This window comes from Mustela nivalis, assembly GCF_964662115.1.
Source record: "Mustela nivalis genome assembly, chromosome: 18".
Taxonomy (NCBI): Eukaryota; Metazoa; Chordata; class Mammalia; order Carnivora; family Mustelidae; genus Mustela; species Mustela nivalis.
This window is the reverse complement of record NC_139037.1, coordinates 1,030,289-1,165,548: the sequence shown is the minus strand read 5'-3', so window position 1 is coordinate 1,165,548 and position 135,260 is coordinate 1,030,289. Positions and strand designations below refer to the sequence as shown.

General features: G+C 60.5%; 6 protein-coding genes and 1 long non-coding RNA gene across 16 annotated transcripts in view; 3 read left to right on the top strand and 4 right to left on the bottom strand.

Moving 5' to 3' along the window:
* LOC309853653 overlaps positions 1-174 on the top strand; it is a 7,196-nt gene extending 7,022 nt beyond the window's left edge. For both annotated transcript variants that reach the window (XR_014305848.1, XR_014305849.1), the window contains exon 2: positions 1-174. This exon is cut by the window's left edge. This is a non-coding gene — a long non-coding RNA (uncharacterized lncRNA).
* A 15,375-nt stretch (positions 175-15,549) lies between these two features.
* ZC3H18 (zinc finger CCCH-type containing 18) lies at positions 15,550-76,133 on the top strand. Of its 5 annotated transcripts, XM_082711448.1 has the most exons (20): positions 15,550-15,743; positions 17,318-17,413; positions 22,748-23,346; positions 34,528-34,612; positions 35,285-35,356; positions 44,880-45,028; positions 45,342-45,434; positions 46,339-46,496; positions 52,092-52,209; positions 53,398-53,666; positions 67,024-67,215; positions 68,058-68,183; positions 69,870-69,974; positions 71,213-71,356; positions 71,687-71,746; positions 72,550-72,710; positions 72,935-73,131; positions 73,587-73,683; positions 74,599-74,695; positions 75,248-76,133. In XM_082711448.1, exons 3-20 carry the CDS (start codon positions 22,762-22,764, stop codon positions 75,459-75,461), a joined length of 2,922 nt encoding a protein of 973 aa, XP_082567574.1. In that variant the 5' UTR covers positions 15,550-15,743; positions 17,318-17,413; positions 22,748-22,761; the 3' UTR covers positions 75,462-76,133. The 5 variants fall into 5 exon arrangements, with proteins under 5 accessions (XP_082567574.1, XP_082567573.1, XP_082567577.1 ...); XM_082711447.1 differs by lacking the exon at positions 17,318-17,413; XM_082711451.1 differs by lacking the exon at positions 35,285-35,356 and having other exon boundaries at positions 15,551-15,743.
* A 4,156-nt stretch (positions 76,134-80,289) lies between these two features.
* Positions 80,290-83,654, top strand: IL17C (interleukin 17C). 2 transcript variants are annotated; one of them, XM_082711579.1, is made up of 3 exons: positions 80,290-80,524; positions 80,814-81,142; positions 81,544-83,654. In XM_082711579.1, the coding sequence occupies exons 1-3, from the start codon at positions 80,522-80,524 to the stop codon at positions 81,803-81,805; spliced, it is 594 nt and encodes a 197-aa protein (XP_082567705.1). In that variant the 5' UTR covers positions 80,290-80,521; the 3' UTR covers positions 81,806-83,654. The 2 variants fall into 2 exon arrangements, with proteins under 2 accessions (XP_082567705.1, XP_082567704.1); XM_082711578.1 differs by having other exon boundaries at positions 80,290-81,142.
* Positions 83,380-90,743, bottom strand: CYBA (cytochrome b-245 alpha chain). Of its 2 annotated transcripts, XM_082711591.1 has the most exons (6): positions 90,583-90,743; positions 86,342-86,411; positions 85,798-85,872; positions 85,495-85,578; positions 84,879-84,960; positions 83,380-83,651 (listed from the first exon to the last, which is right to left on the bottom strand). In XM_082711591.1, exons 1-6 carry the CDS (start codon positions 90,638-90,640, stop codon positions 83,436-83,438), a joined length of 585 nt encoding a protein of 194 aa, XP_082567717.1. In that variant the 5' UTR covers positions 90,641-90,743; the 3' UTR covers positions 83,380-83,435. The 2 variants fall into 2 exon arrangements, with proteins under 2 accessions (XP_082567717.1, XP_082567718.1); XM_082711592.1 differs by lacking the exon at positions 85,495-85,578.
* Positions 90,744-91,938: 1,195 nt separating this feature from the next.
* Positions 91,939-100,029, bottom strand: MVD (mevalonate diphosphate decarboxylase). The gene is made up of 10 exons (XM_082711562.1): positions 99,881-100,029; positions 97,360-97,430; positions 96,850-96,964; positions 96,320-96,466; positions 95,448-95,647; positions 95,182-95,256; positions 94,775-94,993; positions 94,351-94,466; positions 93,157-93,265; positions 91,939-92,616 (listed from the first exon to the last, which is right to left on the bottom strand). Exons 1-10 carry the CDS (start codon positions 99,948-99,950, stop codon positions 92,536-92,538), a joined length of 1,203 nt encoding a protein of 400 aa, XP_082567688.1. The 5' UTR covers positions 99,951-100,029; the 3' UTR covers positions 91,939-92,535.
* Positions 100,030-114,927: 14,898 nt separating this feature from the next.
* Positions 114,928-123,767, bottom strand: SNAI3 (snail family transcriptional repressor 3). Its single transcript, XM_082711580.1, has 3 exons — positions 123,559-123,767; positions 119,635-120,240; positions 114,928-117,618 (listed from the first exon to the last, which is right to left on the bottom strand). The coding sequence occupies exons 1-3, from the start codon at positions 123,632-123,634 to the stop codon at positions 117,437-117,439; spliced, it is 864 nt and encodes a 287-aa protein (XP_082567706.1). The 5' UTR covers positions 123,635-123,767; the 3' UTR covers positions 114,928-117,436.
* Positions 123,768-128,977: 5,210 nt separating this feature from the next.
* Positions 128,978-135,260, bottom strand: part of RNF166 (ring finger protein 166) — a 7,192-nt gene continuing 909 nt past the window's right edge. The window contains exons 2-7 of one of the 3 annotated variants that reach the window (XM_082711583.1): positions 131,882-132,038; positions 131,241-131,363; positions 130,959-131,071; positions 130,560-130,674; positions 130,364-130,471; positions 128,978-129,966 (exon numbers count right to left, since the gene is read on the bottom strand). In XM_082711583.1, coding sequence (XP_082567709.1) covers positions 129,901-129,966; positions 130,364-130,471; positions 130,560-130,674; positions 130,959-131,056 — 387 coding nt within the window. In that variant the 5' untranslated portion in view covers positions 131,057-131,071; positions 131,241-131,363; positions 131,882-132,038 and the 3' untranslated portion in view covers positions 128,978-129,900. The remainder of the gene's footprint in view (positions 129,967-130,363; positions 130,472-130,559; positions 130,675-130,958; positions 131,072-131,240; positions 131,364-131,881; positions 132,039-135,260) is intronic. The other 2 variants (XM_082711582.1, XM_082711584.1) reach the window with 2 other exon arrangements.

Sequence of the window (135,260 nt, the reverse complement as noted above, 5' to 3'; positions counted from 1 at the left end):
AAGGAATTCAAGGGGCTCCCCGGGTAGCCGAGTTGGTGAAGCGTCCACCTTTGGCTCGGGTCATGATCCCGGGGTCCTGCGTCGGGCTCCCTGCTCAGTGGGGAGCCTGCTTCTCCCTCTACCGCTCCCCCTGCTCGTGCTCACTCGTAAATAAAATCTTCTTGGCCTTGGCAACCGCGCAGTGCGATGTGGTTCGAGATCCTGCCCAGGATCGACCTCACGGCCACGTGCTTGGTCCCCACGCCCCCCCCCCCGGCACATCCACAGTGCACACCCACAGGTCCAGTACCGGGTGCAAGGAGAAACCAGTTGCTTATTACCCATGTCAGTGGAGTTTGCTGCAGAGACAGGTTCATCTCTGGAGTTAATTGTTACTACGTGTCAACGGGTTTGGAGAATATCAATTAAGGAAACATTTTCCTGATTGATGAAAAATGACTCGGTCACGCCCACCTAGCCCTTCTAGAAAGTGACGCAGCATATTAACGTAGTGCATACTGAAAACAAAAAAGTAAATAAACAAATACATCTTAAGAAAAGTTCAAGACCTAAAACCGCCGGTATCTGTCACTGCCTCGGGTAGGACCGTCCCCGGGAAAGCCGCGTCTCCTTCGCGGCGCACGCAGGGCCCTGAGCTCCGTCTGGGGCTGCAGCCACTCTGTCCCCACAGGGCCAAGGTCAGCTTGTGAAAGAGACAAGGCCAATGGTTTCTGGTGTTACAGACCTGGAGGGTTCCCTGGGCCACACTTTGAGGATTGCTAAACACGCACCCACCCCCACCCCCCACCCCAGGTCACGGGTCTGAGCCCTGCTCTGCTGAAGAAGGAAGTGGGGGTGGGAGACGTGAGCGCGGTGCATGGGGAGCCCGGAGCCCTCGTGCCTCCTGAGCTCATGAGGGCATCAGAGCGGACGCACTGGGCACACCTGCCGGCCCTCTGGGCGTGGGGGCAGGGCGCGAGGAAGGGCCACCGGAGCGCCACCTGCCTCCCACAGAGCCCCATGGGCAGACAGGGTGTGGGGGTGCCCAGCTTTGGGGGAGCGGAGGCTGTTTGGAAAGGCACAGGAGGCCAAGAGCGTCTTCAGCTCAGGGACGCCAGGCGGAGCCGGAAGCAGACCTTGATTCCAGTCGGGCGATTGCAACGGAGCCGGAAGCAGACCTTGATTCCAGTCGGGCGATTGCAACAGGGAAAGCTCCCTGGGGCTAAAGACCTCGTGTCCCGGCGGGGGGCTCTGCCCAGCTCGCAGGGGGAGGAGCAGACGGGGGGCAGCGTGGGCCGAGGCTGGGCTGGGCTTGCAATCGGGGGAACCGGGTCAGCGGCCTCCATGTCTAGCAAGTCTCAGCTCATCAACTGTGAGACCAAGGACGGGGAGCTGCAGGGTCTGGCCTGGCCTGGTCCCAGCTGACCCGGGGAGTCCTCTGTGAGTCTCATGGAGCCACGAGGAGTGTCCTGTAAGTCGTTAGCGGAAGGGGTCTCTGCAGCAAGCCAGCCCTCAGGGGACTTTGGAAAACCAGAGATTTGTGGACGTTTCCTCACGGGCCCTGTTTTCAGGCTGCTCGGGCGCAGGTGAAGTTCTCCATCATCCTAAGAAGCTCAGAGGGGCCCAGCCGGTCAAGCCATCTCCCTGAGGGAGGCCCACGGCTGCCCGAGCCCCACGACGTGCCAGAAAGCATGCAGCCCCTCGCACCCCTCTGTCCTCACAGCTGTCCCCTGGGGGAGAGCAGGCACAGCCTCTGCCAGGGTCACACGGTCTGTGTGCCTGGGGCTGTCCCCTCCCCACGCAGGCCGTACATGCCCACCGGAGAGCAGAAGGTGGGTGATGAGCGCCAAGTGACCCTTAACATGTGAGCCCCACGATAGTACGAAGCCTGCCCCAGCCCCCCCAGCCTCCACCGGCCCTGGGGGCCTGCCCTCCCGCACTCTCCGGACGCACGCTCGCCCTCCCGGTGCCGCGGCCGGACCGCTGGGCCTGCACCCTCCGGCGGCGCCACAGGATGCGGGCACCCAGGCTGTAGCGGTGTGGATTTCACGAGAAATCAGAGCTCGGCCCATGTCTGGACGGATTTCACGGTCAGCTGGGACCCCTGCTGACGCCTCTGCACACCAGCGCTTTTCCACTCTCAGCCACTTGGGGCGGGAAACGGACCCAGAGCATCATGCCTTGAACCGAGGTCTTGCCTTTTAGCGGGCGCTGGGCACTGGCCATTTGGGGGTTGGGGGCCGGCCGCCAGCCTCCCCTCCACCGCGCGCTGCCGGCCCCGGTCTTCTCCCTCCTGGCGCCTGTGGCTCTTCGTGGGGGCCGCCGAGCAGCTCCCCCCGCGTCTGTCACAGACGCCCAGGCCTCGGTGCCCCGCCAGCGCTCTGCATTCCTGACCCAGTCCCCAGGAGACCGCCGGCGATCGCTGTCCCAGCCCCTGCACAGAACCAGCAGACAGAAGCCGGGGCGCACGAGGGCCTCCGCTCACAAATGGGGAGGGGCTGGCGCGTGCCAGCTCTGGACGGCTGCGTGCGAGACAGAGGCAGGAGCGGGAGCAGGACGCTCCTGGCCGGCATCCTGCTGAGCTCCCAGACGACTGGAAGTCACTTTTTGTTGGCAGGGAAGAGGGGAGTGCACACCTCCTCCCAACAGCTCCACAGAAATTCTGCTTTTAACCCACCCCAGAGAGGCCAGGAGGAAAGTGCTCTCCAAAGGAATAGGGACAGGGTCGGGGACACGTGCCCATCTCGGAGGTGGGGACACAGCGGCTTCCTGCCTTAAGGTGTCGGAGGCTCACGCACATCATCGGGACAGTGGGAGTCCCACTCCGCAGGCTGTTGCCGGGGCGAGGGTGGTGGGCTCGGCCCAGTGCCTAGAGCCTCCCTTCACTGAGGAGCACCGCACGGGGACGGTCCTGCCTCTTCAGGGGCTCCCTGCTCACCCCAGCACCCTAAGCTCCTGCCCAGCTCACTGGGAGGGGCGGGGACATGGCCATGGGCTAGCGAGGGGCCAGCCCTGCACACCCTTCCACAGGGAGGCGCTTTCCAGGCTGGGGCACCAGGGCCTGGGGGCGGCCTGTCTCCCCTGCCCCATAGAGTATCTCTAGGTGTCAGCGGAGGAAGCTGGGGGTCTTTCGATGTGGCCCCGGGCAGCTGCTCTCTGCAGGTCCTGGGCAGGCCCCACACAGCGGAGGACAGTGTTGGCGAACACTGGACACTCGGCCTTTAACACCCCCCAGGGCGTTCCCCGGGAAGGATGCTTAACACAGTGCTGGTGCGCAGAAGGTCACACCGTCTCCCTGGTGAAGGCCGGTGGTCCTCCAGACTCTCCCTCCTGTCTCTCTCCTCCCCTGCTTCCCGAGGAGGGAGAGACTCCCACATGGAGTCCAGACTTGAACTTGAAGCACCCGGACCCAGGCCGTCCTGCTGTCCTTACCCCCCGGGGAGGGAAGCCGCAGGGGGCCCGGGGGCTAAAGGGGCGTCCGTGCCGGTCCTGGCCAGGGCGCGGCAGAGCCCACACAGGAGCAGACAGAGGGAGCAGAGGCAGGGAGAGGCAGGGAGGGTTAGGGAGGGGCAGGCGCCGGGCAGGAGGAGCGCTGCCCTCAGACCGCGCTGACCCAGGGCTCCTGTGGGAGATGGCAGTGACCCTGTGGCCTGATGACCCCAGCCCTCACTCCCGGTGGTCTGCGGCTTCTGGAGGGCTCTTGGACTGCACCGGGGCTGGGGGCTCCCCCGATGGACCTCGGCACAGGCGCCAGGAGGCCTTGCAGAACTCCCGGGACACAAGGCTGTAGATGCCGGGGTTGAGGCATTGTCGGCGGAGACACAGCTGTGGCAGGAGAGGAGCACCAGGGGTCCAGGAAGGGCTGGGCCACCAGGGAGTTGTGCAGACCCCATGTGCAGAGCGCCAGGAACAGTGCACAACCACCACCAGCATCCTGGTGGCCCACGGGACAGGGGGACAGGCTGGCTGCCAGGAAGGGGCCCGGGCCGCTCCCGCCGGCGCAGCACTGAGGAGACTGTTGCCAGCACACCAGTGGGCGGCGTGCCGGGTCCTCCCTGTGCGCTGCCGGGTGCTCGAGGTCACGGGACAGGCTGCCTGGGGGGCTTCCTGGTCACCGCCTGCATCCCCAGGGGCACCCTGCCCTCACTCCACTTAGACTCCCCGCTGCCAAACCCTGATGCTGGGAGCCCCAGCGGTTGCGAGCCCGGGACGGCTCCCTTGGAGGTGGCGCCATCACGGTGGTCTGTTCAGGGGTGGGGAAGCAGAGCTCGGAGAGCGAGAGACCAGGTCTCCTCCCCAGAACCCATCCATGGTCATGGCTGTCCGAATGCTCCCTCCAGCTGCAGCCCTGCCCCTCGGGGCCGGACCCCCTCCTGCACCCCACCCCATCCTTCAGTTAAGGGGTGTGTCACAGACCCAGAAAGGCCTGTGGGGGATTCAAAACCCACCCCCATGCAGCCGAGGACAGTCTGTGGGAGTTGGGTTCATCAGGAAGGGGAAGGGGCACCTGTCCAGACCTCTGGGGGACTGCTATCAGACTGACCCATGCCGGGAGCCTCCCGGGGGCCCCGGAGCTGAGGGGAGGTCTCCAGGGGGCTCCTCCCTGCCAGCATCTCCAGGGGGAGGGTGTGATGCTGCTGTTTGCCAGGTCGAGTGAGATCCCAGCTCCTGGTGTGACCCTGGGCAGCCCACGACCCTCTCTGAGCCTCCCTTTCCAGCTTCCAGCTTCAGGATGTCAGCAATTGCCTCCTTGAATTGTGCTGAGGAAGGGGGACTGTGCGGTCATCGCTGGCTTTTGCCCCAGGAGGTGCGATCATCTGTGTGTCCAGAGCTTTGTCCCTGAGAGTGGACACAGGCCTTGGCCATTGTATGTGCCTGGCTCTGTCTCTCTCCCTCTGACTCTGATCCTGTCCCTCTCTGTGACTCTGTCTCTCCCCTCGCAAGACTGTGGCCCGGTCACAGGTGTCACCTCTGCTCAGTGCTCTCTCTCCCTCCGTGTCTCGGAGTGTGCGCCTGTCTCAGGCTTCCCACGTGGGGGACTCCCCCTGTCTCCGAGCCCCGTGGCTGCCCCGTCTCCCTGCAGTCAAAGCCATGAGCCCCCGGCCATTCGCACAGGCCCCTCCCAGCCCAGGGCGCCGGGCCTGCCTCCACCTCCAGGCGTCTCTCTGCCGCCCCTGTGCTTCCTGGCATGTGCTTGGCTTGTCCCCTTGCTCCGCTGTCAGCTCCGTGAGGCCTCCCTGCCTGTCCCTGAGCCCATCCTGTGTCCCGTGTCCCCCAGCCACCACAGACTACACGTGGGTCTTCCGTGTCGTCCCGAGTCCCAGCGTCCAGGCGGGGCCCGCAGTCACTGGCGGGTGAACGACTCTGCGTCCCGCCCGCATCCCCTCTGCTGGGCTCTGCCTTGCGCCTCTCCCTGCCCTCTGCCCGCCAGCCCTCCTCTCCTGCGCTCCAGCGCCCCTCCGGCCACCCCCATCCAACCCGCCTGGAGACCTCACCCGCTTGCCTCCTGGAAGACCTGGGGCCCCCACCTGGCCGCCAGGGCTGCTTCTCCCAGATTCCCCGCTTCCGCCAGGCCTCACGGCCCCCAGCCCCCGGCCCCCGGCCCCCGGCTTGGGGCCGTGTGCTCCGGAGCAGGACTCCCCGATGCGCCCGTAGAGGATGGCGGCCTCCAGCAGGGGCGTGACGAGGAAAGAGGTGAAGTCAGCAGGTAGAGGGCAGGTGGAGGCTGCGGGCCGCTCTGTAGCCACACTGTGAGCCGTGGCTCTCGCTGCCAGGCAGGTCCACCAGGGAGAACCAGAGCAGGCAGTAGACGCACATGACGCCCAGGCAGCTGCCGTGATCCGCCCGGCCTGGGCCATGGTGCACAGGGTCTGCGCCCACATCGGGTGGCAGAGGGCTATGTACCTGTGGCCACGGGTGGCCGTGTTGGGGGCCCTGTGTGGGCGTAGGCGTGGGCCTGTGTGTGTGAGCGTGCATGGGTGGGGGCACGTGCTCATGACCCAGCCTGCTCCTGTCACGGGAGAACTGGAGGGCCGAGAGGATCCAAGGAGCTAGCGGCGGTGTGGAGGGCGCATGGGAAGCGCCACCGCAGAGGCCCCCAGGCTCAGCCGTATCTGTTGCTGGTCCAAGGACCCCAGGGCCCTTTCTGAGACCTTTGACCTCTGGGAGAGCCCTGGTAGGTTTTTAGTTGTGCACCTCCAAAGCTCACCGACCGTGGCAGCCAATGACATCACACGCCTCTCGTGGCCAGGTTCACAGCCTGGACCCCGGTCCTCACCCTGCCATGTCCAGGCCATGGGGCCAACCATTATGGGCAGGAGATAGGGGCCGCGGGAGCCCAGACAGCCAAAGCCCAGGAGAACCAGGACCGGGCCGGTGTTTGGATGTCAGAAAGCCTCAATTATGTCCCAATTCTGTGTGGCCCTGGACACGCCCCCCAACCTCTGGGGTCACCTGCCAAGACCATGCAGGCAGGAAGGGGCAGGGCTGGGTGTGAACCCAATCCGCGAGCCCTGGGGACCACACGTCTAACTCGGGGCTACACTGCCTCTTGGGACTAAAATCAGAGCGGGGAGAAACCCAAGGGAATGTCCAGTCCAGATGCCCACTTCCCAGGTAGGAAAACCGAGGTCCAGAGATAGAGGATCGCCTTGGCATGTCAAGGCAAGACAGCCGCAGAGATGAGAGAAGAGCCCTTCTGACCCCTGCTTCCCGGGCCGGGGCTTCTAGGGACCTACTCCACTCCCCTGTCTGGAAAGGGGCCCCGGCCCTCCTGCCCAGCGGAGGCTCAGCTTCCGAGCCCCCCAGCCAGGGAGTCCTGGCTGCATCACTTTGTGGTGAGGGAGCTGCCTGCAGGGCCAGGCCGGGGAGCCCCCAGCTCTCCACCATGAACGCCAGGATGGGGCAGGAGGACACGCTAAGGCCCAGGCACCACAAGTAGATGATGGCCAGGCAGCCAGCGTACCCGTAGACACACTGCCCAGCCAGGCTGTCAGAGATGTTGGGCAGCCCCGCGGCCAGCAGCACGAGGCCGGCCAAGCCAGGCTGACCAGGGAGCAGTAAGTGGCGCTGCGCATGTCACATGTCGTCAGCACCATTAGGACTGCCACGGCAATGCCCACGACACCTGCCACACCCACCAGGAGCACCGGGAAGACCGAGACGGTCTTGTCCTCGGTCAGGCCCAGGACGGCCTCTCCACGTCCCCCGCCTGCACGCTAGCCTTTCTGCAGGAAGCATCCCACCAGGTGGGAGGCTGCCACCGCTGGCTCCCCACCCAGGCCCCAGGAGAAACTTGGAGAACTTGCCCCGTGATGGAGCCTTACCGCCTTCTTCTTCCTTCCAGAGACGGAGAGAGGGGGACGACAGCCCCAACACCTCGGGCACTCCACGGACGGAGGCTTCTCGTCCCGCAGGCTGCAGTGCCAGGCAGACACGCACCGTGTGCTCGCACGCAGACGCACGGGGCCCTGCCGACGTCTCCCTGCTCCTGCAAGCCCCTCGCCCTCCCCTGCGGGAGTGACGGCCAACCCAGCCAACCCACCCGCCGCTAGTGCAGCTTCCCCAGCAGGAGACCCGCTCCGCCATCCCTGCCTCCCCTCCCAGGCCAGGGGAAGGGGCTCCCTAGGAGTTTATTAGGCCGAGAAGGACCCTGCCAGCCAGCTGAGCCCTTGGCGGGCTAACAGGAGGAGGCAGAAATCCAGGGAGGAGGTGGGAAGGGCACGAACAGGCCCCCTGACCCTGAGAGGCCAGGCTGGGATTAACTGGGAAGCGCTCCAGTGTCTACAGTCTGCAGGCAGCTCTGGTGAGGGGTCTCGTGCTGTGCCGTGGAGAGGATGGAATGACTGCAGCGTGTGTCGGGGGGAGACTGGGGTGTGGGAGGGGGAACGGCTGTCTTGGGCTGAGAGGCAGGTCTAGAGCCTGAGTCCAGGGGCTATGGGAAGCAGGGGTGCCCCACAAGGGGGCATGTTTGGCACATCTTCTCTTGCCTAGCCCTTGGGAGGTTACCACAAAGGAGCCCGTCCGCTGGCCCAGGAAGCACAAGTCCCAGACTGTTTTCCCCATGCGGTCAGGGGCCTGGCTTTTCCAAGGCATTTAAGAGGCAGATCTGAGGGGCACGTGGCTGGCTCAGTCCTGTAGAGCCGCAACTCTTCGTCTCGGGAGCCTGGTGTCATGAGTTCGAGGAGCCACAGGCACAGGCCTCAGAACCAGGGAGGGACAGTTAGTATGCGAGTTACTGGCCAGGAATTGAGTGACCAGTGACACTGCCCTTGAATACGGGTTTTAATAGCCCTCTCCCCAAAAAAGCCCAATGGCCCCGCCCCAGGGACTTTCTCTTTTTTTACTTTCTCATCTTGAAATGGAATCAGCACAGGAGCAAGTATGTCAAACATAAACCGATGGTTGAATGAACAAAAAAGAGCCCCGATCTCCCCGCCCCTGCCCTCCCTCTGCAGCCTTAAATGCCATTCTTCCTGTCACCTGCCTGGGAGCTCTCGGTAGCCAGAACCACATGTAAGGGTTGACCCGCACGTAAGGGTTGACGTCCTGCTTATCCCAGCATCATGGTGAGAGATGCGTCCCTGCCAAATGTGACTGTCCCTTACCCATCTCCACAGCTGCATGAGACTGTGCTGCGGGGCTCCCTGCAGTGTGTCCACACACGATGGGCTGTCAGGGTGCTTCTGGGTGGTCTCCGGTTTGGGGGACTCACAGACGACACAGCTAGCATGTTCCTGCACACAAACTCAGCCTGAGTGGCATTTTCATCTGCTTGTTCCCAAAACTGTGATTTCCAGGGTCTGACTGAATTCAGGACCACAGAGAGCAGGGGAGAGGCTGATGTGAGGGGGCGGACAAAGGGTGGCTGAGGCCCTTGTATAGGGCTGGCCCCAATCCCTCATGCCCCGAAGCATGGCTGCCGGAACCTCTGGGAAGGCTGTGATCCCGCATCGCATGGCAGGGTCATCGTTCCCAGGCACAGAACAGGTGTCCGTCTCCCATCCCTGCTGCTTCCGCCCCGCGGCCCGCACCTCTGCGGCCCTCTTCCAGTGGGGGTCCCCCACCCCCAGCCCCGTGAATTCAGCCCAGGGACAGCTCCTGGCGCTGTCCGCCCTTGCTGGTGCTGAAGCCACCCGCTGCCTTATTACGCAGCCTTCCAGAAGGAGCCATGGGCACGGTGACCTCGGGAGAGAAAGCTATCAAGTGCCTACGAGCCCCCATCTCCTCCAAGGCCCCGGGACATGACAACAGAGGTGCAGAGAGGGAAGGTGGCTCGCCCAGCTATGCAGTTAACAGTAGCAGATGAGATCGGCGGGGGCAGCTACGGGTAGAGCCCCTTGCTACACCCCGCACGCCGCGTTGTGTGCACGGTGTCTCCATCGATCCTGAAGAGCAGGACACCATTGACAGAGGAGAAGCTACATCAGCCTCATGCCCCGCCTTTCTTCTACCCCACCCCTCTTGCCCCTGATCTTGGGGAGTCCTCCTCCTCTCCAGGAACCTCCCAGAACCTGTGTAGAGAGTGCTTTCACCCTGCCCTGAGTTCTCCCAGCCACTAGCCCGCCTGCATTGTAGACAGATCACATCTCACAGATGCTGTGCACCCCCCCCCCGACTGTGTGCCCCAGGAGCCCTGCAGCCAGCAACCTCCCAAGAAACCCCCAGTGGCATCTCCTGGTGTTACGGAGCAGTTACATAGCCTTTGTTTGTAAGATAGCTTAAATGTCCGATAGCTTAAATTCACCGATAGCTTAAATGTCCATTCAGAGTGGAAAGAACCCAATGCTGTGTTCCCACAGCAGAATATCAGTTAAAACCGATGTCATGGGGCACCTGAGTAGGGAAGCATCTGCCCTCAGCTCAGGTCATGATCTCAGGGTCCTGGGATCGAGCCCCACTTCAGGCTCTTGCTCAGTAGGGAGCCTGCATCTCCCTCTCCCTCTGTGTGTGCTCTCTCGCTCGCTCGCTCTCTCAAATACATAATTTTTTTTTAATACATAAATTTTTAAAAAGGAAAAAAAAAACCCTGATGTCGTAAGAAGTACCGATTGGCATGGCAGGACGTGTGCAACAGAGTAAGCCAAAGACGTCTGTAAAGAGCTGGTGCGTGTTGTCTCCTGCTTGCGAATGGGTTCATATCTACCAGCAAGCATCCTCCCGGAGCGTGCCATGTGCCAGGCCTGGGCATGGCCTGTGACGTCTTGTGTGGCTGTTGCAACCATCCCCACATGCTGGCAACTGTTAGTACCACTGTTTCCCAGAAGGCAAAGCAGAGTCTCAGGAAGGCGAGGCTGTAGCAGGCAGAGTGGGGATTTGAACCCAAACCTCTCCTTCTACAAAGTTGTGTCTTTAGCCACAGGGCTGGGCAGCCACTCCTCCCCTGAGACTCTGGAAACGCCTGGATCCTGGTACACGCTCAGAGTCCAGATCCCCTGACTTTCTTTAACTGTCTGCCTCTGGAAGGGTGGGTTGATTCCGTAATCAGGAAAAATGACAAAAAACGTTTGCCGCCTTCATGGCCGTGTCCCTACATTCGGTCCCAAGGACCAGAGCAGGCGCGGGCAGGAAAGGCCACTTTGCCATGCTCTTGGGAGTGAGGATTTGGGGATGAGCCACAGTGAGATTTCCTAGAATGTCGTCTCTCAGTCCTTAGACTTAGGAGCTTGGCAGTCGATCAGAACCCGCAGCCGGGAGGTGGAGGCTCAGGGAAGGAGGTGTTCCAAACGTGTGCTGCAGACGGCACTCCTGGGGCATGCCCCAGCGGACCTGGTGAGGGAGGGTGTGTGTCGGAGTGGGCCTCCAAAGCAGCATGCAGGTATTCTGCTGTCTCAGTGCTAAACGACCACACGACTCCCATACCATCTGTCCATAACCGAGGACCCTCTACCTCAGCCAGCTGGACTCTTCTTGGGGACTTCTGGACCTCTTCCGTGGCCTGGAAACTGAAGGGTTCATGTCTGGTCCCACGGCTGCGACCCCTCTGGCTGGTGGAAAGTCATGCCGTCCGGCTGTTGACCAGCACTTCAGCAGCGGTCTCGGGTACTCGGCCGTGCGTTCTGCTGAAGGTGGGAGGTGCTCCTGGAAGCTCAGGGGGCTTTTGTATAAAAGAGGCTTGAGGGCGGAGGTATAAAGCTGTCAGCACAGAGATGTAGGCAGGCTGGCACTAAGAGAAAGCAAGTCATATTCCAGTGGTAAAGTCACCACAGGGCTGGGGGGCCGCGTGGGTGCAGAGCCCAGGTCCCAGTTGCCACAGAGTCCCCATGGTCTTGGTTCTCTGGGGCTGGGCCAAGGACAGGAACTTCCTTATTGTCCACACTGCTGCAGCAGGCTCCCCTGGGTGGTCTTCTGTGTGTGGTGATGGTGGGGCCTCAGGTGTCTTGGGTCAGCAACCTGGCCAGTGCTTGTGCACCTGCTGTCTCACAAAGAAGACCAGCAGGCTGGGCTAGCTGGGAGGGCAAAGCCTGGCCCTCTCCATGCAGCTGAGCCTGTGAAGAAGCCGGAGTTCCTACAGCACCTCAGGGCCCCAAGAGCACACAGTGCCTTCCCCCGCCCCTGCCAGCTTGGGCCGTCATGACCCAGCCCAGATCAAGGGACTGTTTCAGAGCACGAGTCCCAGCAGCCAGGGTTCCTCAGGACCATCTTGGAGACTGGCCACCACAGCCCCCTTGTCTTCTAGAAAGGGCGTCCCTGACAGCTGGGATGGGGAAACCACGGGCGGCACAGTAGCACGGAACGAGGGTGCTGTGCCCATGCTGTTACTGGTAAAGGCTGTGACTTGTGAGCTAAACTAACATTCTTTCATGCAATCATTCATTCATTGACTCACTCGGCCACACCAGAGAGAAGGGGGCTGGCAGCCACTGCTCGGCTGGGACCAAGGGTCATGCCTGGACATCTCCAGGAAAGGAAGGGAAGAGGCTGGTGGAGTCAGTGCTGGGCAGCCCTCGGGAATCAGGGACAAAGCCTGGAGAAGACAGGGGTCCCTCAGGAGTCAGGGTCTGACACAGAACCAGGGGCCCTTCCTGCAAGCCGCGTCCATAGCTGTCTCCCAGACGTGAATTCCAAACATAAAGAAATGTGTACTCCATGGGTTTTCTCGCTGAAGAAAGAGCTCCTGGATGAAGACGAAAGGGAATGTGTGTGTGTTTGTGTGTGTGTGTGCACGCGCACATGCATGTGCCCCTCGCCAGGTGGGAATGGATAGCACTGGAATGTCCAGGAGCCTGAGGTCATCCAAGGGGCCACCCGGAGAATGAGAAGGGCTGAGGGCCACTGGCAGCCAGAGCAGCACCCATCCGCCCCCACCCCAGGCCTGGGAGGGAAGAACACCGGGGTTGGCGCGCCCTCTGGTGGCATCTTGGGAAAACAGCAGCGGCTCACACAGGCACTGCTACCTTGAAGAAGTGAGAATGTAGGTCCCACCCCCCCAGGAGCCCCACCCCACGCCCTCCTCTAAAGACAGCTATAAAACCCCGACGTGCTGAAATACGTGCATGTGCGCATTTGGAGGGCCGCCAACATGCGCAGCTGTGCGGCTACCACCCCTGCGCAAAGAGAAACAAGGTGAAGCCGGCATCTGCCCTGTGGGAGGCTGGGAGGGAGACAGCTGCACGCACGGCTCTGCTGAGCTGAGCGGACCGCACGGCTCTGCTGAGCTGAGCGGACAGTCTAAGCCATCTGGAACGTGAGGCAAAAGCCTGGAGCAGAGGAGCCCAGCATCCTGAGTGCAAGCCCGCGGTGTGGTGGTGCCCGTGCTTGGGAAACCGTGAGAACAGGCAGAGACGCGCAGCTGGGGAGACCGGGAGCTGGAAGGAGGGGCGGCAGCAGCATGAAAGCAGGAGCAGCAGGTTGCAGATCAAGCCTGCGGACACAGAGTTGGTGCGGACAGTGCAGACCGTCCTCTGAGAGTGCAGACGCTCCACTCCCAGGAGTACGGGCGGCCCACACTCTCAGAAACAACCAGCCCTTGCGAATCCTAGAAGCAAAGCTTAACAGAGCCCAGTGATCTGCTGAAACCAGCCTCACCCTCTTTGGGAGCTGATAAGGCCATCCCAGCACCCCGTAAAAATGTATCCACTGTGTCTAACATCGATAAGAAGTACAAGGTGTGCTGCAAAGCATGACCAGATCACTGAAAACCAAGAGGAAAAGCCACAGACCCTGTGGGTGACTCAGATGTAGGAGCTTCGGATGAAGCGTTAAGATGTCCAGCATGCCACCTTTCTTCACGTCACTCCCCTGCTCAAGATCTACTTTGCCTCCATCACTCCTCAATGGGGCAACAATGCCATGCTTGAAACAGCTTCCCAGAGTGGAAAGAAAGCAGCACCATCCTTATAGACATCCTGTACATGCAGGCGAGACTCATCTGTTGCAGTGTGTAACACATGATACAATGTTGCACTCAACTATAAACATCTGGGCCACTTCTGTTCTCTCCCCTTTGTTCTTTCCATTATTATCAAGAAATCTCCTGTAAGTATCCTTGCTCATGTCTCCTTTTGGCCAGGGCAAGAGAGTCCAGTCCTGTAGTCTCGCCCTCTGTGGGGCACCAGATCCCCAGGTCTGTGAAAAGGCAGCCTGCCAGCCCCACAGCCAGAGTTTCTGGCACAGCAGCGCAGGGCAGGGCCTGAGAATGTGCATTCCTAGCTGGTCCAGGGGTTCTGCTGCTGTCCAAGGGCTCCACTCTGAGCATGCCTGTCTAGGATTGCCTTGTTTGGTCACAGAGCACTGCCCTCAACATGCCTGTGGTTTTCCAAAGTGGTTGTCACCTGGGGTAGACTGTCACTCTTGTTCAACTCAGACTCAGTGACCCCCATGATCACTGTGCAAACACCTGTCACGGTTTGGGAGAGTCGTACAAGCTGTCCTGGCCCGTAAGTGATGTTCAGGCGGGCCTGTTGGCTTTGACCAGCCCCATGACCCCAGCCAGATGGGACCACGCCCGCCAGCACACTGACCAGGGAGGTGTGCACGCTTGCCAGTTAGCGTCAGAACGACCACTAGTGACGGCTGACTCCAAATGACCCGTTTTCCCCAAATAAGAGATTTGTGTTTCACCTTCAGAACAGTCACCGTTCCGGAAGCCGGAAGTCCAGGAACAGGGTCCTGGTATGGTCAGGTTCTGGCGGAAGCCCTCCTCTAGGGAAGCAGGTGTCCCCTTCTTGTGCCCCCACCTAGTATGTGGAGGAAGAGGAGGAGGAGAGAGGGAACTCGGTGCTATCTCTTCTTATAAAGACTTCATTGCTTTATATGACTGAACATATCCTACTGAACAAATACACCGTATTTATCTATCATCAGTTGATGAACATGTGGGTCGTTTCCTTTCGTGGCTCTTGTGAGTAAAGCTGCTACCAACTCCCGTGAGTGTGCAGGTGTCTGTGCCTACTCCGTTTCTTGTGTCAGCTAAGAGGGTCATTGCTGGGCCATGTGGTAGCTCTGCGCGTGCCCCACTTCTTCCCCTGCTCGTTCGTTCCGGTAACACAGGGCGAACCTCTACAAGTTCATGCAACTTCACTGTCGGCCAGACGCTAAAACTCGGGCTCAACGGGGGCAGGCGGACCAGGGAGGAGCTCTTTCTGCGGTTTCCTGCGGGCCCTCCGGAGGAGGATGGGCTGCGGGAAGGCCTGCTCTGCCCCGCGCCTCCCAACACCCTTCACCGCACCCAGGACCAGGTACATAATTCGCAGCGTCCAGTGAAAACTGGAAACACGGGCCCCTGTTCAGGAATGATGAAGAACCCGGCCCGGCCCGTGGGGCGTCTGCGGGGCTCAGTGGGGGCTCAGGGTCCTGGGATCGAGCCCCGCATGGCGCTCTCGGCTCAGCCCGGGACCTTCCCCTGCAGAACCGGAGGCTCACTCGGTGCGTGGCGCGTCCCCCGCCTGCTCTCCGGGCGGCGAGCTCGAGCCCCAGGCCGGGGCACACGTCACTTACACATCAAGCATCTTCTCAGAAAGCGCCGTCTGACCCCCGCGGGCGGCCCCCCGCGGGACCCCGGCCCCGGAGAGCGGGTCGCGGCCCGCCGGAGCCGCTCCGTGAACCTCGCACCCACGACCGAAAGGGGCGGCGCGTGGAGCCGACGACCCGCACGAGAGCCGGGACGGTCCCAGCCTCGCTCCGGCGTCGACCCCCGACGCTCCACGGGGACCGGGTCTGGGCGGCACCGACCGGAGCCCGCGGAGCGCAGGGGGCCGCGCCCGGGCTGCCCAGACTGCGTGCGGGGTGCGCGCGCTCCACGCGGCGGGCGGCGCGGGATTTCCGGCCGCGGGGCCGCTCCCGCCCGCTGCACGGGGCCCCACGCGGGAACCGGCGGCGCGCGGCGTCACGTGAGCGCGCGGCGCGGCCCCCCTTCCCCCTCCACGCCTTCCCCCGCCCCCCTCCGCGGGCGTGGTCAGGCGGCCGGCGGCGCGCGGGCTCGAAGACACACCCTGGGGCGGGGCCTTCCGCGGCGCCTGCGCCGTGGCGGGCTCGGGCGGGCACGCGCCGCGGGGGCGGGGCCGCGCGGAGGCGGCCGCGCGGAGGCCGGAAGGAAGCGGGCGGAGGGCGGGGCGAGCGAGGGAAGCCCGCCGGCCCGCAGGACGACTGTCGCGGCCTGATGACGTCGCACAATGGCCGGCCCCCGCGGGTAGTGGAGCCCGTTTGTTCCGCCCGCGTCGCGCCTCAAGCAGGAGCCTGTGAGGAGCGGAAGGGCCGAGGGACGCCTTCCCCGCGCCGCCCCGACGCCAGCGGAGCCGTGGCCCCCTCCCCGCCCTCGCGCTGAAGTAAGTGGCGGCGGCGGCGGCGGGGAGGCCGGGCCGGCGGGGAGGAGGCCGAGGCGGCCGGGCGGGGAGCGTGGCGGCGGCGCGGAGCCGAGGCCCGGGAGCCCCGGCGCCGCCGCCTCCGGGGAGCGCTCCGGGCTGTGTCCCCGGCCGAGCGCGGCTCTCGGGTCGTGGGCCGGGATCGCGGAAACAGGCAGGATCCCGCGTCCGGTCCGCGGCTGGCCGGCCCGGGCGGCCCTGGAGCCTGCCTGGAGCCCGGCGCTCCGCGCCCGCGGTGGACTCCATTCTCCCGAAGCTGTCATTTCTCTTCCGGGACATTCGCGTGGCACATGTTTGCCGCCCACGGCGGGGGCCGGGGGGCGAGGCCCGCAGGGGCACCCTCCGGAGGAGACCGGCCCGGCCTGGGGATGGGCTCCCCGGGAACTTTGAGCTCTCGGGAGCCTCCCGGAACTTGCTCCCTCGGCTTCGGCGCGCACAGGTTGGGGTGCTGGCCGAGCCCCAGCGCGCGCGCCGCGCTAGGCATGAACTTCTTGCTCCTTCAGCGAGGAGCCCGAAGGATGCGCGTCCTTTGGATGAACTGTAGCCGTCGTGCCGGGGGAGCCCAGGACTCCGCCTGAGCTTCCTCGAGCACTTTAGGACAGCGCGTTTGCCGCGTAGAGTGGTCGGGCGTCCTCGGAGAGCTCCGGCCCGCAGGCTCTTCTGCCGGAGTAGGTCGGTGCTCCATCCGCCCGGGGGATCTGGAAGAAGAGGGTGCCTGGTCCCTGCCGTGCTGCCTGGGGGCCAGCAGAGTCTCACCATCTCTTCGTTGAGACGCCCCTCCCTCCTGTGCTCGTGGAGTGGAGTCTTTCACAGTCCGAGCACGCGAGTGTGCCAAAGGCTGGAGCTCCTCTCTGGTTTTGGGTGGGGAACGCCCGGATGTTGTAAGAAAGCTTTGTGGGATCATTCCAGCGAGCCAGCAGGTAAGCCGTGAGCTTGCTCGTGTGGAAGAAGGGTTTTCACTTTTTCACAGCTACCTGTCGTCTCAAGGTGAGTGCTGCTTTCCTGGGGAGTTTGGAGTCAAGTTTAGTCAGTTTGGGGTGGAGTCTGTCATCTTCTTTGACGTCCTTTAGATGCTGTAATCCGTGGTCATGAATCGGAATTTTTAAAAAATCTATTTATTTGACAGAGATCACAAGTAGGCAGAGAGGCAGGCAGAGAGAGAGGAGGAAGCAGGCTTCCTGCCGAGCAGAGAGCCCGACGTGGGGCTCGATCCCAGGACCCTGAGATCATGGCCTGAGCCGAAGGCAGAGACTTTAGCCCACTGAGCCACCCAGGCACCCCATGAATCAGAATTTATAACCAGAGGTACCAGAACTTAAACATTCAAATGGGGATTGCTCTGTTAAAAGTTGTTGTCCTAAAAGGTTGTGCTTATATTTCATGGGTGCTCCTTTGCCTAAACTACCTTCTAACTTGTGTATTGGCAATAAATACAAAAGCCGTGTAATAAAATTGGTCTCGTTAATAGCCGTACCCCATGTTTAAGCAGCGATCGTCTTACCTGGCTCGGTAGCTTACCTCATGTACTACCACACCAGGTATGGTTTCCTGTGATTTCTCAAAGTGACCTGCCTTGACAGGAGGGATACCTGCTTCTCCCAGAGCACCAGGAAAGAACATTGCAGATTCGAAAGGTCAGTCAAGCAGAGAAGTTCCCAAAATGGTCTGCACTTCAGTATTGTCAGTGGAGTCCGTGTGCAGCCTTGCAGAGCGGCTGCTGGGACATGAGGCAGTGCCCACTGCGTGTCGAGTTCTGGGGTGGTCTTCTAAAAACGGGGCACTCACTTCCAGTTTCTTCCTGGGATGCAACAGGTAGTTTATCAAGTAACAAGATTTTGCTACTCACTCAACAAGCATTTGTCCAACGTCGTCTGCTGAATGCAGCAGTGGGAACACAGGGATGGACACTTGTCGTTGAATTCTCTGGGCAAGTTCTCCATCTTGTGGGTCAGAGAACCGAAGAGGTAGTTCTAAAGTTCGCCGAGAATCTTCAGTTACAAGGTGATCACGTGAGAAGAACAACTGAGTGAAAACCATGAACTGGGAGTTGGTGCAGATGGGACGAGAGGACCCTCCGTGTCATCGTCTGCACGCAATGGGCTGCGTGTTCTCCCTAGCACCGGACCTCACGTGTGTGCTCAGGTGGCTGCCAGGCTGGATTCATCTCAAAACAGGATGTAGATGTCCAGAGAAACCGCGAACCAGTCCAGCCCCGGGCCTGAAACACAAACCATCTTCTGACCCCCAGTGACACTTCTCTTTTGTGCTGCGAGCTGTGACTCAGGTTGTTTCTAATAGGTAGATTCTCGGGCACATTTTTCTCTCCAGGGTGCTCGCCTGCGTGTGGCCTCGTACTGTCAAATCGCAGGGGTTCCATCGGTAGAGGAGAGACGGGGCTCTTCAGGAAGTTGTCAGAGCTCCTAAGGGTGACTGTGTTTCCCATTGTGCCTAGGGAAGCCCCTCTTCATGCCTGTTGTAATTGTTTTTTGTCTTTTTAAGATTTTTCTTATTCGTCAGGGAGAGGGAGGGAGTACAAGCAGGGGGAGTGGCAGGCGGAGGGAGAAGCCATCGCCACTCTGAGCAGGGAGCTCGATGCCAGGACCCTGGGATCATGACCTGAGCTGAAGGCAGAGGCTTAACCCACTGAGCCACCTGTTGTAATTGTTAATAGTGACCCCTTTACAGTCTCAGGTGTGACCCAATTTACACAATAGTTTACATGGAGCACTGCCCCTAAGGGCTAGCTGTTCACTGAACTTGGGAAACGCAGAGGTGAGTCTGAAGCCTTGTACTCAGGTACTTTATGGAGGGGAGGGATCTGCCAGCAGACTTTGCAGACAGACAGTTGTGCGTAGCCTGGTCAGTCTGGATATGCCCTAGAGCAACGTATAGTATACTTAGGGCAAGATTCTCAATTTGGGAGGAGTGAATAAACCTCAGGGGATTTTCTCCTGAAAGTGGGAGATAAGTTGCATACATTCCGTTTTTTCTAGGGAGAGAAGCCTTCCCGTCCCCTTCATCAGATTCTCAAAACAGCCCCTGCCCTGCTAAGGCTAAGCACCGCCACCCTCGGCTGGCTGCCCTCGGAGTAGCAGGTGCGCCCGGGACCCTTTGCCCTGCCCCCTTCTGGTCAGCACTGGAAACTGCCTTTGAGAGTCAGGAAGTTCAGGGCCTTTGTGTCCTTGGCAGTTGAAGTGATACCCAAGATTTAAACTGTGGGGGCGTGTACTCAGTACTTCTTGAAATTACTTGCCCTGCCACAGCACACCGGCCTCTCAAGATTGTGATTCCAGTCGGCATTTCCCGGGGCGCCCGTGTAAAAGTGTGCCCCTCTGAGGTTTCTTTTCTTGGATTCGTGTTTAGTTTACATGCCCAAGAGCCAAACTTCAGACAAGGTGAAAATAAATGGCTGGTGTCACAAGTCGGCCCTCCATATGTTCGTAGCTATCTTAACGAATAAACTGTGTAAATGATGCGTTCCCTGTTCCATGTGGATGAGAACGTTCTTGTTTCTGGAGGGCCTGAGAGAACTGTAGACGGATCAACATGAGATGTTAAAAGGGAAAAAAGAAAAACGGGTGGAATCTACTGGTTCAGTAGAAGTCCCCAGTAATGGGTTCTGTTCCCAAAAAGGAGTTTGTAAGATCAGTTTGAACTTGGGTTCCATGTTCCTGTAGAAACAACAGCAGACAGCGGGGCTGGTCCCCAGCAGGGAGCACCGGCTCGTTTCACACGCGGCGCAAGGCTCTGTACCCAACTGCACACCCTAGAGGCAGCTCTGATTTGCAGTCCCAGGATACCCGCTCAGTGGCTGTGTGGCCTGGGCTCTCCCCGTGACAGGGAACATGGCTTATTTGGAAGGCTGGCGTGAGGGACTGTTCAGGTACCTGACACGGGTCGTCTCTTAGCAGATGGTGGTGGCTGCCAGCTTCACCGCAGACATCCTTGCAATGGTAGAGTCTCGCGTGGAGTAGAGGGCTGTTTGTCGAGTGAGACCGCGAGTGAATTACTCAGGTGTGCCCAGAGACTGGAAATGCGTCTGTCAGGAGCGATAGGGGTCTGGTTCTTAGGAGGTGAGGATTACCTTTACTGGTCTCTCTAATTCAGTTTGAATTCAGATATGTGGAACCCTTGCCAGGCTTGTTATCAGGCTTATCTCGTGTAATTGTTGCAACAGCCTTGTAAAGTAGATACTGTTGTACCCGTGTTTCAGGGGAAGAGACAGACTGAGGTGTGGCAAGTGTACATAGTTGGCCCGGGATCCCGAAGCTGGGAAGCAGAGGGGCTGGGGTTCAGTTCTAACGCAGAGCCCGTCTGTTGCGCCGTCTGCATACCCCATCACCCTGCAGCACACCAAGGGGTAAACTGCCCGCTGGCCTGGCCCACTTTTTGCACTGGTTCAGGTATTTGAAGTTAGGTGCTCTGTTTCTTCCATTTCTTACTCGAGGATTTGATTTCAATTTCACAGAATATAAAAAGCAGTTTGGATCTAAACATAACCCTGAAACCGAAGTGCAAACCCATCTGCATCCAAGCCCCAGCAAAGGGCTGTTCGCAGGCTGGAGGAGCTTGTGGCCCTGAGCAGGGTTGGGTGTCGGGAGGTCAGGAGCAGACTTGTCCGTTGCAGATTTTTAAACTAGTTTTAGAGGACGTGTAATTTGAGATAACATTTGATTGATTTAAGTAAGAAGTTATTTTGTTTTCAGGGTTGCCGTTGGACTAAAAAAGGTGGGAATCAGAATTTGCTGGGTGTCGCCTGGAGGGCTCAGTCCATTGAGCATGCAGCTGTTGGTTTCAGCTCAGGTCATGATCTCAGGGTCGTGAGTTCAAGCCCCGCATTGGGTTAAGATTCTCTCTTTCCCTCTCTCTCTGCCTCTCCCCGCTTAAGCAAAAAGAATTTGTCGGGGTTCGAGTAGGAGGTCTGAGGCTCAGGGACCAGCTCCAAGTGACTGGCTGCCCACAGGGTGTATGTCTAGATTCAGCAGCTGGGGAGACGGAAGTCACTGCCCTCCCACGAGGAAGGTTTCTATATGGTGTGATCAGACTATGCAAAGACGGGCATAGGACTCATACACAAAGGAAAATCTTACTCCTTAGTAAAGGGGAAGGAGCCCTGAGTGGCCGCCGTGACTCCCTCCCTTCAGGCCCTGTGCGACAGCTGAGAACGGAAAGCCCTTGGCTTTCGGGCACCTTGCTCCTCGTTACTGTGGCCAGTAGGTGTGCTGTGCACAGGGACAGGCTCTGCCTCCTGGGAGGTCGGGCGCTTCTTGATGTTCAGCAGAGTCCATCGTTGGAAGACTGACTTTTTTTGAGAGGGAGAGAGAGTGAGCCCTGGGGAGGGGCGTGGAGGGGGCAGATGGAGAGGGAGAATCTCAGGCAGATTCTCACTGAGTGCAGAGCCCGAGCCCCATGCCAGGCTCATCCTCACCACTCTCAGGTCACGACCTGAGCCGGAACCTAGAGCCAGAAGCTTCGCTGCCTGAGCCACTCCGGCGCCCCTTGAGGCCTGACTTTTTAACAATCCTCCCCAGTGGTCCTGCCTCTGAATAGTGCTCTTAGGAAGACTGAAAAGTGAGTCATTCTTAAAACTGTGGCTGTGAATGGATTGGTTCGTAAATTTTTATTATTAACCATTTAGTTGATTTATAAAGTGAATTTTAAGTGGTCTGTCTTAATGTGTACTCAATTGTAATAATTTCCATTAACTGCAAAGAAAAGTGTTTTTAACCGAAGGTTAAGATATTATCTCTTGGTATGTGCATCTTTAAACACAGTTTCTCCTTTCAAAAGTATAAACTTGAAAGATATATATTTAGTTTTTAGTTACATGAATGCGCAAAATAATTCTTTATATTTAAAGTACGTAATTATATGGTGTGTTTCCAGATCTTGCTGAAGTACCAAGCTGCATATGTGCAACATGCATTATTTTAAATTAAAATTTCGAAGAACCAAGTAAACACTGAGCCCCTCACTGGTTCCGTTATTTCCAACTAGTTCCGCAGTGACTAGCTCCAGGCCGCACTGGTAAATGCTGACTGGGGGCTCCTGTCCCACTCTCTGCACGTTACGTTTAAACGACGGAACGATGTCCTGTCACTGGGCATGGAGGTGGGGAAACGGAACGTGTCTGCTTTATCATGAAGTCTGGGTTAGTAAAAATTGAAGAAAAAGGTCTTTTGAAATGACATTCTTCTAACATATGAAACTACTCAGATACATACAATTTTCAGCCAGGGTTCTTTTCCGTGGCCTAGCTCTGTTAGAATGACGGTTCTCCACTTTTCCGTGAGGTCATCTCAGCATGCACGAACGGATGCTACTTTCTGAGCATCTGTTGGTGGCCCCAGCATACAGATCTGTGAGAAGGCCCAAGGTCTGTGTGTTTGAAGATTCTGATGGGGCAGTTGGGGCCATACTTGGAGAGGTGCATTCAGGAACAGGAGCTAGCCCGTGACCTGGGGACAAGGCCAGCCAGGGTTTCTGCTCCAGACCCTTGAGCGTGGCTCTAGAAAGATAGCAGCGTGCCTTTAGTTTTGTTGCCTCATTCCACAATGCATCTTTTCTTGAATTTTAAAAGTAATTGAAGGATCCAAAAAGCTTTCCCTTGTGATGCCTGCCTGTCTCATTGCTCGCTCTCTGTCCACCTGCCCGGTGTGCTTGTGGCGAGGAGCGCTCCAGCTCCCAGCCAGATCGCCGAGCTGTGACACACACACAGCTTAGGGACCGCGTGCAGCCTTGTGGATGCACGTGTGCGGGGCCAGCCCATGGCCTCCCTGGTGGGACCGCCGGCAGCAGCGGTCTGTGGAGTGCAGTCTGGGCTTTGGAGGGGCGGTGTGGGACCAAGAGAGGTGCAGGTCCTGGTACCCCCTGCAGGTCGGGGATGAGCACGGGGCCGAGAAAACCAGGCCGAGATTGACCTTCTGTGTCGCTGACTGCTGTGTGTCTGTGTTCTCTTTCTTTCGCAGAACTGTGGGTACCGATGGATGTGGCCGAGAGCCCTGAACGGGACCCTCGCTCTCCAGAGGACGAAGAAGAGGAGCAGCAGGGGCTCTCGGACGATGACATTCTGAGGGAGAGCGGGTCCGACCCGGATTTGGACGGAGCTGGGGGGAGGGCTTCTGATTTGGAGGACGAGGACACCGCCGGCCCGGGACTGAGCCAGGAGGAAGAGGAGAGTCGCTCTGAAGAGGAGGACCAGGACCGGGAGTCCGAGGCCCGGGATCTGAGCAGGGACCCCACGAGCCCCCCTCCTGGGGAGGAGGGGGACGGAGGGGAGGAAGAGCGCACAAGCGACCTGAGGGACGAGGCCTCGTCGGTCACCAGGGACCTGGACGAGCATGAGTTAGACTACGATGAGGAGGTCCCCGAGGAGCCGGCCCCCGCTGGGCAGGAGGACGAGGCCGAGAAGGCCGGTGCCGAGGATGACGAGGACAAGGGGGAAGGAGCTCCTGGGGACGAGGGGGCGACAGGCGTTCCCAGTGTGGAAGACAAGGAGCCCCTGGAGACCGCCAAGGAGAAGAACAAGGAGGATGATGACGGGGAGCTCGACGATGGGGAGCTTGACGTGAGTGCCCGGGCTGGCGGGGGCTGGCGTGGGTGCCCGGGCTGGCGGGGGCTGGCGTGGGTGTCCGGGCTGGCGGGGGCGGGCGTGGGGCAGGGGGTCGGGGGCAGGAGACCTGAGGGCTGGGACGTCAGGACTGCTCTGAGAGCAGTCCCTGTGGTGATGAGGGAGTGTCCGAAACCAGGCGGGACAGGGAGTAGGCTAGAGTCCGAGAACTTGAGTCTGCCGCTTGGCCGCTGGCCGTTCCGCGCACCGTCCCCTTCGCTGCTGCTGGCAACTGGTGTGCAGGCGCCTAACCCGGATTTCTCTTGCGCTCCAGGTTTGTGTGGTAAGCGGAGATCGTTTCTCCTTTTATTTTTGCGATCTTTAGATGATATTCGAGGTCACGTTCAACTAAAACCATCGTGGATTTTCAGTTCTGTTAGTTCCTTGAGACTGCTGCGCTCCGAACGACGAGCTCAGAGCTTCCTTTTTTTTTTTTTTTTTAATTTATTTGTTTGACAGACAGAGATCACAAGTAGGTGGAAATGCAGGCCGAGAGGAGGAAGCAGGCGCCCCGCTGAGCAGAGAGCCCGATGTGGGGCTTGATCCCAGGACCCTGAGATCATGACCCGAGCCAAAGGCAGAGGCTTTAACCCACTGAGCCCCCCAGGCGCCCCTCAGAGCTTCCTTTGAGTCCTGTCTGTTCTTCCGGGCTATCTCTGTCCCCAGCCCGTCCTCCAACAAGGGTGCCGGCTGGGCCAAGCATCTCTGGAGGTGTCCCCGGAAAGATCCTTAGGAGCGCATCATAGGGGGCTGTCTCCAAACACCTCAGCCTTTGATCAGGCCATCTCACTTGGTTCTAATTGACTTAAATACTCTGCAGTTCAGGTTACAGAGACGCTAACACTAACATACCCTCTCAGACGCAGATAGGTCGGGTTTTATGATGCATCATCTGATCGGAGGACTTTAATCGTGGTCTGTTTTTCTTTCATTAGTTCTGGGACAGTGAACATACAGTGTAGCACGAGTTTCGGGTGCACGCCGTAACGATGCAGCCCTTCCACGCATCACCCAGTGCCCCCAAAGACAAGTGCACCCTGTCTTCCTGCCACCTCTTCACCCGTCCCGCACCCCCTCCCCTCTGGGGGCCAGCAGTGTGTCCTCTGACGTCACCAGTCTGTTTCTGGGTTTGTCTCTCTTTCTCCCTTTGCTCATTTGTTCCCTAAATTCCACGTACGAGTGAGATCATACGGTATTTGTCTATTTCTGGTTTCTTTCACTTGGCATTACACTCTCTAGCTCCCTCCATGTTGTCGCAAATAGCAGGATTTCCCTCTTTTTTACGGGTGAGTAGACTTCCCTCGTGTGTCTACACCACATCTTCTTTATCCGTTCGTGTATGGGTGTACATGTGGGCTCTTTTCTGTATCTTGGCTCTGGGAAATAATGCTGCTGTAAACATAGAGGTCAATGCATCCCTTTGAATAAGTGTTTTGTATTTTGGGGGTTAATGCCCGGTAGTGCGATTTCTGGGTCGTAGGGTGGTGGTTTTAACCTTTTGGGGAACCGCCATGCTGTTTGCCAGAGCGGCCGCAGCTGCCTGCATTCCCGCCAACGGTGCACGAGGGCTCCCCTTGCTCTGCGTCCTCGCCGGCATCTGTCGCTTCCTGACTTGCTCACTGTAGCCATTCTGACAGGTGTGAGGTGGCGTCTCATTCTGGATCTGATTTGCATTTCCCTGATGATGAGTGATGGGGAGCATCTTTTCATGTGTCTGTTGGCCATCTGGGTTTCGTCTTCGGTGAACTGTCTGTTCATGTCTTCTGCCCACTTTTTAACTGGGTTATTTGGGTTTTTGCTGTTGAGTTTCGTAAGTTCTTTACTTTAGATACTAATCCTTTATTGGGTATATCATTGGCAGGTGTCTTCTCGCATTCCACAGGTTGCCTTTTAGTTTTGTCGGCTGTTCCCTTTGCTGTGCGAAGGTTCGTTATCTTGTAAAGTCCCAGTGGTTCATTCTTGCTTCTGTCTCCCTTGCCGCTATACAGACATATCGAGAAAAACGTTGCTGTAGCCAATGTTGGAGAAATCACCACCTGTGCTCTCCTGTAGGATTTTTATGGGCTCAGGTCTGACATTTAGGTCTTCAGTCCATTTTGAGTTTGTTTCTTATACATTGTATAAGGAAGTGGCCCGGTGTCATTCTTTTGCGTGTTACTGTCCAGTTTTCCCAACACCATTTGTTGAAGAGACTTTTCCCCGTTGCATATCCTTACCTCTTTAGTCATCATGATTTTTTAAAGATATATTCATGTATTTGAGGGTACGTGCACACACGTACGCTTGTGGTAGGGGAGGGCCAGAGGGAGAGGGAGAGACAGTCCTAAGTAGACTCCCCACCGAGCGAGGAGCCGACAAGGGGCTTGATCTTACTACCCAGGCTGAAACCAAGAGTTGAACACTCAACTGACTGTGCCGCCCAGATGCTCCTTCTGTAATCATTATCTTTATTTATTATTTTTCAGATTTTATTTATTTATTTGAGAGAGGGAAGACAGCCAGAGAGGGAACACAAGCAAGGGAAGCAGGAGAGAGAGAAGCAGGCTTCCCGCCGAGCAGGGAGCCCCATTTGGGGCTCGATCCCAAGACTTTGGGTTCACAGCCCAAGCCGAAGGCAGACGCCCAACTACCGAGCCATCCAGGTGCCCCTGTAATCATGACCTTTAAAAGTTGAGTTTGGGGGGGTACCTGGGTGGCTCAGTGGGTTAAAGCCTCTGCCTTTGGCTCAGGTCATGATCCCAGGGTCCTGGGATTGAGTCCCACATCGGGCTCTCTGCTCAGTGGGGAGACTCGTCCCCGCCACCCCTTGCCGGCCTCTCTGCCTACTTATGATCTCTGTCTGTCAAATAAATAAATAAAATATTAAAAAAAAAAAAATAAGTTGAGTTTGGGCGTGGAGCCTGAAGTCCTCCTGAGTAATGTTTTTATTCAGAGGAGCTGAGAGAGGGACAGAGCACATTGAAATAATCAGGGTTTTTTTAAGCACCCCAGGGAAGGGGATGCTGCCTCTCCAGGAGTCATGGCAGTGAAAGGTGCGTGGAATAGGTCTCCGGAATGTTTTGGTTTAGGGGCGTCTGAGGGGCTCAGTCGGTGAAGCTTCTGCCTTTGGCTCGGGTCAGGATCCCAGGGTCCTGGGATTAAGCCCCATGTGGGTCTCCCTGCTCAGTGGAGAACCTGCTTCTTCCTCTCCTGCTGCTTGCTACTCTGCCTACTTGTGCTTTCTTTCTGTCTGTCAAATAAATACAATCTTTAAAAAAAAAGAAAAAGAAAAAGAAATGTTCTGGTTTAGGGGAGGGAGAAGGTTGCTGCTACGGAAGTACTTAGCCTTTGGTTCACGGTAAGCACCGCACTTCCTAGCCAGCTGCTGGTGCAGCGGGGCTCCGTCCATTTCGAACTGTGGTGGCCAGTGGCTGTGCCTGGTAAGTGTGTGGGGTTTAAACCCTGCCTATCTGACTTTGGTTCACAAGAACAGAACGGGGGTGGGTTCTATGGTTGTAAGCTGAGGATCTCAGATCTTTTATCTTCTCACAGCTGAGTTAATCGTTTTCATTTGGAGCTTCATTTAAAGGGTATGGTCAGGACGTGATCAGGCAGGCGCCCCTAGGGTTTCAAGCTGCGCTTCCCTTCCGGTTTTGGACAATGTGCCTCTGCCACAGGGTTACCGAGGAAAGAGATGCTGTGAGACTCAAGTTCGTCAGTTTGGGTGAAATTTTAGGTAAAAGATGAACTTATTGGTTGAGATTGCGTGTGAATGTGGTTTTTTCGGAGTCACGGAGAGAAAAGCCGTGGCTTGCTTCGGTCCTAAGGAAACGAGGCGTCCTGGTGACCAGGGCGCTGTGGGTCCTGGCGGCCTGTTTGCCATCCAGAGACGATCAGGTGCGAGTTCTCGCGTCAGCTGTGGAATAAGTCTTGGGAGAAATTCAGCTCCTTTCCTGCCTTTCCATGGTTCTGTGGGGTCAGGTGTCTCCCTGCAGGTCCTGGAGCACCTTGCTGCCCCGCGCCAGCGGGCTTGCCCCCACTTGGGTGTAGTGGTGGGACCTTGGGTTGAACCAAACCAGCCCTGGAAAGTGCCCATTGCCTAGAGATTGGCCCGTTTCCCTGGAGGAAGCATGTGGAATAAAAATCTAGCTTGGCTTTCTTGTCCCTCAGATCCTAGCATTCGCCGGCGGCTGGCTCCGCCCTCCGCCACACCCTCTTGTGTGGGGGGGCCTGTTGCTTCCTTTATGGGGGCTCTGCCTCCTCCCTGGGCTCTGTCACCCCTGGCTGAGGACTCTGTTTACTTCCACACACTCAGGCCACTGGTGTGTTTGTTCCTGTTGCTCCCCCCCACCCCACCTCCAAAAATGCAAGTTCCCGAAGACCAGAACCTATCTGGGCAGCTCACGTCGGTCTCCCCAGCCTCCCACTGTAGGCAGCCAGAAGCTGCGTGCTGAGCAGATGGCGAGCCCCTGTTACTTTGGGGGACATTAATGTTGAGTGCTGTTGAAGTACGTAGTGGCCGTGGGCAGAAGGGAGGCTTATCCTGGAGAGCTGTTCCCGCATTTAGGGCAGCCCAAGTCCTGGGTGCGGGTGACCAGTGCCGGCCCTCAGCTGCTGGGGCCCGGGGTGCATGTCCCGTCAGTTTGTATGGGGCCTGCTCCTGGGCCCCGGCCCCGGCCCGGCCCTTCATCGCTCCCTGGCTGATCCCTGCTGCAGTGTTGCCCCGTGTCCCCACCAGGCAGACATTCCATCCCCGGATCCCTCCTTCCCGAGGTGCCCCGTTAGTGTTCTGGCGCCGTGTCCTCCTCCTCGTCCCAGGCCCGTGACCCTGACGGAGAGGGAGCCAGAGGTGTGCGCGTCCTTCTGGAAGTAGCCTGGTCTTGTCCGTCCTTTCGCTTTCTCCCTTTTACGGAGTCCTTGCGAAGTGGCCTCTGGCCTCACGGAAGGCGAACGTCCCAAAGGACTTTCCGCTGGTCACTTTCAAGCCCTCTCGGGCCTGGCTGCTTCATGAGAGGGATCGGGCAGTTGGGCGCACACCTCAGAAGTATGCATTCCCCGATGTCGCTGCGAGTTCCCGTGCCCCGCAGGCTGGCTGTCCAGAGCACACGCCCACCTCCCTGCAGCCTCCTGGCCCTGAATTGCCAGACAGCCGAGTGCTTTTCTCCTCTGTCATGACACATCTCCGTGCCTTTTTTCTCCCTTTTAGATTTTGGGTCACTAGCATAGGTGACCTGACGTGTGGCCGGGTCACGCCCACCCGCCCCAGCTACCCTCTTAGTATTTCTCCCAATGGTGACATCAATTTGTGCATAAACCCATAAATTTCTTTTTTCTAAACCACACGACTCGTGAGTAAGATCTCGAATGACCCTTATATATGTCCGGTGTGCCGCCGGCACAGCCTCCCGACACAGATACTTTCTGGAAGTGCCGTGGCTGGGCCGGGAGGGTTTACACACGGCGTTGGCTTGTTTGTGGGGTGGGCGCCGAGGGTCCCTGCCATCCGAGCCCCAGGGAAGCCACACTGATCACAGACTCACCTGTGACTTTGTGTCTGCGTCTGCGTCTCGCAGAAGAGCGGAGGGAGCCCGCTGGCCCCGCTCTGCCGCGCGGAGGCCCGTCCTTGGCTGCACCCGCTGCCTTGCCGGAGCTCTTCCTCCTGCCCGGGTGGGAGGAGGCCCTCAGATGCGTATCTGTGGGTCTTGATTTTGCCTTTTCCAACTCAGGCCCCCTGTCTGGTGTGTGTGTCCTTCCCTTTGTTCGTGGGTCGGCTTTGGTTTTCTTTGTCGTCATTTGGTCAGTAGAACTTGGCACTATCCCTTTGGGGAACGGTGGGCTGCGTGTTATGTTCCAAACCTGCGTTCTTCGCTGACTCTCACACTGGTGGGCTGGCCTGTCAGGGACAGCAGGACAGCAGTCCTGACTGGACAGCCCACCCCTGGCTCAAAGGTGATTGCTCTTGGCCCACCCATGTGAAAACTACTTTAAACATTTTCTTTGCAAGTGGTATTTTGTATTTTCTCCTGTTCAGATCCGCCTGTTCCTTCTGTGTCTAGATACCTGACAGCCTCTACGGAAGGTGTCCCTTTAACACACTCCCTCTGGTGGCTTGGGGTCTCCCCTCCGCACGGGCCTGGCTCCTTCCAGGTGGTGCCCGTGGGTCATGTCTGCTCCTCTCCATGTCACCTCACGCACATGCTTACAGCCTTGCTGAAGCCCCGGAGGCAGCCGCCGGTGCTGTCTTTGAGCAAAGAGGGAGTGCAGGCCCACCGCCCAAAGGACTGCCGCCTCCGTGTCCTTCAGCCCGGCCAGCATGGGCTCGCGCGGGCGCACCGGCCACAGCGCCCACCCCAAGCGGTGGGAGTCCCAGAGCTCTGAGGACAGAAGGGTTTCCTAGTTCTTCTGGTGGCAGATCTGGCCCCAGTGGACACCAGGCTGTGTGTCCTATATTTACCGCTCCTGGGGCTGGTCACATGTCTCCGCACAGAAGACAGTCTGTGTCCTTTACGGGGAGCTGTTTCAAAGCACTGCTTTTGCCGCCTTTGTAAAGCCAGAATGTTTCTGAACTGCCGAAGCCTGTCTGCCCCCGAGGGTTTCGGGTAAGGGACGATGGATCTGTATTGTTGCTCCCTCCTGCCCACGCAGAAGCCAGGATCTGCGGGGGCCTGCGGGGGCCTGTGCCCAGGATCCGCACGTGCCCAGCCACTGCTGACCCCCTGTCCGTGCAGGAGCTGCCGTGGTGGAACCGCTTCCTGTCAGAGAAATAGCGTGCGTGCGTTGTTTTTGTTGATTTGTTTTAAAGGACAATAAAAACCTGTGCAGAGCAGGAGGTGAGGCCAGGCCACGTTGCTTAGACAGTCGTCTTTTCGGTCCTTCCCGTCAGTCGTGACCGCGTCCTGAGCTCTCACTGCTGGGGTGCCCCGAGACGCTGCACACGGAGCTCCCTGAGCGCGGCCACCAGTTCTGCTCAGGGGCTCCCCAGCTCGAAGTGGAGGCCCTTGTCCTTGTGCACACCGTCAGGATGCGAGCCCAGGCCTTCCCCCAGTCCTGTCTCATAAAGCCATCGGAGTCCAGTGTGCCCCGCGTGTGTTTCCCTGAGGACGCTCAGAGGCCAGTGTGCCAGCCGGGCTTTGCTGAGGCCTGCAGACCCGGAGAGCCTTGCCCACCCCCAGGCTCCATGCTCGGGCTGTGTCGGCCTGTCTGGGTGGGGGTCGCGGAGGGCCTCAGGAGCACTGTCCCGTGTGTACATCCACTAGTTTGCTCTGCCCGACGGCTGGGGCCCCTCCCCGTCCTCCACCCTCTGCTGTCCCTGCCTGCAGCCGCGGGATCGGGTGGTCTGAGAGAACCCGCGTGCGGGGCGCACTCGCCGGGCCGGCCACATGCAGCAGCGCCGTGCGACCCCGACTCTACAGGTCCCGTTTCTTCGGCAGCGTCTGCATGAAACTCTGCAAGGTTTTATGACTTCTTTTAATTTTTCATCACTAGAAAAGCCATGCTACTAAGTGGTTCGTTGAAAATTTCAGGATATGACATTGCCTAGAGATTTATTGATTGTTCTCGGTTGTTTTTTAATTGACGGGGAGCCCATAAACCCAGCCAAGCACCAGGGACAGGCGTCTGTCTCCATCCTAGCGGGTGTGGGGGCTGGTGGGGGGCCGCGGCCAGCAGGGCATCTCCGGGGGACGTCGCGTCATGAGTGCTCTGCCGTGCGTTGCTAGATCTGTCACAGAGTGTTTCCAGCAGCTGCGCAGAACTGCTCTCCGTGGCTCGCATGGCCACTCACCAGTCTGGAGATGGGTGGCCGGTTCTCCTTTCTGCTCTGCCAAGTGTTGGAAGTCCCAGCTTTGCAGAAACATCTCCTTAAATCTCACCCAGTGCCCGTGCTGTGAGCGGACTGCGGACCCGCTCTCCTCAGCTCCGCTCCTGTGCCTTCATTTCCAAGTGAAGCACAGAGATTCGAATGGTTTGTAATCTTTTTTTTTTTTTTTAAAGATTTTATTTATTTATTTGACAGAGATCACAAGTAGGCATAGAGGCATAGAGGCAAGCAGAGAGAGAGAGGAGGAAGCAGGCTCCCCACCAAGCAGAGAGCCCGATATGGGACTCGATCCCAGGACCCTGAGATCATGACCTGAGCCGAAGGCAGCAGCTTAACCCACTGAGCCACCCAGGCGCCCCGAATGGCTTGTAATCTTTCAAAAGAGCTCGCTCTCCCAGTGACCAAAGAACCTGCTCTCCGCCTGAGCCTGTGTAAACCGCACAGGAAGGGTCGGCCTAGCCGTCATCTCTGCGAGGACAGTCGTAAGACGGCGGTAAGGGCCGGAGGAGAGCAGTGCCCCGTCCCGCACGTGAAGGCTGCGTGTGCCCTCTGAGACGTGAGGAGGTCGTCCCTCGGTTGGGAAGTGGGGAGACGGTGCTGGTGCGCGAAAGGGGCGGGCCTCGGCTAGGCGATGAGTATGTTCTGGGGACTAAAAAAAGTCCTTGAATAAATTATTTAATCTTTTCAAAGAAAAGTCATTCTGTTGCTTCTTAAGGGATATAACTTTCTAGCAGGTGTTCTTTTCACTATAAAATGGGGGTTTTTTTAGATTTATTTACTGGAGAGTGCACACGTGTGCAGTGGGGAGGGGCAGGGGGGAGGGAGGAGCAGTCCTCAGGCAGACTCCACCCTGAGCACGGACCCCAGCTCGGGGCTCAGTCTCCCGACCCTGAGACCATGACCGGAGCCGAAACCAGCAGTTGGACACTTAACCAGCTGTGCCACTCGGGCACCTCTAAAATGCTTTTGTAGTAAGTAAATATTTTCAAGGCAGAAATGATACAAATACCTAAGCTTTAAAAATAAGTCATCAGGGGCACCTGGGTGGCTCAGTGGGTTGGGGCCTCTGCCTTCGGCTCAGGTCATGATCTTGGGGTCCTGGGATCGAGTCCCGTGTCAGGCTCTCTGCTCAGCAGGGAGCCTGCTTCCCTCTCTCTCTCTCTCTCTCTCTCTCTCTCTGCCTGTCTCTCTGCCTACTTGTGATCTCTGTCAAATAAATAAATAAAATCTTTAAAAAAAAAAAAAAGTCATCAGAAACCCAGGTTTGACTTCAGTATTTCTTCATTAAACAGATACTTACCATTGGCCAGAAGCCCAGCGCTGTGCTTGGACGTGACATAGTCCAGCCTGGGAGAGCTCCTGTTCAGTCGGGCAGGGCTGTGGTGGCCAAGACCCGTCACAAAGGGAGCTAGGGGTAGGGAGCCGAGGTTCGGAGACTCCCCTGCCATCTGAAAATGAGACGAGCTGCGCGTTAAGAGAAGCGGAGAAGGAAGAAGGCGGGCTGGGGTCCGAAAGGCCACCGCCTGTGGGCAGTCAGGAGAGAGTGGGCCACGAGGCAGGAAGTGGCTCCAGACCGGGTGGAACAGGGCCGTACTTTGGATGAGCGTGATGCTGCAGGAGAGGGGAGATGCTCCCATGACTCCCACAGCCTCCCCTGTGTGACCCCCTGGGTTGGGTGGCCCGGAACAGGCTAGGACAGGGGGGCTCCATCTAGGACCTCCCGACAGAGATGTCAGCGGGGTGGCTGCATACTCGCTCTGGACTGCAGGTGACCCCTGGGGCTGGGGGTTCAGCTGAGGGACACAGGCGGGTGTCCCTGCAGGTCACTGGGACTGAGGCCCTGGGGTACTGGCGGCCGGCCAGGGCACAGAGCAGTAGTCCGGATCACGGCTGCTCTTGGGAATCCCTGAGGGCGAGACCCACCCAAGCTCCCGTGTTTTCAAAGCCCCTGCATCATGTCAAGACTTGACAGCCAAGGTTAGGAGCTCTGGGCTACACGGAGAGAGGGGCCTGGGTCTCACTGACCTCCCTCTTCCCCAGCTCTAGGCTTTTAAATTAGAGGACATGGGTGTTTGTTTATTTATTTTTTTTTTAAGATTTTATTTATTTATTCAACAGAGAGAGATTACAAGTAGGCAGAGAGGAAGGCAGAGAGAGAGGAGGAAGCAGGCTCCCTGCTGAGCAGAGAGCCCAATGCGAGACTCGATCCCAGGACCCTGAGATCATGACCTGAGCCGAAGGCAGCGGCTTAACCCACTGAGCCACCCAGGCGCCCCTATTTATTTATTTTTTTAAAGGAGCCGCTTTGAAATATACCAGAACATTTTGTTCTTTTTTTTTTTTTCTTTTTTAAGGTTTTATTTATCTGAGTGATAGAGAGAGAAAAAGAGCACAAGCAGGGGGAGTGGCAGGGAGAGGGAGAGGCAGAAGCAGACTCCCCACCGAGCAGGGAGCCTGACTCAGAACTTGATCCCAGAACCCTGGGATCATGACCTGAGCCAAAGGCAGACGCTTCACTGATGGAGCCCCCCAGGCGCCCTAGAGTGTTTAGTTTCTTTTTGTTTTGTTTTGGTTGTTTGTTTGTTTGTTTGTTTGTTTAAGATTTTATTTATTTGAGTGAGAGGGAGAAACGGACTCCCCACTGAGCTGAGAGCCTAACGTGGAATTCAGCCAAGCCAGGACCCTGAGATCATGACCCAAGCCAAACGCAGACACATAACCAGTGGAGCCAACCAGGCGCTCTGAGAGTGTTTAGTTTTAAGAACATAAAATATTCCGGGGCACCTGGCTGGCTCGGCTGGTTAAGTGTATGACTCTTGATTTCAGCTCCGTCTGTGATCTCACGTGGGGCTGCCACACTCGCTGGGGAGTCTGCTTACGGCTCGCGCTCTCTCGGTGCATTCTCTCTCACTCTCTCTCTAAAATAAATGAAAACAAATCTTTAAAAAAAGAGCATAAATATTTTGCTCTATAAATCCTGTTGAAACATTGGGGGAGTATTAAAAATCTGAAGTGTAACCGTTTTCTGCCCAGCATTGCTAATGAAGGGAGCCGTGGTGAAACCCTGCTTCACCCCTGCCTTGCCTGTGTCCCGGGGTGTTTTTACTTGGTGTTCCTCTTTGTGCCTCGGTCTCGGAGGCGAGCTCGACAAAGCCCCATCGCGCCAGCTGAGGAATCTGGGTTGGGAAGATGCGCGGGAATTGCTGAGCGGCTGAGCGGCCGAACACAGTCGAGAAAATGTCCATTCTGGTCGGGAAGCCGCGCCTGTTGGCCGATGCCCCTCCCACCTCCTTTCTCCCGTTAAGGTGATTCCCTCTTAAGTCCTGTTGTCTCTCTTTCAGGACGATGATCTGGAGGAGGGCGAAGTAAAGGACCCCAGTGACAGGAAGGTGAGGCCGCGCCCCACCTGCCGATTCTTCATGAAAGGTAATTGTCCAAAGGGCCTGGTGTGGCCTTGGCTTTTCCCGGGACTCTGGTGGTGGTTCAGCTCTGAAGCTGTGCGAGGCTGTTCTTGGGGCCAGACTGTGACCATTGGTGGCAGTGTTGGCATCAGTCCTTCATGGGTCTTTGCCTCACTTGACGGACTTGGAGGGGCCCAGACTCGCCATTTTCACACTTGTGGTTCCAGGCCCACCTGTTTCTAGAGAACTGTCGCGCTCATGGGACAGTATCATTCCCTTTCCCTAAGGCCAGACGTCCCAGGCGCCAGTGCAGACATTTTCCCACAACTGTGAGGAAAGTTGCCACTTTTTTGCTAAATGTATCAAAGCGGAAGTACACCCTTCCTTCGGAATGGAGCGGCTCCGAGTGCAGAGTGCAGCAGGGCCCGCTCGCTCCGGGAGGGTGTATGGCGCAAGCCAGGTGGCTGGGACAGGCGGCAGAGGCGCGGAGCGGGGCAGACCCGGGAATGGCAGTGCGAACCCCGGTCCGCGAGGGTCGCCGTGCCGAGCGGCAGTAGTTGGGGCGCGGTCCTTGTAGTTCCGCTCTGTCCGTGCACAGGTAGGAAGATGCTTGTGTTGGTCCCGCCTCACTCTGGCCCTGGGCGCCCTCGCTCGCAGCCCAGCGATTTCACAAGGGCTTCCTGTACTTCTTTTCCAGATGTTGTGGCAGCATTGTCCACTCCTCTTGCACCAGTGTCACATTCCATGCCCTTCAGAGGCCAGGGGACAGGTACAAAGTCTACGGTACTCACTCTCTGTTCCGGAGGCCAGACTTCTTTCTCCTGGATCCAGCATTCTGATGTGAAGCCAGAAGGAAGGGGGAGGCTCTGAGGGGCAGAGAGCGGTCGTGGACCGCTGTTCTTAGAGGCACTGGAGGCTCGCGGGAGCCTTGTGGATGGCACGGGGAGGGGGGACAGCAGGGGACGGTGGAGTCTCACCTTCCCAAGGGGGCAGGCTCTGCCCTTGAGCGGCCCCTGGAGGGCCCTCTCCCACGACACCCAGGATGACGTGGTGCAGAGGGGGCACAGGGACCAGGGAGCCGATGCGCTCATGACCCTGGTCAGCTCCCTCCGTGGGGCGCGCGCTCCGGGCCTGTGCCGTGCACACGCGGGCTGCGCTTTCTGCGGAGAGGAGACTCCTTGGAGGTGGACGTGCGCGTGGTGAGCTTCGCTGTGTGGCCACGTGCGTTCTGCCCTCGGGAGGGTGGCTGCCAGTGACGCCGTGGGCAGTGAGGGCACGCTGAGAATGGAAAGTGTGTGGTATGTCGTAGGAAGTCAGTTCTTGACAGCTCTTTAAAATTTTGGTATTTGAGGGGTGCTTGGGTGGTTCAGTCAGTTAAGTGCCTGACTCTTGATCTCGGCTCAGGTCTCAATCTCAGAGTCATGAGTTCGAAGTGCACCTTGGGCTCCATGCTCGACATGGAGCCTGCTTTTAAAAAAAGTTTTGGTATTTGAAATGTTAACACTTCAGAAAATTTAACTTACGCAGAGGACTTCTTTTCCATAATTATGTGGACATAAATGATGTCAATGAACCTTTGAAATTTCTAGATTACAGAGAAGGAGACCAGTACGTACGTGCTGGCATAGGTGTACGTGTGGTGTGGTCAGACTGTGGCTCAGCATCCGGGCCGGCCCGTCAGGACTAGCCGGGGGCTCCGCCGGCAGGAGGCAGCACCACTCGTCTGTGCCACAGAGGTTGCGGTGCGCAGGGTCGCAGCACTCCGCTGATGTCCAGAGTCGAGCAGCAGCACGTGACGTTGCTGCTGGGCCTACAGTCGGCGTCCTCAGGACTTGCCTTGTGGGCAGGGACTGGGCACCGTCTCCGTGGACCCTGTGGTCCCCAGGGCCACTTCGCAGCGGGAGGGAGGTCCCTCCAGAGTCCAGTGAAATGCCCAGCTTGGGTTTCAGAGACAAAGGCCAGTGGGCAGGGCTTTCTGCAGGGAAACTCTGAGGCTAGCGGCAGCTGGCCTTCTCTGCAGCTCGATTGCGCAGGATCAGTAACTTGTTTCAGACTTTGCTTCTAAGTATCTATTTACCTTTTCTGCCCACACTTGTTCTTCTACAGAGTAGTGTGATACAGTACGAAAAGAAATGGTTGATGCTTTGGGGGTTCTAGAATACATCTCTTGCTTCTTTTCTTAGTTATGTGAGTTTTGGGGGTGACATGTTTTTGCTTACCTTCAGTTTTTAGCTTGGTATTAAATTGAGATGAGTTCGTGTAAGTTCCATTTTAGCAAGAGAAGTCACTTTAAAAATAATACAGAATTTGTTGTGTTGGACGAGATGCAGAGACCTGAAACCTTCACACTGGCAGGAGTGCGGAACAGTGCCGATGCCAGAGGACAGGCGGCGGCCCCGAGAACAGGAGAGGGTAGAGCTCTCCGGTGACGCGGTCACTTTTGCTTCTGGGTCTCTACCCATGAGAAAGGAAAACATACATCCACACAAAAATTTGTATGTAACTGTTCGTAAAAGCAGTGTTCAAAATAGCCAGCAGGTGCAAATAACCCAGGTGTCCGCCAGCTCACATGTGGTCCCACACAGTGCGGTCTGTCCGTGCAGCGGGACGCCGCGCCAGCCCGAAACGCAGGAAGAGCGGGCCCCACCGCACAGGCGAACCCCGAGGACGCTCTGCCACTTAGAGAAGCCAGACAATAAAGTGCCTCGTTTGTGCGTTTTCGTCTGTGCGAACCGCCCAGAATGATCTGTCGAGGCAGGAACCGGGTTAGTCATTGTCTGAGCTGCAGAGCCTGGGAGGAGAGAGGGCGTGGAATTGGGGAGGGGCGGTGACGGGCAGTGGGCGTGATGGCCAGGGGTACCGGGCTTCCTTGTAGGGCGATGGCTGCGCACCTCCTGCGTCCATACTGAAACTCACTAAATTACGCTCTGTAGATGGAGGTATTTTGTGGTCTGTAAAATCTATCTTAATTTGAAAATTCTAAGAATATTTGTTAGTTACATTCCTATTAAAAGGTTTCTGCAGGGACGCCTGGGTGGCTCAGTTGGTTAAGCCGCTGCCTTCAGCTCAGGTCATGATCCCAGCGTCCTGGGATCGAGTCCCACATCGGGCTCCTTGCTCGGCAGGGAGCCTGCTTCTCCCTCTGCCTCTGCCTGCCATTCTGTCTGCCTGTGCTCACTCACTCTCCCTCTCTCTCTCTGACAAATAAATTTAAAAAAAAAAAAAAAGGTTTCTGCAGATTAATCATTAATTGTCCAAATGGATACATTGGTATTTGTGACTGTGGACAATGAAATGTACTTAGAAATAAAAATGGAAACATTTTTTAAAAGATTTTACTCATTTGACAGAGAGCACCAGCAAGGGGAGCAGCTGGCAGAGGCAGAGGGAGAGGGGGAAGCCAGCTCCCCGCTGAGCAGGGAGCCCGATGCGGGGCTCGATCCCAGGACCCTGAGATCATGACCTGAGCCAAAGGCAGATGGTTAACCAGCTGAACCACGCAGGCGCCCCTAAATGGAAACGTTCTTAAGCACCGTGTTTCGTTTGCGGTGTGTTTCTACCTCTGGTGTATTGATGTTGAACCATCAAGATATATAAAGTGCTGTAAAGGCCTAAATGACATTTTCTTTAAATTGTGGCCTACTTCGGGTTTCTGAGCCAGCCGGTAATAGTGCCCGCCTGTTCTGTGGGCCAGACCTTGTCCCTGCTCCTTCCTGTTCCCCCCGTCCCTCCAGCCCTTCTCTCTCTCTCTCTCTCTCTCTCTCACACACACACACACACACACAGAATTTGGTAAAATATGCCTGAGGTGAGGTTTGCCATCTTAACTGTTTCGGAGCGGACGTTCATGGCGTGTTCCCTTTGTTGCCATCACCCTGTCGGTCTCTAGAACTCTTTCCCTCTTGTCAAACTGAAACTCTGTAGCCATTAACAATCACTCCTGTTCCTCCCTCCCGCAGGCCCTGGCCGCCACCGCCACCGTTCTCCCATCTGAATTGTCTGCTTTAGGTGCCCGGTGTGAGCGGAATGACACAATTCCTGTTTTTCTGTGACTGCCTTATTTCACTCATCCTGCTGTCCTCGGGGTTCATTTGTGTTTTAGCAGGTGTCAGAGTTCTTTTTTCTTTTTTAAGATTTTATTTATTTATTTGACAGACACAGTGAGAGGGGGAACACAAGCAGGAGGCGTGGGAGAGGGAGAAGCAGGCTTCCCACCGAGCAGGGAGCCCGAGGCGGGTCTAGATCCCAGGACCCTGAGATCAAGAGCTGAGCCGAAGGCAGACCATCAAAGCCTGCGCCCCCTGGGTGCTCTTCCTTTCCTGGGTTAGTGGTCCTCCGTGCATACACCGTGGTTTGTGAATCTGTTCACCCAGCGGTGGACACGGGCTGTGTCCGTCTTTCTGCTGCTGTGAACATAGGTATGCATGTGTCTTCAGGAAGCTGCTTCGGAATTTTGGAGCTATGTGCCCAGCACCGGAGCTCCCAGATCGTGCGGTTGTCCTCTGTAATTCCTCAAGGAGCCTCTGTACTCTTGTCCGCGGGAGCAACAGCGCGTGGGATCCCCGTCCATGGTGCGCAGGGACCCGGGGCCTCCAAACCGACACTTAGTGTGACCTGACTGTTTGGTAGTAAGCATCCTGATGAGAAATGGCATCTCGTGGTGGTTTTGATTTATGTTTCCATAGTGGTTAGTGCTGTGGAGTGCCTCGTCATGAGCCCATTGGCTATTCGAAGAGTCTCTTTGCCTCAGAGAAATGCTCATTCCCTTCTTTGAATCCCTGCACTCTCTTTCATGCTAAAGCAGATCTTCAGATGTGGTCTGCAGACCCCTAGGGGCTCTTAAAATTCTTTGAAGGGACCCTGACGTCAAAACTACTTCTGTGGTCGGGAGCTGGTACTGGGGCTGACCGCCACACACTCGGGGTTCAGGGACAGTGGTTTCATGTAATGGTGGCTCTAAGAGCACAGTAAGAGTTATAATTAAATTTTACATTTGAGTGCAGGTTTTCTAAAAAAAAATTGAGGTATAATATCCGTGCCCTAAAACTCATGTTTTAAGCATACTTTAAATTTAATAACTAATTAATAAATTTAATAACCTTTATTAAATTTACCAAGTTGTGTGGCCGTCACCACAGTCCAGTTGTAGAACATGTCCTTGGCCCCAGGAAGACCCCGCAGTGCTGGTCTGTCCCACATTCCGCATGACGAGATGGGGATGTCCCCGGAGCCCCTCTTCCACCCAAGGAGGCACGGCCGCATCTCTAGGGAGGCCGCGAGGCTGGCGCTGTGAGCGGGGACCACTGCGGTGACACAGAACACAGTGTCCTCTGAAACAAAGTGAGCCTGCCGCCTGCGGGAGAGCAGCTGCCAGTATCTGTTGCTAAGCAGGAGCTTCGGGCTCTTACGTGAAAGTCAGGATTTTGGAGGGCCTGACTGTCCACCTGCGGTGGGTGCTTCATGACTTTTCCGAGTGACCAGTGCGTGGCGTCACAGAGTCACACCCGCACAGAAGGCCCGCTCACAGCGCAAGGTGGACCAGCAGGCATCAGCGCAACAGTCGGAAACGTTCAGCGCGAGGGTTCCAGGCCCCGCGCGGCCGCTCACGGCAGCCCCGCTGCGCCTCGGCGTGAGGCCGGCTTCCCTTCGCCTGCTCCAGCCAAACCAGCCGTCCCGGCGAACTGAAAGCAGGAGGTGACGGGAGCACTGCTGTCCCGTGTCCCTGTCAGCCGGAGAGGTTTGCAAAAAGGGAGGGAAGGCTGCTTGTGTCACTCAGTATTTGTAGAAGTTCTCGTGAGTATTTATGTTACTGTATCGTTAGCAGTCTTCCTGTCTGCAGTAAATACCAGTAGGTAGGGCCCATCTGTGACTCTTTGGGCTCCTAAGACTTAGACGTTCAATAACTTCTGGCTTCAAGTCTACTTCATTTACAGAGAAGCCGCCCACGCACTGTTGGGACTCTTGCCCCCGGCACAGTGCAGGGTTTCCTTAGAGAAGTTACGGTTTTAGCTTCGGTACCACGAGAGGGGACCGGTTGTCTATGAAATGGGAAAGGAATGTGCTTCTGTCTGTTCTCTCTCAGGAGCTCGCCCGTGATGGTCCGCGGACGTGATGCCCGCCACGACACACGTTTGTAGATTCTAGGTTGGTCCTTAATATGGGATGATTAGGTTTTTTCATATTCTGCCTTCCTTGCAGTGGTAATTTCTTAAAACCATGAAGCACTTTAAACTTCTTGACTTTTATAGTCCCGCTGTTTTCTGCTCTGAGTTACTCAGACTCCCCGGAGTGGGCCCGCCGCGTCTCATTCAGAGATAACCGTAGCAGACTCCCTCACGACGCAGCGAGGCCGGTAAACGATGCAAGCCGCGCCGTGCTGACCGCCAGGCCGAGCGCCATGCTGACCGCCAGGCCGAGCGACAGCGAGACGCGTTAACGCTCCTCGTGTGCTTGGACCCAGCGCGCGCACGTGTGGCTTTCTTGTCCTGACGTTCCTCACTGCAGGAGAAGCCGGCTGGGTCCTTGCTCTGTCGGGTGTGTGGTTGTGAGCTCTGGGCTACTGCCACACACAGACGTGGCTTTGGTGTCCCGTCGTCTCTGGGGGCAGTTCCTCTGATCGCTGCAGAAGAACCTATAGGTTTTCTGCAAAGGTTGTGCTGTCTCATGGGTCACGGGTGTGTGGGTATCATGCACGCAGTTCCTTTTTCATAGATCTGTGATTTAGTGAAGAGAAGCAGGGTCAGCGTGGCGTGTGGTGTAAGCAGTGGAAACCGGGTGGGCTCACCGACTGACTGACTGACCCGCCCCCCCAGCAGATGGCTCACTGTCTCTGGCAGGAGGCCCTGGAAGCGTGGAGACTTTGCTGAATCCCTTTTAGAGTATTTGGATGTATTTTTATGTTACTTTTATTTCTTACCTATAAATATTTCGTATATTTAAAATAACACTGTCCGCAGTGGCATACACGATGATAGAAAACAGTAGTTACTGAGATGCCTGCCATTCAGTTAAGAAACACGACCAGTGCCTTCGAAGCCATGTATATGCCACCGTGAAGAATCTTGTCGCCTGTCCTGCCGCTGTGACCACGCTTCCGTCGTCTCCTTGTTCCCTGCTGGCTTGTGCCCAGGTCCCTGCCCGGCGTCCTCACATTGTGAGGAACCTGTTTCTTCCCCTGGCCAGAGGCACAGTCCACATAAATTCTGGATTTGTGAAGCTTCCTTTGGAAGTAGAAGAACATACAGTTTTAGAGCAAGGTTTTTCCTCCATTATCTAGAGAATATTTTTCCCTAAAGAAAATGCTTTTTTAAATTATGAAAGTAATACATAACTGACAGGATAGTAAAAGATAAAAGTCTTTTTGCCATTTAACAGTTTGGGGTGTTTCTTTCCAGGCTTTTTTCTACACAGTTAAAAATGCACTTTTTAAAAGGCTAGTGGATGGTTGGCTCCGTCGACAGAGTGTGCGAATCTTCATCTCGGGGTTTTGAGTTGAAGTCCTGCATCAGGTGTAGCGATGACTTAAAAATAAAATCATAAAAAAAATAGGGGCACCTGGGGGGCTCAGATGGTGAAGCCTCTGCCTTTGACTCAGGTCATGATCCCAGGGTCCTGGGATCGAGCCCCGCATCGGGCTCTCTGCTCGGTGGGGAGCCTGCTTCTCCCTCTCCCTCTGCCATTCCCTCTGCTTGTGCTCACTGGTTCTCTCTCTGTCAAACAAATAAAATAAATAAAATCTTTAAAAATGTAAATAAAATAATAAAAAAAAAACAGAAGTCTGCCGGGAGCTCTCACGCTCCCTCGCCTGCGTGTGCAGGGCGTCTGTGCTGGTGGGGTGGTAGGTATTTGAAGACCTTCTGCCCAGAGCACCGCCTTCTTGTGTTTGCTGGGTAGGAGTCAACACGCGTCCAGCCAGGATCTTTGCACACCCAGGCGCACACGGTCCACGAGGCCAAGCTCCTGTCACCCCACAACGTCTCGGGGGGCACAGGCTGCTGCTCTTGCCTCTGGCGCTCCTGACTGATGTTTTCCCTTCCTCTCTTCTCCCCTGCCTGGCGGACCAAGAAAAGAGCTTTTTTGTCTGTAGGCTCATTGGGTGATGTTTTGTTTTCATTTTGAAAATATTTTACATACGGGGCACCTGGATAGCATCCAGCTCTTGGTGTCAGCTCACATCATGATCTCAGGGTCGTGAGATCGAGCCCCACACCAGGCTCCACACTCAGCATGGGGTCTGCTTGGGCATCTTTCCCTCCCCCTCTACTCCTCCCCTGCACACTCCCTCTCTCTCTCAGTCTTTAAAATAAATAAGTAAAGTCTTTTCAATAAAATATTTTATGTACAAGAAAGAACAGAGATTACCAAATACCCATTTATCTACTACCCAGGTACGTATGTGAGCTTAAAAAAGTTAGGGGAACTCGGGGCTTAGGCTATTAATACTTTACTGCACTTGCAGACTTTCTGCAGAAAGCCTCCGTTGGTCTTGTACCTGCCCAGCAGGGAGGGCACCGGGCGAGCTCTGTGACAGACAGGGAAGGGCTTGGCAGCGTTTGGAATCCCTTGTGTACATGCGGGACTGCCTCCAGGGTCTGGTTTCAGTAAAGCTCTCTGCGACTCTGGGACCTGAACTCCTCGTAGTATAATGTTTCCTAACCTCTGACTTCAGTGTGATTTCTCCAGTGCTCTTAAGAATTTTAAAAGTCGGGCACCTGAGTGGCTCAGTGGGTTAAGCCTCTGCCTTCGGCTCAGGTCGTGATCCCAGGGTCCTGGGATCGAGCCCCGCATCGGGCTCTCTGCTCAGCAGGGAGCCTGCTTCCTCCTCTCTCTCTGCCTGCCTCTCTGCCTACTTGTGATCTCTCTCTCTCTGTCAAATAAATAAAATATTTAAAAAAAAAAAAAAAAAGAATTTTAAAAGTCATTTTTGCATTTCCAGAGAATTAATTTTAAGCATACTTTATTTTGTTTTTAATTCAGCTCAGTATGTTATTAGGTTGGTTTTAATCCAAGTTTAAATATTCATGATGCCTAAAAGGTAAATTTAGCCTTTTCCTAAATACCAAATGATTATTTCTCTTTAACTTCTATTATACAAGGGAAAATATGTTTTGTTGGTAGAAACATTCAAGTGGACTATTACATTTAGAAGGGAATATATATTAAAAGATGGTTTAAAATTTAACTATGTGTGAACCCCTTGAAAATGTTTTAAAAACTATTCAGATATTTATGCCATATTTGTGCTTATTATTAACATTACATGTTTTAAAAATTAAGTTTTATTTTTATTCACGTGTTTTATTTATTTATTTTTTGAAGAAATCTCTACACCCACCATGGGGCTCAAACTCCTGACCCTGCGATCAAGGCCGTGTGCTCCACAGCCTGAGCGGGGGTCCTCCCCACCGCGTGAAAGTTTTTGAAAGTGATTCCCTTACTGATTAAATTAAAACTTGGGCTTCTTGCCTTCTGCTCTGAGAAGTCCAGTGGATTCCTTGAATAATCTTGGTGTTCTGTTACGGAATAATTCTAAAAGGCGACTTCGTAAAATATTTAGTATGAAGTGCGACCCGCCGGGGAGTTACCGCCCTCCGCGTCTTTAAGCACAGGGATACGCTGGGAGGGTTTGTGAGACTTGTGGTGGGAGAAGTGCGGGTGCCCGGAGCTGGCAGAGACGCCCCGAGCAGCCGGGCAGGACTCCCGCGGTGACGGAGTGTTGGGGTCAGGGTGAGGATCTTGCACACGCACCTCGGAGCCCTTCTGGGGGTGCCGCGTCCCCTGTGCGGGAGACCGCCTCACAGAGCAGGGGCAGCCTGGGGTCGTCTGGGGCGCTCTAGGACATCGCTGTTCTTAGGGGGAGAGGAGCTCTTCCCAGAGTGACTTAGGAGCGGGGTCCAGGTTCCTCGACCACACGAGCCCAGCCCCTTGCGGGGGCCCTTAGGAAGTCCCGCTCTCGGAAGCTCCTCGGCCCGGGCCGTGGCCATAGACCTTCCAGGCGGCCTGCGCGGAACTCGTGCTTGTGTGGAGGTGGGGGCTGGGCAAGGCTGGTGGTGGCTCCGTTCACTGGCAGGAGTGGGCCCGGGGCCTGTCCGTGCTCAGGTACACACAGCCAATGAGCTGGCGCGAGCTGCGGCGGGAGCCCTGGAGCACCCGCAGGTCCCCTCCCAGGCCCTCCAAGAGCTGCTGCCCCTGGCATGGGTCCCAGGCTGCCGCTGCACACACAGCGGGCGGGAGGCTGGCCTGTGCGCCCTGGTTCTCTTCTCCCCTTCCTGACGTGGCTTTTGTCTCCATAGGGAACTGCACGTGGGGAATGAACTGTAGGTTCATACATCCCGGCGTCAACGACAAAGGCAACTACTCCTTAATCACCAAAGCCGAGCCTTTCCCGCCTAACGGTGCCCCGCCTCTTGGACCTCACCCGCTGATGCCCGCCAACCCATGGGTGCGTGAACCCCTCTTTCTCTTAACTGCTGACAGGTGGGACAGCTAAGCTCTCTGAATCTTCAGCTTGCAGCACGTTAGCAGCTTGTGTAAAAGGCACTTCTGTGACGTCACACAGTCACTGAGTTGCCTTCCAGAGGCTTCCGTGTCTCCATGTGGAGGTCATCGTAGATTTGGGTCGGGCCAGACTGAGGCCTGGGGAGCAGGTGCCACGCAGCTAGCTGATGCTCTCGCTGGGCTTTTTGCTCCCATTTCTGTATAAATTTTAAAGTTTTGCTTGCTTTCTCAACTTTTCCCTTCTCATTTTTTAATAGGGTGGGCCAGTAGTTGATGAAATTTTGCCTCCACCCCCTCCAGAGCCCCCCACAGAGAGTGCCTGGGAACGAGGACTCCGGCACGCGAAGGAGGTAACCAGACAGCCCAAGAAGAAAATGCTAGCAGTGGTCCCTTGAGCCAGAGTAACATTTCTTTGATTCAGAGACAAGGATTGAAAACCCAGTAAAGTCTCTGAAGCGAGGGGTATATTTCTGGGATTTCTCTGTAGAGCTGTGAATGGCAACCGATGTCTGTCAGTCTCTCCAAGGTGCGTGAGGTCACAGCACAGGCCCGCTGCCTTCCTGTGGCTTGGGCAATAGTGGGCCCCACCCCGGCTAGTGCCGCAGCCCCCCGCTGCCCAGAGCCACTCCCCAAGACCTAGCACGGGGGGCCCTGCCCGCGGAGGAGCCGTCCTCTCCTGAGGAGGCCAGGTGCTCACGCACACCCTCCCCTCCTTCCCTGCTCTCTGGCTCCGGGCCATGCCTTGGCCCCCGCGGTCTGTCAGCCTGCGGTCTGTCGGCACCAGGCCTGCGTGCTGAGTCCCCACTTCTCTCCAGTGAAGCGGCAGACTAAAGCCTTCTCCTCCCTCGCTCGGCACACAACCCCCCGTCCTGCCTTTCCTCTGAGACTGGAACCGCTTCATGGGGCTTTTCTGTCACAAGCGGCCTCCCCTTCCCGTCCACACGTGGGCCTCCTCCCCGAGTGACAGGCGGGTTCCCAGCCCAGTGTGAGGACTGTTTCCAGGAGATGCCAGCTCTCTCACCGCTTTCTGGAACGTGAGCGAGCTCCAAGGCACTGCCGAGCGGCCCGTCCCGGCTGCCGGGTGCAGAGACGGCGCGCTCCCGACCCGGAGCAGGGGCGCGTCTCCCCCATCGGCACGCTCTCGCGGGCCACTTCTGCCATGCTGGCCGGAGCTCCGTGGGTCACATGAGGACAGGCTGCCCTTTGCTTTTCCTGACAGTACCGGCATTAACGTCTTCCTTCTTACAATGGTAGGTTTTAAAAAAAGCAACCATTCGAAAAGAACAGGAGCCTGATTTTGAAGAGAAAAGGTTTACGGTGACCATTGGCGAAGACGAACGGGAGTTCGACAAGGAGAACGAAGTGTTCCGAGATTGGAATTACCGCATCACCAGAGATGTACGAGACACAGTGTAAGGACCAGAGCCTTTCCTTTCGATAGAGTATGCGCTGCTGCCAGCTGTGTGACCTGCACGTTCCTTTCCTTTCGATAGAGTATGCGCTGCTGCCAGCTGTGTGACCCCGGGCTCTGGAGAGCAGCAGCACATCGGTTCCCTCTGGCATCGGGGCCCATGCGTGTCCCCTGTCCTGGACAGAGAATGGCGTCCCCTTGGTCCTGTCGGGCTCTATGTATCAACTTTCCTTGGTTTTTTGCTCTGGGAAGGAAGTGTGTCAGCCCTGGCAGGGCTGTGTGCCTGGGGAGGGCTCGGCTCCCTGCGCGCTCTGAGCTCGGAGAACTTCTGCACCCGTTCTTGGAGCCCCATGGGTCTGCCTCTGCCCGCCTTCCCTCCCAGCACCCATGAGATTGTCACCAGAGTCCAGGAACTGGACAGGTGTGACCCTATTCCTTTTCTCCTCCCCAGCGTTCCACTGCTGGGCTCTCAGAGACTCGTTCCCAAGGCGCATATGGCTGAAAGCCCCGAGTCAGAATTTTAGGAATCGTGTAGCGTTAGGTAAAGCGCTCATCCGCCCGCGCTCCGGTTCCTGGGGGAAGGCCGGCTGTGCTGTGCCCCACTCGGAGGGGCAGGATCAGGCAGGTTTCTCCTGAGCAGCAGCCGCAGGGTGGGCCCCACTCCCAGGCACGGTGTGGCGTCTGGCTTCAGCCTCCCGTCATTCTTGTAGCGATGTGCGTTCCCGGGTGCTGCCGGGAAGGGCCAGTCGCCGGGGTCTGGCCAGGCCGGCGGTGGTGGAGGCGGTGCAGAGGGGAGGGGCTCCTACCGCGCTCGTGCTTCGGGACCCGGCCGCCCTGCCCTGCACCCGCCAGGTTGTCTCAGGGCCCTCCTGTCCCATGTGCAGAAAGGAAGGGGAGGAAGCTCTTCCGTCCTGCCTGTCATGGCAGGGGACAGCCCAGAGGTCAGTGGGGAGAGACTGAAAGATGGAGTTCAGACCTCTGTGTTCCTAATTCTGGGTATGGAGGCACCTCCGTCCCAGACAGGAACATGGGAGTCGGGAGCAGTCTGCCAGAGCGCGCGGCCCCCGTCCTGTCCTGAGCCCTCACGTTCTCCTTGTGTCGAAGGCAGGTGAGGATCTTGTCCTGCGGGAAGTGGGGGGAGGGGAGAGCCCTGGGAGCGCGTGCGTGTGTACAGGGCACGGGACGAGCACGGAGCAGAGGGTGCTCCCTCGGTTGGTCATCTGGGCATTGAAAGAAGAGCTCTAGAACCTCGGTCGGGTTCACCCCGACCCTGTTTCCCAGCCCTGGCTGCAGCGGGGGCCCTCACCCCATGCCTGCTGGGGAGCAGTGGTGGCAGGTCTGGTTCTGTAGCCATGCTTGGCCCCGCCCTGGGCTGGGGACAGTCCCCGCTGCAGGGCCTTCAGCCTCTACAGCCTCTGAAGAGGGGCCTTCAAGCCCAGTGCTCACTGGTGTTGGCTACTTGGACATCAGTGCCTTAGCATGAACTAGGGGCTTCTGTGACGCGCTTGTGCTGGGCCCCGACCAGACCTTGTCAGTGAGGACTTCTGGGAACAGGGTCCCGGCGTGGGTCAGGTGGGAAGCCACCTCTGCTGCGTCAGCTGGGGTTCACTAAGCAGAGGAGACGCCCCCCACCAGCTATTTTAATGGAGAGCATTTAAAGGAAAGACCTCCTGTCCAGGAAGACTGGAAGCAGTGTCCCCACCCCCTGAGGGAGGGAGGGGAGAGGCTGGAGGAGGCACTAGGACTCCGGTCACTGAGGAGGGGACACTGGCCAGCCACTGCCGTCTCTGGAGTGGGCGAGGAGGCCGGGCTGCAGGAGTGGTGCGGGCAGTGGGCAGGGCGAGGACACAGAGGGCCCTTCTCCACCCCAGCCTCCCCAGCCCCCTGGCACGTGCCGGGGACCGGGCTCTCTCAGAGCAGCTGGCAGAACGGAAGGCACTTGACAGCGAGCACGCGGGGCAGCGGGGACACGGGGCAAGTGACTTCACGGCAGTTCAAGGGCATCCGTGGAGAACTCAAAAAGCCCAGCATGACCGGCTCTCCTTTCCCAGGCGCCCACGGCTGAGGTGCTCCTCAGCCAGCAGCCGGACAGCCCCATGACCAAGGTCCCTACGCATGCCGGGCAGGGAAGGCGGGAACAGGGCTGAGGGCTGAGCTTGGGGGTGGCCACGGGACCAGCAGCACACGGGGGCGGGGGTTGTTAGAAACGCCCGCATCAGAGCGCCCGGGCCCCGGGGGTGTGTTGCTGGCTGCTGCCAAGCCTCGCGGCTGATTCTGCTGCCCTCCCCCAAGCTCCCAGGCCGCGGACACCCATTCTCGGGGCCTGGGCTGCCTAGCTCACCGCTGGCTGTGCATGGAGAGCTGAGTCGCGGTCACGCAAGGGCGCCGGTGGCCTCCGTGCGGTGGCTCTGGCCCCGCGGGGGTGCACGCCAGGAGGAAGCTCTGAGGCGGTGGCAAGGGCGGGAAATGGGTGTTTCCTTCATGCTGGTATCGGAATGAATGTGTCTAGCAGGGTCGTTTGGTAAAAATAGCGCTTTCCTAGACAGACCCCGGGTGGTGACGGGACAAGTTTCTTCCCACCGCTGCGGCGCTGGGTGCCGACGCCGGCCAGCCCGCGGGACCTCGCACAGCCGACGGGAAAGCCCGTCCCCTCCGTCGGGGAGCCCCCTCTCTCCATCTCTGCGTCGGGGGGTCAGGCGGGCATGGAGGCTGTTTCAGAAAGGAGCAAAGGAGGCCAGAGGAGCGTCTCTGCCTGGCAGCCGGGCCGGCGGGGAGCAGGGGCGCGGCGCCGGGCCGCAGGAGGCAGGGGCTGGCACACGGGCCCGGGGGTCCTTGCAGGAGCTGGAGGCCGCAGAACCGCTCGGCAGTCAGGGGCCTGGGCTGGTGCCCTTCCCGGGATGTGTCCCCCAACCACTGTCGCCCGCGGACCGGGGCCCTGACGGCCTGCCCCTCCGGCGCCAAGCAGTCCCGCAGGACAGGGGCCGTGCACACGCTGCTGACCCCGCTTTCCAAACACGAATCAGCCAGAAGAGCCCTTTTTAGAGAGCACGCGCACCCTCACGCCCGCTCGGGGATGTGCTCGCTAGGGCCTCCGCGGGCTGCGACGGGGCTGTCGCCACGGGGCCTGCGTCCCGGCCTCACCAGGCCCGACTCTCGTCTTCAATCTGACCTGGGTCGTGTGCGGCTTAGGCGCTTCGGAAGACGTCTGGCTGCCTGGAACGAAAGAGGCAGCCTTGGGGGCGTCTGCTGGGTCCCGGGGAGCCGGGGGAGAGGCCTCCCAGAAAGCAGCCTACTCGCTGGAGGCCATCAGGCGGGGGCCTTGAGGCTTACCCCGAGTGGCAGGTCTCTGGGTTGCAGGTGCCTCGGTTTCCCCCGCCACCTTACTCAAGGGGAGAGTTGGTCTGGAGCCCAGAAATCCCTGGCTGAGTGCGCGTCTGTTGGTGGGTTTGCATTTCCTCGTTCCTCCGTTGGGGTCCCAGGCACCCCCAGAGCAGGTCCTCTGGGTCTGGGTAGTAAGGTGGTGGTCTCCTCACCCTCCTAGTGGTTAGCAGCGGTCCCTTTCCCATCGATGACAAGTCTGCCTCGTCCCTGTGGGAGGCTCTTTTATCCTCCCTGCTGGGGTCTGTCTCTGGGCTTCCCGTCACATTCCCGTGGGCCATTCCTTTCCTCCCCAGAAAGGCCTCCTAACGTGGTGTCCCGGAGGGCACGTGTTTCTTGGCTAATCTCCCCAGCCTGTGTCTTGCAGCGCACCCGGGGCCAGCTCATCTGGCTCACGCAGCGGCTCGCTGCTGTGTGCACCGCGAGGGCCCTGCGTCTGGGAATTAACCGACAGGTAGCCGACTTCTTGGCAGTGTCTAGTCGTCCTGCCAAACACAGAGAACATCGTCTCATTTATTCACACGTGTTTTTGTGTCTTTCCGGTGTTTTCTGTGTGCTTTTGTTTTAATTTTAGATAGTTAACATACAGTGCAGTATTGGTTTCTGGAGGAGAAATCAGCGATTCGTCCCTTCCGTACAACACGCAGCGCTCATCCTGACAGATGCCGTCCTCAGCCCGTTCCCCGCCCGCCCCAGCCTCCCCAAAACACCCTCCGTCTTCCTCAGCTTGTTCCCTGTTAAGAGTCTCTTAGGGTTTGTGTCCCTCTCCAGTGTCGTCTGACATGATTTTGCCCTCCCTTCCCTTTGATCCTCTGTTCTGTTTCTGAAATCCCACGTACAAGTGAAATCATCCACATGAGTGAGATCGTATGGTAATTGTCTTTCTCGGACTTAGCATAATAGCCTCTAGTTCCGTCCTCATCGCAAATGGCAAGATTTTGTTTTACAACGGCTGAGTAATATTCTTTGTGTGTATACCCCACATCCTCTGTATCCATTCGTCTGCCGATGGACACCCGGGCTCTTCCCATAGTTCGGCTGTTGTCGATAAAGCTGTTGTAAACATTAGGGTGCTCGTGTCCCCTGGAATCTGTATCTCTGTATCCTCTGGGTGAACAGCCGGTAGTGCAGGTGCCGGGTCATTGGGAAGCTCTCGTGTCAGTGTCGTGAGGCCCCTCCACGCTGTATCCCGGAGCGGCTGCCTCAGCTCACGTTCCAACCAGCAGTGCAAGATGCTGGTGGGGTTTTGGTACGGATTGCATGGACTGTGCAGATATTGTATTTATTTGTTTATTTTTAAGATTTTATTTATTTGAGAAAGAGCGAGAGAGAGCACAAGCGGGCTGCTGGGCGAGGGAGAAGCAGGCTCCCCGCTGAGCAGGGAGCCCAATGCATCCCTGGACCTCAGGATCATGGCCTGAGCCAAAGGCAGATGCTTCAGCGACTGGGCGACCCGGGCTCTCCGTATGTGTACATATTTTAACTGTGTTGGCTCTTCCAATCCGTGAGCATGGAACATTCTTACGTTTCTTTATGTGCTCTCGAGAGTTGTGACGTTTTCCTGAAACACGTTCTGCTCATTTCCGGTTACCGTGCTTTGTCCCGCAGTCCCCTCCGTCTCGCTGACTGTCGTCAACGCGGACGGCTCTGCTTGGTCTCCCCGGCGGTGATGCTCTGGTCTCGGCCTGCCTCACTGGGCTCCTCTGGCTGCTTGCGTTGGCTCTACTGTGTCTCAGTTCCCGGGTGTGGTTCCTTCTCCTTCTTGCCGGGTCTGCTGCCTCCTGGTTGCAGCGGCCGGGCCCCTGTCCCGCCGGTGGCTGCTCATGAAGGCCGTGGCCTGGCCTTAGAGAAATGCCCATCTGTTCCCATTGAGTAAGAGGTTGCTTCAGTCCACAGGGGACACATGTGTGCAGCCACGTCAGGGAAGCGCCACCGCCGCTTCCTTCCAGGACTGCCACTGGGGGTGGGCACTCTCGTCTCAGACTCCGCCACCAGCCGTCGGTGCGGTCCTGTGGTTTTTCTCTCTGGTCTGTCGCGATGTGCGGTGTAGGCAGGAATTTCCTCGTGTTCGCTCAGCCTCGCACTCCTGGAATAAACACCGAGTCACGGTCTGGTCTCTTAACATGGTGTCGGATTCAGTTCGCTGACCTTGTATGTCATGTTCTGGTGTTCATATTCCCAAGTGGTGAGGTTTATGTTTTCTGGGCTCTGCTTTCAGACTCGAGCCTTACGCGGACCCGTATTACGACTACGACATCGAGCGCTTCTGGCGCGGCGGGCACTACGAGAACTTCCGCGTGCAGTACACGGAGACGGAGCCGTACCACAGCTACCGGGTGAGTGGGCCGCGCGGCTCCTCGGCGGGCCCTCTGCGCTGTGTGGGGCTGCGGACCGGCCTAGTCGTGCGTGTTGGCCCGGTGGACCAGTGTCAAGCCCAGATTAACTCTCTGTGGAGAAGCAGTTCAGATCCAGAGATTAAATTGGTGGTGACCTGTGGACAGACTTCCTTTAGTTTGTGTTCCTACTGTGATGTGAAATTTTAAAATTTTAAAAATTAGGTTTGTTAAGGGTTATTCCTGTTAACGTAAGCCGGCACGGGAGTGTGTTCCGCGCTCCCGAACAGATTCCTCCTTCAGGCTTCTTAACAGTACCGTTTGGAAGCGTGCTGTCCTCCTCCGTTGGCGTAACCTGGGCCTCTCCCCAGCTGTGCCGTGGTGGTCTCCTGGAGGACCGTTCTGTGTTGGTATTTTTCGATGGATGATGTTTCAGTCTTTGAGTCCCTGATGTTTTCAGAGTGAGGAGAAAGCTGCTGCTTAGAAGAGGTCGGGCGGGAGCAGTAGGGTGGTCTTTGTGATGGAGTTTTGAGGACAAAGGGTGGTGACTTCCTGGGAGCCCATGGATGGTGGGACCGTGATCGACCATCCTGTGCTGCTCTCCCTGGTAGCGTGTCCGTGGGGCCAGGCTGCCGGGGTGCAGTGTGCACGCCAGGCAGGGCAGCCTGGAAGGTCGGTAAGTCCTGTTAGAGTCCCTTGCCGCCTCCTCCCCCTTACGTGTCCGTGAGTCGAGCCAGGGGAAGGGCAGACACGAGCTTCCTTTCCTCCCACAGCCTCCTGGAGCCTGAAACCCGTCTTCCCGCTGTGATTCGGGCATTACTGTTTTAACTTTGACTATTAGCGCAAGTGGACGGATGGGTGCAGACTTCTGGTTCAGAAGGGCGTTGAAGGGTTGTGCATAGGAGAGCAAGGGCCAGCACTTTGGGGCACCCCCTCTGTACCAGACTCCCCTGAGCAGAATGCTTTGGGCCGAGACCACCGGAGGCCTTGCTGGGTCCTGTCCAGCCCTCGCTGGAAGGGCTGAGGCGGGAGACAGGTAGTGTCGAACCGCCAGCTTGGGGCCCAAGCTGGAATCTGGCTCACCGCGTGATGCTGTGTTTTAAGGAGAAACTTGGGAACAGAGTGATCACTTGAGATCGATCCCCGTGGCCTTGGTGCCAGGCACCACCCAGTACATGTGTTTGGCTTTAGGACCGGGAACGCGAGCGGGAGCGGGAGAACCGGCAGCGGGAGCGCGAGCGGGAGCGGGAGCGGGACCGAGAGCGGGAGCGCCGGCAGCGGGAGCGCGAGCGGGAGCGCGAGCGGGAGCGGGACAAGGAGCGGCAGCGGAGGAAGGAGGAGTGGGAGAGAGAGCGAGCCAAGCGGGACGAGAAGGACCGGCAGCACAGAGACCGTGACCGCGAGAAGGAGCGCGAGAAGGAGAAGGAGAAGCCGAAGCCCCGTTCCCCGCAGCCACCAAGGTAGGCCATCCGCCCCCTGGGCTCTGGGTTCGTGGCCCCGGGCCCGGAGAGGAGGGGGCTCGCCAGATGCTCACGGGTCCTGTCTGCCGGCCGTAGTCCCGCACCCATAATCGTTGCTGAGAAATGCTGGTGTGTTTTGAGGGGCGGGTGCCGCCCCCTCCCGGAACGGGTGCGTTACGGTGGGAGCGCACGCCAGGTGCTCCTTCTCGTTGCCTTAAATCGGGAAAGTTGTGAATTCCCAGTGCCCCTGCTTTGGCAGCGAGGGTAGGAGGTTGCTGGCCACCATGTGGGCTCTCGTGTCCGCCAGTGGAGGACAGGCCTCCAGGCAGCCCTTCTCTGAGTAGCTTGCCTTGGTGCCCTGCATCAGGAGAGCTGCCAGGGTGACCGCAGGGTGGGCGCCGACGGCATGCAGCTCAGCAGCGGCCCTAGAGACCGGGCAGGTTCCCGGCCTTCAGCCAGCCCTTGTTTAAAATACACACAGGGGCACCAGGGTGTCCGTTGTCGTCGGCTGATGATTGCGGTTCAGGTCGTGGTCTCCCAGTCTTGGAATCAAGCACCACGTCAGGCTCTGTGTTCGGTGTCTGCTTGAGTTTTTCTCTCTCCCTCTCCCTGTCCCACTACTTGCTCTCTCTCTCTGTGTCTCTAAAACAAATATATCTTTGAAAAATAAATAGAATACGTGCATATGTATATTTGAGTACTAGAGCGGGTCAGGTGATCCTCAGAAAATCACGGAACTGGAGAAGTTTGGTCTGTGTTTGCGGCCTCGTGAGAGGACATGTGTGTGCCCCGCAGTATGTCTCTTGGCAGCGAGCAAGGTCAGCGGTGTGTAGGACACTCAGCACGGAGGCGCCGCACTCGTCCTCCCCCAGACGCCGCCCAGCCCTGGCAGCAGCAACCCACTTTCTGTCTGTAGATGTGCTGCTGCTGGACATTGCACGAGGGGGGTCACATGCGGGCTTCTGTGATTGGCTCCTTTCACTTGGCAAGATGTTTTCCGAGGTTCACGTACCCTTACTCCGCTCCCTTTTGCGCTGGCTGCTACTCTGTGGTGTGAGGGTGTGTACGGCTGTTTGTTTACCTGCTCGGCCACAGACGGACACTTAGGTTATTCCTGCCTTTCGGCTGTTGTGAACGTGAGCATTCGCGTGCACATGTGTGTGTGGGAATCGTTCTTGCTTCCCTTGGGCGTACAGCTCGGAGTGGAGCTGCTGGATCATATGGTAACTGTGTTTAACCTTTGGAGGAATTTCTAGAATTTTCCTAGATAGCTGCATCCCTTTACATTCCCACCAGGAATGTGTGAGGGCTGGAACCCTCCCCCAGATGATTCATTATCGTTTACCTTTGCTGCGGTGGTGGTGGTGGCCGTCCTGCCGGGTGTGACCTGGGAGCTTGCTGTGGCTTCATTTTCATTTTCCTGAGCCTCTTTTCATGCGCTTCTTGGTGTATGTTCTTTAGAGAAACGTCTATTCAGATCCTTTTCCCTACTTCCTTATTTTATTATTTGCTCACTGTCTTTATTTCTGAGTTGAATGTGTTCTGGATACAAACCCCTTGTCCAGCACCCTCGTGCGCGTGCGCACCCCCCACCGAACTTTGCATTCTCAGGTTCGCCTTCTTGATGATGTCCATTTTTTCTTTTTTTGAGGAAAAGCCTCTTTTTTTACATTTTTTCCAGCTTTATTAGGCGCAGTTAACATGTGCTGACGTGTGACATTGCACAAAGTTAAAATACATGGTGCGATGCGTGGCCCTGCCTCCGTGCCGCAGAATGGCCTCCGCTGTCCGTCAGCACCGCCACCGCCACACGTGCATGGGGAGAACACGACAGATCTACCCTCGTGGCAGCTTTCACGGGCACAAGCCAGAATCCCTCGCTGCAGCTCCTGTGGCTACACGAGATCCTCAGACTTACTCCTCTTCTGACTGGAGTGGGAGCAGCTCCCCATGTCTGGCAGCCTCAGCCCTGGCACCCGCTGTTCTGCTGTTGGTCTCCATGAGCGCGGCTCTGCTAGGCTCCAGTTAGAAGGGGTGCCTGGGGGTCTCAGTCATTCAGCACCTGCCCACGGATCAGGTTGCGATCCCAGCATCTTGGGACGAGCATTGGGCTCCCTGATCGACAGGAAGCCTGCTTCTCCCTCTCCCATTCCCCTGCTTTCTTCCCTTTCTCTCTCTCTCTCTCTCTCTCTGTGAAATAAATAAATACTCTTTAAGGGGGAAAAAAAGGATGCCACATGTAAGTGACCAGGCACAGTGAGAACAGAGACGCTTTCTTTGTCTGACTTACTCAGCCCACTTCTCGGTCGCCATCAGAGTCCTCACCGAGGGCGGGACAAGCCTCCTTTCCGTGGCTGAGCCGTAACCATCGTGCGGTCCGTCCACATTGCCTTGATCGTGTGTCCAGCCACAGGCTCCTGTTGAGAACACGGCTGAGGCGAGCAGGCGAGTGCAGACGTCTCTTTCTGATCTCATGTCCTCTGGGTGCTTAGCCGGAAGTGGGGGCCGGGCCACGCCGGCTTCCCTTTGCCTCATCCTCACTGACACGGTGACCAGCTCTGCTTTGGATTTCGGCCACTTGAAGAGGTGGGGCGTGATACCTCATTGTGGGTTTGACCTGCGTGTCCCTCCCTGATCATTAGAGGTGCTGAGCATCTTTTCACGGACCTGTTAGCCGTCTGGATGTCCTCTTTTACAAAATGGTTAGGAAATTGCCCATTTTAAGTCCGATTTCTTTTGGCTCTTGAGTTGTACGAATTTCTTGGCATAGTTTGTGTGTTAACCCCTTATCTGGTAGATGGTTTGTACTTATTTTTTCTTATTCTTGTAGGTTGTCTTTTCGTTTTTTGTTTTTTTTTTTTTTTTCTGTGCAAAAGCTTTTTAGTTGAATGTGATCCTGCTTATTTATTAATTTATTTTCCATCCTCAGATATATATTTTTTATATAAGTTCCATTAATTAACGCATATTGTATTACTAGTTTCGGGGTAGAGTGCAGTGATCACACTTATTTATGCTTTATCTTGTTTCCTGTGCTGCAGATGTCTTGATCAGACAGACTTTACTGAGATGCGTATCAAGGAGCTTTTGTTCCCATGTTTCTTCTAGGAACTTCATGGTTTGGGGTCATCTCACCATTTTGAGTCTTTAATCCACGTGGAGTTATTTGTGGCGCAGTGTGAGGTGGGGGTCCAGTTTCATTCTGCCGGTGGCTTTCTAGTGTTCCCAACACCATTCATTGAAGGGACTGCCCTTACCCGTTGCATGTTCTTGCCTTCTGTGTCGTGATGGGCTGTATATGTGTGGGTTTCTTTCTGGGCTTTCATTTCTGTTCCATTGCCCTGTGTCTGTTCTTGTTTTTTCGTTTTTGGGTTTTTGTACGTAACCTCTATACCCAGCATGGGGCTTGAACTCACGACTCTGAGACCAAGAGTCCTGCACTCTGTGGGCTGAGCCCGCTAGGCGCCCTGATCTGTGGCTGTTTTTACGTGATACTGTGCAGTTGGGATGACTCAGACTTAATGATGCAGTCTGAGATCGGGAAGCCTGACGCCTCCAGCTTTGTTCTTGCTCTGGCTCTTTGGCTCTTTGGGGTCTTTGTGGTTCCATATAAATTGTACGATTGTTGCTTCTGTTTCTAAAGAAAAATATTATTGGAATTTTGATAGGGATTGCATTGGATCTGTAGATGGCTTTAAGTACCATGGGATTTTTTTTTTTTTAAGATTTTATTTATTTATTTGACAGAGATCACAAGTAGGCAGAGAGGCAGGCAGAGAGAGAGGAAGGGAAGCAGGCTCCCTGCTGAGCAGAGAGCCCCATGCGGGACTCGATCCCAGGACCCTGAGATCATGACCTGAGCCGAAGGCAGAGGCTTTAACCCACTGAGCCACCCAGGCACCCCGGGGACATTTTTATAGTATCCTTTCTTCCAGTCAGTGAACATGGGATATATGTCTCTTTATCTGTGTGGTCTTCAGTTTCTTCCATTAATGTCTTGTAATTTTCAGTATCTATATCTTTAACCCCCCTTGGCTCAATTTATTTCTGTGTACTTTTTTTTTTAAAGATTTTTATGTATTTTTAAGAGTAGGGAGGGGAGGGGCAGATGGAGAGGGAGAAACAGACTTCCACTGAGCAGAGAGCCTGATGCAGGGCTTGATCCCAGGACCCTGGGGATCAGTACCTGAGCGGAAGGCAGACGCTTAACCATCTCAGCCACCCAGTCACCCCCAGTGTATTTTTTTTTTTTTAAGATTTTATTTGTCAGAAAGAGCACTGGCAGGCAGAGGCAGAGGGAGAAGCAGCCTCCCTGCGGAGCAAGGAGCCTAATGTAGGACTTGATCCCAGGACGCTGGGATCATGACCCAAGCTGAAGGCAGCCACTTAAGTGACTGAGTGGCCCAGGTGTCCCCCAGTGTACTTTGATGCGGTTGTTAATGAGAATGTTCCTTGGTTGTTTTTTTCGGGTTGTTAGTATGTAAGAATGCAACAGATTTTTTGTGTGTGTGACATTGACTTTGTATCCTTTGTTTCCTTTGTACCGAATTTATTTGTTAGTTACAGTTTTTTGGTGGATGAAGCCAGGCTCCCGTTCTCTCTGCTGAGACCAGCCCCTTGTGCAGCTGTGTTTCTGGCAGGAAGCAGCAGGTGCTCAGTCTCTGTGAGCACAGGTTTTCACTCTTCCCTTCCTCCAGATCGTGATAGATTGTCCTCAGTAATGTGCCGTATTTTCTCATACTTTCCTAACATTGGGCAAAACAATGTTCTTAGAACATTCAGAATGCACTGAACATTCCGGATGCGCTGAGACCGCTGTTTTCCGACAGCTTTATGACCGTCCGGGCCGCGGCGGCCCTCTTTACGCTGTCCTGAAGGTGTAGCTGCGTGCGAGCGGCAGCGCTGGATTCTCGTCTTCCTAGCGTTGGGCCGTTGCAGCCCCGTTTTGATAGAAGCCCTTTTCCCCAAGATGCGCAGAACAAGCGCAGTGCGGGCTCCACGGCGGGGCTGTGTCTGCTCTGGGAGCGCGGCTGGAGCAGGAGGCGCAGCTCCCTCTGCTCACGCCGCCGACTTCGCTGACCATCCGGCCTGTGCCCCGCCGTCCCCTCCCCGGCCGTCCCTCCGTGTCTCCAGGACGTGGCTCACATCTTGCTGCTGGGAGGGGCCTCCCTGCCTGCTCCCGCCCTGCTAGATAGTTTGTCGTGGCTCTTAGCGCTCCTTGATGTCACGTGACTGTGGACGATGTGTTACCACCTGTTGCCTTCTTCAGCGCAGTCCCCTGCAGGCCGCCACAGCATCGGGCCCCCCGTCGCAGCCCAGCCCAGAGCTGGAGCCCACAGACACTTGAGGGCGCTGTTAGTAAGTTTGGGGTTGGGTAGTAGCCTCCCTTGTTCCTTTATCTGTCATAGCAAACATTGCAGGACTGATGAAGTTGCAGACGGAGTTCGGCTCTCCAGGTGCCTAAAAGCTGTTTTCCCGCGTGTCCAGATGCCTGGTCTGGAAAGAAGAGACACAGGGAAGATGGGCAGATGATGTGGAGGCTGTGACTCTGCCCCGGCACTCTCTGGCGCCCCGAGGCATACCCGCTGCTCCGCTCCAGTGCTTGGATGGCTTTCGCGTTGTTTCCTCCCACGCACTCTGGCTACGGACCGCTGTCGCCAGCCCCTCCACATGTCCTGCTTGTTTCCAAGAAGCCAGATAGCCCCATGTCAAGGGTCTGTGTGTCCAGCTCAGGGACATTTTTATACACTTGAGTGTACTTTTAGCACCTCTTGGAGGGAGGACAGCTGTGCAAGTGGCCGTGTCCATCTCTGCTTGTTGGTAACTCGCGAGACAGATGCCCTTCTAGCCCTCGTGTTCCCGGTGCTGCCTGGCCCCTCCAGGGGGTGTGCATGTGAATCCAAAAAGGCTGCTGTGTACTGGCTTAGCCCCCAGGCACCAGATCCCTGTGAAGACCAGCCTCAAGCCCTGCATTTGCACAGCCTCGGGCCTTCGGGTGAAGGGCAGGGTCAGTGCGAGCGCTGAGCCAGCTGGGGCAGGTTCAGGAGGCGGGACTCTGTGGATTCTTCCTAAAATGAGATGCAGCTTTCTCACCAGACCGGGCAGACCTGCTCTCCCCTGGTGTCTTCCTTTTGCTCGGCTCCCCTCCCGCTCCCTTTCCTTCCCCAGACCCTCACTCATGCTCCTGTGGGCAGAGGCAGGTGTGCCCTGTTCCTTGCTCTGGATTCAGCCTCTCATTGCTGCTGGGGAGTCTTGAGCCCAATCTTTGATCGCCCTGGCTGGAAGCCCGCCAGCCCTGGGCCGGCACAAAGGGTAGGCTTTCCCCAGAGCGGAATCTCCAGCACGGTCCTCCTGTTTCCTTTCCCTTTGAGCACCGGAGCTGGCGTGACCACTTTAGGAGGCGGCTGAATCTCCCTGCCTAGTACGTTTGTGTCGGCTCCCTTTTCTAGATCAGTTTACTTACCTACCTAGGACAGGGTGGGAATTTTACATCAACAGCTGGATGGGAAGCACTTTTCTCCCCTCAAGTAGGAGACAGTCATGACTGCATTCAGAGTGGAGTGGGAAGCCTTCGTCTTTGCTGGTGCTCAAGGACGCTGCAATGGGGTCGGATTGGCCCCAGGACTGCTCGTTGCAGAGTCAGATGGGCACACGTGGCAGTTGGTGAGGATAGACTCGGTGTGGCTTGTCTGCGGCCGGCGAGAGCTCTTGCTACCCAGATGCCCGTGGCCCAGCAGCGGGGCACAGCCTCGGCCCCGTGGGGTGAGGCGCAGCGAGGACCATGTGCCGGCAGAGTGCCCGGCTCCCTGGGTCTTAGCCCCCCAGCCCCCCGCCCCCACCGCCGTCCCCTGTCTCCTCTGTCCTTCTCCCGCCTGCCCCCCACGGGGCTGCTTGGCAAGTGTTTTCTGTGGAACATCTCCCTCCGGGGGTTCTGACGAGCTTTCCTCTAGATAGCCAAGGCTCGGGGCCGTGGTCTCTTGCCCCCTTTAGGGTTCCCGTCTGGAATTAGGCCTTGAGCAGAACCTTGTAAGCATTTCTGTGGAACGCATCTATGTAAATAGAGGGAAATCCCTTTCGTGAAACCTTCTGATCTTTAGCCGAGCCAGTGGGCGTGCCGCCCCGGGCGGAGCTGGGCGGTAATTAGGGTGCTCTTTGGCATATGCAAATTAATTTCATTCTAGATAAAGGTAGTAATTGGGATCTTCCTGGAGGGATTGCCTGGACTGCTTAAAGCACTTCGCTCATGTTCAGATGCACGTGTGAGGTTTGGTGCCCGTTGGGGCCAAGAGGGCAGGCTCCTCACTTCCCGGGAGCTCTCCTCCGTCCTCTCGAGGGAGCCCGGTTCCTGCCTGCCGTCTCCACCGAGGGCTTCTCGTCTCAGGGTGCCAGGGGCCTGCATCCAGTGTGAGGCCCCCAGGGGCCCAGGGTGGGTTGGCGGTGGGCAGGCATTCACGCCCGTCTCGACAGGGCTCCCAGAACCCTTCCCAGAGGCCGCCACTGCTCTGGACTCCCCTCGGAGGCCGGAAGCACCAAAGCAAGGGAGGTTGGTTGTAGCCACGTGAGCTGCGCTGGAACCGCTGCCGTGCGTGTCCCGTCCGAGGCAGCACGGCCATCTGCCGCCCTCGAGAGAAGGTGACCCTCGCTCCGGTCTGCTCTGTGTTTTGCAACAACTACACATTAGGTTTCCCCTCTGCGGACTCTCCCGGTTGTCTGAGCGCCGCTCTCCACTCCTGCTGCCTGTCACCCTCGCCGCAGTGTCGTGGCTCCTCAGCCCCTCTCTCGCGCAGCACTGCGGCTTGTCGGCATCAGGACCCTGAACGTGACAAGTTGTGCTTGATCACACGGCCCTAGACCAGCGTGCTGGTGTCCGACGACCACACCCAGATGGCTGTCAGGAGCCCCACGGGGTGTGCGTGGCCCCACGGAAGCGGGTGGGCCTTGTCTCGAGGCTGTGGGCCGGCAGGTCGCCCCAGCCTCCCACTCTGCTCCCCGCCGCGTGACGTTTCGTGCTTCCTGATGAGCCCGGCGCTGGAGATCGCTCGGAGCCGCTCTTGGGCCTGGCGTCAGAACAGTCAGTAATCTTTGGTTAGGGCAAAAGGCACTCGTCTGGAGATGCAGTAAACCTTAGCTCACTGTCCTGACCTCTTGTCCATCCTGGGCACGGCTGAACCGCTTGCCCCCGAGGAGGTCGTTGTGCCCGGGACGTAAGCGACTGCACGCTCCAGAAGCTGCCCGACTGCCGAAGACAAAAAGGCAGACGGTCGCATTCCCCTGTGTACTCGCGTCTAAGGCCGCACATCTGTGGTCAGCAGGGGTTGGAGAAATGCCCGTGGACATGGATGCAGCCGTGAGGCAGAAGGACGTGCCGCTGAGCCGCCTCAAGCGTGACCCGCCCCCGGGGGAACTTTGGGTTCTTACGGGGGAGGCTGCAGGGGCGGCGCCGTGAGGAGCCTCGGGCAACGTCATGGGCCTTGCAGCGGTCAGGAAGTGGACGGGAATGCCGCTTACCCACCGCCTGAAACAGGAGGCTTTTCTTCCTTCTGTTCAGCCAGAAGTTAAAGTGGAAGTGGGTGGGAACGGGCCTGTCCCCTCTGCTGTCCCCTCTCTCAGGTTTACTTGTTCCTGATGAAGTTCAGGGATGTTTTCGTAGTTGGAGAGTGAACGTGGTGGGTCTGTCACCGGATGCCCTCTCACTTGGGAAAGGCTGTCTGTCCTGCCCCTCCCCACCCCCCACCCCCACCCCCGGGAGAACCATCCACAGCAGTGACCCGCCCTTGGGCCCCTCTGGTCAGGACCCGGCTTCCGCCCCTGGAAATGTCAGGGTTCCGGGGTGCTGCTGTGCGCCTCACTGATGGGGCGTGCATCGGCCGGCGTTGCAGGCTTCTGTCAGGGCCTGGGGGGCACCAGAATGAGAACCGCGAGCGGCCGGTCTACGTTCTTCGCATCTTACTGTGTGTCTGTTGCGAGAGGGACCCATGGCCTGGCCAAGGCTGGAAGAGGGCTTGTAGGGCGCCGGGGTGGGTCGTAAAAACTCCGCAGAGTCCGAGACAAGGAAGAAGTGGAACTTCCACGCAAGGCGAGCATCCCAGAGGGAGGGGTGCCTTGCCGGCCCCTGGGGTCTCTTCCCAGGCGTGGCGCTCAGCAGGGTGCACTGGGGGCCCACCCAGAAGTCCCACACAGGGGTGTGGCAGCCCAGCCACATGGACCCCCGATGGCAGTTTCTGCCCAGGGGTTAGGGGAGGTGATCACAGCTCAGGCTTTCATCGAAAGCCCCACAGAGGCTCCCAGAATGCAGTCGGGGCCAAGCTGTCCCGTGACAAGTGCTGGGACTGGAGTGTGAAGAGTTCAGTCACTTCTAAGTCCCTTTTCCTGGACCTTTATTGGATGCCTAGGCCTTTCGATTTTAGAAGAACACCTTTATGTTTTCTCTCGTTTCATCTTTGACCCCAAACTTGGCAGCTGCTCTGTTCGGTGTTTCCAAACACCTTGATGTCGCGGCCTCATGTCACAGACGTCTCATGCCTCTGAGCCCTGATGTGACGTGCGAGGCGTGTTGTGAGTTGTCGCGCCGGGGTTGTACTGTGTGGCGTCTGTGTTTGGCAGGCCTGGCTGCTGATCTTTGCTCCCAGGAGTCCCTCTCCAGGCCTCGAGCGGAGCCTTGGAGACCGGAAGATAAGAGTGCGCGGTCACAGGGCTGGGGAAGGCCCCTTCCTTGGGCAGAGCGAGGCCGTTTCCCCTCTCTGTGGAGCAGGGTTTATGCAAATGCTGGCCCGCTGCCCCTGCTGAGCCCGGCCTTCCGGCCGGGCCGCCTCCCCGCCCCTGCGTCTTCAGGCTGTTGACCTGCTGACCTGCCCACGGGGTTTCCGATTCAGTTTGGTGCAGCGTTTGTCAGGTGGTCCGACTCTGGGGCCGGGCACCCACCTGACGCCAGCCGCACCGTCCGGGTCCTAGGCTCCGGGGCAGGGGTGCGGCCCTGCGGGGCTTCAGAGCACAGCCGCACCAGCCATGCTGCCTTACCGACAGGTCACGTTCAGCTTATGGACCTGCGCGGGGCGTCTTCTCTCCCGTCCCTGCCGGTGTGCGGCCAAGAGGCCGCTGAGGGTCGGCAGCCACAGCCACAGCCATAAGAGCCACTTGGCCCTGCAGCGGCACAGGTTTGAGCCCCGGAGCCCCTTCCTTCTGCAGGGGGGCCTCGTGAGAGATGAGAACGCGTCGCTAAGACCAACTCCTGGGCCTGTGTGCTCATCGGCATAGCAGAAGCTGTCCTCTGCAGGAGGGAAACGTTTCTTAAGTAACACTTGGGGGTTTTCTGTGATAGACAAGAAACAGGGTGGGGTAGCAAAGTGTGGAGAACTTTGTAAAGAACAAAGAAAACAGTGAGGAAGGACAGACAGCCTGGACAGTGGCTGCCGTCACCCCGGCCCGCATGCCAGCCCACCTGGCCCCCCGCGTGGAAGTCCGAGGGCGTGCCTCGTGCCTCCGCCGGCCCTCCCCAGTGCCCGGGCATGCTTCCCCCCCCGGGGTTTCCCAGGAGCTCTTTATTGGGTGTCCATTCAGTCGTTTCGCCAAAACATCTACCATTAACGTGGACGGTTCCAGTTCTGTGTCCAAGCCAGAAACTGTTGCTCCCTGGTCCGGGTCCCCAGATCTGTGGCCTTGCTCAGCAGTGTTTGAGTCCGGTGGTCTGCAGAAGGGACCCCTCCCGCAGCTGCTCCCTAAACTGCTTCATTCTTGTGCCGCCAGCATGGTTTTCTGTATCCAGGGCCCATGGACACTGTTTATATTTTTCGTTATTTTTGCTTTTTAGGGTTAAATACATTTTAAGAAGAAACTACATCATTTCCATAAAACAAGCCAAATCATTTGTCCTAGTGAGTAACTGTTGAAAATAAGTAAAAAATGAAAATGGTTGTCTACGTACAAATTAATTAAAATCAGGACCCCCCCCCATTTGCCACCCTTTGGGGGATCTGTCGTTTTGCGGGGTCACTACCAGGCCTGGTACCGGCCTTTCAGAGGGAAGGAGGCGCTGGCCGGCGGCTCGGTGTGCGTGGGCTGGCGGCCCCTCCCGGGGAAAGGGCAGCTCACCACGAAGCCCACAGTGTTACCCCCAGAGTGCCTGCGAGAGTCTCCCTGGGGAGGAAAGGTTGACTCTTGGAGGCGGCGACGGCCTGCTTTGGCCACCACTGCACCCTCCGTGGGTTTCTGTTCCGGCCATGAAGGGGACGGGCAGCGGCACTCTGTCCTTTCTCTCCCTCCCTGCTGCCAGAGCTCCCAGTACAGTTAATGGTGACAAGAGGAGTCTGTCCCTCGCTTTCTGTCAGAGGGGCTGCAGGCCGGCCGAGCTGGGCCGCCATGCTGACGGAGGAAGAACCCCACACCGGCGTTCTTAGGACGAGAGTAGCACAGGGTGGAGGGAGTAATGGCAGCCCCGGGCGGGCCTGGGACAGGCTGGCATTGACAGGTTTCACTTCCTTCTGCGATTACCTTTCCAATAACACAAGCTTCTGAACTTCTATGGTAAACACTATTGGGGTTTAGGGCCAATATAACAGGGATTTTATGCTTCAGTTTAATGTGTCCCTAGGGCGTTTTTAAAAATGTTTTATATAAATTCAGTTAGCCAGCACGTGGTACATGATTCGTTTCAGATGTAGTATTCAGTCGTCTAGCATTCGCAGAGAACACCCAGTGCTCAGCCCATCACGCGCCCTCCTGAATGCCCATCGCCCAGTTACCCCCCCACCTTCCAGCAACCTTCAGTTTGTTTCTAGAGTTAAGATTCTCTTCCAGTTTGCTTTGCTCTCTTTTTCCCTTTTTCTTCATGTTCATGGGTTTTGTTCCTTAAATTCTACGTATGAGTGAAACCATATGATCATTGTCTTTCTCTGATTGACTTATTTCACGCAGCCTAATACCCTCTAGTTCCATCCACGTCATCACAGATGGCGAGATTTCATTTCTATGGATGGCTGCGTAGTATTCCGTTGTGTACACATACCACATCTTCTTTATCCGTTCATCTGCTGATGGACATCTAGGTTCTCTCCAAAGTTTGGCTATTGTGGACGTTGCTGCTATAAACATTCGAGTGCACGTGCCCCTCTGGATTACTACGTTTGTATCTTTAGGGTAAATACCCAGCAGTGCAATTGCTGGGTCATAGGGTAGCTCTATTGTCAGCTTTTTGAGGAACCTCCATGCTGTTTTCCAGAGTGGCTGCACCAGCTTGCATTCCCACCAACAGTGTAGGAGGTTCCCCTTTCTCCGCATCCTCGCCAGCATCTGTCATTTCCTGCCTTGCTCATTTTAGGCATTCTGACTGGTGTAAGGTGGTATCTCATTGTGGTTCTGATTTGTATTTCCCTGGTGCCCAGTGATGTGGAGCACTTTTTCATGTGTCTGTTGGCCATCTGGATGTCTTCTTTGCAGAAATGTCTGTTCATGTCCTCTGCCCATTGCTTGATTGGATTCTTTGTTCTTTGGGTGTTGAGTTTGATACGTTTTTTATAGATTTTGGATACTAGCCCTTTATCTGATAGGTTGTTTGCAAATGTCTTCTCCCATTTTGTCAGTTGTCCTTTAATTTTGTTGACTATTTCCTTTGCTGTGCAGAAGCTTTTGATCTTGATGAAGTCCCAATAGTTCATTTCTGCCCTTGCTTTCCCTGCCTTTGGAGATGTTTCTAGGAAGAACTTGCTGCGGCTGGGGTCGAAGAGGTTGCTGCCTGTGTTCTCCTCAAGGATTTTGATGGATTCCTGCCTCACGTTGAGGTCTTTCAGCCATCTAGTGTCTGTTTTCGTGTGTGGTGTAAGGAAATGGTCCAGTTTCAATCTTCTGCGTGTGGCTGTCCCATGTTCCCAGCACTACTTGTGTAGGAGACTGGTTTTTTTCCTTTGAACGTTCTTTTCTGCTTTGTCAAAGGTGAGTTGGCCATAAGTGGAGGGCAAGAAGTAATTTATTGCCCTTAAACGAAGAATTCGTTTTGCACCTGCTGTGTGCCGGCTCTAGAGAGAACATAGCAGACAAGGCTACCCCGTTCTTTGCAGAGTTTGCAGTATGGTGGGGAATTCTCTAAGTCGTTACACCCAAAAAAGTGAGTACCAGTGTGGTTAGTGTCCGTGAAGGAGAAAGAAGAACATGTTCCTCCAGGAAGGACACGTGCGTGGAGACCGTCCGTGGTGTTGGCTCTGCTTGTCGTGCTGGCAGTGAGCTCTGTGGCCCTGGTGGGTGACCCGTTACTTGTCAGGCTCCCCCTGAAGCAGGCGCTTATGCTGCCACCCTGCTCTGTTTCCTTCACCGGCGGCACTGCTGTCACAGAGGACGGTCCCAGAGTGGCTAACACCTCTGATTTTAGCCGTCAAGCTGAGCCACCAAAGAAGGAGGCCGCCGCTGCGGGACCTCAGGTGAAGCGAGCGGATGAGTGGAAGGACCCTTGGCGCCGGTCCAAGTCTCCCAAGAAGAAACTCGGGGTGTCCGTCTCCCCTAGCCGGGCACGAAGGCGCCGGAAAACATCAGCCTCTTCGGCCTCTGCCTCCAATTCCTCCAGGTAAGGGGGCTGGCCAGTCACAGTGACGGTGCACGGACGCCGCCAGAGGGCTACCCCACGCTGGCCCGAGGACAGTCAGCAGGGCTCAAGGGGCGCCTGTTGGTCTAGAAGAGATTCACTGAGTAACTGGGGCGCTGGGGCATCAGCGGCAGACAGAGCTGAGGCTCACAACTTCCATAAGGCTTCACACCCCCAAAAGGAACGGTTGACCTCAGCCAGGATGCTTGCAACCCAGAACGGAGACCCGGTGAGGGGGCCAGCGAGGCGGGGAGAGCTCACACGGTCCCTTTGGGAGAGACCCCATGAGGCAGAAGGCCAGGAGGATGGCGCGAGCCCGGCCATGGAGGCAGCCCCTCTCTTCCTCCCGCGGTGTGGGCTGCAGCGCGACTGGGTGGGAACAAGCAGGCAGGCCCGCAGTGGGGGTGGGAGGCCGGCAGGAACCCGCCATGCTAGACAGGGCCTGGGGAGGTCAGTGCCCAGATGGGTAGAGAGGAATCCATGTGTGACCGCACGGGGGGCTCTGTCCAGCCGGGGCCTGGAAGCTGCCCGCCAGCAGTAGTGAGCACACACCTACCCACGTCGTGCTTTCTAAACCCTGTTCCCACCAGAAAGGGAACTGGACTGCGGCACGCCCACAGAGGGGTCCAGAGGCCGGGTGGGCGTGGGTGTGTGGCCAGGTGGCCGGTGTGCACAGGCAGGGATGGAGGACGAGGGGGGTGCGGGAGCAGGTGGCCTGGGGCCACGTCACCCGGGTCGGCACCTGAGGATAGCGGGTCCCGGCGGCCAGGCTGGAGGTGGAGGAAGACCGGCCCCTCCCCCAGCCCTGTCCTTGGACACTCTAGGTCATCGTCACGGTCGTCCTCGTACTCCGGCTCCGGCTCGTCCCGCTCGCGCTCCCGCTCGTCCTCCTACAGCTCCTACTCCAGCCGGTCTTCCAGACGCAGCTCGTTCTCAGGCAGCCGGTCCAGGTATGTGCGCCGCCGGCCACTGTGGGCAGCAGGGGCGCGTCTGGGCAAGGCCGCACTGTGCACCGGCGTCCCGCCAGGCACCCAGCTGTTCTCAGAATGGCCTGAGCAGCGTTTCGAGGTCACTTCGGAGGAGCGTGAAATGTGTACAGGTCGCCAGGTAACAAGCTGCTGGCGTCGAGGGCTCAGCGCACGGGCCCGTGTCGGGAGGCGGCTCGGAAGCGGCCCCCCACGGCCTGTGTTGTGTGTGCGCTGAAGTCAGAAGACAAGGCACTGTGTGGCCACGTCCTGTGGACCTGCACTACCCGCTGGGCCACTAGCCACAGGCGGTGATTCACATTGTCATTCAGTTACGGCTTTACAGTGTGCGTGCCCCGACTGCAGGCCTCCGAGGCCGTCTCCGTCTTCACAGGACGTTCTGTGGACGCCTCTAGAAGGGTCAGACAACACGTGTGTTTTTTCCACTGAAGAGAGACACTGGCGTTTTAGAGGATTCTCCATTGTTGTCTGTGTAGGGACAGTCCCCAGTTAACAGAACAAACAGGCCTGTTCAGGCTCTGTGTCTGCTGCTTCTGTCTTTCCAGCCCGTTCAGGGGGCCTGCGCTGCAGGGCACCCCCGTGTCCCGCCTCCAGGGCGCACCTGCGTGGGGAGACCCCGGCCCCCCCTTTCCCTTCCCCCATTCAGGGTTGAGTTAGGAGAGGAGAAGGGCCAGGCCAGAGGACGGTGGGGGTGGAGGACGGCTCGTCAGGGGCGCCACACGGTCACCCCCCCCAGCTCCACCGTCTCCATAGGGCACCGCAGCCGCCCGGGAAGGCCACAGTGGGGAGGAGACGAGAGACCCTGTTGGCGCAGATGGTGCCCGGGCCACACGCACACAGTGTGCGCAGGGTCGCGTGCTCCGGCTCCGACCTCCTGCAGTTAGCGGGGGCCTCCGTCCCCGGGGCGGGAACCCCCAGCCCAGCCAAGGAGCGTCAGGAGGGAGGACCCGGGCACTTCTTCCACACCCCTGTCTCCAAAACCTCAGGGTGTGGGATTGCAGGGGCCCCGCGTTATTTTACCAGTGCCGTGGCTTGGTGGGAAACGGGGCCTTGGGTGCAAGTTTCTACAAGTCAGAAGAGAACGCCAGCGCAGGGGCCTTGCGGAAGCCTGCCTCCCGTGGGGTGCAGAGCCGGATCCCGGGACAGCGGAGTCGTGGCCAGGCCGGGCCGGCCTCCAGAACTTCCCACCAGCGTCCCCAGCCTGGGGCTCTCCGTCCTTGCCGCTGACACATGAACCTGGAGCCCATCACCGTTTCCTTCCACGGGCACAGCGCCCGGGCTTCGCCAGGCCCTACCTCGTGCTGCTCGCCCCCGCCCGCCCCACCCCACTTTCCAGCCCCCTGGGCCTCAGGGCTCCGCTCCCCTGCTCGGCCCTCCGTCCTGCCTGTGTCACTGAGTCCATGCTGGACTTCCCAGCAGCGCAGAGTGTGTGCCTCATGGCTGCCGGGCCTCCTGCAGGATCTGTCGCTGCTTCGCCATCTCCTGTGCTGCAGGGGAGGACTGAGAGCTGCCCAAAAGCCATTTCGGGCGTACAGCAGCTGAGGAGAGCCTGGCAGTAGCGTCCTCTGTGCAGCTGGGTGACATCCCCGGCGTGCTTCCGTGCAGACGGGCCCTGCGGTGCTCCCTCCTCATGCGTCTGCTTCCTCCTAGGTCCCGCTCCTTCTCCTCATCTCCCTCCCCGTCTCCAACGCCGTCCCCACACAGACCTTCTGTTAGAACCAAGGGGGAGCCTGCTCCACCGCCTGGGAAAGCAGGGTAAGTGCCCCGTGAGGCAGGCTCTCCTGCTGTCTCTCTGCCCCCCGTGGCCTCTGTGAGGAAGTCCCAGTGAGAACCCTAGGCAGGTGGGCAGAGGTGTCGGGGGATCAGGCTTGGGGGCCCCAGGCCACACGTAGCCTCTCTCTTCCTGGCCTGTGGACTTCAAGGCCACGCTCACCTCGGCACACCTGCACCCCTGCGTGGATCGTGCCGATGGCCGTGCTCCTTCGGGTCAGACCACTGCGCTTGCCAGGGGCAGGCCTTGCTGTTGTTACCAGCGGGCGCGAGGGCGGTGGTTACCGTCGTGCTTCCGGGGCCGTGTCCGGGTGTGCAGAGAGGGGCGGCCTGCCGGACAGGCCTCGTTCGCACGCGCTGCTCCAGTGGGGGGTTCCGCTGATCCTCGTCAACAGTTGTGACTGATGTGGCAAGTTAGAAACCCCGGGAGCTTACCACCCGGTTACCACCCATAATAGGTGGTGTCTTAGGTTGCAGCCATGCCCACGCGCCCCCGCCCCCCCCCCCCCGCCCTGCCCAGGGAAAGCAGGCTCCTTTCCTGAGCAGGGCACTGAAAGGCAGCCAGTGGTGCCACTGACCCTGCAGGTGAGGCCGGTGCCTCTGTGTGGTGCCAGCGCCCCCCCCCCTGCTTTGTCCCCTGTCCTCACATGTGCGACTCACTTAGTGGCCAGTAGCCTGGTGCTCGCCAGGGGGACGGCACTGAAACGCTCCGCGCTGCCGATGGGCGCCCGGAACGGAGGCTGCCAGCAGCCCTCGGGAGCGCGTGGGCACCCGGAGCCACCCACCCCCGCGGAGGGCACGGTGTGCAGGCGTGACTGATGCCCGGGCTCGCAGCCGTCCAAACCGGGCCGTGTGCTGGGACCTCGAGAACACGGGAGGCGGCATGTGGGCGCGTCTTGGCCGCCCCCGTCGCTGTGCTCAGCAGCTCGCCTTTGCCCACAACGCGGCTCCCTGCTGATTGCACCGGCCCCAGGACGGTCAGCGGGGTCCTCGTCCCACACCTAGAGCGCAAAAAAGCTTTTGGGGTACTTTATATTGCAGTGTGGGTCCCGCATGCGAGGGTTCCTGGTGGCCTTGGAGGTTTGCCCCATGAGTGGGGCCAGCAGCCGGGGTGGGGCACGTTCCGGAGGAAGCGCCGGCTCCGTGGTTCTCGGGGCTCCTCACGCGGACCTGTCTTGCGCCCGTAGGGCCGGCTCTGACCCCGTCCCCATCTCCCATCACAGAGAGAAGTCAGTGAAGAAGCCAGCCCCACCTCCAGCCCCACCTCAGGTCCCCAAAACCGCTGCTCCAGCCCCCGAGCCCGCCAAGCCAGGAGACCCACGGGAAGCCAGGAGGAGGCAGCGGCAAGCTCGGACCCCCCCCAGGAGGTGAGCAAACGGGCTTCCAGCTGGTTCCCGGGGCAAGCAGCTGAGGCCGGGGCCTGCCGTTCCCTGTCCTGTGTGGCTCTCCTGTCTTGTCACCTCCCCGAGCCTCAGTTTCCCCTGATCATGGCGACAGAGGTGTGGTCGTGCGGGATGCAGGCGCCCCTCGACAGCGAGGTCTTCCCAGAACAGGGCAGTGCTGCTGCGGGACGCCGAGAAGGCCGGCGTCTTTCTCTGGAGGAGAACTCGCACTTAGAAGCACGCAGAGCCCCACGCACCGTGAGCCGGCCGGTCGGGGGTCGCGGCAGCCACACGGCGGGCTTCTCTGTGTTGCAGGCGGACGGTCAGCGGCAGCGGCAGCGGCAGCAGCTACAGCGGCTCCAGCTCCAGATCCAGGTCATTGTCAGCACCTCCCTGGCCCCCTGAACCCTGGCCACCCCCCTCGGGCCCGCACACGGGAGCCTCCCGCCGGCCCGCCCGCCGTGCTCGAGGCGCCCAGGGGGCAGCCAGTCGAGTGGGAAAGAGCGCGGCGCCTGAGCTGTCGGAAGAGAAGACGCCTCCCACCAGTGCTTGGGTTCCCGGAGCGGACGCGCTCCTTCATTTCCACGCAGCCCAGATCTTCCTCCGAGAGGTTCAGAGACCCAGTCTCTAAACAGAACTGGGTCCCGGCTTTCTCCCCCGGGCCTTCCGGTGTTTTCTGAGCGTTCAGGACTCCGCGGCCTGCCAAGTGGCACGTCCTCATCACAGCGGGAGCCGTGGCCACAGCGCCTGCGAGCCGGCCGCCATTCCCGTGTTTCCCAGAGCCGCATGCTGGGCCAGGGCAGCCTCCACTCCAGGGTCTGGTGTGGCCGCAGTGCAAAGCCTCCCCTTCTCGGGCCTCGTAACCTGGGCCCTCGGCCCTGTCGTCACCGGCCTCACTCCCATTTAGTCACTCGTCCTACGTCCCTGCCCAGCGAACACGGTGGCTGCTCATTCATGCGAGGGCCCTCGACTCCGCGACGGGGCGTCCCTTCGCCCTGGGGCGCCTTAGATCCGCCCACTCTACTCCCTGGAGTCCCCAGTGTGCTGGCACTTGTTCTCTAAACCGGAGGCTGGGGACCGTGGATGTGCACACCCGCGACCGGTTCCCTGTGGCCTCTGGGCCCCGGCCGTCTCGCCTTTGGGGCCGCGTGGGTGCAGACGTGCTTGTGTGTGTCCAGGTCCCTGAGCGTGAGCAGCGTCTCCTCGGTGTCCAGCGCCACGTCGAGTAGTAGCTCGGTGCACAGCGTGGACTCGGACGACATGTACGCAGACCTGGCCAGCCCCGTGTCCTCAGCAAGTTCGCGGTCCCCCACCCCAGCCCAGACCAAGAAGGAGAAAGGTACAGGGGGGCCTCGCATCCCGGGCATTGTGGCTGCAGAGGCGGGCAGGCCCCTCGTGGAAAGGGTGTGCGCTGCCTCACGCGGGTGAACAGGAAAGCGCAGGAACCGCCGGGCTCCATCCCACGGCCACGCGGCCTGGCTGAGAGCAGGTCTGCCCTCGGGAGGCCCACAGGAGAGTGCCGTGCCGGGACGGCGCCTGGGACTTAGCATTCGTTGTTGGCAGGAAAGTCTAAGAAAGAAGATGGGGTCAAGGAGGACAAGCGGAAAAGGGACTCGTCCGCACAGCTGCCCAAGTCCTCGAGGCCCTCCGCCGGCGCTAAACCGCAGCAGCCCACGGCCCCCCAGCAGGCGCCCCCCGGGCAGCCCCAGCAGGGCACGTTCGTCGCCCATAAGGAGATCAAGCTGACGCTGTTGAACAAGGTGAGGCCACAGCACTGCTGGCGCAGCTCCGGGAGCCCAGTCCCCGGGGTATCCGACGTCCCGGGGCCAGGGAGCTGTGGCTGGACACAGCCCACTTGTCCTGCTGCTCTCACGGGGGAGACGAAGCCCAGTAGCAGGTCCTGGGAGATCAGAGTGTCCGGGAGTGCTGGCTGCTCGCCCCAGCCCTTCTCCGTGTGGCTGGGCCTGTGTGAGTGGACGTCCCTAAGGCTCCCTCGACTCCAGTGCTGGCGGCTCCCAGGGAACAGTCTGCGGTATCTTCGCCACAGAGCATGAAGGCCGGAGTCCTGGCCTTGCCTCCCTCGGGGTCCCGTCAGCACCCAGAGGCGGGCGTGGACCAGCACCGCTGTGCTCCCTGCTTCCCGCGGGGGCCGGTGCCGCCCAGTGGCCAGCCTGTCAGGCCTGCCACCCTCCTGGTGTTCCCTCTGTCGCTGCAGGCGGCCGACAAAGGGAGCAGGAAGCGCTATGAACCGTCGGACAAAGACAGGCAAAGTCCTCCTCCAGCCAAGCGGGCTAACTTATCCCCAGACCGAGGTGAGCGTCCTTCTGCGGGGATCCGCGGGGCTCCGCAGGGCAGAGGGCCGGGGCCCGTGTGCTCATCAGGACGGGCTCGTGTGGGTCCGTCCATCAATATTAAGGTGTTAGAAGTTAAAACTTGGGAGAAAGTGTCAACATTTATTAGTATTAAGTTAATAGTAACAAAGTATTATATTTTTAAACAAATAACATTTTTTATGAAAAATAACTACATTTCCATGAATAAAAAACAAGTGTCCTTGTTTTTCCTCTCTGAAAATGCCTTCTGACGACGGGCGGTGGCTCCAGTCCGCGTCTTTGCGGTGGCACGGGGCACACACACTCTGGGGGGCGGCAGAGGGCAGGCGGGGGGCTGGGCACTGCAGTCCGACCCCGGCTGTCCACGGGCCATCTGCCCGGCCGGCTTTGATCGCTGGTGCAGAGCCTGCCTTCCTCCCTAAGCAAGGGCAGGGGGCCTGTCAGAGCAGGAGGGGGCGCCCCTCGCCTTTGCCGCCGGACACCCCTGCTGCCCACGCGAGCCTCCCCACGCCCCCGACGGCGGGGCGGCAAACACCCCCGGCTTCTCGCTTTTACTTCTCTTTCCTCCCCTCTCCTACCTGTTTGTTCCCAGTTCACAGGTGTGAGTGATGAGGGGTTTTGTGTCAGGTTAGCGGGAGCTCGGTGGCCTGTCCAGCCCTCAGCCTCCGTGGGCTCCGGAGCTTCGCTTTCCAGCATGACTGGCACTGCCCTGTCCCTTCCTTCTGACGGACTCGGCCCGTTGCCTCTTCCTGTGAGAGCGCACAGGCCGTACTGAGCTGCAGCGGCGCTGGCACGGGGCCACTGGCGTCCGTCCGGGCTGTCCCCCCCGTTCGTGCGCATCAGCCCACTCCCGGTTGGGACCATGGTCTTAACCCCCCCCCCCTTGTCATCCAGGTTCTCGGGACCGGAAGTCCGGTGGGAGACTCGGCTCCCCAAAGCCAGAGCGGCAGAGAGGCCAGAATTCTAAGGTGCCCGTGGCCCCACCAGACAGGTGAGCACCCCACCCATGCCCTGAGCAGACCCCACGGGCACCGGGGCCTCAGGGCTGGCCAGCTAGCGCGTTCCTGCCCTGGAGCAGGTCCTAGAACACGGGCCCTTGGCACAAGGCTTCCTGTTGCTCCCAGTTTCTCCCGCCTTCCCCGTCGGCCGTGGAAGCAGGGTGGGGAGCTCCTCCTCGCAGGAGGTCATTTGGGAGGCCCTTCCCCGCCCCCCCACTGCTCAGGGTCATGGGCCAGCTGGGTCCCGGACTCTGCTATGCCTGGAGCCACCACACACCCCGGCTCTCAGGGCCGCTCCTGGGTCAGCAGCGTGGGGTTTCTCCCCGCCGCAGGGGGAGGCCGCAGAGGGACCAGAAGCAGGAGGGACGGGTCAGCAGGGCGCCAGCTGAGCCCTGGACGCCATGCCCCGTTCGCTCTCCACAGCCGAGGGCAGGGGCGCGGGGGGCGCACGCCAGCAAGGCCAGGCGGAGCTGCGGTTATCCGGTGCCCTTGCCCCGCGGAGGCACCTGGTGGACCCTCTGACGGCCTCCCTTCCCCCCACGCAGGAAGCGCCAGCTGTCACCCCAGTCCAAGAGCTCCAGTAAGGTCACAAGCGTCCCCGGCAAAGCCTCTGATACCGGCCCCGCCAGCTCCGCGTCCGCCGGCACGAAGTCCGGGAAGGCCAGCACGCTGTCGCGGCGCGAGGAGCTGCTGAAGCAGCTCAAGGCCGTGGAGGACGCGATCGCGCGGAAACGCGCCAAGATCCCCGGGAAGGTGTAGGCCCCGCCGGCCGGCCCCGCCGCGGGCACTCGTGTGTTTGGGACTAGCGCGAGCACAGCCGTCTGGGATTTTGAAGTTAATGTCTCATTTTGGCTGTGAATATTTTTAAAAAATTAAAAAAGAAAAAAGTTTCTCAGCTGGAAAAGAAGCCACCGTGATGAAGATGATGCCGCGTCCCGGTGTCCTCCCGACCAGGCCGGACTGACGCAGCCCCGTCCCAGAGCAGAGGTCCCGCCGGACAGAGGCAGGCCGGCCAGCCGCGGCAGGAGCCAGGCTGGGCGTCAGGGTCATGTAAATGAGCAGTCCTGGGCCCCAGGGCCGCCTGCCCGGCTTCCCTCCCCGCTGCCAGCCAGGCTGCCCCGCCGGCCCGTCCTCCGCACGCGCTCCTTCCCGTCCCGGAGCGCCGCGAGCTCCTGAGCGGCCGCCGCCCCACCCCTGCCCGGCCCGGGTCAGAAAATAGATCTATATTCTTGACTGAAGTCCGATCGGGAAATACTTCCTGTCTTTTATTTTAAGCCTCAGATTGTTTTAGTTGATTTAAAAAGGAAAAAAAAAAAAATACAGAAAAGACCAAAAAAAAAAAAAAAAAGGCTGAGGGTGTTGTTGGGCGTCTGTCTGATGTGGAGGGTCTTTTTTCGAGGGGTCTCCTAAAATAAAGTATTTTGATAAGCACCGTCTTGCCCTGGTGGTGGTGATTCCCTGGGCCTGGTCCCCCCCCCCCGCCCCCGGCATGTTCGCCGCCCTCCCCACGTCGGCTCCTGGAGGCTGAGGACGCGGGTGTCCCGGGGGCCCTAAGGAGACGCCCTTGGCGCCGCTCTGCCCCTCCGCCCCCGTGGGCGGCACCTGGTGTGCTGGGCCTGGCAGGACATCCTGACACCGGAGCCTCCCTCGCTCGCGCTGGGGACCTGTTTTGCCTCGAATGGGTCCCGGAGCAGAGGAGCCAGGAAGGGCGGCTGTCGGGCTAGTCCGGCCCCGGCCCCAGAGCTGGTGCACAGTCGTCGCCCCCGCTTTCCCCCGCCATGGGCACGCAGGCAGGCTTGACGGGTCCTGGGCTCAGGACAGCCCCGGGGTCCCACCAACATGAGGAGCTTTGAGTGGGACTGTCCTGCCCGCCGCAGCCCCTGCTCCCGCTGGAGAAGCCCCATCCCACCAAGACCAAAGAGGAGGAGCCCTGGTGCTCACCGCGGCCCCATCTTGGAGGAGTTAGCTCACCAAGGGGCACCAAGGCCTCGGGGAGCCCCCACACAGTCTGGGGGTGTCAGCACCCCTCCGCACTCAGACGGCTTTCAAACAAGTTCTATAAGTGCTGGCGGACAGAACGCCCCCTGGGGCCCGTGCCACCCCCCAACCCCAGTTCTGGGGAGGCATCTGCCCTGGGCCCGGTCAGCGGGCAGCAGCCCCGGGGCTTCTCTCCTGCACCGGGGACCGCTGAGCTGTACTTGGGCACTCTGCCCAGGCTGGGTGGCCGGTGGAGCATGGGGGCCTGGGGGTGGACAGCATTCCGCGTGGCCACCAAGTCTTGCAGGGTGTCTGGGCCCTCCTACGCCAGTGGCCTCGCTCTTGGGTCTTAGCAGGTTTTCAAGGCTTATCTGAGCTGCCTTTGGGTCAAAGCTGGGTACGAAGGGAACCCCCATTCTCTGAGTGGGAGGCCTTCGAGGACACAGAGCCAGAAGCCAGGGCACGTCGGGGGCCATCCTGACCCCTGTGCTCTGTACTCTCAGGCCGCTGCACCCCACAAGCCGGCTGGGAGCCCACAGGTGCGCCTACCACATGTCCCCGTCTGCGCATAGCTCTCCTTGCCCCGCTGACCTGGCCTGAGCCTCTGACACCAAGGCTGGAGCCATGGCCCTGGTTCCCTCAACCCAGCCCAGTGTCCATGAGCATGACCCCTCTGGACCCAGGGCTGCTCTGGGCCAGACTCAGTAGTACCTGTCCTGGGAGGGGTAAGGGCCACAGCCTACGCCAACCCTCCCCCTGCCCAGTCTGGTACCAAGAACATTCAGGGAAAGAACATTCCAGGCCAAGCATCTGGAAAAAGGAAGCCCTGTTCTGTAATGGATCCTCAGACAGGTTTGCGCTCCAGGGGGCATGGCTGAGATCCTGGCTGTGGCTAACAGGTCAACAGTGGGCCTAATTAAGGGCCGTCCCTCCATGTCTGTCCACCAGAGTGACCCCGTGTCCAGGTGCAGTCTTCACAGCTAGAGCAGCTCTGCCACATGCCGACCTCTTGCTAACCATTCTTCCCAGCCCAGGGCTTTTGCACGTGCTCTTTCCTGTTCCTGGAACTCTGACCCGATGAACTCCTCACCCTAATTCTCGTGGCCCAGCCTGCGCGGCCTGTCCCCTCACGCCGTCCCACACTCCTTCCCTAACCACCTGGCTCCTGCTAATACCCCCCTACCCCCACCACAGCCTCTCTCCTCGTCTTTCTTGAGTGGATAAAAAATAACAGAAGGGGTTTTTCTTAATTTTGTCACTCAAATGTGAGATACAGTCTCCAAGGTCAAGAGTGAACGTGGCCGGCGCACCCGGCTGCTCCTTTGCTGAGAGTGAAGTTTCTGTGGGTTTCTCTCGGGTCATTCGCAGCAGCTGCCAGGGCGTCTGGGCCTCCTCCCCCGCCCTCCCCAATGCGCCCAGCCCCCCAGCTCTCAACAGGGACAGTTGTCAACGCCCCCCCCAGGGCGGCTGGCAGCTCCACTCAGCAGGAGACTGAAGGAGGCTGTGGTCCAAGGGGCACGTTGGAGGGCGGGGCCTTCTGGGACGTCGCCTCCGGGACGTCCTCCAGTCTTCCTCTGGTGGCGCCTTTCCAGTCTTGCCCAACTCCGGACTTCCGCGCTTGCCTCAGCCACCCGCAGGAATGAGGTGCCGCCCAGGCCCCCACCCTGAACCCTTCCGGCCTTGGTGCTGCCGACCAGGACCCCCAACCCCTGGGCTCTGGCACTCGTCCCCTAGGGCAGCTGCCCCGCTGCCACCCCCTTGTGGACCGGCTGTCAGGACCACTTGGAGCCCCCCTGGTGGTGGCACCGTGAAGCGGGTCCGGTGCACAGCCTGGTCCCAGGCTCCTCCCCAGCACGGTGCCCACCCATGCGCTGTTCTGGAAAGGCACAGAAAACGCGGAAACTTCCCCCGCCCATGAGGGGTTGGCGTGGGGGAGTGGGCAAGGCTGAGGCGTGTGCCCTGTGCAGCCTGCGGTGCCCCCACGAGAGCGCACCCGCCAGGCAGCGGCGGCAGAAGTGACCATCTTACTTTTCATTTCATAAATGACGCCCGTGTGCGTGTGTGCAGACCCCCCCACACACAAAGGAAGGTGAGACCACGGCACAGTGGGCATCCCGTTCCGGACCCCGCAACGGGGGCACTGTCACCCCATGTTACTCCCAGGGGAACCAGGCTCGCCCCTCTTCCCTCGTCCCGGTGTATTTATGGAAGCCCGAGGTGCTGCGCACAGCTCTATGCCAGGGCGGCCGTGGGACCACTCCACCGCCTCTGCCCTCAAGGGGCTCACACTGCCTCCTGGGGGGACACGAGGGGGACTAGAACTCTCCCCAGACAGGAGCGGTCAGTAATCAGTGGTCAGCTGTCAGCCCCTCAGGAGGGGCGTCCTGGAAAGCTGGCCTACGCGGGTGCACCAAGCAAGCCACCAGCATCCACCCTGGAGAGGGGGTCCTGGGTTCTACTGTGTACCCCCCAAGAGACATTGATGTCCTGGCCCCCATCCCTGGGACGAATGAAGAGTCTTGGTTCTTCAGATCTTTCTGAATGAGGGTAGCGTCCTTGCGCAGGAGAGACACAGACCCAGGGGAGAGCCACGTGAGGATGAGGCTGGGGTTGCGGTGGTGTGGCCAGAAGCCAAGGGACTCTCAGAATTACCAGCAGCCCCAGAAGCTCCAAGAGGTGGGAGCGGTCCTCCCTCCGAGACCCGGGAAGGAACGGACCCTGCCCACAATTTGATTTCCGTTATTGTACGAACTAATGCAGGTGAGGTAGTGACCTCCCCAGTGCAGAAAGTATGCGAGCAGAGCGCTGGTGACCAGGGCCCAGGACACTGTAGGCAGGAACAGCCCTGGGAACTCTGCATCTATCCAGCCAGCTGTTGGGAAGGAGCATTTCCTCTGGGCCAGCGAGGGGCAGGGTCTCCCCTGACCATGTCCTGCTCCCCGGGAGGGCGAGGGTCACAGGGCAGCCCCCTTGCAGGTACAGATGCCTGTGAGGACCAGGAGGGCAGGTCCGGGCTCCCCTAGGGCGTCTTTGTGTCCTTGGAGACTTAGGGAACAGTGCTTGCCTGGTGCCCAGCCTAGCCACTCCCCTGCCCTCAGACTGTGCTAAACTGGGGGACGCTTTGGGGTGGCCCTGGGACCCAGGGAGTGACGGCCAAAGCTGCGCGAGATCGCCTCCAGCTGTCCCTTTCTGGATGACCAAGGGAGGGGCCTGGATGGTGGTTAGGCAGCCCCCCCCCCCCACTGCAGCAGCCGCAGCCTTGGTGGAGGGGGGCGGGTGGGGAATCTCCTCAAATGCAGCTTCTTTGACTTCCAAGGCGTCCTCCCCCGCATCCCTGGCTTTGGATGGGTTTTGTTGAGCAAATCCGCAGGAAGCCAACCCAGAACCGGAAACGCTGTCTGGCCCCCAGCCCCAGAGCCTATTCCTGACTCTCCCACCGGCACCCCCCGGAGGCGGACACGGGGCCTCTCCTGGACCATCTCTGAGAAAAAAACGGGACCAACCGCTTGTCCCCAGCCTGGGGAGCGAGCCCTAGATGAGTCCAAGCTGTCCCAGCGCCATTCGCCAGGCAGATACAGCCCAGTCCCAAGGCAGGGTCCCTCTGGGTGGGGGAGGGGGAGGAGTGCAGTGGAGGAGGACATGGCGGGGACTCGGGAGTGGAGGAGGAAGCCCGGCTGGGCACTTCCCCAGGAGGAAGCGGCTCTGGATTTTCCCCAGGTGTGGCTGGAGGTATAAAGGGCACCTGGAGCCGGGCAGCCTCCAGGCCCGCAGCCTCCAGGCCCGCAGCCTCCAGGCCCACAGCCAAGTGCACCTGCCTCTCTCCGCCCAGCGCCACGGCTGCCATGGTGAGCCGCTGCTCTCATGCCCCCACCTGCACTGTGCCGCCAGCCCCCAAGCAGAGGATGCTGGCATGGGGTCCAGGAAAACCCCAAATCCGGGGAAAAGAGAGAGCCAGGACCCAGCAGCTCTAGTGCTCTGGAGATCCTGGCCCGAGGGCTAAGTTTCCCTCTGGGTCTCAGTTTCCCCAACTGTAGAGGGAGCGCCGCACCCCATCTAGGGCAAGCTAGGAGGCCAGGGAGGTGCTGCCTTCCCTGGGCACCACCCCGACCTGACCACCCAATGTCTGTACACCAGCTCCTTCCCGGCCTCTTGCTTCTGCTCTGGCTGCCTGCCAGCCCAGCCCGCCGTGGCCCCCAGCTCTTGGGGGGAGCCCACCTCCACGGGACCCCACGCTGCTATTCAGCCGAGGAGCTGCCCCTGGGCCAGGCCCCGCCACACCTGCTGGCTCGAGCTGCCAAGTGGGAACAGACTCTGCCCGTAGCCCTGGTGGCCAGCCTGGAGGCGGAGGGCCGCAGAAGGCGGCATGACAGGCCCCCAGCTGGGACCCAGTGCCCGGTGCTGCGGCCTGAGGAGGTACTGGAAGCCGACATTCACCAGCGCTCCATCTCGCCCTGGAGATACCGGTGAGGGCCGCGGGACTTCCAGGGGGACCGGGGTCCCTGCCCTGTAGAGTTGAGCCAGCCCCTCCCCTCCCAGCCTCCATGTCTTCGAAGCTAGAGGAGCTGTCACCCCCCCATCCCCCACCCCCAAGCAGGAGGGCAGGGCCCATCACAGGAGCCCCGGGCAGTCCTGCCGGGAGCTCCATCTCCCGGGCCCCCTGGGACAATTCCGGTAAACGCTGGAGTCCCTGCAGGGGTGGCTGGGCCCAGGGCTGGGGGTCGGGGAACTGGGTGGGCGGGAAGGGGGCCCCATGCCACCTGCCCTGCAGCCTGGTTTCCCCAGCCCGCATCAGGCCAGGGGCACCCTGAGTGCCAGGCACAGCTGGGGGTGGCGGGCAAGGGCCTCACCCCATCTGTCCCCGCAGCGTGGACACGGACGAGAGCCGCTACCCGCAGAAGCTGGCCTTCGCCCAGTGCCTGTGCCGGGGCTGCATCAGTGCCAAGACGGGCCGAGAGACGGCCGCGCTCAACTCTGTGCCGCTGCAGCAGACGCTGCTGGTGCTCCGACGCCGGCCCTGCTCGCACGATGCCACCGGGCTGCCCACGCCCGGGGCCTTCTCCTTCCACGCAGAGTTCATCCGCGTGCCCGTGGGCTGCACCTGCGTCCTGCCCAGGTCGGCACAGTGACCAGAGGCCTCGGCTGTCTTGGTGGCATCGGGCGGGGGGCCATGGGTCGCCCCCACAGACTGGACAATTGGGGTCTCTGCAAAGAGGGTCCCTACTATTTATGGGTATTTATTGGTTATTTATTTGCCTCCTGGGGTTCCCTGGGGAGGTTCCGAGGCTCCGGTCCTTGGGGGTGAGAACGGGCACTGAAGAGCCGCGTCCCTGGGCCTGCGGGGTCACCCTCCGCCGGTCAGGCCCATCTTGAGACTCGGTTTACCCTTCCTGCAAAAACAGTTGGGCTAGAAGGAATCATTTTATTCTTCTAGAGCTTCTTAAACAAAATGTGTTCTCATGTCCCCTCCTGGTCGGTGGTTCCCCGGGCACCCTCACACCTTCACCAGCCTCGGGCTGGTCCCGGCCCCCAAGCTCCCCCTTCCCAGCCCCCCCAGGAACAAGTACCCTTGTATTGCTAAAACAATTATTTATTCAAAGTGTGAGAGTGTTTTTAATCGACAAACGCCCCCAGAGCACAGCGTCGAGGCAGGGGGCAGCGGCTGAAGGCACCCTCCTCACCCTCACCCCTGCCTGGCCCGAAGCCCAGCTGGTCCACTAGGGCAGCCGCTGGCCCTGGGTCCTGCATCCTTCCAGAAATGTCTGTGTGTGAACCGGTGTGCGAAACGTGTGCACCCCGAGGGCCCTAGTGGGTTTCACCTGCCAACACCTCTGGCCGTGGCTCCCGGGGAGGGGCTCTGCTCCCGGTCTGGCCACGATGCGGGCAGGCCCTCGCCACCAAGGGCCCCCAGCCCCCTGCCTCATGGCCGGGGGGGGTCAGCTCAGCTCGGGGGAAACGCCTGTGCAGCCCACCTTCCCCCCAAGTGTCAGTCTCTCCTGCAGCCCCACCAGAGACCCAGACAAATCCGAAGGCTCGTCTCGCTGCCCAGATGCCCCCCTGGGGGCTTCTGCCCCCACCCCCTGCAGTGACCTGGCCAGCCAGGGGCAGCCCCTAGGCCAGGCACCCCTGCCTCTGGACCTGGGATCAGAGCCTGTGCAGTTCCGGCGAGGCGATGACGTCCCCCCTTGGAGACTCGGTTTCCCCAGCCCATCTGAAGGACGTTTCCAGCACCGCCCTGCCCATCCGGGCGTTTTCACCCCGGAAGGCCTACTGTGTGCGAACGCGCACCCCGCTGGGAAGGAGGGACCTTTGTCCGGGGTCTGAAGGACGCTTGGCTCAGCACGTGACTGAGTCTCCACCACATGGCTGGCTCTGAGAGCAGGGCCCACGGGCCACGGACACCACAGAACCAGCGGCGACACCATCTGTTGGTGAAGGAACAATGGCTGGGGACGGGAAGGGAGAGGACCTTCCAAACCAAAGGTCCAGGAGGCCCAGAGGCCCCGGGCCAGGGGCATCCCTGTGGCGGCAGTGACCGGAGTGCTGCCGGTGGCATCTGTCCCGGGCCGTGGGAGCCTGGCGGTTTGGCAGTGGCCCTGTGGGACAGGCAGGCGTAGAGGCAGAGGGGGCGAGAAGCAGCCCATCCGAGATTTACGCGGAAGCAGGAGCCGGGATTGGGAGTGGGCTGCACACGGAGTCAGGAGCCTGCCATCCTTGGTTTATTTTGGAGGCTACTCGGGGGACGGAAGGAGACGCGGGTCACACGACCTCGTCGATCACCGGGACCGGGTTTTCCTGGGGGCCACCGGAAACCCCTGCCACCCCTGCAGCCTCCTCTTCTCCAGGCTTCTTTCGGGCCTCGGCTGGGGGCCGGGGCGGGGGGTTGCTGGGCGGCTGCTTGATGGTGCCCCCGACTTGCGGCCGCTCCTTGGGCTTGGGCTCGATGGGGACCCACTGCTCTCCACGGACGGCCGCCTGCAGGATACAGCGGAGCCGGGTTGATAGGGCCTCCCGGAGGCCACCTCCGCGCCCACCACCAGCCCCCGGGAACCGGGCGGGACCCACGTCTGAATCCACTAACTCCGGAGTGACAACCGGGACCCCAGACTCCGGCTGCCTCACTCTCCAGGCAGGACCCCACAGTGGGGAGGGCAACCAGGAGGCTGATGCTCCAGCCGCGGGTGGGAGGGGCCGGCGTGGAGCCGGGGAGGGCAGGAGGCTTCGTGGGGGCACAAGCCCTGCGGCTGAGGGTAGAGAATGGGCTCCTGCTGGACGCAGCGCCCTCAGCAGGCCCCGAGGGCTTGGGAACGTGGGCTTTTCCTTTGTGCTCACCCTCCTTGAGAGAAAAACTGTGACATGATGTCACTCAGGAAGCAGAAGAATGAAGGGCACCCCGGCCCCACCTCCCGAGGTGAATCCCAGTATGTCTACCCTGAAAAGGAAACTCCAGGATCGGAGGAGGGCAGAGACGCGCCTGACGGGCAGGGAAGTGCGTCTGTGGAAGGTACAGGCCAGCGGGCCAACAGGCAAACTTCCGTCCCGCCCAGGGAAGGGTGTCAGACCAACGCTAACAGACCCCTCTCCGAGGCAGAGAAAGTAGTCAGGGTCTGAAATTCACGCACAGAACACTCACACTGAAAACAGAACACGGGACTCCTGCAAGTTAATCAGGAAAACACAAAAGCCCCCTCAAAAAATGGGCGGTTCTAAGCGAAAGCTCAGACACATCTGGCCCAGAGCCTGCGCCCGGCAGAGCTTCCCCCAACGCCGTCCTCCCCCGAGCCCGCCGGCTCTTCCGGGAAGACCGGGTGACGTGCAGCCCTACCTCGGGGGCCTTTGCACGTGTCCCGGCCCTGGGCAGGCCCCATGGGGCAGCTTTGGAAAACATCCCCGTGGCATCTGTACCGTTAGCAGGCTCCCCAGGAAGTGCTCCCAATAGCACCCCAAGTTAGCAGAGATGGGTGAGGTGAGAAAAGTGTGGTTGAGCCGTGGCTGGCCGTGTGACCCTGGGCCACCCACATCACCTTTCTGACTTTCTACTTCTTGGTCTGCAAAGCAGGGCCAAGGCCCAGAAAAAGGAGCTAGCGCACACTACACGTCCAGTGACTGGTGGCCACGGACCCACTGACATCGCCACGGCACGAGTGAGGACTCAGGCTGCAGAGCCGGCTTTGGGGACCCGCCACAGTCGACAGCACTCACCAGCAGATAGATGCTGCTCGCGATGGCCAGGCAGGCCGTCCCCAGGATGGTGGCAAGCAGGAAGCCGGCAGGTACTGACAGCCTTGGGGGGGAGGCAGGTGGTCAGGAGGAGTCTGCACCCCAGGACCCCCCAGGACCAGGCAGACCATAGCATGTGGCCCCCAGGACCCCGGCTGGAGGACACGCCCAGTCCTGCCAAAGATTGGGCTTCCACACTTGGGCCCTTGGAGCTGTCCTCTGCTTTTATCTGAGCCTTAACAATTCTTGGGGTGCTGGGGCTGGGCCCCCACCCACCACGCCAGGAGGACGCCCACGTGGCCGTCAAAGCCCCAGGGCGTTGGGGCCTCCCTGGCAGGAACCAGCAGGCGCAAGCCCAGGGCAGTGAGCGGAGCCGCCCAGGTGAGCCTCCTCAGCCCCCCGACGACTCCCCAGTGAGCTCCTGGCGTGGCCGTGAGCCATTACGCGGTGCGAGGTCACGGAGCCGGTCTGGGGAAGCCCCGGTTCCGGGTCTGGAAGCCTATCTGGGCCGGGACGGGGCTGACTCGAGCCAGTGGGGAGGGGTTTACTCCAGGGCCATACTGGTCCCCGGGGGAGGGGGAGGCGGGAGGAGGCTCACCCCAGGTGCAGGAAGGCCCGGATGTAGTAGTTCCTGGTGAGAGGCCCGAACACCTTCAGCACTTTGGTCATGTACTTCTGTCCACTAGGCGGAGGGCGAGAGACACTGTATCCTGCTCAGCAGCCATCCCCCCGCCCCCCCAGCACCCCGGCTTCCTCCCTCCCAGAGACCGAGGGGCGGCAGCAGCAGGGCGGGCTCTGGCCTGTTTGCCCAGGAGGGCGTTTGCGGCCTCAGAAGGCGTGTCCTCCCTTGTGGGGTGGCCCAGCCCCGGGAACGCCCCCCAGCGCAGGGATGGCAGCTCACCATCTCTCCATGGTGGACCCCTTCCTCCTCTTCCCCCGGGGGTACTCCAGCAGGCAGACGAACACGCCTGCGCCACTGAACGTGCCGTGAAGGAACAGCTCGGAGAACAGACGGGGTGCAGCGGCCTGCTGGCGGGAAACAGCCAGCAGCTTCTGACGGGTCTGGCCACTTGGGTGCCCGCTGGCCCCTCCCAACTGGGCCAGAGGGGCTCAGCCACCGCCGACAGATCCCAGGCCGGCCCAGCTGGACAGCTGATAGAAGGGGGCACAGAGGGGCTCCCCAGAGTTCCCGGGGCCTCAGTGCTGCTCTCGGGGCTGCTGACGCCTCTCGCCAGGCGACGGGCCTCCTGCCTCACGCCAGTCACTCCCCTGCTCCCAGCCTCGGCTTCCCTAACTGCGACTGAGCCCTGTCCTGTCTTCCCCACGTCTGCGGGGGCCCAGGGAAACTGTGACGTGCGCGTGGCCCCAGGGGCAGCCGCGTCCGCACCCGGAGCCCCGCACCACTGTCCCCCGCACCCCGTCCCAGATCTACACCGGCAGGATACATGGAGTACGCGCCGAAGTACCACTTGGTGAACTGGCCGGCCGTGGCCACGACGCCCCCCATGATGAGGACTGCGGAGAGAGGAGAGGCAGGTTAGCAGGAGTCCCCCTCCCCAGCTCTCCCCGCACGCTCCCCCTCCCTTGGCGAGGCCAGCCGTCCCCAACAGATGCTCTGTGGTGGGACAAAACACTGGTCCCTGCAGGGGACACGGTGGGTTGGCTGGGGCGGGGAGTAGCCCATGAGCTGGGCACGGGGCCAGGGCCGGGCCGACAGAGCACGGCGCGTGGGTGGAACCGGTCCCCAACCCGGCAGCTGCTCAGAGCCCGGGGAGCGCTGGCAGGACTGGTCCTCACCCAGGCCCCCGCGCTGCAGGGCTCCGCGACGCCTGGCCATTTTGTGTTTGCTTTCCGTGCTTCGAGATGACATTGTTATTTGTGGGTGTCTGTGGACGGACGACCTCTCCCGGGCTCACGGCGCTCACGGCGCTCCCGCCGACCCACCTGGACCGCGGCGGTCAGGGGCTGATACCCCAGCCCCTTCCTGGGCCTGGCGTCTGTCGGCTCTTCCCAGCCTGCGTAGGGCTGCCTCCCCCGGCAGGAGGTGACATACGGTTGGACCTTTCCTCCCCAGAAACTATTTTGTTACAACCTGTTCTCTTGCGGTCACGTATCTGCAACACGAAATGTTCCACTGTAGCCATTTTAGAGGCAGAGACCTAAGTCCTCGCACACCTGCGTGCGCAATCCCAGAACTTCCAGTGGTTTCTCTCGCTACAAGCACGGGAGTTCGTGCACGATTGCGGATGAGCGGGTCCGACCGCGCTGTGTGACGGGCGCCGGTGTCACCTTCCCACCGCTGGCTAACGCGCTCCAACCTGAAATCTCACGTTTCTCTTCCCAGATCACACGTGGACGGACGTCAGCTTCCCCTCGGCCTCACCCCCCAGCTGCGCGGGCAGGATTACTTCATGATCTACCATCGGTGCTCATGCCCCGAGGCCCCCTCCTCACCGCCAGCCCTGCTGCAGGACCCCGTGCCCCCCCGCTGACCGGTGTCCCTCAGGGGTCCCCCCGGGGAGGCCTGCTGCCCTCAGTGAGTCGGCCTGGGGCTTGAACACACCCTCCCCTCTGCACCCAAGATCTCATTCCCTTGTCTTCTGGGGGCCCTCCTGGAGAAGTCTGCCGTCAGCCTGACTCTCGAAGCCACTCTTCCCCTCTGGTAAATTTTAAGATTTTTCTTTAATGGTCTATAATTTCGTTACCTTGTGTCCAAAAAGGGATTTGTTTTTCTTTATTGTGTAAAGGACTGCTTTCTTTCAATCTGAGATTTCTCCATTTCTGGAAAATGCTCACCCGTTCCCCGTTCGTACCGCCCCCCAGCACTCGCTCTACGGGGCCCGGACTCTCCCCTCTGCGCCTGCTGCTCCCCACAGGGAGGGTCTTCCCTGCACCCCCACTGCCCCCACGCGGCGGGCTCCCTCCCTCCACTGCTACCCACCCTGCACCCCCACCCCTGCACCCCTGCACAGGGCGCAGTGTCTCCTCGGTAACCCCGTCTCTGGTGTGCGCGGCATGCTGCGAGGCTCCCCGAGTCCCATCGTCCATTCCACGAGCCTCTTATCTTTACAGTGAGCACCAGCTCACCCATGAACCGTTAACGAATTTTCTTTCTTGAGGTTCTGCATTAGTTCACTTTTTGTCCTGTTTCATCGTACGCTCTGCTCTCTTCTCCCCTCGAGGGACTGGAACATGCTGGTGGGCATCAAGGCGCCCTCACGTCCTCGGGTCTGCCAGGCGGCTCGGCTCCCTGGCTCTGCCACAGCGGGCCCACCCCGGGCCACGCGCTTCCTCCACAGGCGGGGCAGGGGGTGGGGGTGCGGAGCAGGCGGCTGGCAGTGCCCGGCTTCCTGGGGCGGTCTCCTGCGCCCCTGGGGAGCAAACGGGCTTGCAGACAGCTTTCACGTTGCCTCTGCTGGGGGCTTCGGGGTTCCTCCAGGCCTGGGCCTCGTGCACGGCAATCTCTTGGTCTGGCCCAGGGTAGAAAACATTCAGCCCTTCCCCACACATAGCACAGGCCTGAGTTTGCAAGGCTTTGCATGGTCCCAGGCTTCTTCAAGCCAACCCTGGCTGCGGGTCCCAAGCATCCTTGAAAGGGACTATTCCCGACTCTGTTTCTTGTGCATGTGGCCCTCCCCAGCCAGGTCTAGCCATGCAGCCCAGATACACCACCTTGAAACCTCACTCTGCTTCCTGCCAGCAGACTCCCTACCAGTGGTGCTGCTGAGCTCTAGTACATATTAACTTTCTTTGTTGGCCGGTCAGCATCTGGGGGAGCTGGGAGAGGGAAGTGCGCTGTTCCGCATTCAGCCAGCTCACTTGTGTTTGGGTCTGTGACTTCCCCCTCCGAGCGGCGGCGGGGCTGCCTGCCCTTGGCAAGAGGAGGGCAAAGACACCACTGACCCACCAGGGAGGAGGAAGGGCCGCCGCGCCACCCCCTAACGCCAGGAGAGCCGTGCTCCGTGCAGCACCGAGCAGCGGCAAGGAGAGACGAGGCCTCAGCTCTTGCAGGTCTCGTGGTCTTGTCAGGGGAACAGAAAGAAAATCGAAACTAGAAGAGGGGGAAGGGGATGGACTGTCTGGGGCAACTTTCCGCCTGGCACCCCGGCAAGTCTGCTGCAAGCGGGTGGCACCGGGGGCTGAGAGCCGAATGCAGAAGCCGCAGACACTTCAGCTCAGCAAAGGCCCTGGGCTCAGCTCAGAGGATCCAGGAACAGAACAGAAGGCTGTGCACGAGTCCCGGAGAGGGCAAGGGTCTGGACACTCAGGGATTGGAGCAGCCAGAGTCTGGCTTTTGGTGTGTGTACTAGAAAACCCCAGGAAGGCTCTTAGCAGCAGGTGCCACCATCCGGTCAGATGGGGCTTCCCACAATAGAAAAATCTGTGGGCTGTGACTGTGTGTGGTCAGGGTCTCACCAGGCCTGAGCCGTCACTGGAGGCTACAGTTCACACCCAGAAGAGAAGTCAGCAAGGGAGGAACCAGAGCAGGCCCCGTGGGACCTTCTGACAAGCACTCTTATTTGACGATGGAGAAGCTGAGCTCACCCCTGACTTTGCCATCTGTGCCATGGACATGAGAGAAGTGTGGGCCCACCGGCCTCGCAGGCGGTAGCCAAGACCAGGATGCCGGCCTGCTCACAGTGGGCCTCCAAAGAACCAGAGGCTGGCCTGCAGTGGACAGCCTGGGGACCTGGGGACCGTGACAGCACCATGTGACCGACCCACTGAGTTCTCGGCCACTGGAGAGGCCCGCAGCACGTAGGATCTGCCTGCACGTACAGCACACCCTAGGCCCCACGCTCTAAAATGTGATCTGACAGTGTGGGGTGGGGAGACGTCCTCTGCCTCTGCTCCTCCCTTCGCAGGTGCAGGAGGCCGGGGTGGGGTGCAGTGCGGGGGAATGGTGTGCGGCTAAGACGCCCCTTGCCTGCATGTTCCACATTGGGCTCACAGGCCCTTCCTGGGACTGGCAGGTCCCTGGAGGGAGGCAGGCAGAGCTTCTGGGGCCCCTCTTGACTCAGCTTTGCCTCACCCAGTCTAGAGAGGTTCCTGCTTGTGAGTACAGAGCTGGGGTGCACACCCCACTGCTCCCTTACCAGAGCTCTTGCGCACACGGGCCATGGTGCCTGGGGGCCCTGCCCCCACCCCAGAAGCAGTCTCTCTGGGAGTTGAGCTGAACAGGGTCACTCTCGGGGGTTTCCAGCTCCCTTAAGAAATCCTAGAAGCCATTGTGTCCAACTGGGGGTGGGGCCCCATGTGCTGAGCACCTGCCCCCCAGGACCCAGGACGAGAGGGAGCCCCTCTCCACGGCTAGGCCAAAGCCCCCCAGCCCTGGGCAGCAGGGGTATGGGCTGTCCACTTGCTGTGTTCACCCAACCCCAGGGCCAGTGACTCCCCGGAAACCACCAGGGACGAAACGCCTCTTCCCCTGGTTGCAACTTCCTCTCCCCGAGTAGAGGTCCCGGCTGGGGTGGGGGAGTAGAGGGGACAGCTAGCTGGAGGGTGGTCAGGAGCCAGGGCTTTTTGGTCTCCAAACCTCCTCCGCAGGCCAAGGTCCCTGACTGCCCCGCCGACCGCAGCCCACCCCGGCCCGCCCCCCGCCCGGCCTTCAGTCCCCGCAGCCCGGGGTCTCGCGCCCGCTCTGGTCCAGCCCGACCCGCAGCCCGAGGGCTCGGCGCGCACTCACTCAGGCCGGACGCCAGCGCCTGTTCGTTGGCCCACATGGCCCACTCGATCTGCCCCATGGTGGCGGAGACGACCGCGACTCGGCGGGATCCCTGCGACACTGCGGGCCGCGCTGCTGCCGCCGGCCCAGCCCGAAGGCCGGCCCCGCCCCGCCCCGCCCCGCCCCCGCGGCCTGCCCCGCCCCCGGCAGCAGGCCCCGCCCCGCCGGGCAGCTGGGGGACCCCGCTGGGGCCGGCCCGGACCTGCTCTCGGTGAGAGCAGGGACCGAGCGTGGGGGGCCCTGCCGGCGCCGGGCCTCCCTCCCAGGCGGGGGTCCCCGCAGCCCCCGCCGGTCCCGCTCCGTCCAGGCCCAGGCCTCGGCCTACTTCCTCTCCCAGCTCCTTCCAGGCGCCGCAGGGGAGGCCACCACTGCCCCCTTAGGCACCATCAGCTCCACTTCCCAAGCGTCCCCGGGCCTCTTCGGACCAAGGCGATCCCTGGCGGGCTGGGCCACAGGGGGAGCACGCTGTGGGGTGGAGGCACCTGCCTAAGAGGGCAGAAAGCTCCAGCTTCTCCGACTTTCCAGTCGGAGGATCCCACAGGCGGCAACAGGGGTTTCTCCAAGAGGTGTGGGCAGGCTGGTTCCTAGAAGGTTTTCAAGGCCTAGAACCTTCACCGCAGCCACACCACGGATGCCCCACAAAGGAGCAAGGCGCCAGTCCTCACCAGGGGGCACAATGGCAGGCCCAGCCCCCACTTCCTCAGGTCTAACCACAAGCAACCCTCTGCTCCGGGACTAAGTCCGGGGGCAGGACCTGCCAAGCTTCTGGGGAAACCCGGAGGGCAGGGATGGTCTTGGCTGTCTCCCTTCACCCTCCCCGTCAGGGTCACAGCCCAGCAAGGTGTGCTGGCCGCCCCCACAGACCCAGACCCAGCCCTGACCCTGGTGTGGGAGGGATGGAGGTTTGGCCCGGGGGTCCACCTCCTCCCAGAAGCCTACCCTGCCCTGCACTGATGTTTCAGAAGCAGGGAGGGGAGGCACTCGTATGGTTTCAGAGCCCAGAAACTTCTGGGTTGCGGGGAATCAAGTCCTTAACCAGCACTCCCACCAGCAAACCCACTTCCCACCTCCTTGCGTGCACAGGGACTCACAGCCAGACCCAAACCACATTTCACGCCCATCAGAGCCTCAGAGAGTGCGTCAGCCACCAGACGTGGCTCATGGCCACGTGCTGAATGCCCACCGTGTGGCCAGCAGCTGAGAGGCAAGCGAAAGGCACGCAAGGCAGCTTTCCCGCGCACTCCATCCACGCCCTCCCGGCCTCGCAACACAGGGGCCCCAGAGTGCCAGGGTTGGAACCGCGATAAAACACGTCTGTCCCAGGCAGCACCAATGGCTTTATTCCCAGCAGCCCACAGGCTCCCGTGCAACACACCCACCTTGGGGCCGCTCACCCATCTCCCGCTAGAGACACACCAGGGGTCTTTCTACAAAGAAACATTCCATTTGTTCCGCATGGCATGAGTCCGGCCGAGGAGCTGTGGGGGGCTAGCTGAGGCTTGAAGCTTCTGTGGGGGGTCCCTGAGGTCTGTAGCGGTGACCTGTCGTCCGGCTCGGAGGAGGGGTGCCGACTCCCCGTCACGTCCAGCAGAGCTGCCGTTTGGGGCAGTGGGAGCGGCCCCTTGAAGGGACGCCCAGCTGCTGCACACCATCCGGCCCCGCGCCCAGAATCGGATCCCGGTGCTGGGACCCGCTTTCTTCTCAGCAAAGCACTGGGTGAGGCACTTGGCGGGGGCGGGGGGGGGGGGCGTTCCCCAACGGCTTGGTCACTCCGCTGACCCAACTCGGCCGCAGCGCGGGGTCTGGCCTGGAGCCCCAACAAGCACAGACCCCCCGGCCGCCACCCCCAGCACCCCCATCCCAGTGAAGCAGTCTTCTTCCAGGGACGGCTTGAGCTCCTCTGAGGGAAGGCGGTCAGGCAGTCGGCTTCGGCAGGCCGTCCGGGCCCAGGAGGTGAGCGTGAGGGTCCTCCAGGATTTGAGGCCCGGGTCCCACCTGTCCGATGGGGAGGCGGGGGAGTACAGGTCAGAAGCTAACAACCCACGTGGCAGCGTCCTGCCCCACAGGGGCCCCCGTCTCTTGGCCTCCATCACCCAGATGTGGGGCGGACAGCACGTCCCAGGTGCAAGGTAGAGACCATGGGCCTGAGGGCTCAGGTCACAGGAATCAGGATCAGACCAGTCTCGGTGAAAGGCGGGCTCAGGCCTTCCAACTGGGATTGTGACCCGCTCCTGTGGGGTGAGCCGGGAAGGCCCCGAGGACCCCCAGAGCCTGTGTCTCCCCAAGTCCCCCCGCAGCACAGGGAACACTGCCCCGCAACGCCGGGGGTCCTTACACACCCACTCGGAGGGTGGCTGAGTGAAGGGTCAAGCCAGACAGTACAAACTCTGAAAACCCAAAGGCCACGTCACCGTGTCCCGGCGTTCCAGCCACGACAGACGGCAGCCGAACGGCGTCCCTTCACCTGGTGGCAGGCAGGAGCTGAGCCCGCGGGGCTGGACGCGCCCCCTCGGTCAGCCGGGCCCTGGGCCTCACCTGGGTGGCAATGATGTACTTGACGCCGCCGGGTGTGGGGTCCACGTCCAGCGCCGCTTTCAGCTCGTCTGAGAGTGGGACAGGCGGCACGGGCAGCCCCTTGAGAAATCTGGGGAAAGACGGGCGGCAGGTCTGAGGCCACGGACGGAGGCCGCAGATGCGAGACAGGAAGCAGACTGGCAGCTGGCATGGGGCAGAGGGGGTCCCTTCCGGGGAAATGCAGAAGCTCCGGAACCAGGTGGCAGTGCCGCTCGCACAGCAGCATGGGGACAGCTGCGGGGCGCGCCCTCCCGGGCCCTGGAAGGGGTGACGGCTCCGTGGTGTGTGTCTGACCTCGCGCATGATGCCCAGCACGAGTGAGTGTGCGCCTGCTGGGGTCACCAGGAGTGGGGGCTCTGGTTTCCTCCTTCCACTCCTCACCCGCGGCTCCTACTTGGCCGGGGTGGGACAAAGGTCAGAAAGGAGCACCTCGTGGGGCCTGCATGGCTCAGGGTGCCCAGCAACCAAATCTCAGTTTCGGTTCAGGTCACGATCCCAGGGTCCTGGATCTGAGCCCGTGTCGGGCCGCGCGTAGCAGGGCGCCTGCTTCTCCCTCTCCCTCTGCTCTTCTCCCCACTCAAGCTGCCTCTCTCTCAAATACACCGAGTCTTTGAGAAACGAAGCAGCAGCACCTCAGTCCGAGTGGGAGCCCCTGCTTCCCCAGGACGCGCGAACCCACAAGCTGCCGCAGGGTGCCAGGAGCGATGAGTTCAGGCTCCCGCAAGGATGCCTGCTGCCTCGGGGGCTGTCCCTGGTCATGGGGTCTGTCCACCCGGTGAGGAAGCCAGCCCTCCAGCCCCACACACTACAAGTCAGTGTCCCCCCAATGACGGCGACACACACGCCGACCCCACACGTTCCCCGCACCCCTAGCAGCGAGGTGTCCCTGCACCGAGATGACTGGAAGGGACCCGGGCTCCAGCCCCATAAACCATGATGCTGCTTGCACCTGCACGCGTGGCCACAGGCTGTGATGCGTGATGGTCACAGGGAGGCGCCCTTGGTGACACACCACTTGGGGTCCCTTGCAGAGACTAAGACTCCCACGGGACCCCCCACTTAGCACCAGGGCCTCGGGGGCCAGCGCCCCAGATCTCAGCAGGAGACTCCACTCCTCCCTTCACGCCTCCCAAATGTGGGGGAACCCCAACTCACTTGTCTCCATTTGACTCGGGGGGGAAGCAGTGCCTCACGGCAGCCACAAACTCAGGCACGGTGTCGTGCAGGGCAAAGACCACGGCGTTGGGGCCCGCGTCAAACGTGTATGCCACCTGGAAGCCCCGGGGCCCGCATGAATGTCTGCAGGGCGGCTGGCCCAGCTCCCACCTCTCCTTGGCCCCGGAGACCCCGCGCTGACTGCAGGGAAGCCGCCACCCCCTTCCCACAGGCTCAGGACCCGCACCTTCAAGTGCCAAATGGGGGCCGTGCACCCATACGCTGGCCAAGAGACTAAGCGCCCGCCAACGGCCGGGTCCAGAGGGGCCGCGAAGCCCGTCTCGGCCGGCCTGCGCCGGACTGCAGCCGGCTATGCAGACCGCGCCGCGGGTCTGGGGAGCCGGCAGGAGCGGCCCGGCCTTGCCTTGGTCTGCCCGTGGTGGGCGTTGAAGCGGTGCACCAGGTGCACGACGCGCCGGGACGTGTCGCTGAGGTAAGAGATGGGCGGGAAGGTGTCCAGGCAGGTGGCGTGGAACTGGTTGCTGTCCTTCATGGTGAGCTGGGCGAAGCCCGGGAAGTCCCGCTCCCGCACGCAGCGGGCCATCTCTGCCATGCGCGCGGGCACCACCGACTCAGCCCGGAACTGCAAGGCACAGTCCCGTGAGGCACCGGCCGCCCCCCAGGTCGCAGTCCCGGCTCGGCAGGGCGGCCGGCAGCAACACTGCGGGGCTGAGCCGGGCAGACCAGCGGGGCTTTGAGGGACGCGGGTGGAGCCCGCCGTGTGCCGGGAGGTATGGGACGTGCCCTGGGCCATCCCGGCGCCAGCCTTACCCTGAGCAGGGGGCTGGTCTCCACGCTGGTCCGCATGCCCGCGGTGCTGCCCGTCAGCTTCTTCTCCGCGCTCACCTGCCCCAGAGAACGGGCATGGACCCCACACTGCAGCCGCTGCCCAAAACACCGCCGCATCCCATCCGTGCCCCCCGCCTGGGAACAGCAGCCCCTTTGCCATGGGGAGTCACTCAGAGCCGGGGCGGGTGCTTCCGTCACCCGGCGCGCCCACAGGCCCGGAGGAGCCGCCCCCCCCCAGCCTCACTCACCACAAGTATGAGAACTCGGAGTTCCGGCCAGTGTGACTCGGGGGCCACCTGCCGGGCGATGCTGTCCTTCCCATCGGCCCGCTCCCCCATCTGCCACTCCACGAAGCCACCGTACAGGCTCCGGCAGGCGCTGCCCGAGCCCCGGCGTGCCACTTCCGAGAGGTCACTCTCAACCCCATAGACCTGGGCCAGGGTATAGGCTGAAGGCACAGAGGGAAGGGTACAGGAGGCTCAGATGGGTGCGGTGGGGACAAAGACTTTGAAAAGCATGTGGCGCAGAGACCAACGCAGAGAGGCCCGAAAAGCGGGCATGAGGCTGGCAGCTGGCAGTGCGGGCCCCCAGGAAGCAGGGCTGGTCTGGCCGAGCGGCTGACGCCAAGACACTGAGCCGGGGGCCCGTGAGGTGAGCTCTCTGCCCCCAGCACGGGGTGTCCTCCTGGCCTTGCCAGTCACCGTGGGCGTCTCAGGCAGTGGCATGTGAGCCGGCTGAGCTGGGTTTCGGCCAGGCCACACACGGTGAGCCTGCCACCTGCCATGTGGTGCCCAGCTTGCCCCAGGTGGGGAGGGCCTAATGGAGAGGAAGCCAGCATACAGGGAAGCCACGCAGGGGACTGGAGGGAGGGAGACAAGTTGCCAAGGAGTCTGTCAGAGCACCTGGAGCCAGCTGCACCTGAAGCCAGCTAAGCCAAGAAACTGCTCCTATCTTAGGCTTAAGTGAGTTGGAGACGGGTTTCTGACACAAATAACCCAGAGGATTCTACACACACAGCCCCAGGAAGAGTTGGGCACCCGGATCCCTGGAGGCCAAGAGCAAGAGGTGCCGCTTGCCACAGCACACCCCTTAGGGGCCCTGGGCTCCTGTGAGCACCCACCTAGGCAGGCGTAACCCGCCGCTGAGGAGGCCAGGCCCGCAGCCGTGGGGAAGTTGTTCACGGATGCAACATGAACCTTGTAGCTGAGGCCAAGGGCCGCTGGGTCCTCGTCACCGGCGCTCCTCCGCTTCCGGGCCAGGCGGCGGACTAAAGGGACGGGGAGACGGTCACAGGCAACGTGGCCCCGACCTGTTCCCGACATCTCCCCCACCACAGGTCAGGAAGGGGCAACGGCACAGCGGAAGCCGGGCCTCTGCCCCAGACTTGGTGCAGGCCTCCCGCTCAGGGCAAAGCCCCAGACCCCAGCCTCCACGCCAGACCGGCTCCGGCTGTGCTGACAGGCGTCCCCCTTTCCCTGAGGGGCTGTGCTGTGCTGGGAAGGCGGAGGAGCTAAGAGGCAGCAGCACCTTCAGTGCACTGAGACCCGAGCCGGAGTGAAGAAGGGACCGGGGAGTGAGGAACCACCCGGCCGGCCCCAGGGCCGCACGCGTCCCTCCCGCAAGCCAAGCCCCTCCCGCAAGCGCACTCACTCTCCCTCAGACAGGCCTGGAGGCGGGGCTGCTTCACGTCCTCCTCCCGGCCGTTCAGCCAGATCCGGTCCTCGGTGAAGTCCTTGCTAATGGCAGCTGTGGTGGTGGTTTTCAGCTGGGAAAGAACACACAGGCCACCTCAGGGCGGGGGCCGCCTAAGCGCCCCCGGCCGCTGCGGAGGGCCTTCCTACGTGGCCCTTCCCCGTCACCTGGAGAACAGGGCTGTTGAGGCTGAGGCAGCCAGGCCAGGCGGTGAGGAAGGCCTCCAGCCGTGCAGCAGGCGCGGAGCCCAGCCTGGCTCCGGCTCCAGGGTGCAGCCCACACCTTCCTGGGCCACAGCAGAGCCACTGGGCGTGGCTCCAGGAGGAAGGGACCACGGAGGACGGGAGTGCCCGGGAGGAGCCATCCCAGCAGGGGCGGGTGGAGAGTTGAGCGACCAATCGTCCCACACGAGCGCGGCAGAAGGTTGGTGATTATCTGCTCTGGTGTTCGGTGCTGACCCGTACTGACCTGGTCCTGGTGCAAAGTGACACTCAGAGAGGAGTTGATGGGCAGGACCAGGTCCTCATCTCGCTTTCCCCCTGGAACAGACAACCGAAGGCCAGGCCAGTCCATTTCCCAGCCCTGCAAACAGCACCCTGCTGCCCTCAGTCCTCCCCACCAGTGCTCCCCCATCTGCCGGGCATCGGACACGTCCTCTTCCTGCTGGGCCCTCACCGTCGGGAAGTCTTCCTGGATGGCTCCCCCACTTCGCTGGGCTCCCGCTCCCAGAGCAGAGCTGGAGGCCAGTCCATGCCCCTAGCTCATCGCACGTTTTATCTTGTTTCATCCATTCAACTAACTGCCTTGGAGTGGCCACTGAGCACTCTCGCCCCCCACGCAGGAGTGCCCTGGTGACTGAGACTTCTGCAAGCTCTCTGCGCTTAGGCCCTGGAGACATGTGGGGCCGCCTCCACTCCCCGCGCACCAGACGAGGGAACCGTCCCCACGTGGGAAGTCGCGGAGCTCTCTGGGAAGCACACACAGTGTGTGTGGTGTCGGGAGGGGACAGTCACGGGCGGTGGTAAGGACCACGCCTCGCAGGTGACCCATGACAGCCCAGACAGGGACCCGCACAAACGCGCCCAGCTCGTCTCTGAGAAAGCGCAGAAGCGCTGCAAGGGGAAAGGGGCTTCTCAGCACATGCTGCCCGACACCCGGACATCCACGGCCAGACACAGACGGCGACCTGACTCTCACACCTCCCGCAGAGAAACAAGTCAAGGTGGAGACTTCGATTTAAAACGCGAAGCTACAAAACCTTTAGAAAAACATACGGGAGAAAATCTTTCGGTGTCGGACCAGGCAGAGGAGTCTCACTTGACACCAAAAGCGCAATCTATTCACGGAAAGCCTGATACGCTGGACTTGGGCAAAACTCTCAAAACCCTGTTAGGAGGCTGATGGGACGAGCTACGGGGTGGGAGGAGGTGCTGGCACACGTCCAGCAGAGGGGGAGTGCCTCAACTAGACTGTGGACTCTCAAATCTCCACGGGGAGGAAGCACACAGTCCGAGCAGGACGTGGCCAGGGGACGCGAGCAGACACCGCCCAGAGAGGACACGCGGGTCGCAGGTGAGCACCAGGCCAGGGGTTCAGGATCCCTGGGCGGAAACCCACAACCAGATGTCACCCCACCGGTCAGAAAAGCTCCAGTGAAAACCAGGGAGGACACCAGCAACGGCTGAAGACCAGGATCACACAGACGTTGCTGTGGAAACGCAAAGTGGGCCGTGGAGTTTCTGGGTTTTTTTTAAAGATTTTATTTATTTGCCTGATAAAATCAGAGAACCTTGTGGGGGAATGAGAGGCAGAGAGGGGAAGCAGGGACCCCTGTGGGGCTCACACGGCGGAGCGTCTGCCTTCAGCTCAGGTCACGATCCCGGGACTCCAGGATGGAGTCCCGAGTGAGGCTCCCGCTTAGTGGGGAGACTGCTTCTCCCTCTTCCGCTTGCCCCTTCCCCCACTGTCCATGCACTCTCTCTCTCAAATGAGTAAAATCTTAAAAAAATTTTTTAAAATAAAAAACTGAAATACAACCACCTTATGACCCAGCATTCACCCCCGAAGAGGGACAACTTGGGTTCCCAGTGGTGCAGCAGCAGCTTTATCCACAATAAAGCTCAACCTGGAAACAGTCCAGCCGCCGCCGAGGACCGTGTGGGACGGCCCCACCAGGGAACAGGACTCAGCACTAGAAGGACCAGTAATGACCTGAGCAGCCTCCCGTGGGAGTCTCCGGAACCTGGCAAGTGACAAGGGCCACTCCTCAAAGCTGCACATGCAGTGACTGCGCTCACAGCATTCTGCAGAGGAGAGGGTGCCCCAGGGGGCCGGCTGCGGGAGACCGTGGGTCCCCAGCCCCGGGGTGGCCCTCCGTGTGGACATTTGTCTCCCCCCTCCCATCCCGCGTGGACACTGTCACACACCACCCCCCTCCCGCTCGCCATCTGCGTGGACAATGCCACCCAACCCTCATCCCGCCCCCGCGGGGACAGTCACCCGACCCTGTCTCGCCTCAGTGCGGACTGTCACCCACCCCATCCCGCCCCCTCGAGACTCGCCGACTGCGTGGACACCCTCCCCAGTCTCGCCCCAGCGTGGACACTGTCCCCCACCCCATCCCGCCCCCGCGGGGACAGTCACCCTCCCCCCGCCTCGCCCCAGCGTGGACACTGTCCCCCACCCCATCCCGCCCCCGCGGGGACAGTCACCCTCCCCCCGCCTCACCCCAGCGTGGACACTGTCCCCCACCCCAGCCCGCCCCCGCGGGGACAGTCACCCTCCCCCCGCCTCGCCCCAGCGTGGACACTGTCCCCCACCCCAGCCCGCCCCCGCGGGGACAGTCACCCTCCCCCCGCCTCGCCCCAGCGTGGACACTGTCCCCCACCCCAGCCCGCCCCCGCGGGGACAGTCACCCTCCCCCGTCCCGCCCCCCAGGGGGTGGACGTCCCGCGTGGGTCGTGTCCGGAGCCCCGGGCCGCGCACTCACAGTACTTGATGACCGCGATGTTGACCGGCGCGGTGCAGGTCACCGCCACCACCGGCTTCTCAGGGGCCATGGCCAAGAAACCGCAATTCAGCCTCCAGCCGCTGCGGGGCCCGGCTCGCACCTCGCCCGCCCTGCGATTGGCTCGCAGGGACCCTCCGTTTCGCACGCCGCCCAGTCAGCTCGGGGCCCCGCCCCCGCTCCAGTTCTCAGCCAATGAAGGGGATCGAACGATGGACTGCCGACTCTGGGCCCGCCCCCGTTGGCGGGCCCGCACCCGCAGGCTCTGCGCAAGCGCGGAGATCTGTCCTGGCATCCCCTCCACGCAGGCGCCGGGCTCTGCGTAGGAGCAGGGACTGCGCAGGCGCGGAGCTCTGCGTAGGCGCTGGGACCGCGCAGGCGCAGGGATCTGCGCAGGCGCGTGGCGTCGGACCTCCTCCGAGCGACCCTGGATTGCGGCGGAGGGGGCAGGTTCCCGCGGCCGGACGCGGTGGGGGACGCGCCCCGAGGGCCCGTCCTTCCGGGCTGGGCTCAGGGGGACCAGGCGCCCAGACGCCCTCAGCAGCTCCGGACGGCAGGCGGGGTGACCGCGCTAGGGGTGCCGGCGGAGCCGAAGGGCCAGCCCCGGAGTCTCGGGCGCCGCGGGGCGCACCCGCACGCCTGACCCTCGGGCTCCCCCGTCCGCGCGGGGCGCACAGGTCTCCGCCCGCCTGGCCGTCGGGGTCCGCGTGCCCCGTGGGGCCCATGCGTCTTCCCTCGCCTGACGGCCGTGGAGCCCCCGCGCCCCCGCGGCCAGGCGTCCCCACCCCGAGCTGGGCCGGGTCGGGCCGGCGCCAGGGACGTGGCTTCGGACCGTCTCCGACTCAGGCCCCGCAGTTTCTAAGAAACGGACGTACTTCAGTGGGGGCGGGGAGGAGGCGGAGAGTGTCCCGCGGACCCCGCTGCCGGAGGTCCTGACCCGAGCAGAAGCCCAGAGGCGCGTGTGACCCTCGGCCACCCCGCAGCCCCACTCACCCTCCGCTTAAAGCTCGGGGTCAGCGGGGACCTCTCCCCGCTGTCAGCGGGGCTCGCCGTATGCACGGGGCGCTGAGTGGTTCCGGTCCAGTCTGCGGTGCGGCACCGCGTTCCGCCTGGTTTCCAGGCCCGGCGTCGGGCCCCCGACAGCCATGACCGCCCCGGAGCCCCGACCTCGTCCTGGTCTTAAACCGGAGCTGGTGGCCTTGCGGCTCCCGATGTCCCCGCCCTCGCCCGCAGCCGCTGTTACCCTGCGGTGGCTGAGATGCGGGCCAGGCAGGGAGACGCCGAGCAAACCGGCCGCCCCAGCCCCCTCCCCCCGGAGGCGCCGGTGCTCGTGCCCGGCTCCCCCACCGGCCCCCGCGGGACCCCAAACCTGCCCACACCGTGTCCCACGTAGGTGCTTCTTGGGGATCCTGGCTGCCCCGTGCAGGAGTGCGCCCCGGTTCCCGCGTCTAGACCGGCCGGCGTCTTCCCAGCTCACCGCCTGTTGGGGGCCGGTGGGCCGGGGCCGGAGGCGGCGCCGGTTCTTTTTTTCCACAGCGGGAGCTGCTTCGGTGCGCGCGTTCCTTAGAAGGCTCCTCGGCGGGGATCCCCGGGCCACGTGGGATGTGTCAGGCCGTTCTGATGGCTGTTGGCAGGTCCCCAGAAGGCAGTGGAATCGGTGGTGGGAACCCGCCCGCAGCGCCCGGCCCCTCGGTGGGATGGGGAACGTCCTATCCCACCGCGGCTGGCCTTTGCGGTGATTCCGAGGTGTTCTTGCCGGCCTGTTCCTGCTTCATGCAAAGCCGCCACACCCTGTTTGGAAAGGTTGACCATAGACCGTTCTGGGCACCCCCTAGGGGGTGTTCTCTGTACACAGGTCACCTGTGAGCCTCCGGAATGTGCGTTCTGCCCTAGGCGTGGTGGGAAGATCAGCGCGGACCTTTATGAAGTTCTCCAAGCTCACGTCCGAACCCCCGGTGTGAGGGTGTCAGGCTCCCGCGCCCTCCCCGCTCCTGCCCCGCGAGGACACGGCCTCCTGAACGGGGAAGCGGGTCCTCCCCCGACGGGGAATCTGCCGGGACCTTGGTCTTGGGCTGTGAGACATCAGTGGGGCTTGTGAGCCCCCCAGTCTGGGATTTTCAGTTAGAGCAGCCTGAACAGATTAAGGTAATGTTGTATTTGCGTGATTTTAAAACTTCGTTAACTAGACCCGTTCCGGCGTACTTACCCCCTCCAGGTTTGGGCTTCCCAAAGGCAGCCACTTTTTCTTTTTCTTTTTCTTTTTTAAGATTCATTTTAGTTGAAAGAGACAGTGCGCGCTAGTGGAGCAGGGAGAGGGAGAGAGAATCTCAAGCAGTCTCCACACTGAGCACCAAGCCCAAAGTGGGGCTCGGTCCCGGACTTTAGGTCATGACCTGAGCTGAGAGCAGGAGTCAGGTGCCTAAGCAGCTGCGCTACCCAGGTACCCCAAAGGCGGCCACTGTTCAAATCTGTTGTTTTTCTCCATATTTCTTTTTCTTTTTAAGATTTTATTTATTTGTAAGAGAAACTGCACGACCAGGGGAAGCTGCAGGCAGAGGGAGAAGCAGGCTCCCCGCGGAACAGGAGCCCAACGCGGGGCTCGGTCCCAGGACCCCAGCAATATGCCCTGAGATGAAGGCAGACACTTTCCGACGGAGCCGCCCAGGTGGCCCTTCCTCCGTATTTCTAAATAACCTGCTCATATTCTTTCTAATTTCTCTGATCCCTTTTTTCAGTTTAGAATAGCGTTTGTTGGTTCCCACTGAGTAGAAAGATGGGGTTCTGTTCTACCCCCACAATGTCCCTTCCTCCCCATCGTCCCTGGGTAGTGAAATGGCTATTTTTGTTTTTGTTACGGAGATGACGTAGACCGTACTCTGTTCAGGCAAGTGGGCCTACACGCCCGCGCACGTGTTAGCGGGCAAAGGCTCCCTTATTTACCGGAGAACCTTGAACGGACAAGCCCTATAGAAGGCGGGGGGGCCCAGATCCCACCCCAACACCTTCAGCCCAGCACCCACGTGTGTAAAGTCAACCCCTCATAGGGCCTCTTGGGTAAATGTATGTTTTTCCCACTCTCAGCTTTTGGTTATATGGGCTGTGGGGCTGATGCCTGTTGAGCCCACAGAGGCCTCATTATTCTGATTTTCTGTCTGTTCCATTCACGTGTTTCAAAGGTATGTGGAAAACAGGGAGTAAAGCTTGACATTTCAAGGCCAAGGGCCAAGCAGGAAGAGCAGAGTGTACTTCTTCTGTAAGCCTAAAGCATCTCCCACGGTCCTCCTCAGATTCTTTTATTTGGAAGCATTTTTTAAAAATTGCGCTGAAATACACAAAGCCCAGGGGCACGTGGGTGCAGTCAGTTGAGCGTCTGGCACTCGGGCTCAGCTCGGTGGTGGTCTCAGGGTCACGGGCCGGAGCCCGTGTGGGGCGCTGAGCCCCGCGCACAGCCTGCCTGAGGTCCGCTCTCCCTGCCCCTGCCCCTCCTGCTGTGTGCTCTCTCTCGTGCCCCCACTCTCTAAAGTAAACAAATAGATCTTAAAAATACATATATACATAGCCTCAAATTTACTGTCTTAGTGGTTTCTGGATCAGCTCGGGGGTGTGACGGGCACTCACCGTAATGCCGACGCCGCGGCTCGTGCACAGAACGCGCCCATGCGTCTTCTACAGCTCGAGCTCCATCCCCATTAAACCGACTGCCTGTCCTGTACCAAGCCCCTGGCACCCCCGACTCTCCCAGGGACCGCCTGTGAGTGGGACGGTACAGAGATTGTCCTGTGGTGTCCGGCTTTTCTCACTCAGTGTAATACCCTCCCCCCAACCCCATACGGTGTAGCAGGTGTCACGACCTTTCCTAAGGCCAAGTGCGACCGTCTCCTGCAGGGCCAGGCTGCATCGTGCTTTTCCGGTCGTCCTCTGCGGGATGCTTAGCTTGCTCCCACCTTCCGGCCATCGTGAGCGACGCCGCTGTGAACACAGGTGTCCCAGTGTCCGTTCAGGTCCCTGCTCTTAGTGCTTTGGGGCAGATACTCAGAGATGGACTTGCTGGGTCTTACAGGAGTTCTCTCGGTTCTTTGAGGAGCTGCTGTGGTGTTCTCCTGTGACAGCCGTGTCATAGGTGCCCACCAGCGGTGCCCACCAGCGGTGCACAAAGAGCCCAGTTGCTCCACACCCCTTCTTTCCTTTTTTTTTTTTCTTTTTAATATTTTTTATTTAGCGGGGAGAGGCAAACTCTCCACTGAGCCCAGAGTCCGACACAGGGCTCGATCCCACCAGCCAAGCTGAAACCCGGAGTCGACACCCAACCGACCACACCCCCCAGGCGCCCCAGTGCTTATTTTCTTTTCCCTCTTTGTTTTTAATAACCGCGGCCTTCACGGGTGTGAAGTTGCTTCTCGTCGTGGTTTCGGTCTGCGTCCCGAGACGTCCCTTTATGTCCGGTCGTCTCCCAGCGTTGACGAGAGCACGTCTCGGCGCTGTTTCTCCAGTGTTCTCGTGCCCACGCGTCCTCTCGGGAGCTTGTGGGAATCCTGGTTCGGGAGACCCGGCGTGCGGCCTCTGCGTCTCTAGCAAGCACCAGGGCGTGCCAGGGACGAAAGCTGCTGGTCCGAAGGCCAGGCCATGGGTCGAAAGGACAGAGGAGAAGTGCGTTGGCTCCGGAGTCGAGCAGACCTGACTCGGGTACGTATGTAAGTTTCTTCGCTGCGGTGGCCCCAGTGTCTTCCTTTGTGGCCCGAGAGACGGTCTCACTGCCAACTGCCAAGTGCAGGGCTCGGACACAGAAGAAAGGACGACCGTCCTCAGTGGCTGCTGCTTGGCCCCTCCCTGCTCCACGAGCCGCCTGAGGCAGAACTGAAGACGTGGGGTCCTCCTCTGCTATCAGCGGGGACCGTATGCAGGGTGGGGCCTGAGAGCCAAGGGTCACCTCCTGGCCACAGGCTCCAGGGCCTGACCTTCCCTGAGCACTTGGCGTTTCAGGAAAGCACGAAGGGCCCCATTGGTCATTCAGTCGGCGTCCATCAGGGACCTGCCCTGCGCCACAGCGCTGTGCCAGGGGCTGGTGTGGGAGTTGGTCAGCAGAGGCCGGCGGTCCCAGCCTGGCGTGGGGATTTGGGCACTGTCATCCTGCGGCCCATCCCTCCTGCTTGGGCACCAGAGGGGGACCAGAGCTCAGCACTCCTGGGTCTCCTGCGTGACGATTCTCAGCGGTCTTCAGCTGCCCGGCCTGCCCGTCTCCGGGCACTTTGCTCCAGGCTGCATACTGGGACCGAGTCCAACGTGAGTTGTTCATTTATGCTCACGATAGGCTTCTCTCGAACACCAGCTGCTGGGCAGCTCAGTGAGGCGTGCTCGGGTCCTTTAATCACCCTGGGGACCTGCCGCAGCTCGCCAGCAGTCCCATCGAGAGAAGTGGACGTGAGGCAGAGTGGCCAGAGCTGGGGGCTTGCTGGGACCCGTTCCTGGCGTCCTGGAGACCTCCAGAGCCCGTGTTCAGGGGAGAAGGGGGGGGACCTTGCCCCGTGGTTGCTCCAGGAAGCACCGGTCCCCTTCCTGACGTCTCTTTTTTCTCCCAGAGCCACTGTTTGTAAAGTTTTCCTGTTTATTAGGGAGTGTTCGATGCACAGAGCACAGGTCCTGTGGTCACTCGAGGCATCACAATATGACTCCCCAGCCTCCACCACTCATTCTGGGATCCTGACCAGTGCTCTGAACTCCCTGGGGCCGCCCTCCCTCCCGGGTCGGCTCTCCAGAATGCAGGCTGGTGGGTGGGCCCTGCTTCTCTTGCCGTCCTGCCGCTGCGGGCACTGCGTGGCTTCCGAGCCTGGCTCTGCTCATGCAGTTACGTCTCTAAGGGTCCCTCCCGCTCTCTCCTTTACAGGGAGGATTCAGAGTCGTGGGTCCAGGGCCTCCTTGGCTAGAGCCGAGCACTTTCCGACTCCTGGCACCTGCCGACATCGTGGGAAGGTGAGAAGGAGCAGGGCTCGGGGCAGAGATGGAACAAGAAGCATTTAAAGAGTGGGCGTGCCCTGGCCTGGCACGAGGTCACCCCCAGCCACCTTTTCCAGCTTCCAGAACGGTCCTTCCTTCTGTCCCCCCAGGAAGCCGCTGCCTGACTTTCTCGTCGTCACAGAACGCAGGCTGTAAAGCCTGTGACTCTTCTACGCTCTGCCGAAGTTCACACGCGCCTCTCTGTTCGTTCGTGAAACCTTTCTAGGGACCCCCCCCGCAGCGCACAGTGCCAGGTGAGGCCGGGGGAGTCCTGTCCTCGGGAGGGTCACAGCCTCCCTGCAGAGGTGAGACCAGTGCTGGAGCGAGCAGGACAGAGCAGAGACGGTGGCGTGCTGCCGGGGGTGCTGGGAATGCTCAGGCCCCACAGACCGCGAGAAAGGTCTGGCTTTCAGGCTGGGGAATGATGCGGTTGTAACTGTATCTTGAGCAAAGCTCATTGGTCGCAGGGGTGAGCTGGAGCAGGGAGACCCCTGCTCACCGGGGTCAGAGCCCTCCACTGTCTGCTGCAGCCTACACGGCGACATCTGTCATCTACAGCTGTGGTGGTCCGCACACCTGCTGTTCACAGACTCTGGTAGTCTGTCGTCTGTCGACCGTGGTGGTCCGTGTCATCTCTAGACCATGACGGTCTGTGTCATCTGTGTCCTCTCTAGACTGGGATTCCCGTGTCGTCTGTCATTGCTGGACTGTAGCAGTCTGCATCATCTGTCGTTTCTGTTCCAAGGTGGTCCATGTCGTCTGTCATCTGTAGGCCGTGACAGTCCATGTGATCTGTCATCTCTAGACCGTGATGGTCAGTGTCATCTGTTTTCTCCAGATCGTGATGGTCTATGTCATCTGTTGTCTGTAGACCAGGACGGCCTGTTTCTTCTGTCATCTCTAGTCTGTGACAGTCCGTGTCACCTGTAGTCCAGGACAGTCCGTGCCATTTGTTGTCTCCAGTCCTGATGGTCCATGTTGTCCGTAGACAGGGTGGTCTGTGTTGTCTGTTGTCTGTAGTCCGTGACGGTCCATGTCCTCTGTCATCTGTAAACCAGGATGGTCCTTGTCATCTGTCATCTCCAGTCTGTGACAGTCCATGTCATCTGTAGACCAGGACAGTCCCTGTCACCTGTTGTCGGCAGTCCGCAATGGCCTATGTCGTCTGCTGTCTCTAGTCTGTGATGGTCCATGTTCTCTGTTGTCTGTAGACCAGGACGGTCCGGGTCATTTGTCATCTGGACTATGATAGTCTGTATTCTCTGTCTGTAGATGTGGTCTGTGACATCTGTCGTCTCTTAAAATGCAGACCACGGTGGTCTACAATGAAAGTTCAGCATTGGAGGGTCAGCAAAGGGAATCTCAGGCCTTGAGAAGTCTGGGAAGAAAACGTGTCGTGTGCTGAGGCCTTGGGGTTGGGACTGAGGTGTGCGAACGATCATGGCAGATCCCACTGCTAAGAGTTCAAGAGCGTGCCAGCAGCCTCTTGTGTGACAGAAGGCAGCTGCCTGGCTGCCTGCAGAAGGGCTGAGGGAGGGGAGGAGGCGGGAGGGGACCGGCGGGTGCGTCTGTGCCGCGGAGCAGACCGGGGCTTCACAGGTGTGCGCGGGTGTCCTGACCCAGCAGGGTCTGTGCATATGGTCATGTCTGTGCGTATGGCCGTAGGCCAGTCGCTGCTCACTGTGGCTGCCTAGCGATGCCCCGATTTCATGTGTGTGAGCTGCCGGGTGGGTGGTTATGAGTGAGGGGTCTGGTGACTGGCTCGGACCGACGGAAGACAGCTGCTGTGCTGGTCGTGGCAGGGTCACGCCGTCTTCGCTGCCTCGGAACTATCTGCCCTTCGACTGCTGAACCCAGCTGAGCTCTTTGAACCAGGCGTAAACCCAGAGTCCGATGCGGGGAAGGCAGCACGGTCTGCGGCTCCGCGGGCGACAGAGCCCCGGTGATAGTGGGGGCCGGGGGCGCATGTCAGGAAGGAAGCGGGGCTCTGGGCGCCGTCTGGGGTCACCGGTCCTCCGTACGCTCTTCACTGTCCACAGACACGGGACTGGCCGTGTCACTGAGGGCTCTGTAAGCCGCGAGTGTGGGTCGCTGTCCGAAAAGCGGAAGAGTTCGACATGAGCCCAGCAGGGCAGCCCCATGAGCCGGCGCCCTCCGCTCCGCATCCAGCCAGGGTCGCCCCCGCCATAGGAAGGCTCGGGACGAACGGTGACTGTGTGTGCCGTGGCCGGAGCCTCTCCCTGTCTGTCTGCACGGTCCCGGCTCAGCCCTTTTGAGACTGTTGGCATTTCCTCTAGCCTGGGGGACTCCGCTCGTCGTGCTCACGTCCACCGTGGCGCAGGCAGAGGCGTCGGGTTTGCGTCTCTGCTTTCCCTCTGGCCGCCGGGGCTCCCGCTTCCTCGCGAGCCCTGTTCCTCGGGGCCGCTGACGGGGCTGTGCCGGGCAGCGAGCAGGTGCTCCCCGCTCTTCTCCGTCAGCAGAGCACAAGGCAGGACCTCGTGTACAGGCTGTTACTTTAAGATTCTACTTAAGAGAGAGAGAGATGGAGAGAGTAAGTGGCAGGAGCGACAGGCAGAGGGGAAGCAGGCTTCCCGCGGAGCAGGGAGCCTGACGCGGGGCTCCATCCCAGGACCTCGGGATAGGACCTGGGAGCAGAAGGCAGCTTCACCCACTGAGCTGCCGGGTGCCCGTGCGCACGGGTTTTAGTCCGCGTTTTCTTTATGCTTCGGCCTTAGTCTGGGGGATGTGGGAGAGGCATCGTGAGGCGCGTGTGCAGGCGCAGCTGGGAAAGGCACCAAGGACAAGGAGCAGGGACGCGCGGGTCCCTGAGCCAGACCCAGGGAAGGCTTCTCGGTTCTCGCGCGGGAGAGAGCACGGCGCTGCCTGACCTGAGGCCCTCGGGTCCCTGCAGGGCTGCTTTCCAGCAGGGGCGGGGCCAGAGGATTCTGGGGTCTGGGGGAGGCTGCCTGGTTCCAGTCCTGGTCCCGTGGGCTGTGGCCGGGAGCCTCCGAGCAGTTCAGTCCACCTCTTGTGCCACCCAGCCCTGAGCGGGGGTGGGGACAGCGCCCACCTCAGAGCCCCAGAGTCTGCTCCAGGGAGGGCTGCTCGTGGCGCACGGGTGCCTGGCGGGGGCATGTTGTCCTTTCTCTGTTGACAGAAGATCACTGGTTTCAAAAGGGAGCTCTCGGGCTGAGCTGCCCTCTGCAAGTGTATGTGTTGACATCTCGAAGCCCAGGACCTCAAGATGTGACTGCGTTTGGAGAGAGCATCTTTAAAGAGCTGATCAAGTTACAGTGAGGTCAGTGGGGCAGACCCAGATGCCAGGGCTAGGGACACGAGGAAATCAGGCACTGAGAGAGGACCACACGAGGACGTAGGGAGAAGCTGCCAGTCTGCAGGCCATGTAGAGAGGGACCAGCCTGCCCACGCTTTTGTCTGGGACCGGCAGCCCCAGGACAGGAGAGAGAGACTCGGAGCTCTCAGCCCCACCTGTGCAGTGGGTAAGGGCGCCCCAGCGTCCTGGAGTTAGGATGCGTCGTCGTCCGCAGACACTGGGGAAGAGGGCGTTCTGCAGGCCAGTCTGTGTACTTCACTAGACGGTGGCCAGGGTCTCCCACCCGGCCCCACGCACACCTGGTCCTGCAGGTGTCTGGCTGGTCTTGGGCGGGGCCTGCCAGCCCTACCTGCTAGTGCCTCGCTGCTGGTCTTTACCTGAAAGGTCTGTGTTCTGGCAGGAACAGTTTAAGGTCTCATTGTGAACCAGGCCCCGAGCTGGGCGTCCCAGTGTGGAGGCCAGATTTCAGGCACCTGCTGGGTGCCCGGTGCTGTGGTGGGCAGGTCACCTGCTACCTGTTTGGTCCCCGAGCCCAGCTGTGAGTGGCAGCGGCACCCCCGGCTCAGGGGAAATCCTTCCTGAATCTGCCTTCAGACTCCTGGAATCCTGGCCACTAGCCTTCGACCACACCCTCTTTGGTCTTCCTGGCCTTTCTGTCCTGTTTCTCAAAGCCTGGTCAGAGGCACCTGGGTGGCTCCGTCATTAAGCATCTGCCTTCGGCTCAGGTCATGGTCTCAGGGTCCTGGGATCGAGCCCTGCCCCGCGGAGCAGGGATCCTGTTTCCCCCTCCCAGTCCCCCTGCTTGTGTTCCCTCTCTCGCTGTGTCTATCAAATAAATAAAATCTTAAAAACAAACAAAAAGGGCCTGGCCAGCCCGGTGAAATGTTGAGCGTCCCGCTGTCCTTACGCGGTTTTCCAGTGCCCCCCCCCCCCCCCGCTGCTTATGGCCCTTCGTCTTCCCCTGGGCAGGTGTTGAGAGAACCCCACTTTCCACGCCCGAGCCCCAGACCCGGCAGCGAGGTCCAGGCCCCAGGGTGGCTCCCCTTCCTGCACGTGCGCGGCCACCCTCCAGCCATCTCTGCACACCTGGGCCGGCCACTTCTAGAACTTGCGCCTCCTGCTCTCCCCCGTTTCTGGTCTCTGATTTGCAAGGGAAGAGCTCAGAGTGTCTTGCTGAGCGGCAGCATGGCTCAGTACCTGAGATCACAGACTCGGAGGCCAGCGCGCGCAGGTGTACGTGGCCGTCACCAGCACGCTGACACGCGTGACCTCTCTAGTGGAGAAGGGCCGCCAGTGTCACGTGCACGGTGGCCCACGGTGAGTACTGGCTGTTGTTGGCCCCAGAAGCGCACCGGTCAGCGCTGCCTCCTTCCGGAAGAAACAGTGTTGGGTGTTTAACTCAGTGAGTGAGTGACACGGCTGCTTCCCCGAAGTGAGCTCGTGTGTGTCCCAGCCAGAAGTCTGTAAGTTGGAGCCGGCCAGCAGGCATCGCCGTGCCACATGTGCCCGGGCGTCTCCCTGCCCACGCCGCTGACAGTGGGGACGGTCTCCACCGTCGCCGTCACCGCCCGCCCTCTTGCCGGCACCCACAGGACGAGTCTGCGGCCCAGCTGGCCTGCAGGAGCGAGGCAGGCTGCTCGCCCGCCCCCGGGGCCTGATGGTGGTCCTCGCGCTGGTGCCGTGGCCAGCGGCTTCCTTTCTAAGGATGAGAAAGGCCACGGCTAGGAGATTGGTCCCGCAGATGGACTGAAGAAAACCAATAAAGGCTGGTTTAGGCTGAGCCTTGCCTTGTCCCCCGTCTGTTCCTTTATTCCCCCCTTCTAAGAGATCTTGTTTGAGAGAGAGCATAAATGGGGAGCGGCAGAGGCAGAAGCAGACTCCCCGCTGACCGGGGAGCCCGACGCAGACTCGTCCGCGGGCTCTGGGATCGCGGCCCGAGCGGCCAGGTGCCCTTTCATTCCCTCGGGTTAGCACCTGTCCCCATCAGGTACCGGCCCGGCACACGGAGGGTTTCCGGTGAAGGTGGCCTCCCACAGGAGGGCGCTGCACTGGGCGCGGGGGAGGCGGGTGTGGAGGGAAGGTGGGAGGGGGCCAGGAGGAGCTGGCGCTGGGCGCTGGGCGGGCTGGGAGCGCAGGGCTTGAGCTGAGGCGGTGGCGGCGGAGGGCAGAGAAGATGAGCCGAGCAGGCGGCCCAGGAAGCAGGAGGCTCCCCCCGAGCAGGGACGGGGCGTCTCCCGCGTCTCCCCGTGCCCGGGGCCAGCTTCTCTGCCAGCGCCCCGCTGCGCGGCGTCCGTGCACCCCCACCGGCTCCTCCTCCCACCCTGGGAGCGCGCGTGGGCACGCGGTTCTCCGGCTGGCTGTCCGAGTGCGCCCGCGCCCCAGGCTCAGCCCCCGAGAGCTGTGCACACGGCGCCTGTGCACTGCCCCGTGTTAGGAGCTCAGCCGGGAACGACATGCGAACTACGTTCATTCAGAATCAGTAAGGAACCCACCACGTGCCGACGTCCGCGCGAACGGGAACTGTTTCCCGGAGCAGTTGTAGGACAGTGGCGTGGTTGGGCATGGTTGCGACCTGGGTGTCGGGTCCTGGCTGGAGCGGCCGACTGTCCCGTCTGCCCGACCCCACAGCCGGGACAGAAACGCTCTGCAGCTCCTCCAGATGCCTGCGGCTTGTCTGTGGTGACGCTGCCTCCCCGCGAGCTGCCACCGGGAATCTGACCTCTTGGTGAACGCCTCCCACGCTCCGACCCACGGAAATCTGCCCCATCCTTGGGGTCTCCGGCCTGGCGAGGGTGTCTCAGTGTCCGCATCGGTCGTTGGGAAAACAATGGTTCATTCTTTTATCTGGAGCGTCCATATATTGATGTTTCATTTCATAATTTAAATCCTTTTCGTGGGCGGGAGGTTGGGGGAGCCTGGAGGTGGGTATTACAGAGGGCACGTATTGCGTGGGGCACTGGGTGTGGTGCATAAACAACGAATTCTGTCACACTGAAAAGAAATTAAATTGAAAAAAAAAATAAATCATTTTCTCATCAGAAAAGTCTTTAAGCATGACAGCTGCCAAGAGACAGAAAGCTTCCGAAATGGTCATTTTCTCTCAAATGTGTAGGTGTTATGGGCAAGAAGTCCTGCTCATTCTCCTGGAAGGGACAGGCTCCCTTAGTTCTTTCCTGACAAGATGCCTGCAGGTGCACAGGCCTGCGTCTCCGTGGCACGTGCCCTCCTCGGAGACGACCTGCGCGCCCCGGTGACGCGCCCCGCCGCCTCCCATGTCTTCACACGGAGCACGACAGAGGTCGGCACCCAGGGTTGAGGTTCAGTACCACTCAGGACGTCCTTAGGCTGCATCTGATTTCCATGAGTGCGTGGTGGGGAGGTGCCAGGGCCCTGGGGCAGCGAGCTGGCAGGCCCGTGTGGAGATGCGGAGCCCCCTGCGGCTCCTGCACCATCAGCACGTGCCCTCGTGGTGAGGGTCTCCCTCGTGGCCGCCGTGGAGGGAAGCGTGCAGACCATTCGTGTTACAGCATCGCGGGGCGGGTTCTGTGAGGGGGCAGACACAGCCGCCACCAAGGTCACCAGAGCCACAGGGACAGCGGCTGCACCTCATCTCACACTCCGTGGAGGGGCTGGCGGCGGGATCCGGGCTCGGACTGTCCCTAACCCAGCCTCTTTTTGGCCGATTCAGAACACTTGCGTTCCCGAGGTGAACATGCAGGTTTCAGTCCCCTCTGGCTCCAGGACTGCCCTCCTTACACACTCTCATTTCCGAGGTCGCTATGTCACTCTCTGGCGTCCGGGCCTGCTCCCAGCAGAGGGAAGGGGACCGGTATCTAAAGCTAGAGGGGCCGAGTGATTCCACGTCCTCCCGAAGGACCCGAGACTGGTGGATCTTCACAGGAAAACAAGAGGCCCCGAGGGACAGAGGTGCGGGTAGACTGTTGGGGGGGGTGGCGGATGCCCTCAGGTCAGCCTGGGGGTTGGGGGCACAGCACGGATGGACGATGGGGGACACAGCCCTGAACTTCTGCACGTACCAGAGACGTACATGCCCAGCTGCTGAGCTGGGCCCCGACCTCTGCCCCTCAGCAGCCCCCTTGGCCCCGCTGTGACCTTGAGCCCCTGCCTCGTGTGTGCGGGGCCCTCGGACGTTCCCAGCAGCGCAGTGAGCTGGGCAGGCAGCTGCGGGGCGGGGGGGGGGTGAGCGGGAGCCCGAACTCGCTGCTGGGAGGCGCCTGCACACTCCAAGAAGAGGGAAGGGTTTCCCTGAAGTTAGCTGCTCGGTTTTATTGGAGGAATCTTGGGTGTCTTTTTTCTTTTTTTTTTTTTTTTTTTTTTGCTATTATATGTATTTGGTTCTCCCCTGAATTCTGAAACTGAGTTGAGCATGATTTCCTTTTCTTACAGAAGCGGAAGCCAAGGCCTTACAGTGGGATTGACTCAGCTAGGATCAGCACTCCTCACTCGGGGACCGAGCCAGGACACCCTGATGGCCGGTGAGTCCCACAGACTCCCCCGCTCGGGGGCGCCTTGCTGCCCCGGCCTTGGACCCCCTCTGAGTCTTGGCAGCGTCCTCCCTGGAATGTCACGCCGTGCGCAAGTGACAGAGGTCTGGAAACTTTTGTTCCATTGAACCTTGCCAGCGGGCTATACTTAGCCCCCAAGCGGAGGCCAGGAGTGGGTTCTCTGACTATAGATAGTCACAAGCAGGCTATTTTCAAACTTCTAGAGAACCCCCCCGAATATTCCGGGCCAAAATGATATTTATGGAACCCTCTGGACTTTTGGAAGGGAAGGCACAACCCTAGTGTGTCTGTAGTTTCAGGAGAGTGGTTTCCTTGAATGGGGGATGGAGCAGGGGACCGGGCCACCGAGAGACTGGGTGTCCCTCTTGCACCTGTTTCCAGGACCTGAGCCCGCAGAGGCCGGGCGCTGGCATCTGAGTCCAAGAACAGTGGTTTTCCTGGCCGGGTATCTGGTGCTGACCCTGTGCGTCGCCCTCACACCACCACCCAGGGACTCCTCTTGCTGAAAGATGGGCTTGTCACAAGCCTGGAGGGCTTGTTGCGTGGTTTTCCTCTGTCCAGAACCCCCCTGATCGCTTAGCCGTTTGCTTTCTGCTGGATGGAACTGGTAGAGCGTCCACAGGACGGGCTACGGCCCCAGCGCCGGCCCCAGCTCCTCGGCCCCAGGGCCTCTGGCGCCCCCTCCACTTGCTCCTGCCTCGGAGGGAGAGGACCCAAAGGCCTTCTTTAGGGTGCAGAGGGGACATGTGTTCAGCAAAGTCTGGGCAGGAAAAAGAAAGCCTTTGGGTGGAGGGACCCAAAGAGCCGCTCCCGCAGAAAGCCCAGCCGCGCCCACGGCCCCGGGACAGACGCGCACGAGGCTGGGCTCCCTTCCTGGTTCCTGCTCTGTAGGTGTCGGTATGGGGGCTCCAACTTCCTAATGGGTGTCCCAGGTGAATTCTGATAACCAAAGTGACAAGGAAAGGCAGGGGGCACGGGGAGGGGGAGCTGCCAGCCGCTCGGGCCAGGCCGCGTGGCCTCCCCGTGATCTGACCGCCGCCGACGTGCTCCCGGCGGGCCGTCTCCCCCATTCATCCTCCGCTGGCTGCCCGGCAGGCGCTCACCCCGTCTGCCGAGCCAGCCTCCACTGCCCTGCCCTCTGCCAGTCCAGATACAAACGTGGGAGCATTTTCCATGGGCCGGTACAGAAGGGCAAGCGTTCGACTTTATTTTAGAGCCGCGAAATTCCCTCCCTTCATATCCAACAGGTGCATCGCCTCATTTAGACATTGGGACCCAGAAATAGAACACAATCTACGATACAGCCTTCTCCAGGCATCTGGACGCTATTTAAAAAGAAAAAAAAAAAAGGCCTCCTGTGAGATGGCGGGACACAGGCCGATCGCGGACTTGACCCGCTCAGCAGAGGAGCCCAGCGCTCTGGGAGACTGCTAGGAGGGATGGGCGCCCTGGGAGCGGAGGCCCCTGCTCGGGACGACGGACGGGCGGTGGGAATGGGTACAGAAGTGTGTCCGGTGAATCCGTCAGTTAAATCGACGGCGCCCACCCACCAGCCCTTTGTGGACTGAGGACAGAGGAGCTAACCCCAGGTGTCTCTTGGCAGACTGCTCATGTCAGCTGTTGGGGGTGGATGGTGTTGAAGTCCTGACCCCCAGGACCTCAGAATGTCGCCCCATTTGGAACCAGGGTCTTTGGGGTTGATCCGGTTAAGATGACGTCATCGGGGGGGTCCTAACCCAGTAGGCCGGGGGTCCTCAGGGAAAGGGGGATTTGGACACAGAGACAGACGCACAGGCGGGAAGGCGCGGCGCGAGACAGAGGCGGAGGTGGGTGACGGGTCTACCAGCCCAGGACGTGGAAGATGCCGGCAAGCCAGCAGGGGCCGCGAGAGGGGCCGCAGGAGGAACCCGCCTGCTGGGTCTCAGACATGCGGCCTCCAGACGGTGGGGGAGCGGACGTCAGTGGTTCAGGCCGCCCGGTGTGGGGAACTCGGTTACGCAGCCCCAGGACGCGGATATGTTAGCTAAGCCTCCCGCGCACACTGTCTGTCCCTCGGGGCGCGGCTGATCCTGCGGAGGGCAGGCAGCGGTGCGGCCCGGGAATGTGAGCGAGGCTCTCCCAGAGGGCGTCTTCCTTCACCTGCTGATACAGTCTGGTACTCGCCGGAGCCGCGGGCTCCTGGGTGGCCAGTGTCATCAAGGTCGCCCTTGGTCCTGAGAAGCCCAAGATAACGGTCAAGTTTCCTCTGGGGTGTCCCCAAGGCTCCTCCAATGGCCGTCGTCCAAGCAGCCCCAGAGGAGCCTCTAGCGGAATCTGCAGGTGCCGTGTGGCCAGGGTGGGCCTGGTGAATGTTCCTCAGCAGGGCCACAGGGCTTGGGGATGAGACGGGGACCTCTGCCGCTTGCCCTATGGCCCCATTCGGGGCCAGGACCAAGGTGCCTGACTTTGTCCCTCAGCCTGGGCCAGAAATGGTGTTGCTGACAGCCGGCCAGCCCTCCTGCAGAGAGGAGCAGGTGTCCCCTCCGGTGTCGAGAACTCAATCAGTCCCCATGAGACGCAGGCCGCCCTCCGGGGCCAGCCGGAGACGCCAAGATGTGCTGGCAGGACGGAGGACCAGCCCAGCAGGTGACCACCCGGTGGCTGGAGGTGGGGGCAGGAGGCCGGGGAGGGGTCTGCTGTTGGCATCGGAGTCTGTTTGACAGCCTGTCCCTCTCTCAGCTGGAGGACGCCTGCGGCCTCAGGAAAGGGCAGGCAGAGGGGAGGTGACAGTGCCACGGGCGGCCGCAGACACAGTCCCTGGGCGGTGTGGTGGCCTTCGTAGAGACGTGTGCAGACCCAGACTAGACGGCCTTCTGAGCGCCCTGCCAGTGCTGGCGTGCGAGCCCACGGCTGCCTCTTCCCTGGGCCTCGATTTGCCCGGCTCTGCTCACACCCTCTGCCCAGCCCGCCCACGCCCCGTGGCTCGCTCCCTCCCCGTTTAGTGCTGTTCCCATTTCCAGTCTCTGTCTTCCGAAGATGGTGCCTCCTGCTTGCACTGGCGCCTGCTCCCCTGCCGTACTCTGGCCGCCGCCTCCCACCAGTGATGCCCTTCATCCCTCCGGCCCACGGCTCTGTGCCCGCGCCGTCCCAACCCCACGCTGCGGCCAGAGGGCCACGTCACCCACCTGCAGCCCCTCGAGGACCGCTCCACGCTCAGCCTCCGCCGTTGACTCAGAGCCTCAGAGGACACGTGGTTGTCCTCTGCCCTGTGCTTGTGGTGGGGCCCTCGCTCTGTCCGGGGCTGCCTGGGGAGGCGGGTGGGGGCGGCGTGCGTGCATCCCTGACGGGGCGCAGCTGAGCCCGGAGTCCAGACCAGCGGCAGGCGGGGGGAGCCCTGAGGCAGCTCTCCCCACGAAGGCCAGCGGAACGGCAGGCACGGGCCACGCTGCAGCTGTCCCCCACCGGCCTTTGACTCTGGGAGAGCAGAAGCAGAAACCAGAGCAAGTCAAACACAGTCCTCGGTCACCATCTTCGGTCACTCACCCTAACAGCCCTCCAGGCTTCTCCGGTTCGGGATGGGGGTGGGCGGCGGCAGGCAGAGAGGAGAAACACCCCACGGGCGAGGGTGGGGCCAGGCAGCACGGCAGGCCAGCCGGTAGCTCCTGGGGTGACGTCCTGTCCCCGCTACCCGCACCGAGCCCACCCTCCTCAGGGGCCGGGGCAGCAGCCGGACTCCTGGTGACGCGCCAGGAGCGACATGCGGGAGAAGGTCTTGGCACAGGTCGTGCACTGGTACTTCTTGGTGTCGGAGTGTGTCTGCAGGTGGGCCCGGAGATTGGAGCGGTCGGCGAAGGCCCTGCCGCAGTGAGGGCAGCTGTAGGGCTTCTCACCTGGGGACGAAGGGGAGCGTGCGTCAGGGTCCCCTGCCTGCTCACGGGAGCCGGCCCCGGGTTCATGGGTCGTGTTTACGAACGAACAAGCTTCGGGGTGCCTGGGTGAGTACGGGCCTCTGGAGTTCAGCCCAGGTCATGGTCCCAGGGCTGTGCGGGGGGCGGGGGGGGGCCTCAGGCTTTGCTCAGCGGGGAGTCCCTCTCCCTCTGCTCCCCCCCAATAAATAAGTAAAATCTTTAAAATAAAAAATAAATGAATAAGGCCCTCCACCTTCTCCAAATGTTCATGCTTGTTCTAATGCATTCTCTTCCCCAGCACTCCTGGAGGGAGCCTCAGCCTGGCTCCGGGAGGAAACCCCGGGACCAACAGGCCCACACACACAGTCAAGGTCAGAGCCGCTTGGGAACAGGATGGACGGTCCCGTCCGGCCGGGACTACAGCATCTAAGACCCTAAGAGAAAGGTCTAGCGTGGGTCTTTGCTGTCAGCACCACAGTCACCAGATCCTTCTGTGTCTCTGCCAGGGCCCTCCGGGGGCCTTCTGGCCGCTGTTCCTGCGCGGAAGGACAGGGCGGCAAGCGGCCACTCCCGGACCGGCCGTGAAGGCGGGCTGGAAGCACTGAGCCCGGCCCCCGCAGTGGACACGGGCATTTAGGAGTGTCTTAGGAACCTTGTGTCCTCCAGAGCACTTCGAGTCAGGGCGCTTGGGGATTTGCACAAAGTCCTTCCGTGGGGAGCTGGGCCCCGGGGACAGCCCTGACAAGTGTAAGAGGACCACTGGGGCTCCTCTGTCCTCTGCCCGTGTGGAGGGACTCCCGGCGCACCGCCCTGCGGAGTCCCAGGAGGCAGCAGGCTGCAGCCCCCACGGCCCCCGGGCGTCTCTCCAGCCAGACACCCTCCAGCCCGCTCAGTCTGCGGAGCCTCCCACCCTCTGGGCTCCCAGACCCCGAGCTCTGAGTGCCTGATGGGGGTGGGGGGCGGCACTCAGGGGCGTCTCTGCGCGGGGAGCTGAGGAAAACCTAACGGAATTTCAGCCCAGACAGCGGCTCCTGCGAGACCCTTCTTTCCAGCCTCTGCCCAGCTGGGACTCCAAGAGTCCTCGTTACAGAGACTCGGGCCGGGAGGCTCCGGGGACAGGAGGCTCCGGGGACAGGAGGCTCCGGGGACAGGAGGCCTGCGTGGCAGCCGGGGCCTTGGCCCGCAAGTCTCGCTCCTGGCCTTCTGTCTGTGCCTCCCTCTCCCTCTCCTGGTGGGCCTGGGGTGCGGTGTGGTCCTACCTCCGGCCTTGGAGTGGAAGTGCTGAGGCCTCTGGGCCTCCGGTCTGGGCACGTGCCCCTCTCTTTCGTCGGCTCGCCTGTCTCTGTCGGTCTGTCCGCAGCTGCCCGCGGCTCCCTTCCTGTGTGCAGGGCTCCTCTCCCCGGGGGGGTTTGCTCCCGGGCCCTCATCAAGCCCCAGCTGTCGTCTGTGCCCTCAGCAGTCTGCGTCCCCCACGCTTGCCACCGTCTTTCTCCGTCCCCCGCTCCTGCTCCAGCGTCCCGGAAGGCCGCGGAAGGCGACAAGTGAGGCCCGCAGAAGCCGGGGCATCCTGTGCTTTGCCAGGTGTTGTGGGGTGAATTGTGTGTCTCAAAACAGATGTGTTTGTGTCATAACCTCCAGTGCCTGTGGATGTGACCTGACCTGGAACCCAGGGCCCCTGCAGATGTGACCAGATTAGGGTGGGGCCACCCTGGGTATGCGGGCCCTGGCCCCCTCTACTGGAGTCCTCACAACAGAGGTAATATGGACGCAGATACGCGTAGGGGAGAGGCCACATGAGGATGGGGGCAGGGGCGAGGGACATGGCCATGGTGGAGGGACACCCGGGCCTCCCTGGCGCTAGAGGAGGCAGGAAGGACCCTCCCCGGAGCCTGTGGAGGGAGCCCGGCCATGTTGGCCCACTTGTCTGCAAACTCTCCCCTCCGGTCCTGTCTGGGGCCAGGCCTGAACCCCGCCCCCCGGGGCCTCCCACCAACCCACCTGTGTGGGTGCGCATGTGGCCCTGGAGCAGCCAGGGCCGGGAGAAGGCCTTGCCGCAGACGGCGCAGGGGCAGGGCAGCGTGTGCGTGCGCAGGTGCATCTTGAGGGCGCCCAGGCTGCTGTACTCCTTGTCGCAGTGTTTGCAGGAGAAGCAGCGCCGTGCCTGCAGCTGGCAGTGCAGCTCCCGGTGCCTGGCCAGCCCGGCCGGCGTGTGGTAGGGCTTGCCGCAGTGCACGCACTGGAAGCCGCCGGGGGCCCGTGCCGCACCCAGCCGGCCATCTGCGGTGGGGTCCCCAGCGGGGCCCGGGATCGGGGGCCACCGTGTGGGCAGCACCAGTAGCGGGGGCAGGTTAAGCTGGTTCAGGCTATCTTTGAGGGGAACGCTGGGGGCCCGGCTGGCCCAAAGGTGCACCGGGCCAACCTGCAAGGGGTCTGGCCCGGGGGCCCCCTGCGCTTCCTCGTGGCGGGGAAGGGGCAGGGAGATGCGGGCGATGACAGAGGTGCGCTCCCAGGGCCGGGGAGGGTCAGCAGGTGTGGGAGAGGCCGACTTCTCTGGGATGAGGACGGGCCCCACCAGGCCCCTGCAGGCAGAACGGGCACTGACTTCTGGAAGGGAGGGCGAAGAGAGAGAAGGTACAGGTGAACATGAGCCCCACGCTCTGACCTCGGACTTGCCCTGCTTGGTCCCACCCCAGGCCGCCTCTAGGTCACCGCAGTTCAGTTCGCAGGGAAAGGACAGACGAGGCGGGGTGTCAGCTCAGGACGTGACCACAGGGTCTACGGGACAGATCTCAGTGCTCTAAAAACAAAGGAAGAGAAGTCCCCAACAGGCTCCCAGAAGAGCCCTCACGGAGCCGAGGGAGGTTCCCCGTGACCCAGGCAGGGCGGGCCTCCCTGACCCCTGTTCCACCGCGGGGCCAGCTCAGAGCCGCGGCGCCAGGCTCCCACACAGCGCTGATTCAGAGCGAACACTTGGCAGTCGGCTACAATGTATAAGACAACTAATTAGCCTCCAGTCACCCCCGATCACCCCTCACCCATGGCGACGGAGGTGCGCACAGCCTCTCGCCAACGCTGCTGGGTCGACAGCTGTGCTCGGTGGTACCGCCACAGCCTCCTAGGGCAGCTGGTCCCCAGGCTGCCGCGCCCAAACTTGGGGGCTGGCATGCCCACACTTGACCAGATGGGAGCAGCGGGAGCCCCCAGAGTCCACAGGTGAGCGGGTACATCCCGCATGTCCCCCAAACCCAAATCTCCAAACAGCCCCTGTCCCACTTCGTGCTCCAGATGTGATGGAATAAATCTCCGGCCTCGTTGCTACCTTCATGCCAAGGCTTTGGGTCGAGAAAGACCACCCACAGATGGGGAGAAAATATTTGCAAATCACATACCTGGTAAGTCACCAGCATCCTGAATATACAAAGAGCTCTTGCAATGCAGCAATGAGAGACAAATAATAGAAGTTTAAAACGGGTAAAGGATCTGAATAAAAGTTTCTCCAAACAAGATATACAAATAGCAGGGTGCCTGGCAGGCTCAGTTTGTAGGTCGTCTGACTCTTAACCTCAGGGTTGTGAGTTCAAGCCCCATGTTGGGTGTGGAACTTACTTAAAAAAAAAAAAGTGAAAGAGATAGAAATGGCTCACAAGCCTAGGAAAAGGTGCTTGCCCCCCTTAGCCATCAAGGAAATCCAAATTAAAGCCACAACTAGGTACCATGTCATGCCCACTAAGATGGCTAGAATTTAAAAACAGCCAATTGCAGGGTGTCTGGGTGGCTCAGTGGGTTAAGCCTCTGCATTTGGCTCAGGTCATGATCTCAGGGTCCTGGGATCGAATCCCCGCGTCGGGCTCTCTGCTCAGCGGGGAGCCTGTTTCCCCTCTCTCTCTGCCTGCCTCTCTGTCTACTTGTGATCTCTCTCTGTCAAATAAATAAAATCTTAAAAAAAAAACAAACAGTTGCAAGTGTCGGTGAGGATGTAGAGAAATGAGGACCTTTAAGGAAGGTTCCCATCCTCCACTCTGCCCTGACTTCACCCCTCATCCTCCAGTTATAAAACAGCACACCGAATTTCTGTCCTCCAGAGAGAGTAGCTACGGCAAGCTAAGAGACAAAGGCCAAGGAAGTGCTGGAAAGATAGCCCTGGGATGCCGCAGAGCCTAAGACGCCACAGAAGCGCCACGAGGGGCCTTTCTACTGGGGAAAAACAGCACCTTTCCTGTCTCTGGGAGGCAGCCACCACCCTGGCCCCAGATATGTCAGAGCCAAACCCTGTTTGGGGGGCCACAGGGGGAGGGCAGGGGAGAGAGGCAGCCAAGCTAGTGGCACTGCCCCCACGCCTCTGCTGGTCCTTTAAATGCTTTCCGTACTTCCTGGGGCTGCTGGATGTTTTTACTGGTCCTGGGACTCAAACTTCTGGGAGAATAGACTTTGAAGTTCCTTCTGGTTTTAGACATTCCCTGGGGGAGGCCTGAAAAGGCACTGACTTAAAATCAGAGAGTGGGGGGCCCCAGACAACATCCTAGCAGAGGAGGCTCACAGTGGTCCCCCAGCTCTCCGCAGGCAGGAGGGAGGAGGATGAGAGGTGGCTGAGTCTGACCCTTGTCACTGGCTGCCCTGGTCTGCACGTCTGCACCAAGGGTAAAGCCAGGTGCGTGCTAAGGCCGGGCTCTAAACAACAGGTTTGAAACACTACTATGGGGGCGCCTGGGTGGCCCAGTGGGTTAAAGCCTCTGCCTTCGGCTCTGGTCATGATCCCAGGGTCCTGGGATCGAGCCCCGCATCGGGCTCTCTGCTCAGCAGGGAGTCTGCTTCCTCCTCTCCCTCTGCCTCCTTCTCTGCCTACTTGTGATCTCTGCCTGTCAAATAAATAAATAAAATCTTTTAAAAAAATTAAAAAGAAAAGAAAAAGAAACACTACTATGGCCCGTGTCGGTTCCATTTCTCGTCATAGACACACATATATCTGAAGCACAGGTTTCCTTCCCCTGAGCCCTGCACTCTGATGGTCTCTGTTCTGTTTCATTTTATGAAAACCACTGGTAGTGACTCATTAAACTGATTTCAAAATGCAGAGTTCAGGAGCCCAGTCCTAGGAGGCACCCCCGGCGGCAGTGGGCCCCGGGATGGATGCACTCGCAGGCCTCCACAGTGCCCCTCCTCCCCTCTCTGTCTGAGTCACCAAGCAGTTTCCCCAGGGGAAGGGGTCTTCACCCCCCAAGAAGCCGCTGAGCTCTGGGGAATGGCTCTGGTCACTCTAGGGAGACCTTTGTCCCGGGACCTTCGTGTGTCCCTATGCCTAGCGGGGCATGGGGATACACAGACCGTCCTGGGTCCTGGATGCGCACCTCCCCACTGAGCCGCCCTTGGGGTTGGAAGAAGGACTGCAGCCCCTAAGTGCCCCCACAGCTTGCTCTGAGGGACTGTCACGGGGGTGAAGGGAGACCCGAGGGAAGGGGCCCCACCGGAAGGGTGTGAGGAAGCGCTGGACAGGCGGGGAGGAACGGGGCAGGAGCTGGGCTTAGGCACACAGAGCCCCTGGGTCACTCTTCTGGGCTCCTCGGGATGCTCTGGGGGGAGCACTTGGACCGCGTCCCCTAGTTCTCCCAGTCTCTCTCCCCACCAGTCCCCGGGACCCCGTCACCCACCCAAACCTCCTGCCCCAGGGAAGATGGCTCCGGGGCTCCCTTAGCGGCGATGGGTTCACCAGGCCCCAAGCGGAGAGCCCCAAAGTGACTGGGGGCCTTGACACTTCTCTCGGTGGGAGAGAGTGCGCGCCTGTGTAGCCCGACGCGGGCCCGAGGTCCCCGCAGCCGACGAGCGCCCGCAGGCCACCCACGCACCCGGGTCTCGCTGCCCCTCTGCCGGCAAGATGCCCCCTTCCTCCCACCCGGGACGAAGCCCGAGGAGCCGGGCAGCCCCTACCTCTCTGCGTCTCCAGCTGCCCGTAGTTGGGAACCCTGTGGCTGGAGTGCGCTCTCACCAGGAAGGAGCGCGGCATGGTCCCCCCGGCGGACGCGGGTGCCCCGACGCGTCCGCCGGGCGCCCGCGGGCAGCGCGGCAGGCAGGTGGCGGGAGGGCTGGCTCATTAGCATAGCGCGCCGCCTGGGCCAACCAGCGCGAGGCGCGGCCGGGGCGGGGTCGCGGGGCGGGGCTTCGGGGCCACGCCCAGGACAGGTGCGCGGGCCGCGGGGGAGGGAGCGCGTGGCCGCCGAGTCCTCCCCACGGGACTGCCCTGGCGCGCGCCGCGAGTCACACCGACCCCTGGGGCCTGGCGCACCCACTCAGCGTGGACTAAAGGGCGGAGGTCAGGTCTGGGCGGAAGCCGAGCCGGGCTCCCGTCCAGCGGGCGGTGGAGGCGCGCGCTGAACCCCTGCTCCGGCGGGGCGCACCCGCCCCGGCCCCCGCGCAGACCCGCCGCGCAGGCTCCGCGAGCGCAGGGCCCGGACTCCAAAGCTGGCCCAGCTGGCGGGCCGTGGCGGCGGGGGTCAGCCGCCGGGGGGGGGGGCCCTTCCCGGGGGGCGAAGCCGGGGAGCGCTCCTTCCCTCCGAGGACAAGGCTTTAGGGATTGGGCCGCGCCTGCAGAGGCGCCTTTCCCGGGGAGAACGGACGCAGCCTGGGCTTCTGGGATTCCGAGGGGCTCTGAGCTGCGGTTGCGGAAGCTCCTCCGAGAGCGGAAGCGCGGGCACGGCGCACGGACCAGTCTGTGCCCCTGGCGGCCGCGTCCCTCCTTCAGTGCCACGGGGAGCGGGGCGAGCCGCGTCGGAGTGGCTGGTCCCTTTTGATGTGGACGTTTCAGGACTTTGGGGGTCAGACGGGGCGTTCCCTGGGTGAGGGGACACAGCGCCCAGCCTGCCCCCGACAGCTGTGGGCTTTTCCCGTGGCCTTGCAGCAGGCCTGCCTGCCTTGGAGGACCGGGTGACAGGTGACGGCGGGGGGGGGGGGGGGCTCTATGCCGGCTCTGGGCTTGGGGGGCCACCAGGTGGAGTTGACGGTGAGCGGGTAGAGGGACCTCCGGAGAAGCGGGGCGGGAAGGCCATGTCCCCCAGGATCTCCCGTTCATTCAGTGTTGCAGGTGAGAGGCTCTGAGAGGTTAGCCAGTGCCGGGTAGGGACCCAGGCGCACCCGAGGCCTGTGCTCCCCTGTCTGTGGCTTGGTGAGAGCAAGGAGTGCAGGTGCCGCATGGACAGAGGTCTCTCTCCTGCGGGCCACAGCCTGGCCCTGTGCAGTTGTGCGTGTGGATTTCAGAGGACACGTGGCTGCTTTCTGCTTATTCACCTGTTCTGTGGCCTCGAGAGCCTTCTATTTATACCCTCTCTCCCTTCCTCCTCCTCCCAGATGAAGAGAAGGCTTGCAGGTGCCTGCTAGCTCTCCACCCGCACTGCCCCTCCTCACCCGGTCATGCACTGTGGGCCATCAGCCGAGGTGACGTCCCTCATCCCCGGAGAGGCCACACAACTTAGGGAAACGAGGATTCCCCATCTCATCCTGGAAATGGACCCTGGGATTCCACAACGAAAGACCCACACCCACTTCTCAGCCCTTGCTGGGGTCACGCAGACTCACTGGCTGTGGCTCGCAGGGTCACGTCTGGCTGGACCCAAGAAGGACCCACAGAGGAAGACATGGGCTTCTTCTTGTCCACACCTGTGCAGGGCCAGGGAGGGGTTGCCGCTGTCCCTTTGCTCTTGCTCCATGTCCTTTTATCCTCATTATGGCCCCTTTACCTGGCAATTAGGCCTCACACCCACCCACTTCCCTCCAGTCTCTTGGAACTGCCCCTTTCAACCGGAGCAGGGACCAGAGTCCAGGAGAAATCACCGCAGTCTTCCCTTGATTCCTAAGACCCTGGGGAGGACCTCGGGCTGGGAGCTGGGCTTGGGCCCCGCCCATCTGCCTCTATCAGGTGCCTGAGCCTCACTTGGCAATTCGGGAAGGCAGCTGGAGCGACTGCTGTAGTTCTGGTTAGTTTTTCTCATGTGAATGTGTTCTTATAGTCTTTTTTCCTGCCTTACAAAGAGTAAGACAGGTTGTCTTGACTCTGCGTGCGTCTGTACACTTGCATCCCCCGTGCGTGCTCACTTCTTAACGGTTGGTTTTCATGACCCAATCTGGGGGGCCCTGCTCCGCATCAGACTGCATCCCGACGGGGGCCCAGCTGGGAGCCAGCCCTCACTCCTGCGCAGTGCCTGCGTGTGCATGGCGGGGTCCAGCAGCGCTTGCTGGGTGAAACGGAAAGGCATTGTGAACCCCCAAACAGTGTGGCCCGGGGCATGCACACCCCTGGGGCTTGGAGGAGAGGTGAGCTTCTGGGGAGGGGACCCCAAGAGTCCCGGGACCGAGACTCTTGGAACAGCGCTCGGAGCTGGACCTCATAGCTGGGGCTCAGCTGTCCCAGGACCCCAGAGGGGTGGCCCCTCACACTGTGGGCGCCAGCCACAGAGACGAAGAGCCCCTGCCCCAGCGTAGGGCGTATTTGTTGGGGTGTGGCTGTGGCTGCTGTATCCTGACGTGGGGCAACCTTGTGGCCATACGAGGTCATGGGCTTGTGGAAATTGAAACCCAATGTTCCAGCTCCCAACATCTGGTCAGATTGGTGGCCGATGTGTGCTTGGTTACCGCCAGAGAAGGGGAGCTCATTCCATTTTGAGGTCTGTTACAGCTGATGCTGGTTCTTAATCTGGGGTCTGGGAGACATGTCCTGTGTGAGACAGGGAGGGACATTGTCCCTTCGCACACAGCTTATGCACACAGCATGCAGGAGAGTCCTAGACACGGTGTCCTAGGCATGCTGGGGAGCACAGTGTTGGGCCCTGAGGAGGGTTTCTAGGGGCGGCAGGGGAAGAAGGCAGTGGGGGGCCGAGCGGGGGTGCGCGCACCTGCGGGGCTGTGGCCTACTGCTGCACACGTGATGCATGTGTGTGCACACGTGTGTTTGTAAGGCCGCAGGCGCTGTTCCCGAGTGATATGGGACGCCCAGGGCCTCAAGGAGAGGGGTCCCTTGGGTCCACAGCAGAATGCCCCACTCAGCACCTCCCTGCCTCCTCCCTGCACCGTGGAGCTGACCCCTCTTTCCCAGCAGGTTGTTGGAGAAGGGAGGGCCACCTGTCCTGCTGCTGTCTGTCACCAGAGGGGCTGGAGTCCCCATCTCGCAGACCAGCCCCCAGCCAAGCCCACAGCATGCACTGTGCTTCTCGCACCAGCCACCCGGGGGCAGAGGCCAGCAAGCACGGCCTGTCCTTGGAGGCTCTCAGGAGAGGTGTCTTTGGCAGCTCAATTCTCTGGCGCAACTTCCATGCAAGGCGCGCGGCAGGGTGTGTGTGTGTGGGGGGGTGTGCACTGGCCACGCCAGACAGGAACCTCCTGGGTCCCAGGTCCGGGGTCCCTAGCTTCTGGAAGCCACTGACTGCAGGGCCTGGAGTGTCCTCCAGCCAGGAAGGAGTCCGCAGCCGGCCTCTTGGGTCCAGGGCGCCTCCTCTGCGGCCTGGGTGGCTGCCCGCACAGTCAGCAGCAGGCCCCCATGGCTGTGCCCCCAGCTAGGTCAGGCACTGGGCCAGACTCACAGGCGTTCAGCTCCCACAGGCCCCCGGGATGAGGACAGCACCAGCACTCAGGGGCCTGGGGGTGACGAGGGCTGTGTGCTCCGGGGGGTCCTGCCTGCCAGGCCCAGTGCTATCGTAGGAGACTGTAGGTACCTGAGATCCAGACGCGCGTTCTTTTTTTTAAATTTTTTTCTTTTTTTTTTTTTTAAACAGAGATCAGAAGTAGGCAGAGAGGCAGGCAGAGAGCTGGGAGGAAGCAGGCTCCCCACCGACCAGAGATCCTGATGCAGGGCTCGATCCCAGGACCCCGGGATCACGACCTGAGCCGAAGACAGAGGCCTCAACCCACTGAGCCACCCAGGCGCCCCAAGATGTGCTTTCTATGCCGCAGATGCGCATGGACTCCGTTGGGGAAAGGGAATTGTGCCCTCTGGGTGGGGCACCAGGACGCACCGCTGTCTGGCTTTGTGTGGCCGTGCGGGAGATGGGTGTGCGTGTGCGCGCGTGTGTGCGTGTGCGCATGTGCATGTACGCGGTGGGAAGCCCTGGAGGTGACCCTGTGGATTGAGGGGGAGGCCTGGCAGGACAGCCCCACTGTCGCCAGGATTCACTAAAAGTAGAAGGGAGGCTCTTTGTGCCGTGGCTTTCAGCCGGAGCACCCCACCCTGACGCCGTGGGGTCTGCTGAGATCCAGCTCACCCGTGCCCCCCACACTGTGTTGGGGTTCACTCAATGCCCTTCCCCTGGCAGACTGCCCTGGACTCCAAGTCACTGGGCCTGAGGTGTTGTGGATGAAAGGTCCTGTGCGGACACTCCCCTGTGGCTCTCTGGAGAGGGCAGAGCTCCACAGGCGTCCTCGGGTGGCAGCAGGGACCTGCCACCACACCGCATCCCTCGACCAGTGGGCTTGAAGGGGGGAGGGTGGGACTGGTGGCCCCTAATGAAGGGGGTCCTAAGAGGGTGACCAGCCCATCACCACGCTCCTGAGTGGCTGCTTGTGGGACCGGTTTGCCTGGCTCTGCCGTGGCTTCAAGCTCAGGAGTCCCACCTGCCTTGAGGAACAGCCTGGAACGCAGCCCTGCCTGGGGAAGCCGCTCTGGCAGCCCAGAGCACCACCTCTGGCTGGACATCCCACATTTAAAGATTTTTAAGTAATTTTAAAGATTTTAAGTAATCTCTACACCAAACATGGGGCTGAAGTTAGAACCCCGAGACCAGGAGCGCGCACTCGAAGCCAGCCGGACGCCTCGGACATTTCCTGTTTGAATGGTTCCTCCTGCCTGCCGGCTTCCACGTGGGGCTGGGAGCCGAGGTCACGGGCTGGGGCACCAGGAGGCTGCCCAGCGGCAAGAACCGGCCGTGGGGAGAGGGGCTGCTGCTCAGACTCAGGACTTTACTCTGAGGGTGTCCCAACGGTGGCCCTCCAGCCACCGTGGCCACTCCTGGCCTCACTGAGTCCAGTGTGCTGGCCTCGGGCGACCCCATCTCCTGACAAGGAAGGAGGTGAAAACCGCCACCCTGGCACACTTTTGCCAAGATGTGTCACCAACAAACTGTTGGGGTTTGAGAGAGAGGACAAGAGAGTGTTCTGGGGGAGCCTGGAGCTGAGGGCAGCCTGGGGAGGCGCCATGCTCACAGGGAGGGGCTCGGGCAGGTGGGCGGCACTGTCCCCCAACAGTGCTGGAGCTGCCTGGGGACAGACACACCTGCAGACTTCAAGCAAAGGGAAGTCACGGTGCACCCCAGCCACCACCAGCTTTTCACTCTCCCGGATGAAACCCAGTGATCAAGGTCACTACAGATGCTTTGAAATGTTTTATTGAAGTTTTTCTAAAAGAGCAATAATTTATGCCGCGAACTGCAAGAGTAAGACGGCGTCTTCCATGCCCTGCTGTCGACCCGGGGCGGCCTTCGGACAGCGCTGGGGTCCGCCTGGGGAGAAGACAGCAGGGCGGGGCCGGGACCCCAGTGGGAGGAGCCGGCGCTGCTGGGGCGACCGCGGAGTCAGGAGCCTCTGCGAGCAGCTGGGGGACCCCGGGGGTTCCTCCTGGCAGTTAGGAAGGGGAACCCAGCAGAGCAGCGCCAGGATCTGTCTGAGCAAAGCCCCGGGGGCGCGCTCTGGCTCTGGCGTCGGCGCCTTTTGCTCCCCGGCGCAGACCCCATAACTGTTTATTTTTGATTGTTTTTTTAAAAAATATAATTTTGTAAATGTTCCATAAAAATACTATTGTCTAGTCAAACACGGGTATTGCAGTACGAGCAGTAACTGCTCTATAAAATGTGGAAAGATCATCACGCTGGATAGTATAGAAAAATGCCAGAATTCTAAGTATCACAAAAGCCAGTCCCGAGCGGGTGAACTGGAAGCGGCCCCCCCATGGTGGGCGGGGCTCCCCTGGGCTTCCTGCTCCGCACAGGCCTGCGGGGCCCCGCTGGGGCGCACCGGGTCGGACGAGGACAGCATGGCTTGGAGACAGACCGCCCCCGATCTCGGGCCCAGCGAGGGCCACCTGCTCAGCCCGAAGCACCGAGGGAGCCAGCCGCGCTCAGCCAGGAGCACGGGTGTCCACCCTCCGAGGACCCCTGCCCTGGCGGGCTCGGGGACCACCTGTCCCGCAACACAGGAGGCTCCGCTTGTCCCGCGCAGGCGCGGGAGACCCAGTCCCCGGAGGCGGCCCAGTCTCCCGAGGCCGGAGGGGTCAGGTCCAGGGGCTGGGCTGTGCCTTCAGTTCTCGGACAGAGACAGGGCCAGGGCAGCCTGGAAGGCGGCTTCCTCGTCGATGCTGTAATCCTGGAGGGCAGGAAGGGAAGGCGGGGGATGCGCGGGCGCCTCTCCGAGCCAGAACCGCCCCCCAAGGACGCACAGTGCTGTCACGCCAGGGCCATGGGGTGGTGGGACAGGCTGCCCACGCCTGGGATCCACAGCTGGCTCCTCCCCGAGGGCACCGCCCGGCTGATTCCCGCCTGGATCTGGGAGGAGGGGGCTCCTTCGCCTCTGGCCACACCACCCGGAGTCTGAGACAGAGGAGCAACTAGGGCGGGGGCGAGTTTGGGGTGTGGCGGGTCTGCAGGGTGGGGGGGCGGGGGGCATGGTTTCTGGGCCACCGGCCTCCGGGCGGGGCCCCGGAGGGGGCGGAGGCAGGGGCGGGGCCTGGGCCGGCAGGGGTGGGGCGGGGCAGGGCACGCACCACGAAGGTGTCGTAGGAGAACTTGTGCCTGTGCAGCAGGTGCTGCAGGAAGTTGGCGCTCTTGTAGCTGGGGTCCCCCCAGGGCATCGCCGAGCAGATGGGGCACACCTGCAACACGGGGCGCGGGCTGAAGCGGCGCTGGGGGGAGCCAGCCCCGCTCCCTGCCCCCGCCCTGCCCCCAGGGCCGGCCACTCACCACGCGGTTGGGGTCGCTGCGGTGGTTGTCCACACAGTGCTTGAGCAGCTCCTGCTGGTCCAGGTTGCGGGCGCCGCAGTAGGGGCAAGTGAAGGTGGACCTGTTGGGGACGGCGCTGGGGCGGTGGCAGGAGGTGAGTGGGGGCCCGCGCTGCCCACGCCCCCCCCACGGTGTGGCTGCTGGGCTCCCCCCACGCTCTGGGTCCCCTCCCTTCCCCCACAGCCCCCTGCTGCGAGGGAACTCAGAGACCTGTACGGGCCCTCCTTGGGGTCCCCTTCCTGCAGGGCAGTGAGGCTGTCTGCAGAGGGGACACAACAGCCCCCTCTGGGGACAGCAGCACAGGCAGAAGCCGCCCCTACAAGGAACCGGGGCTCTGAGCACGCGGGTGGGGAGGCCTACCTGGGGATAGGCTGGGATGTGGGCACGACGGGGACGAACTTGGGACAGTTGGCCATTTGCTCCTGGACCTTCATGCAGGAGGAGACGTGCACCCTCATCTTGGCCAGCGTCACCTAGGAAGACAGAGGCAGCATCGGGGTCAGGCTCCAAAGGATGAGCGGACCACCAGGAAGCAGGGCGGTCCCTGCCCGACGTTCACGGCCTGCGGTGCCACAGAAGCAGGGGCCTTGCAGCCCTGCCAGGAAAGAGGCGCCAAGGGAAGGTGACGCAGACCCTGCACACCTGTCGGCAGGTACATCCGGTCACCGGCTACGGGACTGGGGCGGACCTTAGCTGGGGTCCCGGGGGCTGCAGAGGGGCTGGGCAGTCCTCGAGGAAGCCAGAAGAGATGTATCGGGAGAAGGCCTGTGTGCCAGGGAAGGAGACCAGCGGCCTCACTGCAGAGCCCAGGGCAGCCCCAGGCTGTCCAGACCCTGAGCTTTAGAACACAGCAGCCAGGGGTCGCCTTCTACAGTGCTGTTTGCATTGAGCGGACACGGCAGTCAAAATCAGCTCCTGGGGCTGGGCCATTGTGAGGGGCTCCAGGCAGGGTGGAGAGACAGCCAGGTGGGTGGTGGCGGCCAGCACTAGAGGGCCCCCAATTCTGCCTGGGACCCTGCCTCCCTCCCCGCCCACCCCTCCCACTGGCGGGGCTGAGGCTCAGTTCCCGTGTTCCCAAATTAGCCCCACAACAACCTAAGAGCCAGAGCCCAGGGCAGGGTGGGGGTGATGAGGGCAGGAAGGTCCTGGGGGAGGGGTGGGCCCTGGGGGAGGGGCAGAGCCAGGTTCCGCTCTCAGCAGAGCTTGGAGCGGGGAGCAGAGGCTCGTCTCCCCGCGGCTACAGACTATCGCTCCTGCCCCAGAACGGCCCCGGGGTGGAGTACCTTCTTGCTGCAGCCTCTGCACGGCGCCTTGTAGGACGAGAGCTGCTTCTCCACATGCACAGCCTTGTCCACCTTCTTGGGGTCGAAGGGCAGGCGGCACAGCGGGCAGAGGGGCGAGGGCACCTGGAGGCAGGGCTGGAGGCACTCCCCGCAGAACCTGCCGGGGACGCGACACGGGCCTGAGGGCTGCTGGCTGCCTGCAACCTCCCAGGGCAGCTCCCCTCTGCTGTTTCTGGAGAGTGTCATTCCTGCTCCTCTGGCTAAACGACAACCCCAGGTCCCCTCTGGGCTGCGGGTTTCTGGGGCCTGCTGCCGTGTGCAGAGGCTGGTGGAGCTGTGGCTGTGGCTCTCCGGGAGCCGTGCTGGCCCCGCGGCCCTGGGCCCAGCCCGAGGCCCAACCTGCCCATCTTATGGCCGTGCGGTGATGCCAGCACCCCAGGTGCTCTGGGGACACGGGGGACACAGGAGGCCTCCGGAGACCTTATAGGCACAAAGCTTTGGAGAGTAAGATCACCGACAGCGCTGGGAGAGGAAACCACAGGGCTCCAGGCTGAGTGTCGCCAGCCTCGGGACAGGGCCAGAGCAGAGGCGTGATGATGGCAGTGGGCTGGCTTGGGCCCCCGACTGCTGAGCGGCGACACCCATGGCCCCAGGGGCTGAGGCTCTTGGCGCCGCCCCTGGAGAGGCCATATCAAGAGGCCAGCCCGCGGACACAGACGTGCCTGGGCCGCAGGAACAAGCCCCCCTCACTCGGAGTCCCACCCCCAGTGCCGCAGAGAAACGAGAGGCGTTCAGTGCGTGCGGACACGGGCCTGGAGAGCACCCAGCAGACAGCACGTGGGAACCTGATCCCAGCACCCGCTCGGTCCAGCTTCTTCGGAAGTGCTGTGGGGGCCACTCAGCTCCGCTCAGCTACGTGGCCGGCATATCCCGGCGCCAGGAAAGCTGCTGCCCAGACCCTCCACCTTCCCTCTGGTCCCGGCGCACCCCCCGCCCCCGCTTGTCACCAGCTGCAGGCACGTGTGCACGGGAGAAGGCCCTGCTTGGCCCTCGGGCCCTCGGAAGAGCCTCTGTCCTCCAGGGGAAGGAGGATGGGCGCTAGTCACGTCCTCACCTGGGGAGGACCCGCAGGGCACCCCGGCAGGCGTGGGGCAGAGGTGCTCCGGCACCCACCCCCCGGCGCTCTGACAAGCGTTCCAGGATGCGCCTCCCACCATTCCAAGGGTCTGACCAGCCTATCGGCCAACGCTGGCCTCTCACTTCGTCAGTCACGGGGGGACAGTGTGCTGCTGTCCCGCAGGTGCGCATGGCAGTGCCACTGCACGAGCCACGGGTAAAGGACACATGGATGCGGCCTGTCCCCAGCATGAGAGAGCTACTGCTGGACATGGCCACTGGGGCCTTGGGACCACCAAGCTCAGGTCATGCGCTGACATGGAAAATCCAGAACAGACCCGTCCGTGGACGGAGCGCAGGTCCGTGGCTGCGGCCGTGCCTGTGACAGGGATGCCTGCTCGACCGCAGACACTCAGTGGACGCCGCCGTGTGTGCTTCAAACGAGGAGGGTCTGTCTCCACAAAGGTGTAAAACGCACACGCAGAAGGCACGGCCCTGGGAGCGCTCAGGGGATGGGCTACCATGTCGTCAGTGCTGGCCGCAGGACCACATCTCCGATGACAAAGGCACAGGTCAAGGCAAAGGGCACCTCTTTGCCAGCTGGAGGGGGCCGCGGAGGTGGGGGTCTTGGGAAGGTGCATGCGGACTCCCTTCTGCACCCAGAAGCACCTGCCCGCAGCCCTGAGGGTCTGTGTGTCTGGCCATCAAGGCTCAGCGGTCCCCAGGGTCACTGCTGCAAGGGCGCTTGCGGGGGGAAGGCGGGGGCTCAGAGGCCAGCCTGCCCGACTGCCAGAGCTCCAGCTCTGGTTTTGCTGGGACCCCTGGAAACGTGGCCTCTTGTACAAAAGAAACAGTGACAGCATCTACCTGACCGGGCAGAGGCACACTGAGCACACAGGACACTCCTCATTCCCTACGCTCCCCCCAGATGTGAGTGCTCTGATTTCTCTGTGATCTCTGCTCACTGACCGCATGCGGGGACACGGGCACGGCCCCCTGCGACAGCGCTGATGGGAGAGCGGGAAAGGAGATTGGAGGCCAGGGGAGCCCGAGGCTGAGCCGGCCCCAGCACACACAGGCCCTCAGGGGAAGGTCCACCAGGGGGTCGTCCATAGCCACGCAGCTTCTGCTTCCAGATGTCCCCTGAAAATGAGAAATGATCGCCCTCCCCTGGGGTTCCCGGGGAGCTCTTGGGGCTCTTCCACAAGCCCCGCTGACGGCCTTCTGACTGAAAACCCCCCACCATGCCCTCGCGCCTCTTCTGCCCAGTGCTGCCCACGCACGGCCACTCGCACCGCCAGAAACCGTCTCGTGGAGGCAGACTGTTTGCGGTTCGGTGGCTACCGGGACCAACACCGACACCGCCAGGGGCTCTTTTAAGGAAAAGCGCGAGCCCTTAAGTCCTCTGTGCTTGTGTGTGAGCCTTCAGGACATCAGCCGAGACACTGGGGAAGAGAAAGAAACGGGCAGAAGAGCGCTGGGAAGGAGCATGCCACGGAGGAGCTCCTGGGGACCAGCGTCAGCAACAAGACAGATGGGGTGCTGCCGAGAGAAACGGGTGGGGAAAGCGTTTGGAGAACATGGCGCTTTCACAACAATTCTGTGCGGTGCTGCGGTCTAACGACCACATTTTAAGAAAACACTTATCTGGGGAAAAAAAAAAACCAAAAACCTGTACAGATCTGTACACACCCGGAGGCTGGAAACGCTGAGGCCCAGGGCTGGGTAAGTGTGGGTGCCAAGGGGAGGCCATCCGAAAACCGGGAAAGGCTTCCTGAAGTTGGGTCAAGCCTCACGGTTCTCCCAGTGATGGAGACAGCAGAGCACGCCCGAGCACGCCCACGAGTGCGTGCTTCCACGAAAGGAGTCACGTTCAGAGGCTGCCCCTGACAAGAAGTCAGCAGCAGCATGAGGCCCAGGGCCCCTCCTGACATGGGCTGTGCCACCCTGGTGTGGGCAGGTGCCTGTGCTGGCCGACCCGGGGGGAGGAGGGAGCGCCGTCCCCGGCTGAGGAGCAGGCACACACCTACCCAGGCCCCCCCTTCTATCCGGAGCCTCCCGAGTCAGCTGCCACTCTTTGAAAGATTTTCTAGGGGCACGTACCGGCCCGCTCAGGAGCCCAGCTTGCTGGCACCGGACCCTCCTGACCTCGCTTGCCACCCTGCTCATTGCCTTCACGCCGTGTACTGCTCAGCCAGGAGCAGCCGGAGAGCAGACACCGATCTCGGCTCCGTCCAGCCAGCCTGGCAGCTCCCACAAGACT

Bases quoted from the DNA above. Each gene is read 5' to 3' on its own strand.
- IL17C (XM_082711578.1), top strand. From the start codon at position 80,541: ATGCCCCCACCTGCACTGTGCCGCCAGCCCCCAAGCAGAGGATGCTGG. The intron at 81,143-81,543 runs GTGAGGGCCGCG...CTGTCCCCGCAG, and splicing joins ATCTCGCCCTGGAGATACCG to CGTGGACACGGACGAGAGCC.
- ZC3H18 (XM_082711447.1), top strand. From the start codon at position 22,762: ATGGATGTGGCCGAGAGCCCTGAACGGGACCCTCGCTCTCCAGAGGAC. The intron at 45,029-45,341 runs GTGCGTGAACCC...ATTTTTTAATAG, and splicing joins TGATGCCCGCCAACCCATGG to GGTGGGCCAGTAGTTGATGA. The intron at 71,357-71,686 runs GTGAGCAAACGG...TCTGTGTTGCAG, and splicing joins GCTCGGACCCCCCCCAGGAG to GCGGACGGTCAGCGGCAGCG.
- CYBA (XM_082711591.1), bottom strand. From the start codon at position 90,640: ATGGGGCAGATCGAGTGGGCCATGTGGGCCAACGAACAGGCGCTGGCG. The intron at 85,873-86,341 runs GTATCCTGCCGG...CGGCACGTTCAG, and splicing joins TACTTCGGCGCGTACTCCAT to TGGCGCAGGCGTGTTCGTCT. The intron at 83,652-84,878 runs GTGAGTGCTGTC...TGTATCCTGCAG, and splicing joins CGAGCAGCATCTATCTGCTG to GCGGCCGTCCGTGGAGAGCA.
- MVD (XM_082711562.1), bottom strand. From the start codon at position 99,950: ATGGCCCCTGAGAAGCCGGTGGTGGCGGTGACCTGCACCGCGCCGGTC. The intron at 96,467-96,849 runs GTGAGTGCGCTT...CCGTCCCTTTAG, and splicing joins CCAGGCCTGTCTGAGGGAGA to TCCGCCGCCTGGCCCGGAAG. The intron at 94,994-95,181 runs GTAAGGCTGGCG...TGTGCCTTGCAG, and splicing joins AGACCAGCCCCCTGCTCAGG to TTCCGGGCTGAGTCGGTGGT.
- SNAI3 (XM_082711580.1), bottom strand. From the start codon at position 123,634: ATGCCGCGCTCCTTCCTGGTGAGAGCGCACTCCAGCCACAGGGTTCCC. The intron at 120,241-123,558 runs GTAGGGGCTGCC...CCTCCCTTCCAG, and splicing joins GCAGCTGGAGACGCAGAGAG to AAGTCAGTGCCCGTTCTGCC. The intron at 117,619-119,634 runs GTGGGTTGGTGG...CTTCGTCCCCAG, and splicing joins CCACATGCGCACCCACACAG to GTGAGAAGCCCTACAGCTGC.